Source organism: Aethalodelphis obliquidens, unplaced genomic scaffold (assembly GCF_003676395.1).
Source record: "Aethalodelphis obliquidens isolate GAN/ISIS:26980383/991018 unplaced genomic scaffold, ASM367639v1 scaffold81, whole genome shotgun sequence".
Lineage (NCBI taxonomy): Eukaryota > Metazoa > Chordata > Mammalia > Artiodactyla > Delphinidae > Aethalodelphis > Aethalodelphis obliquidens.
The window spans coordinates 5,872,550-6,016,728 of record NW_020838025.1 but is presented as its reverse complement, the minus strand read 5'-3'; the positions used below and the strand labels follow the sequence as shown (position 1 = coordinate 6,016,728).

The window sequence follows — 144,179 nt, the reverse complement described above, 5'->3', positions numbered from 1 at the left end:
ATATTTGCAAATGAAGCAATTGACAAAGGATTAATCTCCAAAATTTACAAGCAGCTCACGCAGCTCAATATCAAAAAAACAAACAACCGAATCCAAAAATGGGCAGAAGACCTAAATAGACATTTCTCCAAAGAAGATATACAGATTGCCAACAAACATATGAAAGGATGCTCGACATCACTAATCATTAGAGAAATGCAAATCAAAACTACAATGAGGTATCACCTCACAGCAGTTAGAATGGCCATCATCAAAAAATCTACAAACAATAAATGCTGGAGAGGGTGTGGCAAAAAGGGAACCCTCTTGCACTGTTAATGGGAATGTAAATTGAAACAGCCACTATGGAGAACAGTATGGAGGTTCCTCAAAAAACTAAAAATAGAATTACCATATGACCCAGCAATCCCACTACTGGGCATATACCCTGAGAAAACCATAATTCAGAAAGAGTCATGTACCAAAATGTTCATTGCAGCTGTATTTACAATAGCCAGGACATGGAAGCAACCTAAGTGTCCATCGATAGATGAATGGATTAAGAAGATGTGGCACATATATACAATGAAATATTACTCAGCCATAAAAAGAAACGAAATTGAGTTATTTGTAGTGAGGTGGATGAACCTAGAGTCTGTCATACAGAGTGAGGTAGGTCAGAAAGAGAAAAACAAATAACGTATGCTAACACATATATATGGAATCTAAAAAAAATAAAAAATGGTTCTGAAGAACCTAGGGGCAGGACAGGAATAAAGACGAAGACCTAGAGAATGGACTTGTGGACACGGGGCAGGGGAAGGGTAAGCTGGGACAAAGTGAGAGAGTGGCAAGGACTTATATACACTACCAAATGTAAAAGATCGCTAGTGGGAAGCAGCCACATAGCACAGGGAGATCAGCTCGGTGCTTTGTGACCACCTAGAGGGCTGGGATAGGGAGGGTGGGAGGAAGACACAAGAGGGAGGAGATATGGGGATATATGTATATGTATAGCTGATTCACTTTGTTATAACGCAGAAACTAACACACCGTTGTAAAGCAATTTTTAACATCCAATAAAGATGTTAAAAAAATGAATAAAATAAATAAACTTTAAAGCAAAAAACTGTTCAAACAATGTAATTCTCTTAGAGGAGTGCATTAAACATGTTCTACCTTTTAAAGAAGGTGCAACAGATAATAACATTTTCACCCTTTATTCTAGGATTTGTATTGGTAGGACCATTAAAAGGTAGCAGTGAAGAATGGGAAAAAATGAAGCATGAGTTTTGTTTTATTTTTTACTTTTACTTGAAATAGTGGTTTCCTGAAACCTCATGGAAGACTAAAAAGTTGTTTTCAACTTGGAGACACAGAAGGCAAAATAGGTCAAAGTCCACTGCATCTATTTTCAATTATTGAGACATACAGTCCTCAAGCAGCCAGAGTCAGCCAGAATTGCCTGAGACCTGGCGATCATAATGAAAATATCTTATAGTAAAATGTATTCCCCATAAGTTTAAATTCAAAATGAGAAACCAACTTTTTATCACTCGTTAAATGAAATGTGCAGTCTTTTACCCTTTTAAGGTCAAGTATGCAGTATTTTGGAAAACAAACCATAAAAACATGATTAGAGAGAACAGAGGAAGTCATTATTTTCTCCAGTCATAAAGAATGCAGCATCATTCTATCAATCTAATGTATCTCTGTAACAGCAGTGGCAGCATGTGGCAGTGCTTAAATTGCAAATACAGTATTTAAGAAAAAGCTTCGATTAAAAGATCACCAAGAGGAGCTAGAAAATATCTACATGGATTAGATTATTTTTATACATTCGATTTTCTTCCCAAAGACCCACTTAACATTATATATTGCCATATTATCTACCTACCTGGAAATAATATATTCATCAGGCCAAAAATCATAAGTTAAATCCAAATGTACATAGTTAATATCTATTGAGAATACAGTCCTTGTTGTGATATATGGTGTAGGAAACAAAAATATCTAGGAAATCAGTGCAGAAAATGCTGAACCTGAACTGATAAATGTATATAACATCTCTTGGTTTACTTTGCTTTCTTGGAAAGATTTATAATTCAAAAACTGAATATAACAGATACACCTTCTCAGTGTTACCATCAGGAGAGACCTCGTGCAAAAGCTTATCACAAAGACAAACATTTCAGAGCATGCGGCCTTTGCAAAGCACAACTTTGCTGTTGAGACAGTTCCAACGCAGCATCAGTTTCTCAACAACAGCTGCTAGCTATCTGTCATATTTAGGGCAGTTATGCTTTCGATATACTCTGCTAGGGGCAGCTGGATCAACTTGAAACCAATTTGAAAAACATGTTTAGAAAAGTAAAGGAAATGACCTTTAATATTATAAACACAGCATATTGTACTTGAGATTCTCACCAGTCTAGCTTTATCGAGTCAGGTTATCTAAGAGAGGATGAATTTTTAAGCCATCGTTCAGGCTCAGGATTTCATGTTTCAGGGCTTAGTGATGGCTTCTATTTCCAACCTGTCTTCTTTCAAACGATGTAGGACATCTTCTACAGGACCTCGTTCTCCATAAAATAAAAAAGACAAGAAGGTAAATCCTACTGAAGCTTCACTGTCTGCAATGCATGAAGAGCAAAACCGTTCTGACTGAAGGGGAGCGTAAGACAAGTTGGAGATTCTGCAAAATCCATAAAAGAGGACTTTTTGTTTGCTTGGTTGGTTGGTTTGGAGCTTCTTTGTTTTGCTTTTTGTTTTTTTGGAAAGAGTGGCAATGTTGCAACCTTGTCTCATATGCTAACATGAATTAGGAAGGTTGCCTCTGTCCAGACCAGTTTGTTTCTCATCCCAACGTTTGTTAACGTAATGAATGAGATAGTCTGTGCAACAAATAAAACTGACCTTCTGGATAGGCTAAGGAAATGTCAGGCCCCACTTGTTACAGAAAACTCAGCAGAAACCTACACAGACCCAGAATAATTGGAAGGAAGCTAAAGGTGCAGCCCCAAGCTTCAGGTTCTTTATCTTTTCTACACGTCTCATAGTAAGATTTGGCTAAGCACTGCTAAGTAAGAATGCTGAGCTCATCAGAAAAACTGGCATAAAAGAAATCAAGATTCATTATTTTTTAAAGCAGTCTTTTTTCCTACACTCTTAAAATAGATGTTCACCAGACTCAAATTTGGTGGTCAGACTGAAAATTTGAACATTTATATCTTCAAACAAAATGTTCCTTTCTAGTTGGCATTTCAGAATTATTAACAATAGGATTAATCCCTCTTCAAAGCACATTAAGATGATAGTTCCAGCTCTCCCTTTGAGCCATTCCTGGCTCACAGATCAGTAATTCATTTCTAAGGGGAGATGCAGATGAGAAGATAGGACACCAGCTAAGGTATCTGGGTCCATAAAAATGCATGTGCGAAATATGTGCTGAGAAAGACTCAGCACACCCACCCACACCTCCAGCCATAGCTCAGCATCTGCATTTAGCAAAGTAGTCTAGGGCTGAAAGAGCCACATAAATGAGCTGGTCTTGATAACAATACTATGTGCTGCAGGAATCAGTGTTTTCATTTTGCATGAGATCATACTCCAACACATAAAATCTTGGTAACTTCGGTAGACAGCTCTAATGTTGTGCATTTTGTTGGCTTAAATATTGTTCTCCTGTGTTCCAAGTGCTATTGGAATCTGATTCCTCAAGTTAATTTGATACTGAAGTTAAATAAAATGCACCTTCGGAAGCCTCGTTCAATGTGCTGGGTGACTAATATATGCAAACAAAGCTCAAGGCTGATGAAAACAAGGATCTAAGGACTTCAACCATTCCTCTCTCTTTGTTAATGTCAATGACAAAATAGATTCACAACTAGACGTGAAGTTAAGGTTCATTCAACAAATATATTGGAGCACCTGGTACTCTTAAAATTTTTGGATATATAGCACTTAAGAAACATTAAAAAAATAACCTCTGCAATCCTAGAAATTACATTCTAGAAGAAGGAAGAATATAATGAATGGGATAGATAATTAAAATAAGTAAAATATAAGTAATAAATAAAATATATAGACTATAAAGGTGGTAAGTGTTTAGGAGAAGAATAAAGCAGGAAAAAGGACAGTGATTTTCAGGTTTAGGGAAGGGGGCAGGGATTCAGTTGAAAATAGGGTAGTATCAGAGAAGACCTCAATGTGACGGGTGACCTTGAGCAAAGGTGATGAGAAGTCAGCCACAGTAATATCTCGGAGAAAAGCATTACAGGCAGAGGGAATGGCAAACACAAAGTGGGGAGGATGTGCAGGTTTTGCAGTGATTAGATAGGTTATTGTAAGACTTTGTTAATGTAATGAATGAGACAAGTAGTCTGTGAACAAATAAAACTGACCTCCTAGATAGGCTAAGGGAATTGATTCAGAGACAAGATTTACACTTGTCTGGATTCATTCAGAGACAAGATTTATGCTTCTACACAAATAAGAAAAATCCTATAGACAATACATCCATTTCCATGTCTCTTATCTTCACAGAATATTAGAAATAGCAGTGAGTTTGGGATGCTCACCAAACTCCCTTATTTTTAAGTCAGAGAAATTAGATGGTTTCTCAAGGTCACAGCCTTATCTGGTGGCAGAGCCAGGGCTAGGTCCAGAACACCAGTGCTCGTCATACCAGAATTTTTTCTTACTTGAATTTTCATAGTAGACACTCAGTATTCATTCTGAATTGTGGTAGGAAATCATTGAAGTATTTTAGGGAGAAGAGTTCATGATTTGCTTTACTTTTACAAAGGCTCGTTTTGGCTACCATGTGGAGAATAAACGTTAAGGAGGGCACAGGTGGACACAGAAAGACCAGTTAGGAAGCCACTGAGGTGTCCTCCACACCTAGAAAAACATCTGTCAAATGAACGGATGAGTGCAGATAAGTGCCTCACAAGAGATCAAATATTGTTTCCTAAAAAGTGCTTGGTACTTTGTATACGCATTTAGAACAGTTAGAGATACCAAAGGAATAATAAAAATAGAGCCCCTGGGGATTTCCACTTCTGTAAAGAGAGAGCAGAGGTACTTTTTCATATTCCCCCCACTGAGTACAACTAAAACCCTGAACATTATATATAAAATAAAAATAAGAAGACTCTGAAAGATGGCGAGAAGGTGGCAAACTAGCTAGGGACCTTAGGACCCTAGGACAGACAATGGTGAGTTTCTGGGTTTTCTTTCTGCTTCATACATACGCGACTCGGAGTTAAATAATATGACAACCCCAGGACTTCTCCAGCAGTCCAGTGGTTAGGGCTCCATTCTTCTGCTACAGGGGCACAGGTTCGATCCCTGGTCGGGGAACTAAGATCCTACATGCCACACGGCACGGTCAAAACATAAGAAGAATATGACAACCTAGAAACACCAATGGTCACAAACAAAACTAAGCCCCAACAGAAGTCTGCTCTCTCTAGCCAAAGGACAAGGGAAGGTGCAACCTAAAAAGACAGAATGCTTTTAGATAATAACTGCTCCACTGTAGACAAATACCACAGAAAAAATTGTGGCCTCACCCATACCCACACCCACACCCACACCAGCAAAAGCCAAGAGTGGAGCCTAGATTTCTACCCTCAGGAGGCTGTAATGAGGTGCCCCAACACCTCTGCCGGGGTGGTGTCAGACAGTATCAAGTAGTGAGCTGGGACTTTCATCTCCTCTGGCCGGGAAAAAGCTTCTCCTGCAGTGTCGATGAAGACCACTGGGTGCTTGGAATTCCACCCCCTCCCAGCAATAACGAGGCACCCCTCCTCCTTTCCACTGCAGTAACATCAGAGGGGGCCTGATAGAAGGTCAGGAGTTTCACTATATCAAGACCGCCCCTACTGTGGTCTCAATAGAGATGACACAGTAAGCCAAAACTCCCACCCCTGCCTAGCAATAAGAAAGAGTCTCCCCACTCAGGTGTCAAAAGAGGCTTAAGGGGAACCTGAACTTCTAACTCCATCTGGTAGCAATTGGTGCAATCCCTTCCCCTGCCACAGCAGTGTCAAAGAAAGCCAGATAAAACAGAAGGCTTAAATAAGAGCCAGAGTTTCATAATATAAAATGCAAAATGTCCAGATTCCAATCAAAAAAATCACTCATCACACAGAGAATAAAAACATTTGAAACTGAATTTTAAAAACTAGTTGCTAACACTGAGATGATAAAGATAACAGAATTATCTGACAATGGTTTTAAAGCAGCCTTGATAGAAATGCTTCAATGAGCAGTATTCAGAGGGAATGGCCAAGATGGTGGAGTAGGAAGATACTGAGCTCACCCTCTCCCGTAAACACCAAAATTACAAATATTTACGAAGCAACTGTCAGTGAGGACAATCTGAAGACTAGCAGAAAAGACCTTCTATAACTAAAGATATAGAAAAAGGAACCACAAAGAGATGGGTAAGAGGGACAGAGATGTGATATAGTCAAGACCCATACTACAGGGTAAGCAACCTACAAATGGGAAAATGATTACAATTGCAAAGGTTCTCCCCAAAGAGCAAGTGGTCCAAGCCCCACATAGGGTACCCAGCCTAGGGGTCCTGCACCAGAAAGACAAGTCCCCAGAATGTTTGGCTTTGAAGGCCAGTGGGGTTTACTTTCAGGAGAGCCAGACGGCTGTGGGAAATGGAGATTTCACTCTTAACAGATGCACACAAAATTTCATACACTCCAGGACCCAGGGCAGATGCACACAAAATTTCACACACTCCATGACCCTGGCTCAGGCTCACTTGCTGATCTTCGAGATCCTCCCAGAAAGGCAGGAGGCAGCTGGGACTCAGAATGGGGATACAAACACAAGTAGCAGTCATTTTGGAAAGCTCATCTCATCAGGAGGACACAGAGGAAAGAACCAGAGAAATGGAAGGTAGAATAATAGAACTTGCCCAGTATGAAAAACAGTGAGAAGTTAGACTGAAAAAAATATTAAATAAACAGAACCTCAGGGGGCTGGGAGACTGGTACAAAAGATCTAACATCTGTGTCACCAGAGCCTCAGAAGGACACAGGAGAGAGAGGGCAGAGCTGAAAATGCACTCAAAGAAATCATGGCTGAAAACTTTCCATATTTGGCAAGAGTTATAAACTTATGGGTTCAAGAAGCTGAGCAAACCCTAAACAGGATAAACTTAAATAAATCTATGCCAAAAAGCATCATTAAACTTCTGAAAATTAAAGACAAAGAAAAATCCTTGGAAGTAGCCATAGGGGGGAAAAAAACCATACCTACGGGAAAAACAATTTGAATGACAGCAGATTTCTCATCAAAACCCACAGAGGCCAGAAGGAAGAGGTACAACATTTTTCAAGTGCTGACGGGAAAAAACTGTCAGCCTAGAACCCTATGCCTATTGAAAATATCCTTCAGAAATCAAAGGGAAATCAAGGCATTGCCAGGTGAAGGTAAACTAAGAGAATTTGTCACCAGCAAAAAACCTACTCTAAAAGAATGGCTACAGGAATTTCTCTAAACATAGAGGAAACATAAAAGGAGGAAACTCTGGAACCTCATGATAGGAAGAAAAGACACAATAAGCAAAAATATGGTAAATACAATAGCTTTTCTTTCTCCTCTTAAGTTTTCTAAATTATGATTGACTGTTTAACGTAAAAGTGTAACACTATCTGATGTGGTTCTAAATTTATGTAGAGGAAATATTTAAGACAATTATAAATGGAAGAGGGTAAAATGACAACAGCAGTAGACTGAGAAGTAAGGTATACATAGTAAAATGCTTAGAGTAATCACTAAAAATGGCTATCTAACGTGATACTCTCAAAAACACTTTATACAAATAAAATGCAATTCGTAAAAAGTATTCAAATAACCCACAGAAGTCAGGTAAAGAAAACAGAGAAATGAAAACAAAGAGAGCGAACAGAAGACAAAAAAAAAAAAAGAAAGAAACAAGCCCTAATATACCAATAATAACAAGTAAGTGTTGGATTGGTTTTCCATTGCCACTGTAACAAATCATCACAAACTTGGCAACTTTAAAACACAAATTTATTACGTTACAGTTCTATAGACTAAAAGTCTGACACAGGTCTCACTGGGATAAAATCAAGGAGTTACCAAGTCTGAATTCTTTTATGAAGGCTATATAGGATCTGTTTCCTTGCCTTTTCCAGCTTCTAGAGGCTGCTTGCATTTCTTGACTTGTGGCTCTTTCCTCCAACTTCTAAGCTAGCAAAGGTGAGTTGAATCTTCTGACATTATATCACTCTAACCTCCTCTTCTGCCTTTCTTTTCCACTTTTAAGGACCCATGTGATCACACTATGCGCACCCAGATAATTCAGGTATCCTCATGTCAAAGACAGCTGATTAACAACTTTAATTCCAGCTGCTACTGTAATTCCCCTTTGCCATATAAGATGACATATTCACAGGTTCAAGGGATTAGGATGTGGACATCTTTGTGGGGCCATTATTCTGCCTACTGTAAATGTAAATGGTCTAAATACACCAATTAAGAGAAACAGCAGAGTGATTTTTTTTTTAAATATGACCTAACTATATACTGTGTACAAGAAACTCACTTCAAATGTGATATAGGCAAGTTGAAAGTAAAAGGATAGAAAAGGAGCTATCATACAAACACTAATCAATAGAAAGCAAGAGTGGCTATGTTAATATCAAATAAAGTAGACAGAGAGGGACATTATATAATGAGAAAAGGATCAATCCACCAAGAAGATGTAGCAATCCTAATTTTGTATACACCAAACAACAGAGCTACAAAATATGTAAAGCAAAAACTAATAGAACTGAAAGCAGAAATAGATAAGTTCATAATTATAATTGTAAACTCCAATACCCCTCTCTCAACAACTGATAGAAAAAATAGGCAGAAAATCAGTAAGGATAGAACTCAACACCATCAATCAAAAAAATCTGACATTTACAGAACACTCCATCCAACAGCACAAAGCACACATTCTTTTCAAGTGCCCACAGAATATTTATCAAGATAGACCATATCCTAGGCCAGAAAATAAAACTCAACAAATTTAGAAGAATTGAAATCATATACAGTATGTATTATGGACTGAAATGTATATCTAAAAATTCATATGTTGAAGTCCTAACCCCCAATGTGACTATATGTGGAGACGGGGCGTTTAAAGAGGTAATTAAGGTTACATGAGTGGGGCCCTAATCCAGGTCATAAGAATGGGGCCCTAATCCAATATGACTGGTGTCCTTATGGAAAGAGGGAGAGATGCCAGGAATGTGTGTGCACAGAGGAAAAACCATGTGAGGGCACAGTAAGAGGTGGCCACCTGTAGGCCAAGGAGACAGTCCTTGGGAGAAACTAAATGTTCCAGGACCTTGATGTTGGACTTGTAGCCTCCAGAACTGTGAAACAATAAATTTCTGTTGTTTAAGCCCCCCAGCCTGTGGCAGTTTCTTTTAAGGCACTGCTAGTAAACCAATAGGGTGTGTTCTTTGACCACAATGGAACCACACTAGAAATCAATAACATTAAGATAACAGGAAAATCTCCAAATGCATGCAGGTTTGGAAACTAAATATACTTCTAAGTAATCTATGGGTCAAAGAGGAAGTCTCAAAGGAAAGTAAAAAACACACTGAACTGAGTGATAATGAAAATATAATATCAACAGGATATAGGTAGCATCAAGAGGGAAATTTATAGCACTAAATACATACATTAGTAAAAAGGAAAACTCTCAAATCAATAATCTAAGCTCCCATTTCAAGAACCTATAAAAAGAATAATTAAAAAAAGCAAATATAAGGAAGGAAATAGAAGTAACTAAAAAAATTACCCCAGCTTTCTAGAAGTTTATAGCTTATATTTAGAGATAACATTTATATACAACACAAAACAAGGAAGAACCAGAGCCTGTAAAATTCAAGAAGATCAAGGCCACTTCTATTTTTAAAAGTCCCAATGTACTAAAAAATAAAGAATGCCAAAACAGAGTTTTTTGGTATTGTGGTATATTTTAAAGCTCTACATTTAGTAAATGGATCCTTATAAGACCAAAGAAATGCAGTAACTGTATTATTCACAAGATAATGACATAATCTATAAACATATGAATTTAGAGTGTACTTCAAAAGTCTAGTAATGGTACACAAGGTAAACCTGTATAATAAATGTATTCTTCATTAAGCCCGTCTTAGTACACATGACTATACCTATAGTCATATTAAGAAATAACATCACAAACCTGCATTAGAGAACTTACAGATTAGAAAACATAAGATGAACCACCAATTACTCTATTCTAATATTTCTGTGGAAGATGTCTCAACCAATAATAAGCCACTGAAGGTCACATTTTTTTTCCTTTGCTGCTAATTAAGTATTTGCAAAACTCTGCACACAGCCAAAAGGGCTTACCATTTGTGGTATTATCATAAAGCCATCTTCTGAAATTGCATCAGTCTTCTTGAGTATGACAGTCACGTCTGTTACACATAAAAATGTCAGGATGTCTATTATGCAAATTGAGCAGCTAAACACTCAATTACCCAATACACATGCACAAAATGCAGGCTCTGCATGTGAAAACAGTATCAAAAGTGTACTGTGGTAGAACCTAATAGAATTGTCCTGGAGGGAAACCCAAGGCATCTGAATATATAAATCAGGGATTTATAACCTCTACTTCTACTGTCTCATCTGCCACTGGTTACCTTGGAAACATGCAGCCCCCATGGAGACTTTTGCCAGTGGTCCAGTCTGTTCCAGAACCACATGGAAACAGTTTCTAAGTGGGTCAAGGTAAAAACCTGCCATCAGGTCAGGGGTCTGCCTCTGCAAATCTGCCATCTTAGCTAAATACCCAAGATCACACGGCAGCAAGGCCAGAATTTAAACCAGGGCTTTGCTGATACTATAACAGCAGCAATATTTCTGGGGAGTCTACCAGATGCCAGGCACTGAACTAGGTACCTGCTGTCTCAGAACAACTAAACTGGTATAATTTTCTTATTTTCACAGATAAAATCTGAGTCGATAGTTATGGCAATTACATGAGGCCAGGTCACTAGTAAACTGGCAATTCAGGATTTGAATCCATGTCTTTCTGTCTCCAAAGTCCACGCTCTTTAGAAACACCCCAGATGATTCCCTTGAGCCTCCGTCTACTATTGTTCTCTCCACCGTTCTATAGTTTCTTGCTTTTACCCAAGTAGAATTTGTTTCCCAAGATCTCATTTCGCAACTAGAGTTTACAGATCTCAAGATGGAACAAAGACATTCCAAGGAACAAAAATTGTATTTAAGATTTTCTCCTTTATCCAAGTATATCTAGTATTACTTGTTGTAAGTTATTATATTTTTCCCTCGGAGAAAAACGCTCCCACAGATCTTAGAGTTTGTGAAATGCTCATGAAGAGCCAAAACCTTATATTAGGTGTTCTCTAGCTCGAAGAGGAACTATCTCACAAAAATGCAAATTTGGTGAGTATTTGTATTAAGATATAAGGAACTGGAGAAATCATTCTCAATTTGAAAGATGAGAAGAGAGAATTTTGAATATCTGGTAACTTTTTATAGTCTCACTATAAAGTAATAGAATATTCCTGCTCCAAAGGTACCTTCAAGATAATCTATTCCAGTCCTCATTGTATTTATTCAGGCTTGCTTATTCAGAAAAAAAGATTTGAAGGAACATTTAATTAAAACACATATGAACTGGAACATTTAAAGTAAAAAGATAAATGACCATATAAAAGAAGGAAACAGATCATTCCATCTGGAAACTAAAGGGAGATCATAATTGTACTTGGGTATCAATTCCATTTGCAGCTTGTTGGCAGCAAAGGCAAAAATGGAAAATGTTATTTGTTTATAACAATTTATACTATGTAACAATGTTAATAGCTAATATATATAAGAAAGGCTGAGGTAGTACCTAGCACAACGTAAGTTGCTCTCCTGCCTCCCCTTTTATAAAAGAGCCATTTTTCTTTATTTCACATAAATTCCAGTTAGAGAGTAGCATCCCTTTCTGAAATAACATGGTTTTGAAATTACTTTCTCCTGGGCACAGTTCTTTCCTTATTAAATAAATAAACAACTCCTATATTGTAAGATAAAATTCAACAAATAAGTCATAAATTCTTCATAACCTTAAATTGCTCAAAGGACTAGATTTGAAGAGAAAGAGGAAAGGAAGAAAAGGGAAGGGGAGGGGAGGGATGGGGGAGAAGAAGACTGGAGAGAGGAGAGGAGGGGGGAGGGGATAAAACCGGCATCTAATATGTATGCATGTTTATAAAAGTTTAAGTAAATTTCCTCTAGATCTCAAGATTCAGCTGACAATATTTTCCCTTAATCACTCAAGGCAACTCACCCACCAGCACCCAGTGATTCCAGGAAAGCCACACCCGTTCATTTATAAATGTTGATGAGAACTACTGACAGGTAGGTGATGGCCATTCTTAAGAGCTATATGCATTTGAGGGTTTGATTACTTAATCAAATAATTTTATACATTTTAAGTGTTGGTTCACTTATTCAAAAGTGTTAACTTTTAGTAAGTGCAAAAATGGCTAAAGCATATGAGAACTTTGAGACCCCATAGACAAAATCCTAATAAAATAGAGACAACATGGAATAATCCAAGGCTTTCCAATTGGCAGGCCACTGCCAAGGGTACAGGTGTGCTAATAGGAAACAGGTGATCTGAGATAGTGCTCTCTCTCTCTCTCTCTCCCCCTCTCTCTCTCTCTCTCTCTCTCCCTCTCTCTCCCTCTCCCTCTCTCTCTCTCTCTCTCTCTCTCTCTCTCTCTCTCTCTCTCTCTCTCTCAGCCTCGGGGGGCTCCGGGAGCAAGTAACCTTGCCTGTTTACCCCAGTGTGTAAAAATAGTATCATTTTCTATGCATAAAAAGAAGGGGAAAGCACCAAAAGAGACTATGAAACAACAGCAATGAATATGGAGAGAGAATGTTGATGAGAAGAATGATTTGAAACAGAATAGGAAAATAAAGGCACTGAAAAACAGGTCACAAATGGTTATAGAGATGTAGTCAATTCAAAAGAACATAATAATTAGAAATGAGAGTTACAGTTGTGAGCATTTCCAGGCAAGATACTATGGTTAAGAGTTAAACAGGCAAAGAAATACATTAAATGCTCTAACGATGGTAGTGACTGAAACAACCACTTTATTATAAAGTCTGCTTCTGGGATACCACAGGAGAGTAAATAAATATTTTGTTTTGTTTTGTTGTATTTTTCTTAAAGCTATACAACTCAAAATTGCATTCCCTTCAGTGTACACTAAAATGAAATATCCCATTGAACACACTCAGGTTTTAAATACACAACTGGTTTTAAAATGCATAACTTTTCATTGGTAACTATAAAAATCTGAGTACAAATATATGTGCTATTCCACGAACTAATAATTAGTAGTATTTCCTGTTTCAGTGAGTTTAAAATTCAAAATTTAGTACTTGGTGCACTAAGAAAAACAAAGATTGGCTAAGTTACAAAGTTTTATTTAAACTTAACTTAGATAATCATATGAAGATTGTTTCTTATTAATATTCAATTCAAACTCAAGTGATAAAATCCCTTTGAGAATGCTCACAATGGTTTGAAATCAAAGTACCTTATTCACTCTCAAAACTTTTTATTCAATCCCAAATGTAGGGAAAATTACAACTAAACCTCCTAGAAATTATTTTTACTTTTAAGGCACAGCTAGTCAAGACATATTGTTATTATAATTATTCGAGGAATTCTATGGTTTAGGAATGTTTGTCAAAGTTACTTTTCTGTTATCTCTACAGAAAATAAAATTAATTCAATAATAATCCCACAAACCAGAGACAATTACTCCTAACATTCTAATATATTCTTATAGACATTTTTCTTACACGTTATTTTTATTTTTTTACATAATCCTATAGTTTTGTATCACGCTTCCTAATCTAATATTATATTTTAAGCATTTCTTATCTACCTGATATTTCAATCACATTATTTGTAACAGTTACATACTACTCCATCGTATAACTACATTATAATTTATTCCAGCAGTGTTAACTATTGTTAAACATTTAAGTCATTTGCAAAATTTTATTACTAGAAACAATACAGACTTCCCTGGTCAAACATTAAAATGTGCAACAATGTACAACCAAAAAAATCAAAATAAAAAACGATTTTAATATATAGCCAAGTAAGAGAAAACTAAAAGTCTTAAGGATAAGTAAGAGATTAAACCACTCATCAGCAGTATTAGAATCAGATAGGCCATAGGTGCTGGAGGCTGCAACTTAACGAAGTTAGGAAACAGGAGACAAGATGTCATACCCATGAGAGTCAGTCTGCATAAAACTGGGAGTGTGAAGGACTGTGCATTCTATTTTACAAGCTCTGGTTGCCAGCCTTGGAAAGCTATAAAGAAACTGAGCATGTACATAGGGATAAGGTTGAAAAAGAATCACCTGTAGGAAAACAGAGCACCAAACCAGTGCCATGGGTTAGAGGGTCATATTCCCTGGGTATGGAAATCCCAACATGAGAAACTAATAGAACTGTTTGTCCAAATCAGTAAAACTCATAAATCCCTGGAAGAGGCAAGTACAAAATCATTCCACAGGAATGACTCCACAGAGACAATTCCAAAACCCAGGACACTGGGACTTCTGTGGTAAACAACCCCTACTGAAGAACTGCTCACAGTAAAAACTTGTAAGCCCTACACAAAAGTGAGCTACATTGAAGCAGAGTGAGTAGATGCAACTAATGGAATCATTTGAACCCTAAGAACTGAAGATAACAGAGCAGTCCAAAAGAAACCTGCAAATAAATATGAAAGTAAATTTCAAATGATCAAAGAAATAAAGAACAGAATCGCAATGTCAAGAATAGAGAACAGAATCTCAATGTCAAGATTAGATGTACAAATGTGATTTTAAAAGAAGAAATTCTATAAATAAAAATATGTGATCAACATAATTTTTAAAATTTAAATGTTTTAATTCAAAAGCCATTAAGTGGAGTTGAGTATGATGGTGTCCATGCAAGCTCAGTAAGTGGGGGACAAAGATGCAATGAGAAATGGGCCACATACAGGTAGGACTGATGCAATAAATATATCTAGAATAATGGAAGTCAGTTTCCTCATGTTAGAGAAAGGAGTGGCAAATACAAAAAGATCAAAAATAAAGTGGATTGGAATTGAAGGTATTAGGGGAACTCATGGGTGTCAATATAGATGGTTTGGGAAGTAAATACGGAAGTATATATATGTTTACGTATTTATGTGTATGTATCTAGATAGATACATACAGAAGGAGAGAGAGATAATGTGAGAGCGATTTGAGCATAACAGCAACGATTCCACCTAACACTCAGGTCTTACTTTCGAAATAACCACTCTCCGCTAAAAGGAACCACAGGGCTCCTTGGAGAAAGGCTGCTTCCTGAGCTAGGGTAAGGAAAGTATAAGGTGAGCCTGAAATATCTTTGGGCCAAAAAGTAATAAAATGCTCACAGAATCATGGGTAAATATCAAAGACACAGACATCAGTGTAAAGGGATTCCCAGCCAATTTTTGGAAAATTTGAGCATCAAAATAAATAATTATTTCAGTGGATTATAATCCATCGAATAAAACAGAAAACAGAAATTCATGAGTCCATACTGACATAAATAAATAAGTGAATATCTAAACATGGAGAAAAAAAAGCTTTTCCTTACAGCAGACTACAAGTGAATAAATGGAAACAGAATGAAGAAATCAGGAAATCACAATCTGACAACCATCAGAGAAATAATTAATTCAGCCAAGAAACACCAATGGATGCTAGAGATACTTGGTGAAAGTTTAATGAGAAATGGCATATATAGTTAGTTTCAAAGTACTTCTTCTCAAAATCCTTATTAATTACAAAGGGATAAAGAGCACCTTTACTGTAGAGAATCCTAACAGATACCACTTTAATCGTGGTTATGATGATCAGGGATGGGACAAATCAAAACCATGTGCCACCTGATAGGATGCAATGAGAAGAATATGGTATCACTTCTGTAATATTCCTATCAAAATACACAAGCTGAATCTAACCATGAGGAGATATCAGAGATATGAAAACTGAGGGACATTCTACCAAATAACTGGGCTGTAATCTTCAAAAGCTTCAACATAAAAGTCAATGAAGACTGAGGAACTGTTCCAGACCAAAGGAGCCTAAAGAGACAGCTACACACAAGGCATAATTCTGTGCTAAATCCTTTTACTAAAAAGGGCAATGTTGAGACAACTGGCAAAACCTACATGGAGTCTAATTAGATGGTAATGTAATGTACCAATGTTAACTTCCTGATTCTGATGATTGTAGTTATGTAGGAGAATTTCTCTGTTTATAAGAATTACACACTAGAAGCAAGAAAAACTACAATCCTGCAGCCTGTGGACCAAAAACCACATTCACAGAAAGACAGACAAGATGAAAAGGCAGAGGGCTATGTACCAGATGAGGGAACAACATAAAACCCCAGAAAAACAACTAAATGAAGTGGAGATAGGCAACCTTCCAGAAAAAGAATTCAGACTAATGATAGTGAAGATGATCCAGGACCTTGGAAAAAGAATGGAAGCAAAGATCGAGAAGATGCAAGAAATGTTTAACAAAGACCTAGAAGAATTAGAGAACAAACAAACAGAGATGAACAATACAATAACTGAAATGAAAACTACACTAGAAGGAATCAATAGCAGAATAACTGAGTCAGAAGAACAGATAAGTGACCTGGAAGACAGAATGGTGGAATCCACAGCTGCGAAACAGAATAAAGAAAAAACAATGAAAAGAAATGAAGACAGCCCATATAGGATAAACCCAAGGAGAAACTTGCCGAGACACACAGTAATCAAACTGGCAAAAATTAAAGATACAGAAAAGTTACTGAAAGCAGCAGAGGAAAAATGACAAATAATATACAAGGGAACTCCAAGGAGGCTAACAGCTGATTTCTCAGCAGAAACTGTACAAGCCAGAAGGGAGTGGCATGATATACTTAAAGTGATGAAAGGGAAGAACCTACAACCAAGATTACTCTACCCAGCAAGGATCTCATTCAGATTCGATGGAAAATCAAAAGCTTTACAGACAAGCAAAAGCTAAGAGAATTCAGCACCACCAAACCAGCTCTACAACAAATGCTAAAGGAACTTCTCTAAGTGGGAAACACAAGAGAAGAAAAGGACCTACAAAAACAAACCCAAAACTATTAAGAAAATGGTAGAGGAACATACATATCAATAATTACCCCAAATGTGAATGGATTAAATGCTCCAACCAAAAGACACAGGTTTGCTGAATGGATACAAAAACAAGACCCATATATATGCTGTCTACAAGAGACCCACTTCAGACCTAGGGACACATTCAGACTGAAAGTGAGGGGTTGGAAATCAAAAGAAAGCTGCAGTAGCAATACTCATATCAGATAAAATAGACTTTAAAATAAAGAATGTTACAAGAGACAAGGAAGGATACTATATAATGATCAGGGGATCAATCCAAGAAGAAGATATAACAATTATAAATATATATGCACCCAAAATAGGAGCACCTCAATACATAAGGCAACTGCTAAGAGCTATAAAAGAGAAAATGAACAGTAACACAATAATAGTGGGGTACTTTAACACCTCACTTTCACCAATGAACAGATCATACAAAAAGAAAGTAAATAAGGAAACAGAAGCTTTAAATGACACAATAGACCAGATAGATTTAATTGATATTTATAAGACATTCCATCCAAAAACAGCAGATTGCACTTTCTTCACAAGTGCGAATGGAACATTATCCAGGATAGATCACATCTTGGGTCAGAAATCAAGCCTCAGTAAATTTAAGAAAACTGAAAGCATATCAAGCATCTTTTCTGACCACAATGCTATGAGATTAGAAATCAATTACAGGGAAAAAAATGTAAAAGACACAAACACATGGAGGCTAAACAATACGTTACTAAATAACCAAGAGATCAGTGAAGAAATCAAAGAGGAAATCAAAAATACCTAGAGACAAATGACAATGAAAACACAATGATCCAAAACCTATGGGATGCAGCAAAAGCAGTTCTAAGAGGGGAGTTTATAGCTATACAAGCCTACCTCAAGAAACAACAAAAATCTCAGATAAACAACCTAACCTTACACCTAAAGGAACTAGAGAAAGAAGAACAAATAAAACCGAAAGGTAGCAGAAGGAAAGAAATCATAAAGATCAGAGCAGAAATAAATGAAATAGAAACAAGGGAAACAATAGCAAAGATCAATAAAACTAAAAGCTGGTTCTTTGAGAAGATAAACAAAACTAGTAAACTATTAGCCAGACTCATCAAGAAAAGAGAGGACTCAAATCAATAAAATTAGAAATGAAAAAGGAGAACTTACAAGAGACACCGCAGAAATACAAAGCATTCTAAGAGACTACTACAAGCAACTGTATGCCAATAAAATGGACAACCTGGAAGAAATGGACAAATTCTTAGAAAGGTATAACCTTCCAAGACTGAACCAGGAAGAAATAGAAAATATGAACAGACCAATCACAAGTAATGAAATTGAAACTGTGATTAAAAATCTTCCAACAAACAAAAGTCCAGGACCAGATGGCTTCACAGGTGAATTCTATCAAACATTTAGAGAAGAGCTAACACCCATCCTTCTCAAACTCTTCCAAAAAACTGCGGAGGCAGGAACATTCCCAAACTCATTCTATGAGGCCACCATCACCCTGATACCAAAACCAGGCAAAGATACAACAAAAAAAGAAAATTACAGACCAATATCACTGATGAACATAGATGCAAAAATCCTCAGCAAATTACTAGCAAACAGAATCCAACAACACATTAAAAGGATCTTACACCATGAACAAGTGGGATCTATCCCAGGGATGCAAGGATTCTTCAATATACACAAATCAATCAATGTGATACACCATATTAACAAATTGAAGAATAAAAACCGTATGATCATCTCAATAGATGCAGAAAAAGCTTTTGACAAAATTCAACACCCATTTATGATAAAGACTCTCCAGAAAGTGGGCATAGAGGGAAGCTACCTCAACATAATAAAGACCATATATGACAAACCCACAGCAAACATCATTCTCAATGGTGAAAAACTGAAAGCATTGCCTCTAAGATTTGGAACAAGACAAGGAAGTCCACTCTCACCGCTATTATTCAACATAGTTTTGGAAGTCCTAGCCTCAGCAATCAGAGAAGAAAAAGAAATAAAAGGAATTCAAATTGGAAAAGAAGATATAAAACCGTCACTGTTTGCAGATGACATGATACTATATATAGAGAATCCTAAAGATGTCACCAGGAAACTACTAGAGCTAATCAATGAATCTGGTAAGGTTTCAGGATACAAAACTAATGCACAGAAATCTCTTGCATTCCTATACACTAATGATGAAAAATCTGAAAGAGAAGTTAAGGAAACACTCCCATTTTCCATTGCAAAAAAAGATTAAAATACCTAGGAATAAACCTACCTAGGGAGACAAAAGACCTGTATGCAGAAAACCGTAGGACGCTGGTGAAAGAAATTAAAGATGATAACAACAGATGGAGAGATATACCATGTTCTTGGATTGGAAGAATCAATATTGTGAAAATGACTATACTACCCAAAGCAATCTACAGATTCAATGCAATCCCTATCAAATTACCAATGGCATTTTTTTACAGAACTAGAACAAAAAATCCTAAAATTTGTAAGGAGACACAAACGACCCCAAATAGCCAAAGCAGTCTTGAGGGAAAAAAACGGAGCTGGAGGAATCAGACTCCCTGACTTCAGACTATACTATAAAGCTACAGTAATCAAGACAATATGGTACTGGCACAAAAACAGAAACATAGATCAATGGAACAAGATAGAAAGTCCAGAGATAAACCCACACACCTGTTGTCAACTAATCTATGACAAAGGATGCAAGGATATACAATTGAGAGAAGACAGTCTCTTTAATAATTGGTGCTGGGAAAACTGGACAGCTACATCTAAAAGAATGAAATTAGAACACTCCCTAACACCATACATAAAAATAAACTCAAAATGGATTTGAGACCTAAATGTAAGACCAGACACTATAAAACTCTTAGAGGAAAATATAGGAAGAACACTCTTTGACATAAATCACAGCAAGATCTTTTTTGATCCACCTCCTAGAGTAATGGAAATAAAAACAAAAATAAACAAATGGGACCTAATGAAACTCCAAAGCTTTTGCACAGCAAAGGAAACCATAAACAAGATGAAAAGACAACCCTCACAATGGGAGAAAATGTTTGCAAATGAATCAACAGAGGAAGGGTAATCTTCAAAATATATAAACAGCTCATGCAGCTCAATATAAAAAAAAACAAACAACCCAATCAAAAAATGGGCAGAAGACCTAAATAGACATTTCTCCAAAGAAGACATACAGATGGCCGAGAAGCACATGTAAAGCTGCTCAACATTAATTATTAGAGAAATGCAAATCAAAACTACAATGAGGTATCACCTCACAGCAGTTAGAATGGCCATCATCAGAAAATCTACAAACAACAAATGCTAGAGAGGGTGTGGAGAAAAGGGAACCCTCTTGCACTGTTGGTGGGAATGTAAATTGATATAGCCACTATGGAGAACAGTATGGAGGTTCCTTAAAAAACTAAAAATAGAATTACCATATGATCCAGCAATACCACTACTGGGCATATACCCAGAGAAAACCATAATTCTAAAAGACACATGCACCCCAATGTTCACTGCAGCACTGTTTACAATAGCCAGGTCATGGAAGCAACCTAAATGCCCTTCGACTGACGAATGGATAAAGAAGATGTGGTACATATATACAATGGAATATTAGCCATAAAAAGGAATGAAACTGGGTCATTTGTTGAGACGTGGATAGATCTAGAGACTGTCATACGGAGTGAAGTAAGTCAGAAAGAGAAAAACAGATGTCGTATATTAACGCATATATGTGGAACCTAGAAAAATGGTACAGATGAACCGGTTTGCAGGGCAGAAATTGAGACACAGATGTAGAGAACAAATGTATGGACACCAAGCGGGGAAAGCGGTGTGGTGGTGGTGGTGGTGTGATGAATTGGGCGATTGGGATTGCCAGGTATACACTGATGTGTATAAAATTGATGACTAATAAGAACCTGCTGTATAAAAAAATAAATAAAATTAAATTAAAAAAAAGAATTACACACTAGAGTAATCAGAAGTGATAGGGCATCACATCAGCCACTTACTCTTAAATATGTCAGGAAGAAAAGTTCTTCATCCTATTCTTACAAGTTTTCTCTAGGTTTGAAATTATTGCAATTTAAAAGAATAAAAATGTCAAGCAGTAGAGCAGGCACAGCTAACAGTGAATTATTTGGAACCTAGAACAGAAATGATTTTAAAACAAGGGGACTGTCCAGTAGAAACTAACACAACATTATAAAGCAACTATGCTCTGATCAAAAATAAATAAATAAAAATTTAAAAGATAAAACAAGGGGATTAAAATATGCGACAAAAACTAAGAAAATGAGTGGGAGAATTAAGGATTTGCAAGGGCCTTACATTGGTTCACAGGAAGATATAGATGTACTGTTTAACTTTAGAACTTAAGAAGGCACACAGAAATTTAAAGGTAACATAAGGTAGATATAGAATTAAAAACTTCCAAATTAAAAAAAAAACAAAACAACAAAAAAAACACTTCCAAATTAGTAGAGAAAAATATGAGAAAAACATGATCAATCTTATAGAAAGCTGGATAAAGAATAAAACCATAGAAACTGAGTAAGTATGATTAAAAGAAAGTTATCAATACTATAATAAACATTCTTGGATATAACCTTCTTTATATATATTTAATCATATCCTTAGAATTCCCTAGAAATGGAATCACTGTGTTAAAATTTATGTCCACAATTTTATTATAGATGCAATAAGTTTTGATACATCAACAAGTAAACTAAGGTTTTATTTTACAAACTACCAGTTTTTAATAAAAAGTTTTAACTGCATATCTCTTAAACTTCACTTTGCCATGATCCACCCTGTTGATGATGTCCCAGCCACACTATTCTTCTACCTGCTCCCAGAACATGGCAAGCTCTTTCTCACCTTAGGGCCTTGCAGATGCTGTTCCCTCTGTCTGGATGGCCTCCCACTTTCCCTCACAGCCCACGATCAACACGTTCCCTTTGGTCTTCCCACCATTTCCACCTTCCCAGAGAAGTCCTCCCCCAATTCTCCTTTAGCCCTTCCTACGAGATCATCTCCCAGGGAATCCACAGACACATTCTGTAGAAAACTTTCCACAACTTTCTCTCCTAAAACTGAGGAGTGCAGTGTCACCTTCTTATATTAATTTTTCTAGAGCAGTCTTTCTCTTTTGACACACTATATTCAATTTTTTTCTTTCACAAATCAAGCTGCTAAGTGCTAATAAAACATGTAATAAAAAGGTAAATGGCCTCTATTAATCTTAAGTACTGCCGCCTGTAATATGATTTTTAAAGCTATATTCTCAAATTATATAAACCCCGTGGGGCTGATTGTCAATGTCTTTCATACATAAGAAAGCCTCATTGTGGCTGTCATGTAACTTATGCCAAATCTGTTTTCTTCTCAAAAAAAAAACCTTGTTATAAGAGACTTCTGTGAACTTAATGCTAGTGAAAGGAGTCACACTAACAGCTCATGACCTTGGCTAAACCACAGGAGAAACACCCTCTTAGATCACTGATATGCCTCACCTGCACTTCAACAAATCCACAGTTTCCCTATTAACAATCATCAAATACTGGTGAAAGTTTTTGTCATTTTAGTTTTTTCCATTTCCAGTAGGAAATGATTTGGACTACTGCAAGGCGACTGGCTTTAAGGGTCTGGTGATGGCCGCCAGGAATGAGCTGGTGAATTATTAACATTACTAGACCTGTCTGTAGCATTTAGGATTTTCAGAGTGTTTTGCAATCCCTTTTCTCAGTCATAACTCACAGATTTGTGAAAGAGGCAGCTCCTGTCATTTTTGCTTTGCAATTTGGATGCTGATCCATGGAAAGGTTAAATACCGTTTCCAAGGTCACCAAGAGCTCTCCTGACAGAGCCTACTTAAGCATTCATTGCTGCTGACATAGGGCTCTGGGGAGAAGGAAAGAGAGGAGGTGAGGAAAAGCCCTAGGCTAAGATGAGAATGCTACACCATAAGCACATCCTGGAGATAGCCTTTCTCATAAACTACTAAAGACAACTACACCAGGAAATATCCGATTTTGTCCAATTCTTGCTAATATTAAATAACGTTATCCTTAGAATTCCTGGGAACAGCAAAGCTATAAACTGAAATAGAATGGGAAGGGGATGAGAGTACGTTAACTTTTTTAACACCTCCAAGATATACTATTTATTTTCTACTTATATCATGTTGATGCTAATACATGTAGCTTATATTTACAAACACTAATGTAGCCTGTCGTATGTGCTGAAAGCATTAATTTTTCTGTCTAAGGGTCACAATGGGATCTTAGTGTCAAAGGAACACTCTCATTACTGAGAGTAGTACATTGTCTTCAGAAAAGTTAAGCGGCTCCTCCAACATCACACACCCTGTCCCCAAGCCATGCTATCTCCCTCTGGCCTTCCTCTGATAGACACTACTGATACCCTCAAATATGTAGAAAACAACGTCCGCGAGGACATTTTAATTGGGGGGAGGCCATGAGTGGAGGGAATCAATTAGCAACAAGAGCTACTAATCAACTGGATTTGGATGAAATACTGAAAATACTCCAAAATGACATGATCTGAAGACCTTTAAGAAGAGGAACTCACCATTGCTCAGTAATCATCAATCCTTATTTACTGCTTATCCTAAGAACACGGACAAGGAGTTGGAAACCCAGATGAGCTCTGGAAGCAGGCTGTGCCTCCAATCCTAGCCTCCTACTCCCCATAATCACTAGTTTAATCAGACTACCTTCTGCACATAGAAGGGTGCCGTTACGGCTATTTCTCACAGAAAGCGAAGTAACAGCATAAGAATCAAATCTCTAGTCTTTTCTCTGTTTCTTCCAAATACAAATTTAATTCCATCATGCTGTGGTTCATGAATACATTTGACCATAAAACCTTGGCAGCTCTTGGGAGCTGATGTTGTCTAACCTGGAGGAGAATGGATGCCAAGGCAGGGCCTAGAGCAACGAAACAGAACTGGACCTTCAACAGATTTCCTTCATTCACACCATCCTCTAAGCAGAGTCCAAGCATGGCCCTCTTACTCCTGCCTTCAGCAGCAAACCAAAGACTTTTCACTGTGGGATCTGGAGACTTGGTTTGTTTTCCCTTAGCCCTGTGACCATGACTTTTCTAGTGTGTGAGCGAGTGCACTGTCTCTCTGCCGAGCTCCCCAATTGGTCCCCACAGAACAGACTTGGCGCCCAAGGCAACATAGCTAGGCAGGCCACAAGGTCTCCAGAATGAGAAAATGTTGGAAGCTCATAATATATTCAGCTGAGCATTCTTCCTGGCAGTGTGAGCGAGAGCCTGATTTAGGACCTTAAAAGCTAAGTGGCAACAACAAATGAGCACTGGCCTGGAAAATCTACTTCCTTTTAGGCAAGATAAGGTAGGTAAGGGGAAAATAAGTTTAGGTATTTGCAGAATCTCCCTGTATTAAAAAAAATGTTCACAGTCATATACAGGCTACTTTCATGGAATCATTCAGCCCTACATCCCTTGTGTGTAATCCAAACCTCTTTGCATCTCTGACTGCATCCCAGTACCTGAGGGTCAAGTATCCCACTGAGAGCTTGGAGAGAGAAGCCAAAAAGATCTGGAGCTGATATGGGGACTGTAGAGCACAGATGGTCAGTTACCGATGTAATCTGTGTATCTGGGAGGCATGTGCTGTAAGGAGGCAGCTGCTAAACCAAATGAATTAAGCCACAGTTTTTAAGAAGAGAGGGTGGATTGGAAAAGGATAAAAGTTTTGAATGTATGCAGCTGTGGATTTTCCCAAAGTGCAACCCTATGGAAGTCAGAGGGATGGTCCATTTTACTGTGTGGTCGGCGGAGCGGGGTAGGGGGAGGCGGGAGTAATCGTTCTGCAAGCTCACCTTTAACTCTCTCAGTCCATTGTTTTCCTGGTACGCTAGAATGTGTTATATTACCTTGGTTGTCTGTGCTCTGGGATAAGACAGTTGGTCCAAGTTTAAAAGAAGGTATTGGCCTGCCATTTTCCTATGGAGGGAGAGCAGGGAATGCTTTTACTCCATTTATTGGTCACTTAGACGTGTGGCTTAATCGGTACGGCTGGATAAATTCTGCATTTTCTATCCATGGTGTAACCCATAATGTTAGTGGAACATGAGCCACCGTTCCTTTGTTCTGGCAACGTGAGCAGCACTGAATTCTAATTTTGTTTCTCTATCTAAGCCCCAGAATGGAAACTGCCAAGGTCAATTCATTTTGATAAATCAACTGTTTCAGATGGCCCTCTACGCTGAACTACAGCTGCTGTTCTTTTTCTTTTTTCCCTAACAGAATGATTATGAAGCAAGCATGTTCCAACTATTACATTGTTTTACTGAACTAATGAATTGCTCTGGGAAGACTGCTATGAAGACTTTTGATCAATTATCGTATACAAACTAGTTAAAAGGAAATACATCATAATTAGGCTTACAAAGCTGCTGTGATGCCACCTCTCCTGACGAATGAATTCCTCTGAGACCAAGTGGGCACACGGGGGTACTTATGTGTGTTTTTTCTGTTTATGGATTTTCATACTTTATAATATGATAGATTAACCAACACCAGCTCACAACTGCTCTCTGTCCAGAGTTTAATGGAGGAAAAAAATACCTTTTGGTCTCTTTAAAAAATCTTCTCCTAGATGTGTGAGAGGAATAAGCATATGGTCTCCAGCAATACTACTGAGAACATGCACCTAGATCAAAACGAGGAAACACATTTCAGCTGTCACCACCATGTCATTACAGCCCCTCCTCAACTGCATTTATGTTGCCAACAAGAATCCTCACCAGATCAAAATGATTGGAATCAGGCCCAAGACAGCTGTAGCCTAGATAAAGAAAACCAAGTGATTTTCAGTCTCCTGGATACCAAGAAACGGAATATGTTACCGATGGCCAGTTAGTGATATTATTCTACACTTCAGTACCGCTCATCTGAGTGTGACACTTTCTGTATAGTCCTTGGACCATCACTGTTACAGTTTAAAAAGGAAAGGACTCCATTTACTTTGAAGCCTTTTACTGCAAAGTTGGGAACTCAGCAAGTGATGCAGAGAAAACTTCAGGAGTCCATGCAAAGAACCAACCATCCAATCAACTACAATGCCCTTTATTCTAATAATTTTATTGTTCAAAAATGAGGAGAAATTGGCATGTATACAGATTTTAGATTGGAGAGTACCAAATGACATATGGAGTATGACTCTGGATTTACTAGAATTTGACCTTATATATTACTTAAAAGGAAGAAAATGACTACATGAAGGAAAAGTCATCAGTCAAACCTCTGGGCATTGAGAAGTCTGGGCACTGAGGAGAAATTAATCCTTTTACAGCTACCCATATTTAAAGACACTGTTAGCATTATGCTCTATGAGATGAAATTTAATGAATTAAAATTTTGCAGGTCAGATATGAATGTGGGCAAGATCAAAGTCATTTGAACTTTATGCCCAAACAAATAGAAGAGAGTCTCTGGAACTCAGGGGTAGTACACTTCTTAGGAAGAATCCATGTACCATCTTCCCCTGTTCCACGGAAGAAGCCAAAAGGAGTCCCTTTAATGGGCCTCCATTTTCCCTGGTGAGTGACCTTGCTCTTATCTGAGGGGTTCTCCCCCACGAACTCGAGCCTGCTAGTTCATAAAGCTTCTTGCTACTCTAAGCTCTTCCTCCCCTCTGTAATCAACCCTCACTTTCCCTGAAATAAGAGCATAAATATCTCAGATATACTGTAAGCTGTTCACGTGGGAAGCTTTACTGTTCAGCAGAGGATCTTAACCTTTCTTGTGCCACTGACCCCCTTAGTATATGGTGACGCCTATGGATCCCTTCTCAGAATAATATTTTTAAATGCATAAAATAAAATTCATAAGATTAAAAAGAAAACTGATTATACTGAAACAGTTTAAAATATTTAAAAACCAAATATAGTATATGTAGTATATGTGCTTTTTTTATTAAAGCATGAAATAAGAAGATCTAGTGGCAAGTCTAGTAACGACCATAATTTCAAAGTAGTTGTGAGGACAGTTAATATCTCAAGATATCTGCAACAATTACACTGTAACATGAAAACATTTGTTATTTCTATTAAGGACAAAGTCATGGCTGTTGCTAATATGACGGTTTGTGGCTTAAATTCATAGTTGAGGGATATGTCAACTTTTGGTTAGAAGTGAGAGGAAATAATCATGTAATTTTGTCAAATCTCAACTCACAAACTCCCTGGTTTTTCTCTGTGGATCTCACGCTGAGAAGCCTGCTTTAAGAGAAGAAAGCTACAGGAAAAAGAGTCTTCTCTGCTGCTTTGTATTCCTCCCTTTCCCCAGACTTGTCCTAAATCTCTTAACCCCTTTCCCGTCCCCTTTTCCTGCGGTTTCTCGCTATTTCTTCCTGTATCTGTCTTTCCTTCACTCTTTCCTTACTTCCTCCTCCCATTCTCTTCCTTCACTTCATTCTCTTTTCTCACTTTCCGGAATCCCCCTCTTGACACACTCAGCACATGAGCAGGCCGATCAGGACAGGCCCTTGAATTGGTCCGTCCATGGCACACAGTGGAGGTTTGGGCACAGAGGGAAATGCATCATGACGTGAGGCCAACGTATGAGATGGATGCAGCTTGCTCCAGGCCAGGCTTCTCTGTCAGAAGTGAAAGAAAGAAAGTAGTCTCCACAGCTCAGAATGAAAATGGGCAATTATTTGCTAACTTTAGTCAATATACAGTCACAAAAGTCATCCAGTCTCCAAAGTAGAATATTTGACATAATTTTTATCATTTAAATATCAAGTTCTTCCTATAGAAACTAAGGTTACATTAGTTAATCCCATATTGTTACAGAAATTAGTATTAACAAAACCCTAAAAATATTTCTGGATACTCAAGAAGATTGTAAGGAAATTCAAGCATTTAAAATTGTTATTCACATACCTCAAATACACAGCACTCAAAAGTGTAACAATACTACACACACACACTTATCACCCTCCTCCTCAAATAATATTCTGGAAGCATCTTACATGATTATTCTCTTAGAGACCAATGAATTTTCTGGTTGGCCTTCTGGACCACGGCTGAGTAATCCAGAAGATGGTTAAATCCCCGAGGAAGTAGTTAATAAAAGATACTGAATAAATATGGAAACAATAGGAGAACAAGAGACTCATAAATAAAATTTATTTTTAAATTGTGCCAGATAGATTAGACTTACCAGTGAGGAAAGGGAATTCATTAAATGTTAAATATTTCATTTCAGTAAAGCACATGTAACAACATTTAACATATTTTTGTGAGACCATGTGAACTAATTCTGCAACAAAAAACTCAGCCACCTGTGTAGAAAACTGTCTGAAAGAAATAATGATAATTTATAAGAATGCCAGTTGGGAGAAAGCACTTAATACTACGTTGTCTAGCCAAAGAAAATGAGATCTATTCCAATTACTTCAATATTCTGACATGAAGTTTTTGTGTTATTTTGTTCTTAATTCACCATGGAGAAGACTCAATCAAGAGGCAGGTGGAAGCATCTGTGTGAAAGTCACACCTGTTCACACTTTTTTTTTTTTCAGATGACTCTCCCCTTTCCAGACTTACAAAGGTCTGCCTTCCTGTTCTTTCAAGTACAAATAAACATAATGTCTCTGATTCAGTTCTGGGCTCCCTGACCAATCGTGTGACCTTGAACAATCACTTTTTTCTAAGTCCCAGTTTCTTCAAATATAATATAGGTGTAATTCATAGAACAAATATGAAAACCAAAATAGACAATCTATGGTAAGTTGTTAGTACTGAGCCTGGCACAGAGTAAGGTCTTCATAAATAATACAGTGATGGTCTTCAACTGATCCATCCAACTGATCAGATAATATTTCAAACTAGGGGGAGGAAGAACAGTTGAATTTTGTATACTGTGGAATGCCTTTTACCTGTTTAGGAATCTATTTGTTCTCCTTATATTTTGTGAAACATATACCAGTGGTGTGCCAATGCCGTACCAGTTTTTACACACCAAAGTTGTTAGAAGTATAATTTTAACTTCAAGTGTAAGCAGCTCATATTATGCCCGGGACTAAGTCTTCTGCCTTGATACAACATAAAGAAAACTCACATCTGCCTAGACAGAGAGAGAGGACAGCTATAGCATTGCTTCTATTCGGGAGAACAAATAAAAATTTGGTGATTTCTGTGCTCTGAAATCCAAAGTACACTGGCTTAGCCTGGGGATTTCCAAAATAATAATTTTTTTAAGTAATGATGATCTTTAAAACTAGGAAAATGATTACAAATCCATCTCCTTTATTCAGTCCATTCAAATATATCTATAAAAGCTTTGTGTTGTATTAATCCCTTACCATTTCCTCTCTCTGCTTGGTCTTTTCATTTATTCATTTCCCATTAATCGTAAAATTGAAATAAAAAGAGAATGAATTTTTTAAAGTCACTTTCCATTCTGGAGCTTGGCTAATTTCTTCTAAGTGCACTTTAGTGCTGTTTAATTTGTACCTAGGGGTAGCACACTGTTACTGCACTATTCGCTTGTTCCTCCAGATAAAAGCAATTAGCGGGGCTAGCCAAACCCTCCACCTGGCCACCATCCGCATATGCATAATACCAGGAGAAAACAGGAGGCTGAGTGTTCCGTAGGGCATGCTTCCTTGGATAGTCAAAATCCCCACTTTCTCCTGTGGGCCTGTGGTAGTGAAGGCATATTTATGGAACTCAGATCATCTCTGATCTAATCCCGGCAGACAATAAACATAGGCTGTATTCCTATTCTGATAGTTCAAAACCAAACACAGTTTTTTCTACTTAAAAGCTATTGCACTGGGCTTCCCTGGTGTCGCAGTGGTTGAGAGTCCGCCTGCTGATGCAGGGGACACGGGTTCGTGCCCCGGTCCGGGAAGATCCCACATGCCGCGGGAGCAGCTGGGCCCGCGAGCCATGGCCGCTGAGCCTGCGCGTCCGGAGCCTGTGCTCCGCAACGGGAGAGGCCACAACAGTGAGAGGCCCGCGTACCGCAAAAAAAAAAAAAAAAAAGCTATTGCACTAACAAATAGAGAATCTTTAAATTGCACTTACTAATTTGGCACTGGTTGATACTTCTGGGGGTGTGTGTGTGTGTGTGTGTGTGTGTGTGTTTAATACCACCAAGCAACTTTCTGCGACACCAGCAGAAATAACTCAATTCTAACACTATCTACCTGGAGATAGCATCAGATCCCACACGTTAAGGGTTCAGACCCACAAGGCTTGCTCACCCCGCCTCCACTGCTTCAAGATGCCAATCACAAGTCCAGATTATCACCTGTGTTTCTGACTGACCAGCTGTAGACCAGTGGTTCCCACCACCCAATTAATTTGCTAGAGTGGCTCAAAGAACTCAGAGAAACACTTTATTTACTAGATTACTGCTTTATTATAAAAGGATATAGCTCAGGAACAGCCAGATGGAAGAGATGCATAGGGCAAGCTATGTGGGAAGGGGCTGGAAGCTTCCATGTTCTCTGGGTGCAGCACTCTCCCTGAATCTTCGTGCTTTCACCAACCCAGAAACTCCAAACCCCGTCCTTTTGGAGTTTTGTGAAGCCTTCATTACACAGGCACAATTGATTAAATCACTGGCCATCAGTGACTGATTCAACCTCCACTCCTCTTCCCTCCCCAACGGCAGGCAAGTGGGACTGAAAGTTCCAACCATCTAATTACACAGTTAGTTCTCCCAGCAACCAGCCCCCATACTTATGTGCTTTCCAAAAGTCACCTCATTAACATACACTCAGATGTGGTTGAAAGGGGTTTATTATGAAAATCAAGACGCCTTTATGGCTCTTATCACTTAAGAAATTCCAAGGGTTTTAGGAGCTCTGTGCTAGGAATGGGGACAAAAACCAAATATATATTTCTTATTATAAATCACAACATCACAATACTGGAACTCAGTGTTCTGTTAATGTTATATAAGAAAAGTCTAGAGAGAAACAAGAGTGACCCCGGTATGACTCAACCAGTATTACGGATGTCCACACTTTGGAAAATGTAGTATAGATGTTGGACTACAGTGAGATTGTCTTTGTAGGGTCACTGGACAACTCCATATCCCTATGAATTAGAATTTAATAAATTTGAAGTATAACTTGATACATGCCTGTGTTGAAAATGATTTTTCTCTTAGATGACAGCATCATTAGTTTCTAGGCTCTCTTCCCAAAACTTAGGATAGCATTTTCTCTAGTTTATAAGAAGTTTCACTCCCTAGATGTCACCTGATGAGTGCTCATTTTGATGCAGAAAAGTTTGAATTTAAAAATTAAATCATGCTTCATCTGGAAATTAATCTGGGAATCTGGTACCCAAGAGAGCAGTCATTTTTAACCAAGGATCTATTGTGTCACACTCAACTGAAGCAAACATTAAGCATCTTGTACAAGATCAACAGTGTAAAGAAATGTGCAAGAATTTTAGATGAATAGAACACAGCACATTTTTATTCTGTGTTGAGATGCCTGTAATTAATCTTGCATTTTTATTTTTGAACAATATTTATATCTTTCTCCTTAGGTTTCAACAAGAGACACAGGGTTCAGAAGGCCTCATCTTGGAGGTCTTGGAATTTTCAATTTAGAGAATGATTCTTCTTGTCCTTGGTCATGTCTTGCCTGATCTTAGAAGCTGCTCAGTACCAAATTCATAGGTGATTTAGGAAAAATGCCGACCAAGCTATTATATCAAAGAGCTGAAGGGAAGCCCCAAGGATCTTTAAACCAAGTAACTCAAAGTTGCAAATTTCTTCTTCCAAAGCAAATTAACTCTTTTTTTAATTAGTTGGGAAAGCCATCTGCTAAATAGTTTCTTTCTTTACTATGTACAATTTAAACTGCTGTTCACAGTTGTAATCAGGGTGCCTAGCTCAGTGTCAAGCACTGGGAAGCTGCTAAATAAATACGTGTAGAAATTTAAAAAGTCTAGTTTAATGAATAGATGAATCAATGAATGAATGAATGACCATATTATAAGTCTTATTCTATCACTACCAACTTAGCTGAAATGTCCTGAGAAGTGTTATTGTTAACATTACTTTAACATTCATCATCATCACATTTTCCCTATTCATACTGTCAAAAATATGCAAATGTAGAATTGGACTCTAGATTGCCCTGCAGTTGTAAGAAGCCAGAGAACAGAGCAAATCAAGGTAGGGGAAATTTTCTAACCTCTTAAGTTCTCTGGCAAATTAATAAACTATCTTGCATGTTGTTCTGGATTTGAAAAGGTTTTAAAACAAATAACATTTTTCCTCTTAGTCCCTTTAAGAATCAATTAAATCCCAGTTGTCAAATGTAAAATGTCCTTCAAACATAAAGGGACAAAAAAGGGAGGAGGTGAAATGATACATTCAAGGACACAGTTTTAAAGAATTAGATTGCTACATCGCCTCAGAGCAGTCTGGAAATGAAAATTGCTAGGCTTTTTGGTGGTATTAGCAGAGTAGTAAATATAATGTATGTCATTTTTATTCCAGACAGGAAGACTGGAGGTAGTTACTAGTGAATGACAGTAAATTGTACCAGATGCCAAGTAAATTTTAACAGCCTTTTAGCTGTACTTCTCATATTCACATACTCATTAGTATTTTAATTTTTAGGTATATAACTCAAGATTTCAATACAACCCCATGTAAAAACGAAAATTGCAGGGGCTTCCCTGGTGGCACAGTGGTTGACAGTCCACCTGCCGATGCAGGGGACACGGGTTCGTGCCACGGTCTGGGAAGATCCCACATGCCGCGGAGCGGCTGGGCCCGTGAGCCGTGGCCGCTGAGCCTGCGCGTCCGGAGCCTGTGCTCCGCAACGGGAGAGGCCACACACAAAAAAACCAAAAATTGCAAAGATGTCTATAGAATATCCTGCTCTTGAGACAAGAACACATAGTTTAATCAAGATATTATTCTGTATCTACCCAAGAGAAATGAAAACATATATCCACACAAAGACTTATATGTGAATGTTCTTATTATTATTCATAATACCAAAAACACCCATGAACTGGTAAATGGATAAACAAAATGTGGTCCATCTAGACAATGAAATATTATTCAGCAATAAAAAGGAATGAACTACTGATAAATACTACAACATAGATGAACCTCAAAAAACATTACGCTAAATGAAATAATCCAGGTCATTCAATTTACATGAAATGCCCAGAAAAAAATCTATGGACATAGAGAGCAGATCAGTGATTGCTTGGAACCGGGGATGGGAGCAGTGATTAACTACACAGGGGCCTGAGAGATCTATTTGGGGTGATAGAAAGATCCTAAAATTTGGATTTTGGTGATAGTTACACAGCTGTATAAATTTACATCCTCATTGGTTTCTCATCAATCCTCAGATTACATGATCTCTCGGGAGTGTGCTTTTCCGCCTTAGAGTTGATGCTGTAAAGGACTGAGACTTTGAGGAATGTTGGGATGGGTGAATGTATTTTGTACCTTCACCTTTCCAAAGGTCCAGACAATCACTTCCAACTGCCTACTGCACATTTCTACTTGGATAACATATTGGCAGTGTAGATTCATATATTGTATTTCATCAAATCTAAATCACCATCAGTTACAAAATAAACCATTACTTTACATATCATTAAGAAAAAAGTCACCAATTTGATTATGATATGCTATTCATTGTAAGAATCACAGCAAATTAGGACACATTAACACAGGGAGAGTTCCCTGGTGGTCCAGTGGTTAGGATGTGGCGCTTTCACTGCCATGGCCTGCTTTCAATCCCTGGTCAGGGAATTGAGATCCCGAAAGCTGCGTGGCTTGGCCGAAATTAAAAAAAAAAAAAAAAAAAAATGGGGAGGGGGACACTGTGCCTTGGATTCAAAGAATTGTGGGAAGGAGGTGAAGAATTTTCTCAGCTTGGCTTCAGAAAGAAAGCTATTTCAAGCAGCTGGCAGAGCACAAGCAAACGCATGGGTGTCTGAAAATGCCTGGTGTGTTTGGGCAACTACGGCACCTGGAAAGACCAAAACTAACTTGAAACAGCCTGTTATCAAAAAGATCTGAGCAACTAAGCAGGCTTTCAACAATCACCCATAATCCCCTACCTCTGAAATGTACTCAGCATCCACATTCAAGCTCTCACTGAAGCACAATCTCACTTCAAAAGAAGATGCACCATTCACTTCAATCTTGAAACCACCCTCTTTTAAATCACCTAGTGGGCAGCTACACGTTTTTAAGAAGTCTATAACCTAGAAATCAGCAAATTACACTGGTTCTTCAGAATTCTAAATAAATAGAATATACCTTTAAAACTTAAAAAATATGTGTTCAATGTAAAATTAAAAAACATAAATAAGGAAGGATGTCTGGTGCTTACACAGATTTTAACTAGCAGCATTAGGTAGGCTGAAGTTCAGAATGTGCTATGGGGAAATGTCAAGGATAACAAACATCATTTAATTGGATCATGGAGACAAGAATTAACAAGAAATGGGCCCCTCTTCTTTACTTCATTCTGGGGCGGCAGTATCATAACTAAAACAGAAAGAAATTAGAAGTACTCAGCTCCTAGTTGCCCCTGCCCCAGCTTGTCTTCACCTGGAAAGGGTAGAAGGAACCAAGCCCAAGAAATATGGGGAATAGTGAGAAAGCATCAGTCTGTTTACTGCGGTCACAGGCTCTAGGCCCAGCTGGACTGTGCATGGAACTCAAGTTCCTCTGGGGGACTCGAAGTGCTTGCAGATGTTCAGAAGAAACAAATGCCAAGGAACGTTAAAGAATTCAAGTTACCTCTAGTCAAGAAAAGCCTCCCACACTCAGTAACTGCCACCCTCTTTGTAGGCAACGGCTGCTGCGTTCCAACTGGTCACATCTGAGCTTCTACTCCTCAGGCCATGTTTCAAGGCTTCTTTTGCCCTGGGTACAGTTGTTCCACTTCACCTCACAAAACCGCAGCTGCCTACAAGGCCACCAACCTCTCTGCACTGCTCAGTTCCAGAAAACAATCTATTGGAGCAAGCATCGTTTTCATGCTGGCATGTAAGTACCGCATTGTCGCTGATGTTGTCTCGTGATGTAATGCTCTAATAGGTTCTTATGGATGATGATGGAGCCATAAAAGGCATGACTGATGTCTAATCTAAACATACTACACGTATACCTTCTTCCTAATTTGCCTCTCCATCTGGGTCTACAGTCTTACTAAAGTTCAGAAGCCTTAGCTTGACTTGGAAGCAAGCTAATCCTACCAGTGGAGCCGTGGTTCTCAACAGGACAGGTTTAGCCCCAAGGGAACATTGAGCAAAGTCTGAAGACACTTCTAGTCGTCACAACTCAGAGGGCATAAGGGGGTTACTACTGGCATCTAATTGGTAGGGTCCAGGGATGCTGCTAAACAGACTAAAATGCACAGGACAACCCCCGAACAAAGAATTACCAGACCAAAATTTCTATAATGTTAAGATTAAGAAACCCTGCAGTAGCCTAACGAAATATCATTAATTCCATGACTTTAAGCTCATTTCTCATTTGTCATGTATTTTTGGAGTAAAGAGTTACAGTACTTGCCTTCGAAGATTGAACTAGTATACGAAACTGTTCTGCATACCTACCATGCATACATTTAAACCATATTCAGAGATCACCGGCATCAGATAAAATAATGCATGCCGAAAACATTAACTCTTTTTTTAATTTCCAAAATACATGAAGCTATTAATATGCATAAATCATTAACAATTCATTTAATAAGTGCATGAAAGAGCAAAGTCCTGACAGTTTCTATGCATCATTTTCACTTATGAACCTGTCTCTAGACTCTTTCTCATCCCCATTCAAGTCTTACCTGCCTTAAACATAATATCCCCTACCATAACCAGGAAGAATACATGGAGTCCATCTTGCATATCAGCAGATTTGAGCCACACACCTGACCCTGCAGGGCAGGAATGTACATTATATTCTGCATCTGCCTGATGCCATTATGATACTCTCACTGAGGTATTAATATATATAAACATTCCATTTGATGGACAAAATACTAAGCAGAAATAAGCAAATGAATGAGTTTAAAAATGGGTATGAGTTAGAGAGTGAAAAAGAAAGAAGACTGGGAATAGAAAAAGAGAGTGAGAGAAAGAGCTTTTCAGAAAAAGGAATCATCAAGGCTTATGCCAGAGATGTTGGGGATAATTACTTCAGCTACATCCTTCTCTCAGCTTCTGAAGCGCTGCCATTGTCCACAGTTTGTGACTTGGTCCTGTATTATTCTTGATCAACTTGTCAGTCTGTCGGTTAGAATTTGCCATCAAACTAAACTTTTACCAGCTGCTACCCTTATGCCCATTGGACTTAAACCAGCCACTCTTTCCCACATTTTATACTCTGAACTAAATTGTGTGTGAAAATTACCTTTTATTGACTTTAGTGAGAGCCTTATACAAACAACTGAGGGCAGATTTCAACTGCCCACTGCCAAAATAGCCCTCTGTCCCATCTGTTGGATGCACGTATCATTAAGACTTTTATTAGCCTCGGAAATGGAGAGCTCATTTTATGGTGTTAGCTAAAAATCTACAAAAGTCCTTGAAAAGCAGTTCTTAATGGTCCTGGTAACCACTGCATCTGAGCAGATGCTCTTAAAGAGCCAGACTGGGAACAGATATTGAAAGATAAGAATGCCTCTAAATGATAGCACCAAACTGTAATTTCACGTCTATAAACTCATACTTTACATTAAACTGCTCAAAGAAAATGTACCTATTGTCCTTCCAAAATGGAGACTTTTTATAATTTAAGTTTTGAAAGAAAATAAGAAAAATGCCTCAGAAACATTTGGGAAAACATGATTTCTTAAAGAAACCACTGTGAAGACACAGCATAAGAGTCACCATCAGAAGAAATCAAGAACTTTCTTGGAAAAGTTATAAAAGGCTTAACCATGAGGGGCCCAGGGAGAAGTAATGATCTTTTACCAGAAGAGGAGAATAAAATCATGGAAGCCTAATACGGCTTTTTACAGTTCTGCTTACAATTACACATTAAACAATTTACCCCTTGTGGATGAGTTCCTGAAGCCTGCTGAGATGTGGCACTCAGAGAAACGAGTACATGCTGTTTTTCTTCTGTTGAGGTTTATTTTTATTAAAACAAAAAACTTACAACAACTAAAAAAAATTCATTTTTGCTGAATTTTACTCTTTCTAAGAAGACCGACAGCATGGGTGAACATTTATCCAATGTTTGTAGTAAGTCCAACAATAAAAGACAATGGCTTATACATTCATGCCCAGTCAATGTCCTATGGGCTGGAATTCATAAAGTAAAGGCAGCAGATGGCATACCTAAATTTAATTTGCTATTTGACTCATCCTTGTGTTACCACTCTGAAATGCAGACACTGAATGTTTATCTAACACTGTTAGAAAACACAAGACCATGCTTTGAGCAAGTTTATCATGTAATCTGAAGCTGGATCATCAATCCTGAGAATGAAAACAGTAGCCATCCACAGAGGCACTCTCTTCAGATTAAGAGGGACCAATATCAAGAGTAACTAACAGTATTATCAACAGCCAATACTCCATGGATCAGGGATGGCATTTCATACAGTGTGGAATCACTTCTCATGACAGTAAAGCAATACCAGAGACCATCAAGAAGAACGTGCTTTGATTCTGCTGTTCTAATTTGAAATTAAAGAGGATATTTTTGTGTGTTTCGGCCTTATCTCCCAACGTTCCATTAATGTTATTACTTTTCCTTATGGGTTCTTCTCTTGAATACTGTGCTACTGTCTTTGATTGCCCATTAGTATGTATACATCAGACCAATATTCTAGACCACCACACTCTAAAATGAATACTTTTTGAGACTTACGTTACTGCTTCTGGCAGCTGTCAAAATAATTCCTGCTGACATCATGTTTAACAGACTTGCCTCCCAGTCAGATCAATGCTGGGGAGCAGCATGCAGTGCTACAAAATTAGGTCATTAATTGTGAAGCAAGCTCACCCCTGCTTGCATTTGGAGACCAAAAAACTCTCAAGTTAAAAAAAAAAAAAAAACGGAACAATCCAAGATTCTGGAATCTTCTTTTAAATCTCAATAAAGGTGTCAATTTAGCTATTTAATTCTCAGAGTTCTTCGGAAGAATTTTATTATTTAAAAGTATGGTGATATAATACCTAGTCCTCCAAAGGGACCTGAAAACATTCCGACATTAAAATATACACCACTCCTAAAGGGTGAAAATCCAAGTGCTAACACCCATTGTACTGACCATCTTTCTGAGCACTCAAATGTTATTTTTTTTTTTTTTTTTTTTTTTGTGTGGTACACGGGCCTCTCACTGCCGTGGCCTCTCCCGTTGCGGAGCACAGGCTCCAGATGCGCAGGCTCAACTGCCATGGCTCACGGGCCCAGCCGCTCCGCGGCACGTGGGATCTTCCTGGACCAGGGCACGAACCCGTGTCCCCTGCATCGGCAGGCGGACCTTCAACCACTGCGCCACCAGGAAAGCCCTCAAATGTTAACTTTTTCAAACAACTACAGAAGAATCTGTTGTTAACCTGTTACTCTCAAGTGTCAACCTGAGTGGGTGTCATAGTATTTGGCTATAAAATTACCTCATAATAATATAAAAGAAACACAAGAGTCTCAATGACTTAGAACCTGGGAAGAGAAAAAAACCAATCTGGTAGTTAGAACCAGATTGCCAAATGACAGCGTCAGCTGCATTATCTGTGTGCCTGGAGGCTTCCCTTCCAAACCAATTTTAAGAATAAATTGAAATTGAACTGGAGCCATGCAAAGTAGAACACAGACCTTTTTGAAGATTCGTATCAGGTAAAGAGTAAACAGGTTGTCAGAGAATATTGACATTTTCTTTTCAGAATTGATTTTATGCTTTTATTTTTCTACCCATATGGCATTTTATATTATTAACATTTATTTATTAAAACACTGCCCTTTCCTCAAAAGGTTTTAAGGAGTTTGAATGTTCTGTTACAGCATTTTAAGATAAAAATAGCTCGCCATTATCTTACAAACTAGAATAAAACAATTATTTCTATTTGAATTAAAGGTGGAAATGTACACCTTCTTACAAGTTTGTTTCCAAAGCTGTTAAGATGGAAATACAAAAAAGGTCATTTATTAATTTAAAAATTCAAAATACCTCGAATCTTTCCCTAAAATCTATCATCCAATACACAAATCAAAGATCAAAATATTAAGATGGTCTATAAGAATTAACAAAGATAAATCTTTTGTAGATCCAAAAACAGGTTGATTTATTTGGCATCATTCCAATTTACCTCCCTACTCTTCTGTCCTGATTAATTGCCCTCAGCAAGGAGCTGTAACCCAGTTATGCTGTTTTCTTAATTCCTATTGATGGGGTGTTGATATAAGGATAAAATAAGAACCAACAGCCTTTTAACTAACCCATTCTTCATGAGTTAATCAATCATAACTTGTCCATTTTAATTATGTCCCAAATTCCTAATAGAGATATGCTTGCAGTTTCCAAATATTTGCATGATTAAAGATGTTTTCCTTGTTTCAATAAGGAACCTCAAATTGATGAGTCAGGTGGCAAGATTTATGGGATGAAGTTGTCCTGTTTATCTCCCAGCTTTCAAAAATACTGGTCTGCAATTCAGTAACAAAACAACACTCCCACCAGAGATATGCAGACTATGCCCATTAATGATGATGACATGTTTAAAAAAATACATGCATGTACCAAAAGCAGTAGATGCCAGAGAGAAAAGCCTCCAAGAAAATGTTTACTAGCCTCCCTCTTCACATCCATAAAAAGGCAGTCTATCTGAATATTAAATATAATTACACAAAGCTAACAGGCCATTGGTACACCTGGATAACATTTTCAGGTCGTTTTTGCCCTCCTTGGAGGCATACCACAGACTGTGTCATCAATCAGTTATACCACTCAAATTACATGGAAATTCTGGCTGCCTCACAAACAACTGGACAGTTCAGTTATGATAAAACATGAGTAGAATTTTCATTGCATTGACTGACAATCAGTTATTTTGACTGTATGCAAACAGAAACAAAAGCTAACTTTTTTCAAAAATAACTTCCCATTTAGGAACTTCCCTCTTCTATCACCTAAAATCCTATCATGTTTTAAACATCAGAATTGAAGTAATAATGTTCCTCTTTCATAGTAAATGGTCTAGCAACTGATGATAGAATATGATGGTGATGACGACAACAATGATGATGATACTGGGTTTCTGAGAGAATAATTTTTATATAAAATGTTTCCTATTCAATATCCAATAGACACAAATATATGTATAAAGTAATTGAACTCCTCCAAGTCATTAGAACTGTTTTCTCTGACTTAACAGAAATTGCACATTCCCTGATTTATCTCTCTTCCCTTGAATCATCTGGTCCTTTAACAGTAAAGTGCCCTCTATTTACTTCTCACCCATCAGTTCTAGGTAGCACTCAAGTTGAGAGAATGGTTTGCCCAGAATCATCAATTGACCCCACTGTTAAACCCACACTCTACAAAAAATAAGAAAGATGTCAAGAAAACTACTTCCTTAAAATTTGTGTCTAACCACTAATATACCTGGCACAGCAGGGCTTGAAGAGCAGAAATCAAGCCCTTTTCATCTCTGAACACTCAGAGTCACTTTGAGTCACTCCTCCCAGGAGGGGTGATCAGTACCTGCCCCTCCTAAGAGGAGGAGTGACTTATCTGCCTAGTGAAACTTGGGAGAGCCTGACATCCATGACAACATCATCCTGGAGGCAGGGTACTGTTTAGAAACATAGAGAGCGCAGGTCCATCTCTCCTTCTCTTGGACCTGTCTATCCTTCAGTGAAGCTTTATTTATACAGCTCCAAAAACAAGTTATACTTCAGTATCATAAATCATATAATTAAATGTAATCAAATGTAACTATATATACATTTGTATATATTCACTGAACTTCCATCTAAACAGTATAACTTATAATCCAAGGTAGGTGTTCAAAACATGCCTGTAAACATTCTTCTGAATATATTCTTAGTATTTTACAATCACACCGATAGCACTTAGCCCACTGAACTTAACACTGAAGTCACAATAAACTTTTTGGCCTTGAACAAAACAGACCAAGAATCCACAAGTTAATGTCATTCCCTTTGTTAACTCAGTCTAGAGTTTCCCAAAATGTGTTCCCAAAATCACTGGTCCTAAGTGATGCTTTTGAGGAAAACGTTCCACAACCAAACACAATGATCTAGCAATAGTCCTAAACCTTCTAATTTAGCTGGACTTAACCAACCTGGCACTCTACTGTGAGATAAGTTTGGGAAATGCTGTATCAGAGCCCCTTTTTGATAATTTACAATACATATTAACAACTCTAAAAAGCCCTACACTAAATGAGTTTGTTTACTTTAGTTTAAAGCAAACATGTTTGACCTTAGAACCCTTTCCTATTTAACACCATGGAATATGCTTGGGGAAGTGCTCTTCCAGAAAGTGAGACATCACATAGGATGAATCATAACTCCATGGGGCAGTTTACAGCCTCTCCCAAATCTCATGCTGTTACATGAAACGCGAACAGACACAAAGGTGCCTCTTGGCTTATTAATCACCAAAGCTGTGCATAAAAAAGAAGAATTTAAATATATAAACATGAGATGGGAAGCAGCAATTTTAATATCTATGAAAAATTATTGCAACTAACAAAAACAAATGTTAATTACTAACTGAAAATCCTAATTGTCCTCCACTTGGATTCACAAAGCACCAATTGAAATAAATTCTCTAGTATGTTTACCATCCCAAGTACAATACCACAAGTCATCCACAAATGATTATGTCATTCTTTTTTTTAGCCATCCAGATCCGAACCCCTACTCTAAGTTGTCACACATGACAGAGTTGCTCTAGACTCCCTTCTTTCAGGCGATGGTGGAGTTTATACAATAGCTAGTATTTCCTGTTGTAACTGTATTGTTGTCTCAGTGGAACAGTCAATACTGAAATTTAAGAAAAAAGCTACCTGACTTTCTAAAGCAGACACTGATGTTTTATGGAATTTCTTCAGCTGGTTAGATCTGGTACCCTAGGGGAGGCATGGCTGAGGTCAATACTACAGATTAGTTTCCTCATACTGTTGGGAGTCCTGTTGATAGTAACCTTAATTAAATGCCATATTAGGCAAATTGAATGGATTTGGTCCCAGTCCCTCTCAGTCAGATTAGTAAGAGTGACCAACAGAGTAGCACACTCACGGAAAAATTCACCAGAAGTCAAGAGTGTATAGAAAGAGGTAGGAACTGTTGAGAGACAAGTCTTCGTGGATCCCTCTGTTTCTGCATGTCTTGGGACAGCTTTTATTTTGGACTATCTTTTCAAAGATGTTTGTACAGCAAACAACTTGAAAGACAGAAATGGCATCCCCCTCTAAGGCAAAGGAAAGTTCTGTTTGCCATTCAGGATATTAAAGCTAATGTCTCCTCTGGGGTAAAAGTTGGGCAGATTGGCTAGCAGCTCCCTTATAAGATTGAGAGGTTCCTAAACTTGGTATACCTCAATTGTGACACAAACCTTTGCACCCAGCATCTACCTGGGCCCACCTCCACATCATCCTCATAGGACTGGGGAGTAAAAGGACTGAAACAAACATAAAGCTTATGCTGTCTGCTGTGCTTGCATAATAAAGTCCTTCAATTTTGATCCAGGAGTTTTGTCTTCTGCCAGCATCTATGAAACTGTGGCTGGAAAACGTTTTATCTTGTATGTAGGATAGTATCTCAGACCCTTCACACTTTTTGACAAAGACCCAGATTAATGTACAGAGATAACAGGCTTATAAGTTGGCAGACTCAAAAGTATAATTATATCAATTCTCCCCAAACGGATCTATAGATCAGTGCAACACCAATCAAAATTCCAGCAGGATTTTTCTATTTTCATAGAAATTGACAAGTGGACACTGAAATATATATGGAAATGTAAAGTACTTAGAGTAGCCAAAGCAATCTTGGAAAAGAAGTAAGCTGAAGGATTTATATACTCTCTGACCTTAAGACTTACTATATAATAATTAAGACATTGTGATAGTTGTATGAAATTAGAGAAATAGATCAATGGAACACAATATGAAATCCAGAAATTACCCCGCACATATACGGCCAAATGAATTTGACACAGACATCGACTGTAATTCAATGGGGAAAGAAAAGCCTTCTCCACAAATAGTACTGGATCTGCTGGATACCCATGTATTTTTAAATGCGTTGATCCGTAACTTACATTGTGCATAATGACCTAAACTACAAAGCTCCCATAAGAAAACATAGGCAAATATGTTTGAGGCCTTGGGATAGTCAAAGACTTCTTGGGAAAAAATGTAAAAGACCCAAGTTATAAAAGAAAAACAATAATAAAAAGGCAAACAAGTAACTTCTTTTAAAAGGCAAAAGACTTCAATAGATGCTTCACAAAAGAGGACTTGCAAATGGCCAAAGAATTCATTATAAGATGTTTAATGTCATTGGCATCAGGGAAATATGAATTAAAACCACAATTAGATACCACTGCACACTCACTAAAATTACCAAAATTAAAGACTATAACACCAAAATGTTAGGGAGAATGCAGAGCAACTAGATACTGGGGGAAACTTAAAATGATACAACAACTGTGGAAAAATGTTTGGCAGAATCTTAATAGTGTGAAACCCTCCTACATTATTATTTAGCAATTCCATTCTTATATTGACCTCCCTCCAAAATGAAAACATGTATCTACAAAAGGTCTTGTATACAAGGTTTATTGCAGCTTTATTCATGATGACACAAAACTGGAAACAATCAGATATCCAACAACAGGAAAATAAACTGGGGTATACAATAGAATACCACTCGTTAATAAAAAGGAACAAACCAATAATACAAACAAAACACTAATAAATCTCAAAAGTGTTATCTGGAATGAATGAAGCCAGACACAAAGAACTATATACCATATGACCTCATTTATATGAAGTTTTAGTACAGACAAAATTAACGCATGCAGCTAGAAATGGGAATGGTGGTTCCTGAGGGGAGTACAGAAATAGACTGGAGAGATGCTCAAAGGAACTTCTCAGGCTGATGAAAATGTTCTACACCTTGACTGGGATGTCAAATTCTACAGACTTTGTTCTATATAATTCTCAAATCAAAAAACTGTTAAAGGCTATAAAATAGATTTTATTTAAAACTCCTTTACCTCCAGACTATTCTAGGTCTGACATCCAAATCAGACAGGCTGAACTTCAGATTATTTGCTGTTTCCACAGGTGTTAAGAGAGATATACTCGCAGACTTTACGCAACTACCAGGGCAACAATGCCAGGAAAACCTTTAATCAAGACTTGATAGTGCCTATTTGCAATCCGGAGAAGTAAACAAAGAACACCCCAATTATAAAAGCAGGTGAAACCCACCAAAAGACCTAATCAGGCACAATGCTGGCGTTCTTGATTCTCGTGACTGTGACCCTAGCCTCTGCTCACAATTCTGGTGAGCACTTTGAAGGGTAAGTGACTGACACCTTAAATGAGAAGCACTTCTTTGCTAGCCAAAAAATTTGAACACATTACCCAATTTTAAATTTTCTCTTCTTCTTCTGTATTTCACCATTCAGGGAGAAGGTGTTCCGTGTCAGTGTTGAAAATGAAAATGACATCAACTTACTCCGTGAGTTGGTCAGCACCAGGCAGGTAAATAACAATTCTATGCTATAGGGTTTCCTTCACACTTATTTTAAAATCTTAGATTACACTATGATTCCATCAAAGGAAGAATGACATGAAATATTAACTATAGCGCTTTTGTAGCAAGAAATAAAAACCTGAAAAACATTTAGTGCCCCCATGCCTTCTTTTTCTGCCTAAATTAGATTGCCATAAGCCCTATTATAAATCCAGGGTAACTTTTAAACAGCTTCCAGAGCATGACAACTGAATGAGCTGAAACTGCTGCAAAGGTCATAGAACATTTAATGTACAGTAACTTCCCTTCTAAGGCAAAAGAGAAAAATGATGAGCTTGGATATTACAGAAAAACTGGGCTTTTGTCCAACTTGATATTCATTTCCACATCCCATGTATCATCTGTTCTCTTTGATTTTCTTTCATTCCAAATCAAACAGCTTGAGTTTTCATGACCTTGATTCAGGCCCTCTTAATGATATGGCATGAAGGAGGTAAAGAAGGTAAAAAGCCAGGAGTGATTTTCATATTTTACTTTCAAGAAACCAAAATCTCTAGGCTACTTTATTTTAAAAAATTCACTGTATATGGGATGAAAACTGACAGTTTTAATTTTATATATATAGTGTGTCAGGAAGCTATTGCTGACCACAATAGTTTACTTGATCTAATGCTATCTTTTCATGAATACAGAAACCAAAATATTCTACTAGCTCCTAAGTATCTATCTATCCATCCAACCATCTATCTTTCTATAGTTATCTTTTTAGCTTTTAAGGTGTGGAGGAAAAAAGAAGGTAAAGAGTGTCATAATCTGAAACAAATTCAGAAGGTTAGAATTGAAAGATAATATAAAGTCATCTACTGCAGCCTTCCACTCAAATTTGAACTTCCTCAGTGGAAACAGCATCCCTGGTTACTAGCCCTGATAAAAACTGTTTGAGTATTTCCAAGAATAGTAGGAATACTGCTCTTTCAAGGTAGCAAATTTGCCTTACAAATCTTTTTTTTTTTTTTTTTTTTTTTGCGGTACGCGGGCCTCTCACTGTTGCGGCCTCTCCCGTTGCGGAGCACAGGCTCCAGACATGCAGGCTCAGCGGCCATGGCTCACGGGCCCAGCCGCTCCACGGCATGTGGGATCTTCCTGGACCGGGGCACAAACCCGTGTCCCCTGCATTGGCAGGCGGACTCTCAACCACTGCGCCACCAGGGAAGCCCTTACAAATGATTTTAATCGTTATACTGAGCTGAAAGCTACCTTCTCTATCTTTGACCCATTGGACCTAGCTGAGTCAAATACTGTCTCACTTCTAAGATTTATCTTTTCCAGGCCTTCCATCATTTCTATTAGCACTGGTTTACAGACACTTGATCATTCTGGTCACCTCTGAATATAGCTCAATCTTTCTGTCTATATTTCTTTTTTAAAATGCAGCTCTCAGAATTGACAATGGACCTCCAGGTGTGCTCTGATTAATACATACTGTAGGATCATTGCCTGCTTTCATTTGTAAAGCAGACACTTATTAATGGGGCCTAAGATTCTTTTTAGCACCTTGAACAGTTAGAATGCTCTTAGCTTACAGAACACCTATTGCCGATCAAAACTATTAGGCTATTTTTTTCTCACATGAATCACCCTCAAGCAAGGTATTCTTCCTTCTATACTTGCCTAATTGATTTTTTAACCTAAATGCAGGATTTTAGATTTACTCTGTTAAAAATTATCTTGATAGCATATTGAGACAGTTTTAAAAATTAATTCACTCATCCAAATAATTCTTTGCCCTAAGTTTGTATCACCAGCAAGTTTGATAAACATGCCTTCTTGACTTTTATCTTTGTCACTGATAAAGGAAAAACATTAAGTAAGTCAGGGGTCAGCACAGAATTAGAGGCACCCTTCATGGTTCGTTCATTTAATACCTATTTATCATGAGGCTCCAATATGCCAGACACAGTGTTAAGTAAGCACTGAAAGTGGTTCATTAACCAACTCTCCTTGGATGAGTTTGCTCTACTACCCAAGTTACTGTGGTGTTACCTACAGCTAACACTGCTTTCCAGCTTGTAAAGAAGAATATAAATGCACAGACTTGGTCAAAAGCTTTGCTAAGATCCAGATTCAGCATCCTATCAGGCTAGTGGTCTCTTTCAAGAATAACGTGAAGTTAATTGGGCTTGACTTATTCTTTTTTTTTTTCTTTTTTTTGGCTTGACTTATTCTTGCTTTAAACCGTGCTGGCTCCCAAGGATCATGGCTTCCTTTTCTGAATATTCACAGTCCATCTGCTTCCAGTTTACTTTGCCAGTATCCATGCCAGGCCCCTGGAGCTCCCGCTCCTGGTATTCACGTGTCTTCCTGTTCACGAAATCCAAAACATGCCCCCTCCACTCCTCAGTGATCCCTTCAAGCTCTGATTCCTCCAAGATTGCTGAGAAAGTTCTGCAATCACATCCTCAGTATTTTTTTAGTTACCTAAAATTCAGCATTTTCTGGTGGCCAAGAGCAGAGAATCCGGACTCAGACTTCCTGGGTTCGATTCCTGGCTCTACCACTTGCTAGCTGGACCTTGGATGCCTCTCCGGGTCTCAACTTTCTCATTTGTCAAATAAGGAGAATAAGAGCATTTACCTTACAGGATTGTTGTGAGATTTAAAAGAATTAATATAAGTACTCAGAAAGAACTTACACAGTAAAAACTATGTAAGCGTTTGTTATCATTACTGTCATTAGATCCAGGATTTTGAATGCAATTTACATTACCAGACTAACCCCCTCTCTGCTTATCTATCCTGGGCCTCAATGTTCTCTTTCCAAAGAAGGTTTTTCTGCTAAAATCATAATATTTGAAAATTTCTTTACTTATGGTAATTTCATCTCTCAGTAGAAGTAGAAAAAACAAGAGATAGTATAAAACTCCTTAGAAAAGACAAAAGCCAAACAAGAGGTCAATCTGGCTACTTCCTCTCTTCCAGCTGCAAACATACTTTAGCTCCAAGCAGTGAGACTGCGTGTTTCTTCTTTATTCATTTTATTTCCAACATGATTGAAAAAGAGATTTTTAATCGACAGATGAACGGATAAAGAAGGTGTGGCACATATATACAACGGAATATTACTCAGCCATAAAAAGAAACGAAATTGAGTTATTTGTAGTGAGGTGGATGGACTTAGAGTCTGTCATACAGAGTGAAGTAAGTCAGAAAGAGAAAAACAAATACCGTATGCTAACACATATATATGGAATTTTAAAAAAAAATGGTTCTGAAGAACTTAGGGGCAAGACAGGAATAAAGACGTAGAGGTGGAGAATGGACTTGAGGACACGGGGAGGGGGAAGGATAAGCTGGGACGAAGTGAGAGAGTGGCGTGGACTAATATATACTACCAAATATAAAATAGATAGTGGGAAGCAGCCGCATAGCACAGGGAGATCAGCTCGGTGCTTTGTGACCACCTAGAGGGGTGGGATAGGGAGGGTGGGAGGGAGATGCAAGAGGGAGGACATATGGGGATATATGTACACATATAGCTGATTCACTTTGTTATAAAGCAGAAACTAACACAACATTGTAAAGCAATTATACTCCAATAAAGATGTTTAAAAAAAAAAGGAAGTTTTACTCTCCTTAGCAATCTTGCAAGTGCAGCATATTCTGGACTGTAGCCTTCCTGATAAGATCATTACAAGGGCATCTAGTCTTTGTATTCATCCTTGGCCGTGTGTCCTTCCTCCCTGCTTTTGAACATGTCCTTTTAAAAGTTGAATGTATTGGAGAGACCTGTGACCACAATGGACTCTAGCAGCCTCCCTCTTTCCATATGTAATTGTATAGGAAGGGTTTCATTTTTATCTCCTTGTTCCTTTATTGGAGACATTCCCCACAAAACCTATTCTCTTTTCTCAGTACTTTCTTGAACTCTGTTTCTGTAGTTTCAGGTGCATGCCCAAGGTAACTTGGTTACAGTCTTCCAATGTTCCCAACACTTCCATTATGATTGTAAGCTTCTCCCTGCTGTCTGGAACTAGGCCTAGAGTAGAAGTCATTTCCTCTTCCAACAAGAAAGGAAAATTCCATCAAGATAAAGGAAGAGTCTATCATATGCTCAACTCATAGTCAAACGTAACGTGAAGAAACAAATTTGTGTAAATTTGTGAAGAACCAAAATTCCCCAACACAAATATTTATTCTTTTATGAATCCTTCTTTTTCCCAAAAGAATTTAAGGTGAATACACTACTTGCTTTTGTGCTGGTTTTGTAATATATTTTAGGAAAGACTCTTTAAATATTAGCCAGCTGGCTGATTAAGTTGACATTCCCACAGTGGTATCACTTAAAGATATTCCTTTATCTTCCAACAAATGGTTGTCACTCAGGTTCCTGGATTTATAATTTTATAACCTCAGTTTTATAACTCCTTTACACATAATAATTCAATTCCCCATATCTCATATCACATATTTTACTCCACTTCCATATTTTAAACATAGATCTCATTCACAAAGTGTTGGTAATTACCGAAATTTATATTTATCTCCCTGTACCAATATTTTAAGTTCATTATTTGTGACCATACTTAATGCACTGTAAACATCTATAAGGCTATAATGTTGCTCCTGATTTTTGGCTCCGTTTCTCCTAAGAACTGGGGACTAACTCCAGGTTACTAAGTCTGCATCATATTTGCCGGACTCCATAGTGTTGGATGTTGGTATGTTTGCTGACCAATTTTCTCCTTGTCAAAGGAGAGTTTTTACAGGACCTCAGGTTAGGTCTGCAAGTCTTCTGTCAAACATGCTTATGAGATTTCTCTACCCCATTTAAAAATATATATATATATATTCTTAAATGGGGTTGAGAAATTACATATATATATATATATATATATATATATATATTTCTCCCAATATTTGGCAGAACCAGGACAAACGTTTGTACAAGAGGTTAGACGATTAGGGAAGGCAACTTTCAACTTAATATCAGAAGGAAAACCATCAAAAGGCAATTAGGCTGTTCTGAAGTAGTACTAGATATACTCAGGATTGTATCAGAACCATCACCAAGGATATTGTGCAGGTATTTGTCACTCTAAGTGGGAAGCTACCATCTTAATGTAGGTTCTTCCAGAGCAGACCCTTAGACAAAGATTCAAGGGCAAAGATTTCATTTGGAAAGTACAGGGAGCCTGGGTAGACAAGTGAGGAGTGATACAAAGAAGGGAGGGCAGCAAACAAAAGGGGCGCTATTAAGCCAGCTATCACAGAGGATGACTAGAGCTTAATCCTACAGAGAAATTCCAGGAAAGGGTGCAAACCACAGGCATCAAAATTATCCCACCTGAGAAATGACAGATTTGGAATATTTAGACATCAACTTGCTAGGGTCATTGGTTAAGCACTTCTCTGGAAAGAGTTATTTCTTTGGCACCTCCTGCCTGCTGCGAGCTGTTAGGCTTTTTCCAGTTTGGGGGAGTTTTCAAGCACAGAGATGCACATCTTGGCAGTGGGGAGTCTCCTGAGCACGCTAAAAGGCTCCAGTGTTAAGTATGAGTGGGGCGCTGTCAAGTTGCCTACAGATGCTTGGAGGACTTTATGTGCTTTACCAATTCTAAACCTCTGTGTCTGTAATAAAGATACACCTCCCTCTCCCATCCCACCGTGGAATGACAGGCATTTATTAAGAACACAAATTCAGAGTTAACTTTTAAAAATATGCTTTCTCCTATAATGTGCTTGTCTTCATGGCCCTTCTCTTTACAATGCTGGCTAACTAGAATTCATCACCAGCCCTTGCTTTCTCTGTCTTTATCATGATAAGCCTTTATACTTCCTCCACTCCTTTTTTTTTTTTTTAATATTTATCTATTTATTTATTTGGCTGTGTTGGGTCTTAGTTGCAGCACGCAGGATCTTCGCTGTGTTCACAGGCTCTTCATTGCAGCGTGCAGGCTTCTCTGTAGCTGAGGCATGCGGGCTTCTAGAGCATGCAGGTTTAGTTGCTCCTTGGCATGTGAGATCTTAGTTCCCCAACCACGTGCCCTGCACTGGCAGGCAGATTCTCAACCACTGGACCACCAGGGAAGTCCCCCTCCACTATCTTTTAACCTCTCACCTTTATCCTCTCATCTTTGACTCAATAGATCACATTCTGCAGCCAATCCTTGTCAAATTATCAGTACTCTCTCTTTCCAATACCTTAGTGACAACCATACTCACACTATTTCTTCTGGAATCCCTCCTGTGTAATCCTAATGTCCCTGCCTCCCATTCCCCTGACCTTCCCTATGACCCTGACTCATGATTCAGTACCCTCTAGACATCTACAGAGGTTTGAAGATTACCAGGACAGGATATAGGCACCTGGATTCTCCACAGGTATATCTAAAATTGAGTCATCTTATTATCTTACATTATCAGTTTCTATTACACAACCTCTAAGTGTGCCCAAACTCCCTTCTAAGTTCCAAAGCAATGGTCCTAAGTACCACCACCTGTCATATCTCCATCCTGAGACTAGCTCATAAATATCTAAACAGGTATTGAGTGAGAAACAGGGCAGAGAAAGATCCAATGTCAGGGTCACCTCAGGTTTCTAGGCCTTTACTCAGCTCAGGCAAAGAACAGAAAAACAGAGACCTGTGAGAGGCGGAATGTCATTGGTTAATATTTTCCCAAGGAAAAAGGAGATCTGAAACCACACATCCACAAAGAAAAACATTAGAATTATCAAATATGTCATACTACTTTTGTGCACAATTTCCTCTAAAATCTCCCCATGTCTGATTTGCTCACTAGTGTATTCCTAGTCTCAGGCACAGAGCCTAGCACATAGTAGGTCCTCAGTAATAGCTGATGAATAATTGAACAAATGAAAATGTCAGCACATTATTGGATCCTCAAGAATATTTTGTTTCTGGCCATGGTTCCAACATAACCACTGTGGAAAGATACATTTTTCCTCCCTGATGGATCCCCCACAGGTCAGGGATGTTCTTGGTTCCACACATTACTATGACTTGTATAGCACTGAGTTCCAAGATAAACTCATAAAATGAGTCCATTAAAAAGTAAGAGAAAGCTCAATTTCTCGCTTTTAAATTTTGTGGCTCCAGTTAATTCAGCATCATTCATTCAGCACATGCATCCACTACCACAAACATTGCTATCACAATAAGCAACTGTTCTAGAAAATCAATAAATAGAAGAGAGCAGTTATAGAATACTGCCATTAACTAGCATTATGGGAGATAATTATATGCTCTTCATGCTTGTTCATAATCAATTAATGCTATGTATGTATGTGTAAACACTTTTATTGACATCTAACTGCTTGGTCGCAACTCTTATTCATTCAAGGGAGAGATTTTTAAGAGATTTCATGGATAATTTGAGTCTGAAAATAACTCACTGGAGTACAGCAATAGTGTGCTTGCTGGTGATAATTCGCCCATTGAATTACAGGCGTCCAGTACAATACATCTTATTCCTTATTCAGATTGACTTCTGGAAACCAGATTCTGTCACACAAATCAAACCTCACAGTACAGCTGACTTCCGTGTTAAAGCAGAAGATATTTTCACTGTGGAAGACTTTCTGAAGCAGAATGAACTACAATACGAGTAAGTTTATGTTTTATAGTTATGAAAATTCTCTCTCATGTATGCTCTCATCCTGGTCTCCAAAAAAAACCTGAGAAGATAAAAATAAGACCAAGATAATGGCTTCCCCAGGGCCCCACAAATATAGGTCATGGCAGAGCTGGCCCTGAATTCCAAGTCTTAAGATGTCAAGTCTGGTAGATTTTGTGTTTAGTTATTGCTCTAATAAAAACAGGTTTGACTCTTGAATCCCAACTCTTTAGCCAGATATTTGACCTGCTACTGGTTTACAAGTGATATATAGACTAAAGGCCAAACCAATGGATATTCTATTATCAGCCCAACACAGTTTTAGTCCCAAACCATATCAAGTCTTCTTGCCAGGTGATCACCAGACCTATTGTGAGCCATGAGGGTTCTTCATGCTCCTTTAGATTAAGGACCAGACTAGAGTCAGACTGAGTGGTCCTTCTCTCCTTTTTCCTCCCAAAGTCCCCAACTATCTCTAATGGTAGGAGAAGGCATGGAGAGAAGGACTGAAAGAAAGGAAAGTGGTTCCCCAAAGGCCTAGAGTAGAGTTGGCTAAGCTGATCACTCCATGAATCTTCCCCAAATACCACACTGATCCATCTAAGCCTTTTAAGATGAGAATGTCCTCTAAGTGGAGACAGTTGTCCATCTGTTGATCCAACAAATAGATAGTGAGCATCTACATATAACAAATGCTGAAAAAATAGATAGGGCCCATCCCCTTCAGAGGAAAATGAACAAAGAATTACAATATGTGTAACAGATGTCAAGAAGAGTAAAAAGCTGGAATTGCAGGGGAATAGCTCAAGTCTAGGGATCACGGAGGGCCATACTAGGAAAGGAGGCTTCAGCTGAGAACTAAAAGACGAGGAGTTAGCCAAACAAAGACAATGAAAAATCATAGTCCAGGTAGAGAACAGACTATATGTTAAGGCTTAGAACCTCCCTCAATCTGCATTTGAGGGAGGGAGGAAATGAGGTCTTTAGTCTAAAGCAGAGTTTTTCCTCCAGAAAGTGGATCAGCAAGGAGCAAAGAGACAATCTCACACTCTAGTCTTGAACATTCAAATGTTTATCCAACAATCCCCTACCATAAGCTCAAGTCTCCATTATATTTTGAGAAACTGTGACCTACATAATTTTAACAGATATTTTCTCTTATTTTTCACACCCTAAAACTACAGAATAGTATTTATGCTAGTAAAGATATCAGAATTGTCACCTATAAAATCTGAATCTCCATTAGAAGAAGTGGTACAGCATAATGCAACAAGCAAATGCCTTGGGAAAAAACAGACAAGGCTTAAATCCTGACTCTGCAACTTCCTGGCTGTCTGACCTTGGATAATTTGCTTAACCTTTCTGAGCTTCCCTTGTCTTTATAAGGAAAGAATCCTTCTAACCTTATCTTCGTAAAGGGAAGATATATATAATGCCACTCTCAAAGGGCTGTTGTGAAGATGAAATAAAACAATATGTAAATAAACTTCAACTGATACTTTTATTGCTGTGAATGCTGCTATAGTTTACTCTTGTACAAAGAGGTAGATTATACATCTTTTAAAGGTCAACAGAAACTGTTTTGTTTAACCCCATTATCATGCTTCACACAGCTTAGCTATCTGCTTCTGCTTGAGGGAAGTGTCAAAATGTGACCTTAAGAATTGACTGTCTTTTTAAAACAAAGATATAATACAGTAAGTTTCAAAATGTGATTAAGATTCACGTCTGTGATATTTTGCTCTTTTTATTACACTAGGAAGGACTTCTAAAATCCTAGCCTATAGGAGCCCTTAATAATATTCAAAAAGATGAGTTTCCTTATAGTTCTTTAAGAAAAACAGAAGGAAGACCGGTGACCATAAGCTAACCCTAGCCACCTGAATTGACATCCTAATTCTACTCAGAACACAAAGTAGTAAAACAGCTTCTAATCAGGTAACAATCTCCTTTTACCGGGAGGAAAATTCATGTCTTTTTTTAATGCGTAAACGTTTAGGGAATTGTGTAAGAATGCTGTCTCACGTAGAATATAGGATGTTCCCTGAAGGCTAAGATCTTGTTAATTTTTGCTTAGCACATTTGTGGCATATAATTTCCTAAATATTAAGTAATAATAACTCCCTAGAAATCCTGGAGCAGCACACCAGCAATATGCTTGCCGGGGCTGCAAGCAGTCCCTGTGCATCCCATTATTACCTCATGTTGTAACTAATATGTATTTAGATGGTTTCCTGCTGGCAAGAATTTGCAGTTGTTTTTTCTATGTAACAGGAACCATCTACTGTACAAGTTCTACCAAAATAGCTTTTCAGATTTTTCAGTGGTTCCAACCCTCTTCACTAAGACTTTCATCATTTGGTAGTTTTAATCAGATTCTGAATTACCATGGGAAAAAATTAAAAATGTGTGCACCAAGAAAATAACAGGATTTTTAATAGATCTTTATTGGAGTGTAATTGCTTCACAATACTGTGTTAGTTTCTGTTGTACAACAAAGTGAATCAGCCATATGCATAAATGTATCTCCATATCCCCTCCCTCTTGAGCCTCCCTCCCACCCCTCCCTATCCCACTCCTGTAGGCGGTCACAAAGCACCGAGCTGATCTCCCTGTGCTATGCGGCTGCTTCCCACTAGCTACCCATTTTACATTTGGTAGTGTATAAATGTCCATGCCACTCTCTCACTTCACCCCAGCTTCCCCCACCACCCCATGTCTGCAAGTCCATTATCTAAGTCTATGTCTTTATTCTGCCCCGCCACTAGGTTCATCAGTACCATTTTCTTTTTTTTTTAGATTCCATATATATGTGTTAGCATATGGTATTTGTTTTTCTCTTTCTGACTTACTTCACTCTGTATGACAGACTCTAGGTCTATCCATCTCACTACAAATAGCTCAATTTCATTTCTTTTTATGGCTGAATAATATTCCATTGTATATATGTGCCACATCTTCTTTATCCATTCATCTGTCGATGGATAGTTAGGTTGCTTCTATGTCCTGGCTACTGTAAATAGTGCTGCAATGAACATTAGGGTCCATGTGTCTTTTTGAATTATGGTTTTCTCTGCGTATATGCCCAGTAGTGGGATTGCTGGGTCATATGGTAATTCTATTTTTAGTTTTTTAAGGAACCTCCATACTGTTCTCCATAGTGGCTGTATAAATTTACATTCCCACCAACAGTGCAAGAGTGTTCCCTTTTCACCACACCCTTTCCACTATTTATTGTTTCTAGATTTTTTTATAATGGCCATTCTGACTGCTGTGAGGTGATACCTCACTGTAGTTTTTTTTTTTTTTTTTTTTTTGGCGGTACGCGGGCCTCTCACTGCTGTGGCCTCTCCCGCTGCAGAGCACAGGCCCCAGACGCACAGGCCCAGCGGCCATAGCCCACAGGCCCAGCCACTCCGCAGCATGTGGTATCCTCCCGGACCGGGGCACGAACCTGTGCCCCCCGCATCGGCAGGCAGACTCCCAACCACTGCGCCACCAGGGAAGCCCCTCACTGTAGTTTTGATTTGCATTTCTCTAGTAATTAGTGATGCTGAGCATCTTTTCATGTGCCTCTTGGCTATCTGTATGTTTTCTTCGGTGAAATGTCTATTTAGGTCTTCTGCCCATTTTTGGATTGGATTGTTTTTTTGATATTGAGCTCCATGAGCTGTTTGTATATTTTGGAGATTAATCTTTTCTCTGTTATTTCATTTGCAAGTATTTTCTCCCATTCTGATGGTTGTCTTTTCATCTTGTTTATGGTTTCCTTTGCTGTGCAAAAGCTTTGAAGTTTCATTAGGTCCCATTTGTTTATTTTTGTTTTTATTTCCATTTCTCTAGGAGGTGGGTCAAAAAAGATCTTGCTGTGGTTTATGTCAAAGAGTGTTCTGCCTATGTTTTCCTCTAAGAGCTTTATACTGTCTGGTCTTATATTTATGTCTTTAATCCGCTTTGAGTTTATTTTTGTGTATGGTGTTAGGGAGTGTTCTAATTTCATTCTTTTCCATGTAGCTGTCCAGTTTTCCCAGCACCACTTATTGAAGAGACTGTCTTTTCTCCATTGTATATTCTTGCCTCCTTTGTCATAAATTAGGTTGACCATATGCGGGTGGGTTTATCTCTGGGCTTTCTATCCTGTTCCACTGATCTATATTTCTGTTTTTGTGCCAGTACCATACTGTCTTGATTACTGTAGCTTTGTAGTATAGTTTGAAGTCGGGGAGCCTGATTCCTCCAGCTCTGTTTTTATCTCTCAAGACTGCTTTGGCTATTCAGGGTCTTTTGTGTTTCCATACAAATTGTAAAATTTTTTGTTCTAATTCTGTGAAGAATGCCACTGGTAGTTTGAAAGGGATTGCATTGAATCTGTAGATTTCTTTGGGTACTATAGTCATTTTCACAATGTTGATTCTTCCTATCCAAGAACATGGTATATTTCTCCATCTGTTTATCTCATCTTTAATTTCTTTCATCAGTGTTTTATAGTTTTCTGAGTACAAGTCTTTTGTCTCCTTAGGTAGGTTTATTCCTAGGTATTTTATTCTTTTTGTTGCAGCAGTAGATGGGATTGTTTCCCTAATTTCTCTTTCTGATTTTTCGTTGTTAGTGTATAGGAATGCCAGAGATTTCTGTGCATTAATTTTGTATCTTGCAAGCTTACCAAATTCTCTGATTAGTTCTAGTTGTTTTCTGGTGGCATCTTTAGGATTTTCTATGTATAGTATCATGTCATCTGCAAACAGTGACAGTTTTACTTCTTCTTTTCCATTTTGTATCCCTTTTATTTCTTTTTTCTTCTCTGATTGCCGTGACTAGGACTTCCAAAACTATGTTGAATAAGAGCAGTAAGAGGGTACAACCTTGTCTTCTTCCTGATCTTAGTGGAAATACTTTCAGTTTTTCACCACTGAGTACAGTATTTGCTGGGTTTGTGATATATGGCCTTTATTATATTGTGGTAGGTTCCCTCTATCACCATTTTCTGAAGACTTTTTAACATAAATGGGTGTTGAATTTTGATAAAAGCTTTTTCTGCATCTATTGAGATGATAATATGGTTTTTATCCTTCGATTTGTTAATATGGTGTATCACATTGATTGATTTGCATATATTGAAGAATCCCTGCATCCCTGGGATAAATCCCACTTGATCATGGTGTATGATCCTTTTAATATGTTGTTGGATTCTGTTTGCTAGTATTTTGTTGAGGATTTTTGCATCTATATTCATCAGTGATATTGCTCTATAGTTTTCTTTTTTTGTGATACCTCTCTGGTTTTGGTATCAGGGTGATGGTGGCTTCATAGAATGAATTTGAGAGTGTTCCTCCATCTGCAATGTTTAGAAGAGTTTGAGAAGGATGGGTGCTAGCTCTTCTCTAAATATTTGATAGAATTTGCCTGTGAAGCCATCTGGTCCTGGACTTTTGTTTGTTGGAAGATTTTTAATTACACTTTCAATTTCATTACTTGTGATAGGTCTGTTTATATTTTCTAATTCTTCCTGGTTCAGTCCTGGAAAATTGTACCTTTCCAAGAATTTGTCCATTTCTTCGTGGTTGTCCATTTTATTGGCATATAGTTGTTTGTAGTAGTCTCTTATAATCCTTTGTATTTCTGTAGTGTCAGTTGTGATTTTCCTTTATCATTTCTAATTTTATTGATTTGCATCCTCTCCCTTATTTTCTGAATGAGTCTGGCTAAGAGTTTATCAGTTCTGTTTATTTTCTCAAAGAACCAACTTTTAGTTTTATTAATCTTTGCTATTGTTTCCTTCGTTTCTATTTCATTTATTTCTGCTCTGATCTTTATGATTTCTTTCCTTCTATATTGACATTGGTTTTCTTTGTGCTTCTTTCCCTAGCTGCTTTAGGTATAGGGTTAGATTGTTTATTTGAGATTTTTCTTGTTTCTTGAGGTGAGACTGAATTTCTATAAACTTCCCTCTTAGAAATGCTTTTGCTGCATCCCATAGGTTTTGGGTCGTTATGTTTTTGTTGTCATTTGTTTCTATGTATTTTTTTCTTCTTTGATTTCTTCAGTGATCTCTTGGTTATTTAGTAGTGCACTTCAGCCTCCATGTATTTGTGGGTTTTACAGGTTTTTCCCTGTAATTGATTTCCAGTCTCATAGCATTGTGGTCAGAAAAGATGCTTAATACAATTTTCAATTTTCTTAAATTTTCTGAGGCTTGATTTGTGACCCAAGATGCGATCTATCTTGGAGAATGTTCCGTGTGCACTTGAGAAGAAAGTGTATTCTGCCACTTTCAGGTGGAACGTCCTATAAATATCAATTAAATCTATCTGGTCTACTGTGTCATTTAAAGCTTGTGTTTCCTTATTTATTTTCTATTTGGATGATCTGTCAATTGGTGTAAGTGGGGTGTTAAAGTCCCCTGTTTTTATTGTGTTACTGTTGATTTCCCATTTCATGGTTGTTAGCATTTGCCTTATGTATTGAGATGCTCCTATGTTGGGTGCATAAACATTTAAAATTGTTATATCTTCTTCTTGCATTGATCCCTTGATCATTATGTAGTGTCCTTCCTTATCTCTTGTAACAGCCTTTATTTTAAAGTCTATTTCATCTGATATGAGTTTGCTACTCCAGCTTTCTTTTGATTTCCATTTGCATGGAATATCTTTTTCCATCCCTACACTTTCAGTCTGTATGTGTCCCTAGGTCTGAAGTGGGTCTCTTGTAGACAGCATATATATGGGTCTTGTTTCTGTATCATTCAGCCAGTCTGTGTCTTTTGGTTGGAGCATTTAATCCATTTACATTCAAGGTCATTTTTTTTTCTTTTCACACACACACACTGTATTTTTTTTACAACAGATAAACTGACACCAAGCATTGTAAATGGATGACCACAACAAAAGCAACAATGATTGCAATTACCAAACACAAAACACACTCATACTATGTCATAATATTGACATTCAGTCCTGTAATCCTCCACTGTAACAGCTCCTTTACTTTGCAGTGAAAACTGATTTGTATATTTTTTGCCTCTGAGTCCTTGTGGGATTTTTTTTTAATTCAAACAGAAAGTCACAAAAATTATAATCATCCTCATCAGTTCACTCAGTCCCATGTAATTAATTTTTTTCATCTTGATCTTTTGTTAGCACTTATATGAATTCATCAGTTTTCCATTAGAGTTCTGAAAATGCTTATTCATTCAGTTCAGCAGTATAGTTACCAGAAACCTGTACTTGTCAGAGTCTTTTCCATGAATTCCTTGAAGATGAAACCCTTTTACAGGAACATTTTTGCAAAAGCATCAGAGTATACCCAGAACTATCTGTAAATGACAAAAGACTTAAAAGTGACCACGGTTAAAGATTTGATGAAAGTTCGTAATAATGCAATTGACAAGGAAATTTAGTTATTTCTGAGATATACATTTTAAATAACTAGAATTATGACTTATAACATTATACCAGAACATATAAGATTTTTAGAAATTTCATGTAATGTCTGAAACATTTATATTAACATATTTCCATACAAATAACCCAAAGAAAGTTTAGTATTATTTGTTTTTTGTTTGTTTGTTTATACTGCAGGTTCTTATTAGTCATCAATTTTATACACATCAGTATATACATGTCAATCCCAATTGCCCAATTCAGCACACCACCATCCCCATCCCCTGCAGCTTTCCCCCCTTGGTGTCCATAAGTTTGTTCTCTACATCTGTGTCTCAACTTCTGCCCTGCAAACTGGTTCATCTGTATCAAGGTTATTATTGATATGTATGTTCCTATTACCATTTTCTTAATTGTTTTGGGTTTGTTTTTGTGGGTCTTTCCTTCTCTTGTGTTTCCCGCCTAGAGAAGTTTCTTTAGCATTTGTTGTAAAGCTGGTTTGGTGGTGATAAATTCTCTTAGCTTTTGTTTGTCTGAAAAGCTTTTGATTTCTCTGTTGAATCTGAATGAGATCATTGCTGGGTAGAGCAATCTTGGTTGTAGGTTCTTCTCTTTCATCACTTTAAGTATATCCTGCTACTCCCTTCTGGCCTGCAGAGTTTCTGCTGAAAAATCAGCTGATAACCTTATGGGGATTCCTTTGTATGTTATTTTTTGTTTTCCCTTGCTTCTTTTAATATTTTTTCTTTGAATTTAATTTTTGTTAGTTTGATTAATATGTGTCTTGGTGTGTTTCTCCTAGGGTTTATCCTGTATGGGATGCTCTGTGCTTCCTGGATTTGGGTGACTATTTCCTTTCCCCTGTTTGGGAAGTTTTCCACTATAATCTCTTCAAATGTTTTCTCAGACCCTTTCTTTTTCTTCTTCTGGGACCCCTATAATTTGAATGTTGGTGCATTTAGTGTTGTCCCAGAGGTCTCTGAGATTGTCTTCAACTCTTTTCATTCTTTTTTCTTTGTTCTGTTCCTCAGCAGTTATTTCCACCATTTTGTCTTCCCGCTCACTTATTCGTTCTTCTGCCTCAGTTATTCTGTTATTGATCCTTCTAGTGTATTTTCCATTTCAGTTACTGTGTTTTTCATCTCTGTTTGTTTGTTCTTTAGTACTTCTAGATCTTTGTTAAACATTTCTTGTATTTTCTCAATCCATGCCTCCATTCTATTTCAGAGATTCTGGATCATCTTTACTATCATTACTGTGAATTCTTTTTCAGGTAGATTGCCTACTTCCTCTTCATTTATTTGGTCTTGTAGATTTTTACCTTGCTTCTTCATCTGTGACATTTTTATTTTGCCGTCTCAATTTTCTTTTTCCTTTTTTTTTATAAGTGAGATTGTGTTCCTGTCTTACTGGTTGTTGGGCCTGAGGCTTCCAACACTGGAGTTTGTAGGCTGTTGGGTAGAGCTGGGTCTTGGTGCTGAGATGAGGACCTCCAGGAGACCTCACTCCAATGAATATTCCCTGGGGTCTGAGGCTCTCTGTTAGTCCAGTGGTTCGGACTCAGAGCTCCCACGACAGGAGCTTCGTCCCAACCCCTGGCTCATAAACCAAGATCCTGAAAGTCGTGCAGGATGGCCAAAAAAAAAAAAAGGACAATAACAAAGTAAAAAATAAAATCAGACTTAGAAACTAACAGCTATGTTAGAAAACATATAAAAATAAAAATATAGACAAAACAACAACTGGAGGGTAAAACAGAACCACAATAGTAAAAAAAGAGGAGAAGGAAGAAAAAAAAAGGTGGAAAAGGCCTTGGCTGTGGAGGGCAGGGCCTAGGCAGGGGTGAGGTTTGGGTGGTGGGCGGGGCCTCTGCTTAGGACCCACAGGGCTGGAAAAGTCCGAGGGTGGGGGAGCCTTAGGCTCAACAGAAGATGCCCAGGTATGCTTCCCACCTCTGGTCTCAGAGGGCAGAGGACCCCACCTGGGAGCCCAGCAGGCTTCCTCCACTCCTCTCCTGTTCCTCCTGGAGGTCCCCTCTCACCTGCCTCTCCTGATCTCCCTCCTATGCCCCCAGGGCCCACGTGGCCTAGAGGGGACTTTGGAGTGCAGGGGACTGGCTTGGGAGCTCAGCAGGCTCCCCCAGTCCAAGTGGGTGGAGCAAACGCCCTCTGCTCCTTCCTACTCCTCTGGTCCTGGAGGACCCCTCCCACCTACCTTTCCTGTTCTCTCCTGGGCTCCCTCCTATGCTCCCAGGACCAACCCAGCCTGGAGGGGACCTCTGAGGGCATAGGACCTGGCCTGAGAGCTGGGCAGACTTCCCTGGCCGATTGGGCAGGGGAAACGCTGGGCCCATTCCCCTCCTGATCTAAGTCCCCAAGGGTCCCTCTCAGCCACCCCTCAGGGGTGCCGGTCCTGTCCAGCCTCCGTACTCCCACGTCCTACCAGTTCGCTTGGGGGTTCTTCCCGTCTCCTTGGGCAACGGTGTCCCCCACCAGCATCCGGCAGGCACCCTAGTTGTGGGGAGACGTGAACTCTGCATCTTCCCACACTGCCATCTTGACTTCACCCCCCTCCAATAACTGTATTTTTAAATGCTTATGTCACACCCTAGGTACAGAAAGACTAGGAATTGGATGGTGTAAATCTCCCACTTATGGTTCTGAAGCCAAGTTGACAGAATCTGTCGGTGGGTGGGCCTTCACAGAATTCCTTCTTACAAATTTCAGTAAGGTGGTCTATGCCTTATCCAATGCAGGAAGAGACTGATGGTTGCTATCTGCCTATAACATTTTTCTGCATATTTCAGATTCTATCAGTAAAGTGTCCTTGGATAACAATGTGTACATAGTAATGTTCTTCAATAGCAACGGGTGTGTAGTCTGGGGACTGACCTAATACTCCTTTTTCAGGAATCTGAAAGGGGGAGAAAACTAACTCATGTCTCTACTCCTCAGACATTGTGTTTCTTGCTTTGTTGGGAGTCCCGTTATCTAATTTGCCTGCATGCTAAAAAAAAAAAAAAAGGAAGTGGGATAGCACTATAAAAGGAACATATAAAAGTATAAAATAGTGTACATGCCTCTGTATTTTGGAGCTGTAATGCAGTCCCTATTACATTATGAGTCATTATTTTAATCTCCTAGAATAGAAGCTCATTATTTAGTAATCATATTTTGTAACGTGGCTAAAGTAGTACTTTGTTCTAAATCTAATAAAACCATAGGGCTGGAAAGGATCATTTAAGGCCAATTTCCCACCTTCAGGCAAAAGCACCACATTTCAACCTCATTCTGATACTCTTTTGCAAGTTACTAGAGGACACTTTTGGGTGTCATCTTAAATCTAACTGGTTTTATTATGCTTCCTTGTCCTGATTATTGATGAAAATGTTTAAATATTAACATAATAATAACTCTAACAGATTGTCTCTTCTTAGTACCAAACAAAACACTAACCTCCACATTGTCACTTATTCTCCCAAATAATTCGAATTTGAGGATTGTATGCAAAAGAAGGATATTGCAATATGCTGTGAAAGCCCTATTTCCCCCCTCTACTCAGAGCTGGTTCCTGGTAGGTCAGAGATCATTATGGTTACGGTCTTAGGGACAAATGTCTACTGAATGTCCTGAGGCTGTAGAATGCCTGGGAGCAATTAACTGATGATTTCTTTTCTCTGGGCAGCCACTAAGAAGCCATGTGACCTAGATGATTATTTTACTCGCTGTCAATGGAAAATCTTGTTAAAGGGAAAGTAGATGTCATTTACCATTTCCTCTTGGATTTTTAGTTTTGCCATTCTGTCAGAGAAGTTCATCCTTGTTAGGCAGGATTTGTTCTTTCGAACTGATAATCTTGGAATTATCAGTTTGTCCTTTCAAACTGATAATCTTGGAATACAGTTGTTTTCTTAAAGGTTTCTGCCTGTTGATTTTCAGTTTTCAATGTTTTTGGTTTACCTGTTTTGGTTTTGTTTTTAGTTTTTAGCTATATTTGAAAATCATTTACCTAAACTATCTCTATTCTAGATGTTTCCCTAGAGTTTATGAAGGTGGTAACTGGCAACTTTACTGTAGTTTAATTTTTTTTCTTCATAAACCTTGGAAGACATCTATGTAAATGACCAAGGCCTAGGAATTTGAGTCAAGTCATTGCATTTTAGAACTGAAAAGGACATTGAATACCAGCTAATAAATATCCCATTATACAAATTATGAAATAAGGCCCAGAGATTAAATGACTTTGCTGAAACCAATTTACATGTTAGGCAAAACTATGACCCTGATTTTTTGATTTCTAATTCTAGATTCTTTCTAATTCCACCCTATTCCCTAACAATCCAATTTAGGTGTTGAATATAATTAATTATAGCACTTACTATAATCATTGTTCCTAACTATAGCTGGCAGAATGACTGTCCCTCCTAAATGTCTACATCCCAACCCCTAGAACATCTGAATATATGCTAATGACAAAGAGAAGTTAGGATTGTAGATGGAATTAAGGTTTGCTAAGCAGCTGAACTTAAAATAGGTAGATTATCCTAAATTGTCCTGAGAAGTCCAAAGTAACCACAGGGTCCTTACAAGTGGAAGAAGGAGGCAGAAGAGGAAGTCAGAGTGATGAAACATGAGAAGGACTTGAGCTGCTATTGCTGGCTTTGAAGATGGAGAAGGGCAAACAGCCAAGGAATGTGGGCAGCCTTTAAAGGGCAAGGAATCAGACTCTCCCCTAGAGCTTCCAGAAAGCACTTCACTGTTCACATGTTGATCTTAGCCCAGTGAGACCTGTGTTGGATTTCTAAGCTGTAAAATAATAAATTCATGTTGTTTTAAGCCACTTAGTTTGTGGTAACTTATAGCAGCCATAGAAATGAAAGCACTAACAAAGTACTGATGGCTGCTTAATGGGAAATGTTCTTTCCACGGAATAAATATTAAACTCTTCTCCTTTTCCTTTTTTTTTTTTTAATACTACCTTAAGATAGTTAAGCCCTTAAGACAGTATTTGCCTCTTGCTAGGAAACAAATATCATTTAGTGTTAATTTATGGTATTTTCCATAAACAGACACAAGTTCATGCACAGTTAAACAAAAGAAGGAGACAGCAGGAGGGAGGTTCAGAGGATGTCCCTGACATACTTCATCAGAATGCCCTTGGGGCAGCCGGAGGAAAAGTAGACTTTTGATATGCGGCTACAATTCTCTGTGTGTCAGATAAAAACATTTCAAGGCTTGACTGTGGATAATAGAAGTTTCTGTAAACTAACTACTGCCCATGATATTTACAGTCTATGATCAAGGACATTAATGCTCATAAAATTTTGTCCCTTCAGAACACACTTTCCACTCAAAAGTAGCAAAGAGAAACAAAGTCATATATACCCACACCTTCACACGTGCCTCTTATAATAAGACCTTTCACCTGAATAATCATTTTTAGAAATAAGCAAGCCTCAAAGTTTCTGTCACCAATTGTCATATTACCTTACTACAGAACCATTCTTACATTACTTTAAACCAGCCAAAAGAAAGGCAAGCAGAAACGAATACTTTAAACTCAGTATTCTTTGGTCTAAAAAAATCTTTAGCTTGTCAATATTTCTGAATTTCCACCCATCAAGATATTTTTCTCAAAACCTAGAGAAAGGCCTCAGGTGACTGGCTGTCCCAATCTTCTACTACTGGGATTGAGTAGGTTCCTGGGACATGGGACTTTCAATGCTAAAACAAGGAAAATCTTGAGGAAGAAAGACCACTGATAGGGCTTAAGGGCATGCTTCTGTGTTGAGCCCAAGGCCCTGATGCAGAATGCCCCAGGTACCAGGGAAATCATTTTCCAAGTTTAAGGTCCAAGGACCCCCAAACAGGTGAAGTTTGGGCCAAAGAAGAGCCTGCCTTGCTCATAGTCTCCAGTATCCTTCTCAATGATTTACTTACTTTGTGATGAGTAGCTCAAGTTGAAAGGCATAATCAGAGGACAGATCTGATGACTTCATGGAGAATGTACTGTACCATCGGCTAAAGCAGAAACTCTGGGTTTTTGCTGACTGGGAAACATGCTTATGTTTACAGGAGCACCCCCTTTGATTTATTACAGGGTATTAATAAGCAACCTCAGATCTGTGCTGGAGGCTCAGTTTGATAGCAAGGTCCGTGCAACTGGACACAGTTACGAGAAGTACAACAACTGGGAAACGGTATGATGCGCACGTGATTTAGACAGACATTGCTTTGGGAATTGAACCAAGAATGTCACATTAACCCACAAATGGTTCCATTTGGTAGATAGAGGCTTGGACTCAACAAGTCACCAGCGAAAATCCAGACCTCATCTCTCGCAGTGCCATCGGAACTACATTTTTAGGAAACACTATGTACCTCCTCAAGGTAATCCTTTTTAACCATAACCTTCCCATGTCTGAGGGCTTTAAATCAATGAATTCTAACACATTAACATCTGTTTCACAGACATATTCATCCCAAACATAGTTATAACTCTTTCCCTGCCTCAAACAGATTCCCCAGATTGTTTCATCATATGTGAATTTTTAAATCATTATTTTGATTTATTCAAAAGAAAAAATGCAATAAAATAAGAGAAGTCCTATAAATTTAACCACATTCCTGTAAGCAATGTAAATGATCATCTACCTTGATGAAATTGTCCTCTCCCAGATGTTGTTTGCAAATCCATTTGCTAAAGAGGTTCATAAACTTCATATCTATCAGACAACGGTACACAGCGTATCAACAATTTGTTTCTGTCGTCCTCTAATGCCATTTTTATCATGCAATTCTAATGAAGAAAATAAGAAGACATGGAATAAATGGGAGAGAAGGAAAACTTCTTACAAGATTAGCAACAATCATGATTACTTCTAATTACTCATCCAATTGTCTTGGTCACGTCTCCTAATAGTAGCAGCAGAAAATAACCTCCATGTGGGTACAATTAAGCAGGGTAATCAAGCATCTTCTGAAAAATATGAGCTTGTCAAGCTTAATAAAAATAATAAACAGCCACGTAAGCCTTCAGCTCAAATACTGTGAGTGTCTAGAGGCAAGAACATACCGTGCTAGTATTATGTTTTAATTTAATCATGGAATGTACCTCTTGCTGCTGTCAGGTTTCACCTGTTGAGTCCAAAGCCCAGATGGGTAGTGAATGTTAACCCCTGAATATGATGAATCACAGTTTCCCTTTTCCTTTTGTTTGTAATAGGTTGGCAGACCTGCACCAAATAAGCCTGCCATTTTCATGGACTGCGGTTTCCATGCCAGAGAGTGGATTTCCCCTGCATTTTGCCAGTGGTTTGTGAGAGAGGTCAGTATGTAGAATGATTACTGGCAGAGGAAAGTAGAAAGCATTTTTTTTATTTCAATCAATCCCTTGTAATCTAGCTATAATAAAAGAGAATAATAGCATAGAAAAAATTCATAATTCCAAGGTCCAAGCTATAAAGGTCACCAAGAAACTTGATAAGGCAAAATTTTTAAACAGCTAGCAAATGGTATTTATTTGTATTTCACTCACCTTAACTTTCTTACCCCCCTTTGGTAGAAAGGCTAACAGGTAGTAAATATCGTGGATAGGTCATTTAAAAGTTAATGATTGTGGAAAAACCACTAACTTGATCATTATCTCCTAGATAATAATCAATGTATACTTCAGAGTAAAAGAAAACAATACGTAGTGGTCCCTATTCTAAATGATACTGTTTTCCACTCCTTTATAATTCTAATGGTAAGATATATGTAGAAACCCTTTTAAATATCCATGAGTCCATAATGATATAGATGATTCATTAAATTAAAAAAAGGGAGAGAAGGAACAACTCTTTCTTATAGAAGAATTACAACTAATAGATGTACAAATGAGCAAAATAGAAAGTTACCATTAGAACACCACAGTAATAACTACTTCATGAAAATCTACAGATGGATATAAGGATTAGTGGGTAAAAGTTTAAAGAGAACTAGGTTATTTGCAGCAGCAAAGTATCTCTTAAAAAATATGTATTACATTACAAAGGCAAAATTTACAGTGGAGAAGCCTAGCAGAAACTACCTTAACCAAGTGATCAAGGTGAACAACACCTGTGTCAAAGTCACAAAGGAAAGTATGAGAAATTGTCACAGATAAGAGGAGACGTGACGACCAACTACAATGCGGGGCAGCTGGGTAAAAGGTATATGAGAACTCCCTGTATCTGCAACTCTTCTATAAGTCTAAAATTATTTCAAAAGTAAAGTTTAAAATATTGAAATACTTTAAAAATGTAAGACTATTATTATATACAAGATAATTTCTTTTGGGTAAAGCACTTCTGTATCTATTCTTTAGGCTCCTGGTTTCTAGACATGTTATGTGTCCAATTGGCACCATTTAATTTCAGTGAGTATCTCACTATCTGCCCTCTAGAAAGAAAGACTTTCATCATTACTTTGGTTACCTCTAATCACAGACCACTAACAGAACATGGTTCTATAGCTCTTCCAACATAAAAAGCACATGCTTTACCATGTGTTATTTTAATAAACATACATGTATAAAGCCATGAAGAATATATAAAAACTGTTACTACACAGAAACCATAAATACCTTAAAAATCTCTTCAAGCAAGCCTAGGGAAGAGTTGAATGTAAATTTAATATAATCCTGGGGCTGAAGAACTGTGACTAAGAGAACATAATAAATGGGTATGAGGTCCTTCATTCATAGATAGGTATCCACATCACTTAGCAGGGAGAGCTAGACCCTTAACAGAGTTCCCTTCTCAAGTAAGAGGAATAAGAAGACTTCCATCATTATGCAACTTGAGACTTGGTGAAAGCCTCTCCAAAATCCATCAGTGTGATCTCACTTCCTAGTGGGAGCCTTTTTCATTCTTCTTCCTCTACTGAGACCATCTACAGGAGGTCTCACCAAAATTAAACAAATTTCTAGATGACAGTATTAGGAACATGCAGAGCCATCCACAGACATTCCTTACTTACTAGGAATACCCTCATAACCTACTAACTTTGAAAAAAAGTTCTTACCCTCATATCCTACTAACTTTGAAAAAAAGTTATTACAGTTACTATTTCAAAGGAAATGAGTATTCACGTTCTCTAAGTCTTTAATTTTATTGAATTTTCGTTCATCTTTAAAGTAAATAGTTAAAATAAAAAGTAATAATTATATGAGGTATATATGGATGAAATAGAGCAGGGGTCCCCAACGCCCGGGCTGTGGACTGGTACCTGTCCACGGCCTGTCAGGAACTGGGCCGCACAGCAGGAGGTGAGTGGCGGGTAAGTGAGTGAAGCTTCATCTGCCGCTCCCCAGCGCTCGCGTTACCGCCTGAACCATCACTCGGGTTACCGCCTGAACACCCCCCACCCCCATCCGTGGAAAAATTGTCTTCCACGAAACCGGTGCCTGGTGCCAAAAAGGTTGGGGACCACTGAGACAGAGTATCCTAGAAAAAGGTAAGAACTAGAAACTATTTTAAACAAAACTGTCAGTAATATTTTGCTATTTGCTTTTTAAATATTAATAATATCTACTTCAAAAGGGGATGCCACTTTTGTTACCAAAGTCAACATTCATCTCGTCTGTGTAAATTTTAGCAGCATAATGCATTCCATTTTTCCATGAAATTCTGCTTTGTAATTTATACACAGGCTGTTCGCACCTATGGACATGACAGAAACATGACAGAATTTCTCGACAAGCTAGACTTTTATGTCTTGCCTGTGGTCAATATCGACGGCTACATCTATACCTGGACCAAGGTATATGAACCAATACTGAGAGGGGCTAATGAAATTAAAACCAACCACTTTCTACTATACTTGTCCTAACCATAAACTGCACTTTTCAGTACCGAATGTGGAGAAAGACCCGCTCCACCAACGCTGGATCCACCTGCATTGGCACAGACCCCAACAGAAATTTTGATGCTGGTTGGTGCAGTAAGTATCTGGCTGACCATTTTGCATGCATCTTTTGAAAAGCATAGGAAGAAAGTAACAGGAAAACACAATAGTGTCTAAAATAAGAAAAAAATATAAAATTTTGTATTTTAGAGTTCTAACTTTCTGAAAGCACAGACAATAAACAGCTTGTTTATTCAGTCAATAAAAATGTATTGCTTATTCTATTATGTTCCCAGCTGTGCTAGACGCTGGAAACATAAGACTGAACAAACCAGACATAATCCTACTACTTGTGGAATGTAAAATCTAGAGGAGACCATCATTAAATACTTATTTAAACAATTATTTAAATAAAATTGTGATTATAATTTTGTGATTCAACTCTCAGTAAATGATTATACTAATATAGAAATTTCTCACAGATATTAGTTTGTCCCTACTTATTAATCTTCTTACACTATATTGATCTCATTGTTTAGCACTACACAGGGACATAGTGATTTCACATGCAACTTTTTAGCCTGTTAGCTTAAAAACACCCTACTCTTGTGACTAAATGTATGCATACTTTATAATGTACACATACATGAGGATGATTATAAAAACTCCTGTGAAAACAACTTATTTTTTAACTCTCTAACTCTCTAATTTGAAATTTTGAAACATGACCTGTGGGAACGTCAGCAGATGACCATTTGCCATTAACAACAATACGTTTTTCCAGCTATCGGGGCCTCTAAAAACCCCTGTGATGAAACTTACTGTGGATCTGCTGCAGAGTCTGAAAAAGAGACCAAGGCCCTGGCTAATTTCATCCGCAACCACCTCTCTTCCATCAAAGCATATCTGACGATCCACTCATACTCCCAGATGATACTCTACCCTTACTCCTATGATTACAAACTCCCCGAGAACAATGCTGAGTTGGTAAGTAGTCATGGTACTAGATATAGTATTTCACTGTTGAGATTTTTAAATTCTATTCCTGGAAAAAATATATATATATACAAAAAATTTCGGGAAGTTCCATTCTTGATTTTCGGTAATAGAAGCAAAAAACTTACCAACACAAATTTACAAGGCATCTGAAATTGGCTACATACATTGGCTAGAAGAAATGTGATTTTGATGTAGGGAATGATCGCCAAAATGCGGTTAATTCACTAATCTTCAAAATGACAACCGTTCCACTTCCTCCTGCTTCACCACAGCACTGACACACATGATGATTTCAGACGCATCTGAGGTAATCAACAAAGTTCCTTCACCTCATACATAATCTTAATCAGAAAGTCAATTTTATCAAGTTGCCTTGAGCTGGATTTGACATGCACAGGCAGAGTATGGCAGATGTCGTTAGGAATTTGCACATTTGGTTGATATCTGGTTAAGTGATAAGATCCTAATATTGCTTATTTCTAAATTGTTGGATTAGGTGAGACACAGATGTAAATCATTCAATGAACAAATGATGTGAATGGGTCCTTACTATATATGAGAAATATTGCAAAGAAAACGAACTATCCCTGACTCAAAAAATTAGCAATCTTGTTGGAGAATCAAGATACAACCACATGAAAAGTTAAATAATATAAGAGTTTTATACTATTCAAATTAACAAATACGGTACATCAATGTATAATTTTTTAAAATAAGCAGGTTTGAATCCTTCAAACAACTTTTTTTTTAATTTATGAACATCTGGCTGCCAGAAGTTGGGACCAATGATCTGAAAGAACAAGTGTAAGATTTAAAGCATTTGAGTTATGCCAAAAAAAAAAAAAGTATTCCACCTAGACAACGACATAGATATTTGGCTTACCTAAATGCATAAATTCAAAGACCCAATAACTTTATCAACTGGAAACTGTTTTGTACTTTCAGATTCAGTCTTTCAGAGACCAAATAAAACATGTAATGCTGTAAATATTTGTGAAGAGCAAAATGGAAAAATAACTCAGCTTCTTAGAAAACTGATAGCTAACAGTTAGCCAGGTCCTGTTCTTTAAAAAAAAAAAAATGCTATTTTTCATTTCATTTCATTTCAGGAAAATCTTCCCATTTTCCCTATCTGTAGCCAAAAAACAAAAGAGGACATCATTAGTTGGAACCATTCAATATTTCAGTTTTCCAATTAGGCTCAGTCTGAAAGTGTTCCCAGCAGTGGGCGCTCACAGGCCTGCTGTCCCAGAGATGGGTGTGGTCAGCTCCTCATTTCAGTCCTCGATTTCCAGGGCCACCAGAGGAGAGGAGGTGGGGGTATGTTGTTTGCTTAACTCATGTGAATATGCTTAAGCTGTACCACATCAAAAGAGAAAAAGACAAAGCCATACAAACTAAGCACGAATGAGTTAGTAAGTAAAACATTAAAACTAAAATTATAAACCATATTAAATGTAACAACCAGTATATCCAATTTGCTTAATAACTAGTTTTAAACATAAACACTAAAAGACTAATGCTAACAGAAAAGCTTCAAGTGTTCTTTGGAATTGAGCTGCTGCACAAAGTTTCAATACTTTTTCTTACTTGGGGAATAAGTTTAAGCCCTTTTAGCATTGAAAACTTTGTTGCCCCACTGGCTCCATACAATAACGTAGTATCTGACTGCTCTAGAAGTCTACAAACTTTCCTTTAAAAAAAAGAATCAAGTAAGTTCTACCTTTAGAATCTCATGAATAATTCTTGCTACTTCCTGTGGTTTCTCCAGGAAAAGACCCAAGACTCAAAGTGAGTTTAGTGGGCCAATTCAATATGTGCCCCAAATGGTGTGAAACCATTCCAGAGAATGTGATCCACTGATACTTTCCTCTAAGAATCACTTCTTCATTTAAAATCAAGGAAAGAGAGGTAATAGTAAAATATATATATATATATATATTAGAAATTCCATCCTCCAAAATTGTTTTTAAATTCTAATTAACAAAGAAGTGAAACAGAACTATATCAAAGTAAAATATTCATAATCAATTCTCAAACAAGCATAAACCACAAAATAATCTTACCTTGTTTAAATTTATACCCACAAATCTAATAAATTCAAGGAAAAGGACATGTTACTTCTTATGTTTTCTAGAGCATAAGATAGGTGAATAAAATACAAAAATTCTTTGCACTTATATCACACACATTGATTTAAAAGTTACTTTAATTTCCAGTAATCTTTTCTGTGATTAAAATTTTGCCTAGTATCTTAAAAGAGATATTTAAATGCCATCAGTAAAATCTAAGATGCATATTATTTGATTATTTGATTCATTTGAGATCTGAATTTAGTTTGGCACCCCAAAACAATTTAAATCATTTGAATAGTTAACTAGAAATCCTTTCAGTCTTTTTCTTATTTTGTATAAATCCAATTCACTGACTTCCTAAGAACATTTTGCTAGAACAACTCATAACTATAGTGTTATCACAAATACATGTATAGCCAAAAGAGAATTTGAGTCTCCCAAGAAGAAAGATATTGGCTTTTCCATGTTTTTATTTGTAAATATCACTTTAAAAAACTAAAAGTCTTGACCTAGAAAGATGAATGTTCCACCCAAATCTAGTGCCTCCATATTAATTCTCCATTAGAAAAATGTGACCCCACTGTAGAAAACAAAAGATAGTAAAAGACTAATAAGATGAATTATTGGCACCATACCACATTATAGATAACTCAGAATTTTCTTACAGGACTACAAAGCAGACTTTGTCTTATACAGATTTTAGCATATATATATGCATGTATATAAGATCATATTTGTAGCTAAAAAAATGCTTCAGTGAAATAATTGGAAGGGAATTATTCTGTATAGAAACATTAGCACTCTCTCAGTTCAAATTTAGAACATACCGTAAGTACCAATCCTTTGACATTTGAGTCGTGATGAAAATGTGTACGGCTTCATTTCTGAAAGATCTTACATGTAGATTACCTGACAATTACTTATATCAGGAGACAACCTTCAGAGGGAAGAAAGGCAGAGATGGGAATGCAAAAGACCAATGAAGTAAAAGTACAGAAGTAATAGCCTGGATTACAAAGGCTACCAAAAAATACATCTTCAGCAGATGAGTAAAAAAAGTTTGAGGAAACATAAGAGTGTCTTACATGCATAATGCTTTCCTGACTGCAAACTGTTTTTACATGCATATATTATTTAAAGAAAGAATACAAAATGCACTGTGAGTTTCCAATGACTTCATAAACGTCCAGTCCCTCAGCGTTGATGTCTTCAGTATAAAGCTATCACTATCTTCAAAGGAAGTTTTAAGATCCAGAAAAAGAATATCTTTACATTTCCAAAATTCTAAAGGGTAATGAAATATTGAGTTATATGACCTCTTCATCATCAGAGGAAATAAAAACTAGGAGACATAATTGAAAAGGCTCCCAAACCTATCCATATCTTTGCATTTATTGAGCATGGAAAAGCTCCCAATCTTTGGTCTACCTTCCCCCCAAAGAGGCACACACGGCTCTGTTAATAATAATTATTACTATAACACTACTTCTAAATTCAAAAGCAGAAACCCAGAATAATACCAATCAACTAAGTATCTTCACCCGTTTCCCAGCCTGACCAAATGGAAAGCTGATGTATACCACACAAAGATGCCGATCCAGGGCATGCGTCTATCATTGCATTTCTACATTAGAAGCACAGGATTTCACAGGTGGAAGTCTTGGAATTTCTCTGGTTCTGCTTTCTCATTTTCTAGCTCAGACAATGAAGGCTCGGTTAAGCCAACACCAGTAGTAGAGGCAGCCTTGGGCATGGAGGTAGTGGATGCTGAAGAATTTCTTAAGCTGCCTCAACTTCCAACACATATTTGTGTGGCCGTGTTCTATGGTGGTGCTCCATGCAGCCGGTTTGCAAAAGACCATTCATTAAATAAAGTCTTTTATCCCACAAATATATCATTATTACCTCTGACCCCGGACATTGCTAAGGATTTACACTGGTCAAGTAAGATCCCTGACTTCTCAGGGCCCAGTCTTCATGATTCTGGCCAGTACTTGCATGAGTATACGTACATTAACCAGGAGAAATATGACAGTGTAAATATTTCTGAAAAATTATTAAACTTGACCAAAAGATAGAAATCCATTTCTAAAATCTAACACCTTCTAGTCCAGAGACACCTCACTACCTCTTAATTAAAGCTTTAGTTAGTGAGCCGCCAAAACAGAAACCCACTGCTCCACCCAAGCACGTGAGCAAAAGCCGGGACTATGATTAGAGATAAACATAAAAATCATGGGGGAAGAAATATTGTGATTAGGAGGTGGACAATTGCAGGGTCATGCGCACACTCCATCACTGCTGTCACCACGTCCTTGCCTAATAACAAGAGCAACCGGGTCACAGTCCCTGTGTCAGGCAGGCTGCCAGCAGCTTAGGCAGGACTGGAGGCACAGAACATTTGCTTCAGGAATTTTCTCAGAATTTCTAATCTCACTTATAAGACCAAAGAAATTTTAAGTGACAACTGCAGAATTTCTTTGATTAGAGAAACCGGGTGCTGATTTACCATTATACATTTTAAGTGGCTTTCTGGCCTGTTAAAATTCTCCTGCAGGGCCTGGTCAGTACATGACTCATCAGGCAATTACCAGAAATTCCACTGAGCACCTATTAAGTGCTCGGCATAAACCCTGGTTCCTGCCATGAGGAAGGGAGCAGAGGGGGTCAGCCTGTTGTGAATGTTCTCTTGAAGGAAGAGTGGGAGTGAGGTAACCAGGTTACCGAGAGACTTTAATGTCAGGATGACTCCTGTGTCACAGCGGGCCCTGGAGCCAGTAACCTGGTAAACAGAATGGCCACGTCAAATACAGATCTCCCAGTTAGATCTGATTTCAGATAAACAACAAATAATTTTTAGTGTTTAAGTATGCTCCAAATATCGCATGGGACAGACTTATACTGGAAAAGCATTCATTGTTTACGTGAAATTTAAATTTAACCAGGTATCCTGTATTTTTGGCTAAATCCGGCAACCCTGCAGGTAAAGTGTGATTTTGGCAGGTGTGACCTAGCAGCGGCGCTTCGGAGACACTTGTACTATCGTCAGCAGAGGAAAACAAGGCATTCAGAGCACCTTTAAAACCAGCTGTCTTCTTTTTCAGTTTTTCTCTCTAAAATACTTTCTTCTTTAACATAATTACATCTTTTATCTGACTTTCCTTTAAGCTAATTTTGCCTCCTTCCCTTCCCCCAGAGGACGTCTGGCGGGGGTGGGGGTGGGGGTCCTTTTTGATTGTTGTCACTGTGGGAATGCTCCCAGCATGCCTTGGGTGGAGGCCAGGGGAGACTGATAAACACCCTACAAAGCTCAGGACAAGCCTCCACAGCAAAGGATTATCCAGCCCACGTGTCACAAGTGCCAAGGTGGAGAAACCCTGCTTTAAGCAAAGGTAAGAAAAGTCTCATTCCTGGCCAAAGGTCCCTGGCTTTCAGGATCCTACACCTCCTCACAAAGAGCTTACAATTTTCTGCAAATCTCAAGTGTGGGAGACTACATTCCCATCATACGGCATTTATTTTTTAACATTTATTTGGAAGAAGCACCACCGCCACGGGGGGAAAAAAAAAATTCTGGACTTTGCAACTTCAGCTGACTCATGCTTCACATTTTACCTGAATTTTAAAGAGCTTAAAACTATGTATTCAGATCAGGCAAAGAAAGAATTTGGTTTCCATCAGTGAAAGCATCGCCACGCTCCCCATGGAGTCTGCCAGAACAGACAGGCCCTGCTCTCTAAAGCAGGCCTTCCCACACTCCTTGCCTTTTCTTCATCTCAAGGCTTTGCAACCAGAGCCTGCACTTGTTTACTCTCCTCCTTTTTCTCAGAAACATATTTGTTTCAAAGGCTTTCTCCTCAGTCCCTGCCTCAGTAGGCCTTGGAGGCTTCTCCTTTTGCACCAAACTTATAAAAGTTCAATTCCTCATTGGTCCCTTGGTGTAAGCTACCCATTATCACAGGACAGAAGGAAGGAAACTGCTGCTAAAGATCATTTTGATGCTTCCATTATCACATGTATTCACCCAGAGGGATGGTTAAACTCAGAACTTCAAGTTAGAAGCAAAGTTCTGAAGAAAATTCCCTTTGAATTGGTATATACCCCACCGTCAGTTTGGGGCTTTCGTTTTCTTGTACGGTAATGATGGACCAGTGGAAGATTAGAAGAGGCGAGACCCCACTGTCATGACACTTGGCGGTGTACGTAGAGGTTGCAATGACGACCATGAGCACAGTCACGAGACGGGGCTTCCTGATCACATGTTCCTTAGGAATGCAGGTCAGTGGAAAAGAACACCCTTGCCTTATTCATCTCACCAGCCCCCTGGAGCTCAGAGCCTGGGGAAACGTTACACTAGTTGGTCCTTTGTCTCTTGGGCTTTGAGTTAGATGTGACATTTTAGACTCTCTCTGTCTTTTGCTCTATGACCAAGGCCTCTTTTTAAGAAAACAGGTGACAAAAGAGAACATGCATAAGACGTGGTAGGAAACTCATATCTAAGGATTAATAAAGGCTGGCCATGTTTGGCCTTGACTGAAAGCAAAGTTTTCTCTGAGGCTGATTTATATTTAGCTTCCTTCTGTTCTTTACAACTGGTAAAACCAGCTCTAGCAACACTTCTTTTGAAGTATTCCAAGGCCACAAGGAGAAGTGAAAAAGAGCACAGGATTTAAAGCAAGAAGAACCTAGCTCAAGTCAGCCACTTATGGGGCTGCATGCCCTTGGGCAAGTTCTTTTATCCTCTCTGAGTTTCAGTTCTTTTATCTGTAAAATGGGGATAAAAATATCTAGCTCTTATCAAGAGCTCTTTGTCAAAGTCTAAGGTTTTATGTAAATGTTAGTTCTTATTTTGAACCCACTGAGCAAGGATGTAAGATCTCCCTCAAATGACAGGTTATATAGAAAATGTCATTAATTAGAGTTTCAAGACATGGATCATGCTCTCTGATGTACTATTGTTTCTGCCAGTCTTTTGTCAGCTGTCTTAGTCCCTTTTCACAGAAACATACAAGGAAAAGGAGTTACCTCTCTAATATTTTAGCAAATTCAGGAATCACCCCTCTCTCTACCATTTCTGGCAGGGGTCAGTCACCCAGCTTGGTTGGAACATTCCCACCAAGCGTGCTGCCCCCATGGCATTCCATTCTGCTAGAAAATTCTGTGTTGATGAATGTGGACAGATAATGTTAGGAAGATAAATGAGCAACATTTGTAAAAGTATTTGAACTCTTAAAAAAAAAAGAAAAGACCCACACTGATTCCAGGGATTTTTGTTACAATACTTGGAACTTAAAATATGATATTTTGGTTGATTAACGTCTGCTCTGACTTTTTTGTCCCTTGGCCTCAGAGGGGCTGAGAGAAAGGGTCTACAGACTTCACTTTTTTTTATCAAAGGAAATAAGTTAAGTGCCCAGCAGAGGTCAATGTCTAAATGTGGTAACCCATCAACCATCACTGCGTGGTACCACCACTCTCCCCACAAGCATCCTCAATCTCCACTCAGGGGGGTCACAGTCCAGCCTTTGTAGAGCTCAGCACTCTGCACCCCCATCCAAATCAGGCTCACCTGAAGCCCTAGGAAGAGACTAAATCAACCAACCAACAATGTGCTAGGTGTTAATGCAATCCGCTGAGGATACAAGATGAATAGCCAAGAATCCTCCCCCCCCCCCACAAAAAGCTCACCTAGGGGACAAACAGATGCAAAAACAAATGATTACAGCACAGAGTGATAGGAACTCTGATAGAGACATGTGAGCCCTCACAAAGAAGGGGTGCTCATTGCTCCCTAAGAGAGTTGGGGGCAGCTTTGCAAAGAAGATGACATTTAGACTGAATTTGGAAGAACAATAGCAAGCCTCCTTGTGAACAAAGAGGGAAAGAGATTTCCTACAAAGGGACAACGACACCCAATGTCATGGAGGTAAGGAGAGGCGGGGAAGGGTACGGAAAGTAGTTCAGGGAAACCTGGCTCGGAAGGAACATGGGGATGCACGGCAAGTGATGCAGCCTGAGAGAGAAGAGAGGGACAAGCTCACAAAGGCTCTTTATGTCAAGAAAGGAGGCCAGACTTCAACAGAAGGTGAGAGAGCCATTGAAGGATGTGATGATGAGGTGATGGTCAGAGGACAAGTGAAGAGGTAGACATCAAGATGAGAGAGCAACTTAGGACAAGGAGAACCAAGGCTGAGACACAGACTAGATGCTCCTTCAGTGGGTACCCGTGACAGGAACAAAATAACAGCCATTTTAAGTTAACATCAATCTTAGATATTGCCTCAGCATCACAGGCAGAGCAACTGTTTCCAAAAGATGCCTCTGAAGGCTTAGAAAGCACTTGGTTATTGCTCTAAGGAAAGGCAAACTAAACATTTTTGTGTGGCCCTAAGGGTAGTTATGACTAAATGGATAAGTTGATAAATCAGAAGCAATAACAGATCACAAGTAAGCCCCTTCAATTTTGCGAGATAACTCAATTCTTATGTTACACCAATAAAAATTTTGAGAGACTTGAAGGTCATCTGACACACAGGAGGTCAAGAGATAAAGACAATGATCTTGTCTTAAATTGTCTATAGTCATCATAACTTCTCACATTTGGAACTAATCCTGAAGAATTTCCTTTTTTTACAGCTTTACTGGTATGTAATTGACATATAACACTGTGTAAATTTAAGGTGCACAATGTGATGATTTGATACATGTATATACTGTAAAATGTTTACCACATTAGTTTACACACCCTCTACCTCCCATAATTGTCATTTTGTTGTTACGGTGAGAACATTAAAGCTTTATTCTCATTAGCATCTTTAAGTATACGACGCAGTATTGTTAACCATAGTCACAGTGCTACACAGCATCGGTCCCCAACATTTTTGGCACCAGGGACCGGTTTCATGGAAGGCAATTTTTCCATGGACCGGGGGTGGGGCAGGGGGATGGTTCAGGCAGTAATACGAGCGATGGGGGGGCGGCCGACAGAGCTTCGCTCACTCAGCCACCACTCACTTCCTGCTGTACGGCCCGGCTCCTAACAGGCCACGGACTAGTACTGGTCCACGGCGCAGGGGTTGGGGACCCCTGCTGTACATTACATGCCTGGAATTTATTAGAATCTTATTTCTACTAACTAAAAGTAAGAATTCAAGGTTTAAGGGGGAAAAAAAGCAGAACAGAAGAAAAGCCCGAGGAAGGTAGCTAGGGAAGGAATAAGAGTTCTTTAGGATTAGAGGTCCTGCCTTCAGAAAAATAAGTAACGAGAAATTTCCTTGGATGAATTGCAAGTTAAAGAAATTGTAGAACAGTAGGCAACATGCTGTTTGCCTACCAAAAGAACAAGTACCTCACCATGTCTCACATCTCTAAAAGATGGTTTTAAATGTATTCTGAGCATTGTGCAATGTTTACACATTATTTCTGATTTCAACTGGCAACAGGCCTTATACTAAAGGATGGAGAGAAGACCTAACTCTAGTATGTTGGTTAGAATAAGATTAAACAACAGAAACAATACCTTTAGATCACAACAGTAAAGATTCCATACAGTATGACAAAGCACATATTAGTTTACCAGTTTGGGAAAAAGGGAAATGAAACCCTAAAATGTTCAAATTACTGTCCCAAAACTCTAAGAATAATAAGTTAGTTCCAAGAAACTGATTGCATCATTTCAGACCAGAAAGTCATGATTTAAGTTTTATAATTCCTTTTAAATTTCCAAATTTACCACTTGTTTCGATGAAGCATTGATGCTTTGGGAGCTGAAATTCTTGAAGTCTTACAGCCATGCCCTCATCAATTTGACTTAAGACTTGACTGAACTGGTTTTAATATTAGAACAAGGATTAAGGGAAGCTGCTATTTTGTAGAAACAGAAATATTCTGATGTCATCACCAACTTCAACAGTTTTCCAGGCATATGTACAAGACAATTATGATGCCAAAGTAAGAAATATAGCTAGTTTCATAGCCAGAATGAGTTATGGCTAATTCTCCTGTAGTAACAATCAGATTCACAAATCTGTGTTCTCCAGACAGAAAAGTAAAGCTTGCTTTCAAAGTGATTCAGTTACATAGACAATTTGTCAGTGGACACTGGAGAGTTTACTGTGCAGGGAGGAGCTGAGTGCACAGCCCTTCTCCCTGAGGGGCTGGGTGTAGGGGCGGGAGGGCAGTGGGTCTGATGAGAAGGTGATGCTGCTTCTAATAAAAAAAAAAAAAAAAAAAAAAATAAGTTAATACTTGCTACTTTTTTAAATTCTGGAATTCAAATGTTCTGCCTTTTGAAATAAAATAAATGTTCTCTCATTTTTCGGTCTAAAAAATCTTCCATGCTGGAACTACCACTCTTCCTTGGAACTGTCCATTCTTAAACATTTTTACACTATCACTGAAGGTTGCACCGACTATCCAATCATTCTTTTGAGTGGTTTTTAACACTCCTACCCCAACTCACATAATCCTGTCGTGACTTAATCTTCACTTTATAACCTGCCCTATTTCCAGGTGGTTTTTGCATTGTTTTGTTTGGAATTATTTTGTACGTTTTTGATTTTTGTTTGCCTCTAATAGGTAGACAATCTCTTTGCACAACCACAAAGACCTCCTTGCCTCCTGCTTTTCTCTCACAAGCTCCAGAGACAAGATAGATTTGCCAGACTAATCCTTAGATATAACCTAATTCTTCATACACAGTGACATTTTACTATGTCAATAAATGTGGTATCTGGGACAGTTACAAATCATTATAGCCTCATTTCTCCAGCCTGAACTAAGGTTTAAAAAATAATGTTTAACAAGCCTAAATAAGAATTCCAGGAAAAAAACAGAGCAACTAAATTCTATGTAAATAAAAAAGAAAACAAAGTAAAAGAATAAACTCTGAATACAACAGAGTTTACAGCTAGGACCCAGATTTTACTGCAACGATCATTTAAAATAAATGTAAGGACCTAATTCTCAAATAATAGGGTAAGAAGAGTGCTAACCATCTCAGAGCTTCAACAAACATTTACTGAGTAACCACTAAGTAACGAACCCTGGGCTAGGCCCTGGGGACACAGAGATAAAGGACAGAAAAAGTCACTGAGAACTCAGAGGGCAGCTAATGGTATTGACACAATATGACACAACTCTGTGTGTGACAAAGAGAAGCTCAGAGTGAGTGCTTGAGGAGGGCATTAGGGAAGACATCCTTCCACAAGAATCACTTGGATCATATGACAAAGTTCGCTGGAAAATGGGGATGCACACTGAATAAGTTTAAAACACTAACCCGAACTGTGACTTACATGTCTTCAACGTCTTAAAAATAATGTACAGATGTTTGGTTTTTTGTCGGTGTGTGCTTTTATTTCTTCACTCACTTACTGCTGGCTCTTTTGCAGAATAGCATGGCTAAAGGTGCCATGGAAGAACTTGCCACACTGTACAGGACCAAGTACAAATATGGCCCAGGAGCTTCAACAATCTGTAAGTCTTGGCGTCAGAACTGTGCAAAGAACCCACGTGCTTCAAAGGCAACAAATGGTTCCCAGCGTCTTTCCTTTCTATCATTTAAAGCATGTGACTTTTGCCTGACAGTGAATTTTTTAAAAAAATATGTAATCAGTTTCCTGTTCAGAAAAAAGGGGGAGAAATATCCCTTTCAGCCCACGGAAACATTTGCTCTCCGTAAACATCTATTGAGCGTCTACCACTTGCCAGGCCCTCAACAGATGCTAGGAGAGAAAGGAAAGAAGGATGGAGAGAAGGCAAGAGGGAAGGGGGAAGGAAGGAGGAGGGCTGGAGCAATCTTCAAAGAACCCACAGCAGGGAAGCGGGAAGAGTAAACATTAATTGTCATACAGGAGCTAAGTGCTGCGACAGAAGGATGTCTAAGAAAAGAGCACGCCCAAAGACTAACCACCCCACTCCACAGTATCAGGAATAAGTTCCCAGGATGATGACACAGAAGCTTTATCTGGAAGGACAATTGCTGGAGGAAAGCAGTAGAGGGAAGGTTTTCCTGGCTAAACAGATGGCAGTTTCGAAAGGCTGCTTCAGGCTCAAGCTATTTGCAAGGGATGCAAGCAAGTGGCAAAAGCGTTAGATAGCGGCTAGACCCCAGAGCCTTGGGGCTGCAGTTCGGATCTGCTGGGAAGGCGCATTCTGCAGGCCCCATTTTCAATTTCTACATATATTTGCCTTTGCATGATTTCTTTCTGCCCCAGGTCTTAAAGGACCAGAAATACAAGGAAAAAAGGCCAGTCCCATCATCAAGGGGGCTTCAATGCAGTTGGAGAGGCTCCAATCCTGAGGGCTTTCTAAAAGCTTCATGTAGAATACAGTTTCCTGTATTCTTGTCCTTTATTAAACTTCTCTGTATCAGATGGGGTATACTATTTTCTTAAGGGGGTTCTATCAGAAATAACCCACAGTGACATTGCACCTATTCACATATGGTGAACTTCTTGTAGGTTTTCTTCAGGCAAGTTCAATGAGGTTTCTCTTTCCATTACAGTGTAAGCCCCTGGAGGGCAGGGGCCATGTCTTTCCTTTGTCCTAGCATCTCCAGAGCTGATCGAGCACATGGCCTACTACTAAGTGAGAGCTGTACAATTGTTGACTGAATGAACGAATGAACAAATGAGTGATCGAATAAATGAATGACATCATAACTGTCACCAAATGAATAACTGAAGGAATGCCTAATCTGTGCCAGGCCATATGCTAGACCCTGAAGAAACAAAAATGAAGGCACAGCCCTGCCCTCAACTGCTCCAGTTTCATCGCTCAGCACAGTTTCAGCAGGGTTTGGAGTCCTCTCCTCTTACCAGTCATCATGCAGTTTTCCTTATTTTTCTAGGAGATACACATCCTTTTCCCAGAAACTGTATATATTTTGTAAACAGATTACACACTACATAGCACAGTTTACCTCAGCATACAAGCACTCTGAGAAGTTTATATATTACAAATTACATACTTCCTGGGGTATTAAACACATCACTCCCACTAAGCAGACTTAGAGGTAAGACTGGACAAATTTTTAAAACAGCCCCCATAGCTTTTGTGATCCAGTTTACTAGAAAATTCGCCTACCTATACTGTTTTGTGCAGTAAAACATTTGTAATTATAAAAGAAAGCTGGTGGGTTTTTTAAAATCTCCTTCCTAGATTTAAAATTTTTCTTTCTCCTGTTTGCTCATTTCAGATCCTGCTGCTGGGGGCTCTGATGACTGGGCTTATGACCAAGGAATCAAATATTCCTTCACCTTTGAACTCCGGGATAAAGGCAGATATGGCTTTGCCCTCCCTGAATCCCAGATCCGGCCAACCTGTGAGGAGACAATGCTGGCGATCAAATACATTACCGGCTATGTCCTGGAACATCTGTACTAGCCCAGAGCACTAACAGCCTTATCTTTAAATGCGCACTCTTTGTTTCTTTTCTATCCTGAATTCTGACTTTTGTTTGCCTAGATGTTTTCCAGATCCTCCTCTTTCTTTTAAGATTCTGGGTCTATTAAACTACCTGGGTCTTTAATATTGATCATAATAAAAATGAACCATTACAATTGAAAAACCTGACAGACTGTCTACTTCTTTGGGGGAAAAAAGATGTGAACGAATGACTAAGGCAAGCCATGTACAACCAATGATGTAGATCAGCCATACGGGAGTTAAAGTCCTTGGAGTGTTGCCAACCCTGGCAGACTGCAGACATGCACAGGTTATAGTGAGGTGCTGATGAGGAAGAAGACATGTAAGGGGAAATCCAGGACTGTAAAATGTGGTATAGGTGAAACGATCCAATCATGGTTTAGCTTTCATCTCGGCTCACTCAAGTTATTTTCTGAGCTGTGTACCACATGCCAAGCACTTTGCTAAGCAATTGAGGACAGAGCAATGAAAAAGAAAGAAAACATTTCTGCCCTCAATGGTTGTATAAGCCACTTGAGAAGATGGACATGAAACAAATAATTTAACTAATTATGTAATAATTAGTGATTTAATTTATATTACCTATCTGACGTAGAGGAGGAAGCTCTTCTCAGGAAGTGCTAAAGCCTGAAGAATGATTCCCAGTTAGCTCGAAGAAGGGAGCACCCCTTCCAGGCCCTGCAACTATGCAGAAGCTGTAAGAAGAAAGCAAGAGAGGGTGGAACTCAAAGAACTGAGGGAACACGGGCATGTGAAAGGGCCGAGGAGGGAGTTGGGGATCATATCAGGCAGGGTTAGAGGTCATGTTAAGGATCTGGAACAACTGATCTAAGAACAATGAGAAGCCTTAGGAGACGGATCCAAAAAAATATTGCTGCGATTTGTGCCACAGAGTGTCCTGCCTATGGTTTCCTCTAGGAGTTTTATAGTATCCGGTCTTACCTTTAGGTCTTTAAGCCATTTCGAGTTTATTTTTGTGTATGGTTTTAGAGAATGTTCTAATTTCATTCTTTTACAAGTGGCTGTCCAGTTTTCCCAGCACCACTTACTGAAGAGACTGTCTTTTCTCCATTGTATATTCTTGCCTCTTTTGTCACAGATTAATAAGTAAAGGAAACCAAAGCAAAAATAAACAAATGGGACCTAATTAAATTTAAAAGCTTTTGCACAGAAAAGAAAACCATTGACAAAACAAAAAGGCAACCTACGGAATGGGAGAAGATATTTGCAAATGATTTGACCGATGAGGGGTTAATACCCGACTTATATAAACAGCTCATACAACTCAACATCAAAAAAATAAACAACATTTCCCCAAAGGGAAAATGCAGATGGCCAACAGGCACATGAAAAGATGCTCTACATCACTAATCATCAGGGAAATGCAAATCAAAATAACAACGAGATATCACCTCACACCTGTCAGAATGGCTATCATCAAAAAGAACACAAATAACAAGTGTTGGTGAGGGTGTGGAGAAAAGGGAACCCTCCTACACTGTTGGTGGGAATGTAAATTGGTGCAGCCACTGTGGAAAACAGTATGGAAGTTTCTCAAAAAACTAAAAGTGGAACTACCATATGACCCAGCAATTCCACTCCTAGGTATACATCCAAAAAAATATAAACACTAATTTTTTTTTTTTTTTTTTTTTCCTGGTACGCGGGCCTCTCACTGTTGTGGCCTCTCCCGTTATGGAGCACAGGCTCTGGACACGCAGGCTCAGCGGCCATGGCTCACGGGCCCAGCCACTCCGCAGCATGTGAGATCTTCCCAGACCGGGGCATGAACCCGTGTCCCCTGCATCGGCAGGAGGATTCTCAACCACTACGCCACCAGGGAAGCCCTAAACACTAATTTGAAATGATACATGCACCCCAATGTTCACAGCAGCATTATTTACAATTGCCAATATATGGAAGCAACATGTGTCCATCAACAGATGAATGGATGAAGAAGATGTGGTACATAGATACAATGGAATACTACTCATTCATAAAAAAGAATGAAATTTTGCCATTTGCAGCAACATGGATGGACTTAGAGGGCATTATGCTGAGTGAAATAAGTCAGACAGAGAAAGACAAATACTGTACAATATCATTATATATGGAATCTAAAAAATACAACAAACTAGTGAATTAAAAAAATAAGTAGGCAGATTCACAGATATAGAGAACAAACTAGTGGTTACCAGTGGGGAGAGGGAATGTGGAAGGGGCAATATAGGGATAGGGGGAAAAAGGGGTTATTATGTGATTATATGAAATCAAGTGTGTGAAACTTCTGAAAACTGTAAAGTACTATAGAATTTAAAGAATCTTTCATTCAATAAAAAAAGAGCAATGAGAAGCCGATGGAGATGTAAAATTGTAAATGACATGATAAGAGTTTGTTTTTTGTTTTTTTGAACACCAGCCAGGCTACGGTGTGGAAAGCAGACTGGAAGTGAAATAAGAAGGTACCAGGGACTTGTATGTCAAACATGACTTGAAGTTTTCCAGAATTAAAACTGAACGTGCTAGTAATGTTGGAGAGTACTGTGCAAAGTTCAAATTTTAAAATATAATAATATGTATTTAGATTATAATTTGAGGGCATTGCTTACTTTAAAATCATAAAACAAAACATTACCTCATTGTTTTCCATGTAGATTCAAGGAAGAGAAGATTCCATATCTAGCATAATATGTTGAATTATCTATAACAGTGTTCCATTCAAAAACAGAATCCATTAACGTCACAATGATTTGTTTGGAAGCTGTCAAGCCAAAGAATGATTAATTGCATTAATTGTCCACTAGATGGTAGCAGTGCAGCTGCTACAATTTGTCAGGCAACCGTCTTCAAAATAATTTAGTAATATATCATTTAAATAGGCACAGAAAAAAAGAGACCCTTGAGTGCCAAAAAAGAAATTCCCATAAATTCTTAAGCAGTATTGATGCTAATTTTAAAAATAGATGTAATTTAGCGAAATTATTGTTTCTCTCTCCCATTCTGTTGCTGGAGGTGTATCATTCAACCCAGTTCCACAGGACACTCCCTTACCCTACCTCTAGCAGGTGCCATCGACTTCTAACTAAGGGATGCTGTGGCCCAAAGTTCAGAGCTTTAAAACAGAAATTAGGAATATACATGGGCTTTTCTAAAATTTCAAGGAATTTTTAAGAAGAATTAGAAATAGGAAAGCAAGTAAAATCCATGTACCTGAGATTTCCTGCACTGGAGACATTTTGGCTGTATCTCTTGCCAACTGAAAGTTAACAGCTAGCAGGCTAGCAGTGCCACTTGCCTGAGCTTCACCAAGAAAAAAGAGAAAAGAAGTTTCTGCTTTAGGCCTTCCTACTGCAATATAGTACTTTATGCCTTCCTGCCCGGCTGACCAGAGACTCTGCTGCCTTGCCAGGCCAGACATTGCCAAGCCTTGCCCACACAGGAGCCCCTGGCTGTGAGGGCACCTCTCTTCTCCCTTTCTTCGGCTAATTCCCACCATGAGAAGGACCTCGGACTCGCTCTAGGCTCCTTCAGTCCCTAACTCTCACCTCCCCAAAGCAGCAATTAACAAACAGCAGGGGCTCGGCCCCCTGGATCTTTCCTACCTCAAACAGTGTTGCTACAAAATAGCAAGACTGGTTTTCCAGTCTGGAATATGGGAGGTCTACATATCTAGAGTCACACCTCATGTGTTCACCTGCTTTGCCAGATAACCTATATGCATTGGTCAAAGAGAGAATTTCAGGAGTAGAAGGAAGACGGAGGAACCATGATAGTTAATGATTTGGGGGCCAAATGGGGTCTTGATGAGCCTTTTAGGTCATCTCATTTGAGCAGGTAGTCACTCCCCCTCTAGCCAGGTCTGACACTGCCTGAATCACTCACCCACGTCTCTGTCCAGAAATGCCACCTTTCCTGCAACTAATAAAAGACAAGTTTCTCTGCAGCATTTTCCAGGGCAGTTTCATTTCAATGTTAAAAAATCCAATATCCGTAACTAAAGGCAACACATTTTTCTTTCAACATATCCTTTATGAGATATCTAAAGGTATTCCAGAAGTTTACTAAATTTGATTTGAAGATAGAGAATTATTTGAAAGATTGTAGTAAATCACAAGAGAACTTTCACTTCCATTTTCTAGGATATTTCTTTCATAGTGATAATGTTTGAAAAATATGCAGAAAAGCATAGTTTAAAAAGTACAGTGGTATTTTTAACTGTGTCTAGACATACAAAAATCCTAGGAGTGCGAAGATCCAGAAAGATGGAAAATTACTGTCGTGTGAAGCATTCAACTTTAAATATTTTTAAAGAGATTAAATTAACCTATGAAACATCACACCATCTTACATAGTCCATCCTAAAATGATATGGTGTCTAACAACTATTCATCCTACTCCATACATATGCCAAGACCTTTCATAAATCTTGATTCAGTAATACAAGGTTTTACTGAACTATGCCTGCTAAGAAACCATACTTGTTCTGAGAAAGAGCTCCAAAATATTCTTGAAATCCATCTATTGTACTGTTTTTCAGAGGCTAAATAGATTGGGGAGGGGTGGGAGGTCTTAAAGCATCATATGTCTATGTCCTATTCCAGAAACAAGGAACTGTCAATATGCAACAGATATTAAGAAGTCAAAGATTTATCATCAAAGTCTTATCTTGAGAAATACCAGGATCCTTCAAACATTTACTTAGTTACCCAAATAAAAGTGTCCTTCCTAGCTGACCTGAAAAACAGACACACAAGCCTTCTCTATACAGTTTTAAAAGTAGTCACACAGAAAAAGGCTTTAACATAGAAAGTGTATCAGAATGCTAGAATTAAGAGTGACTTCTATTTTTCTTCCTTCAACTTTTCCATATTTTGCTAAATTATTTTCAATGGGCATTTATTACTTTTAGAATCCAAACAAAATTCCAAAAAGCAAAACTATAACATAAAATTGTTTTTTCTTTAAGCAGTCCACATTAAAACAAATACAGAGAGAGATTTTGGCCTTACAGGACACAGCTACCACTCTAACCTACCACATGATACATGCTGATACTCATCAGTTCTGCAGCCTGACAGTGGCCAGCAAGTGTGTTTACAGAACTTGACAATTGTATTAACTGCTTAGAGGACACAGGCATGTTTTTTGTACCTACCATCCACCAAGTCCCTTACATATGCATCTCATTTAGCCCTCACAGCCACTTGTTAGAGTCCCATGCGCATCCCTATTTACAGATGAGGAAACCAAGGCCTGGAATGACTAGGCAGCCTGCTCAAGGTAAAGTAGCTAGTGTCTGGGAGCCACCCTGAGGTTACATTTGTCTAACTCCAAAGTCAAGTTCTTCCTTTTCCTCTGTACTCCTGCCAAGCGCCCCCTTATAATCAACAGAGCGAGAATTTGCCTTGGGATTTTCTAGTGCTGATAAGCTTGTCCAATGTCAAGAACATGAAGGAATTTGTAAACCCCTCCACTTCCTTACCTGCAGGGTTGCAGCAAGGGAACCCTCTTGGGGGACCCGTCACATTGCACATCTATCAGGTGGAGAGGAATGAAGCTATCGCTGCTATACATATAACAGGGGCATCTCCCCCAAAGCATTATTTTGATAATAAAAATATACAACCATGACTCTGAGAAGTTTCATGTATGACCATCTATACATGAAGAGGTAGTTTTAAAGGAAATTCTAATAAGTTATCTGATTAAATTCACTCAGTATATTAGGTTACCTATAATTCTGGGTAAAAGTGTTGCCTTCTCCCAAATAATCCATAATTAACCGAGTTTTGTTCAAGATTAAAGACCTCCCCCCAAGACACTGTTTAAAATGGTTTATAAATGACTTTCAGTAATTCAACTTTCAAAAAGCATTTATTGGGCACCTACAGCATCTAGAGCCTGAAGAGAGCAGCCCATGAACAAACATTTGAGCAACCATATTATCTTGCCCTCTAAATGTCCGCAAGTTGCTTTACGAATAGGGGTTCCCCCTGAGGACAGAGGGAGGGAAAAGGGAAAGGAGTGGGGAGTGAGTAATTTAGCCATTTCTGTAATGTTTACTTCTTTACCAAGAGAGGTACCGAGAAACGATGGCAAAAGTATAAAATCTAGACAGTGAACATATCAATGTTTTCCAGATTACTTACAGTACTTTTAGTATATTCAAAATAATTTGTAATCAAAAGTTCTTATTTTAACAATTTACAACGTAGCTTCAAAAACATCTGTTTTAGAGGGGTGGGAGAGGGAGGGGGGTGGGAGGGAGACGCAAGAGGGAAGAGATATGGGGATATATGTATACATATAGCTGATTCACTTTGTTATAAAGCAGAAACTAACACACCATTGTAAAGCAATTATACTCCAATAAAGATGTTAAAAAAAAAAGTTTTGCTATTAAGGACCACCCATCAGGGTTCTGTGGCCAGATACCCAAATTCATCTCGGGTTCCAAGTGCAAATTTAAACTGATTCCTTCCATCCTTCAATTCAAGCATATGGTAGAGTAGTATTTTCGAACAAAGAACTGGGTTCAAATCTCATCATACTAGCTCTGCTTCCTTGGGCAAGTTATTTGCTAAACAAGGAATTTGCCTCTCATCTCATCTGTAAAATGGGTATTCCCAACTGTAAAAGGTATATGAGTAGCATGGAATTCACCTGTCACCAAATGGGCATTTAGTATTAGTGTTGCCACCCTACTCCCCTCCCCAACTAGAAAATATGGTGGGGGGGGGGGCATTTTGTCCACCAGAACCCTAAGAGGAAATGAGCTGTTCCTCCAGATAAGAGCTGAGGCATAAAACTGGCAGAGGGGCTTGGGACAGACAAAGAAGAACCATGAGGTTCATCCTGCCTCTGGTTTGACCGCTATCACCCTTGCAATTGCTCCTGTCCGCTTTGACAGGTGAATCTTGCCACCCTGTGTTCCAGACTCCATGTGGGAAGAGGATTATGAAACGTTTCTTCACAGTTTACATGTTTCATCTTTTGTATTCTTAAAGGGAGAAGGTGTTACATGTGAAGCCCAGGATGAAAAACAAGCAAACATCATAAAGGACTTGGCCAAAACCAACCAGGTAAAGCAAATAGAGGGGTTTTTTAAATCTTTTCTTTCTGTTCCCTAAAACCTGCTTCTTTTGTCTTTTATTTTCAATGCCCACGGAGCTACCAAAGACAAAGATGGGGGAAGGGGGGCTTCCCTGGTGGCGCAGTGGTTGAGAGTCTGCCTGCCAATGCAGGGGAAACGGGTTCGAGCCCTGGTCTGGGAGGATCCCACATGTCGTGGAGCAACTGGGCCCGTGAGCCACAACTACTGAGCCTGCGCGTCTGGAGCCTGTGGTCCGCGACAAGAGAGGCCGCGACAATGAGAGGCCCGCGCACCGCGATGAAGAGTGGCCCCCGCTCGCTACAACTAGAGAAAGCCCGCGCACAGAAACGAAGACCCAACACAGCCATAAATAAATTAATTAATTAATTAATTAAAAAAAAAAAGATGGGGGAAGGGACAGGAGCTACTTGGATAATTGAGCCAGTTGCCAGTACTTCCCTTTGTTTTTATTTATTTTTCCCCAAATTACCACTTCTGTTTTCCCACCCAAAAGCTTTGCAAACAACAGCTTTTTCTAGGTGAAAGTGTGAAATAGGGAGATGTTCCTGACACCTTTATCACGGCCTCTTCTCCCTCCCTGCTGATAGCGCCTTGCCTGCTCCATTCTCCTCACTCCCACACTGATCTGTACCACTGGCCTAATGTCTGTCAAAATTATGATAACATCAAGGTACTGGTTACCTGATAACAGCAATGCACTGGTTGATAATATCAAGATGTGACCCTTTCCAAGAGCAGGTCCATGGTGAAAGAAAACTCTTAAAGTTAGGTCAGTCTTTTAAAATCCAGTAGGCTAAAGTTATCATTTTCTCAGTTATTCAGCTGCTCCTATGCACAAGACACACTGTGCCAGCCACCTTACATACATCGTTTCAAATTCTCCATCAGACTTTCAATGTCAGTGTCAAAATGTAACTTGTTGAAAACAATAACTTAAGTTCAAAGACAGTAAATTAAATGACCAAGTTGACATATCAAATTTAAAGCCAGAATGGAATCTGAGATCTAGTCAGATACCCCCTTATCTCCACATCAAATCAATCAAAAGTTCTGCCTGTACTCATTCCCAAATGGTTTTCAAATCCATACTCTCCTCTTCCTTCCTCTGTCCCTGCCAAATTCACGTCTGCCCTACCTTTTACAGGGACAATTTCAATAAGACGATTACAATTTGTCTCGTGTTCAGGGCCCTGCCTCCCACAAAGCCAAGTCCACACGGCAAGTTGCTCTGTCTAAAGCCAGACAACTGCATTCCTCCACTTGAAGCTTTTTAGTGAGAGGCAGCCTCGTCTGGAAAGAGCATGGTCTTCAGAGGTTCAAACCCCAGCTCTACCCTAGCTCTGTGTCCTTATACAAGTTACTTAACCTCTCTGGGACTCAAATGCCTCCTCTGTAAAGTGGGGATAACAGTCACACCTACTTTCTAACGTTGTTGTAAAGACTAAATGAGCTAATATTTGGGTAATGCTCAGAAGTGGGCCTGGCCATACTAAGCACCATAGAAGCATCTTCTGTTGGGATCAGGGTGCTGTTCCAAGCACTTCATAATCTCCAACCTCTGCACTCCACCCTCTTTCTCACCCTTCAAGCACCATAAACACCAAAAACTCGCCCACTTTGGCCCTACACACCTTTTCTCAGGAGGAATGCACTTCTTTACTTGGCTCACTGCTATTTATTCTTCAAGACCCAGCTCAGGCAGTACCTCCTGGAGGAAGTCCTTCTCTGTTCATCAACTCTCATGACCCAGTTCGGGTTGCCTGTCGTGCTCCTAGAACACTTGTGCTTGCCTCTGGCATTGGTCAGCATGTTGGAAGTGCATACACGGCTCTGTCTCCCACACTGAACTTCTTGCTTCTCTTGTATTAACCTCTACAACCCTGGCACCCAGCTCTGGGCCTGGTGCTTAGTAAATGCTCATGATGGTTCACTGAGCCCTAACTCTTGTACTACATTACCCTGTTGGAACAGAGAGATTGCTATTGTGATTAGATGGCCCTACCTTTACATCACACGTTACATCTCTCACGTGTCTAATTCAGGCTATAGCTTCCTGATCCAAATAAGCCAATAAATATTGGTTGGTTCACTGCAGCCCCCTATTGGCACATAACTGACTGACCTAGAGGTAGAGAGGAAGTCAATCACAAAACAGCCAGGTAGATATAGACACGCCCGCAAGCTTGGCATGATGGGTAGAAAGTGAGCACTTTCTCTACATTTCCAAGGTTGGGAAATTATACTTCGTTGGGTTTCACAACTGAGTATGATTTTGAAGAACACGAATTGGAATCTTCTTAAATTACTTTAATCTGAATGCTATCTTTATAGTCCCATTCACCAAATTTCTGAAAGTCTCAGCTAGAGGAAGATAAAGAAAAGGGAATCAGGAGTTGCTAAATGCCTGCATGGCCCACATGTCACAGCTGTTTCACAATCTTCACAACACTCCCAATGGAGGACTGTTAGCCCCTTTTTTAGGCGCGAGGACTGAAACTCAAAGAGTTTTAGTAATTTGCCCAAGGACATACTGCTAGAAAAATGACATGGCTAGAGATTATGCTTTCATTGGACACAAACCTTCCAGGAATTCCAGAGTTTACTGGGACATGTGGTTCTGAGGCCTGACTCAGGAGCAGGGGCAGGGGAGGGTGATGCCATATATTAGTCCATATTCCCAATTAGAGACAGATGCTGTGGCTAAATCAATTGTGAAACAACTCCAATTGGCCCCAAGATGGTAGAAGCAAACGGATTACCCAAAAGCTGCTCATTCTTTTTGCAACTCTATATACTATGTCCTAAAAAAGTGATCAGTACAATAGTTTTTTTCCCACTCCCTAATATTCAACAATTCTTAAATACATTTGCAAAAATCTCATAGGTTTATTAAGAGTCCATACTTCAGTCACGTTGAACCTCAAATTCCTTTCATTGTGTATGACACATAGTCATTTCTTAATAAATATGTGTCGGGTGAGCAAATAAACAACTGCGACTAACACTGAACTCATCTGCACAGCTTGACTTCTGGCATCCAGACATCTCCCACCATGTAGCTGCTAACATGACAGTGGATTTCCGAATTAGTGAAAAGGAATTCCAGTCCATTCAGGCTGCCTTCGATCAAAATAGAATGCACTATGCGTAAGTCCTAGGCAAATATTCAAATGTGCTAGAGACTCAAAGTCTTGGAGTCTTGAAATTGAAAGGCAAGTGTAACTTTTAAATTGGGTGCCCCAAAATGAAAGCTCTATCTATGAGATAAAATTTATAGTTACTTCCAAACAGACTAGGGAGGCCTGCTTATAAAAGTGATGAGCTCAAAGTTGGCCACTCAACTTCTATCTTATGTTTGCTATGATCTGCAAGAACAACAATTACGATATCTGCCATCTCTAAAACTCAGCCCCTGGTAAGGACACAGTGCACGTGATCAGGCATGGACGGTTTGGTCACACTCGTCACCCCTGCCGGGTAATCAACCCAGAGCTCAGCACTACTAATGACTACCAGCACCACATTCTTGTATTTGAATTCTCCTGATACATAAAAGGAGACCCTAACAATGTTCATCCTTGAGTCAGAGATGTAGGAATGTAAAATACATAATAAATAAATAATTCTTTACGCAAGAAATTCTTCCCCAGAGAAAGCAAAAACAATGCAGTAAAATAAGACAAATCTAAGAGGAGAGAATTCTCGAATGGCCAAAGATGCAGAAATGAGTCGCTGTGGTCCCACAGAGAAATAAAAGGAAATTGGAACTTAGCACTAACCATGGGTCATGCAGTCTAGGCCCTGGGGCAACAAATAAGAAGGGAGCCCAGAGATGAATATCACAAATCAATATACAGCATAGAAAACAAAATGTCTTTTTATACTTTAAAGTATTTAGCAATTTGATGTACTGAGGGATCCTGTACTCCCCCAGCCCTTGTCATTCCAGTATTCCCCTTTATTAAGAACCCCACCACTCAAAACTGCTAAACACCAGTTCTTTCTTTTTGACTTGCTATTTCATGCCTCTGCTACCTAACTTAGTGCTGTAACTCAAAAGGCCTTCTACTTCTGGCTCAGACAAAGATCCTATAATGTCATATGACAGAGCAGGATTTGATTGTATTTATTATATTGCTTCAATATTCCTAGTAAATATAAATACTACTGAAATGAAGGAAACACATACATAGACAAGTAATCAACTAATTCTTACAAAGTATCTAGCCCAAGCTAAAATATATTTTAGTTGGCAAACTGTATAATTTGGTTTGAACAGCAGGGTAAAAATGAAGCAGTATGTTTCCTTAATATCCTGGTAATGTAGACAAGCAGCTAGTTGCTCAACACTGAGTGTCCACAGTGGAATAAATCACTGTCACAGAAGACACCCAGGCAGGGGGCTGCCATCTTTCCATTTTATCAAATAACTCACATCAGCCCTTTCTCCTCTTTGGTCCTCTCCTAGCCTGGAACAATTCTGACTCAAACAGAGGTCTAAATCCAGATCCTCGCGAGTACTGTGGTTTTCACTTTGCCTTATGCCAAATACTTCCTTGCTGTCTACATCAAGAACCAAAGTGTTAAACTACCTATAAAAACTAGTTTTATCGGGGCTTCCCTGGTGGCGCAGTGGTTGAGAGTCTGCCTGCCGATGCAGGGGTGACGGGTTCGTGCCCCGGTCCGGGAGGATCCCACATGCCACGGGGCGGCTGGGCACGTGAGCCATGGCCGCTGAGCCTGCGCGTCCGGAGCCTGTGCTCCGCAACGGGAGAGGCCACAGCAGTGAGAGGCCCGTGTACCGCCAAAAAAAAAAAAAAAACTAGTTTTATCTAATTAGAAGATGATTTCTAGAAATTGGTCCAAATTAGCCACAGTTGTGAGAAAGCCACATAATTAGATAGTTACCTTCCTCAGAAATATAAATATGTAAAGTGATCTGTGCAGACAAGAACTATTTAAAAGCTTGTCTCCAAGTACTAATTATATAGATAATTTTATCTGCATATTAATTACATGTGTTACGTGGTGTCAGTCAGTAACAGAAGAAGGTTCTAAGAACAGAAACATCTGGTTGGACCCAGACACCAGTCAGAATAAAACCACATTAAGAGGCTGGCTTGACACAATGATTTACTAAGACACCCTTCATTAGACAGTGCATATAAACCACTACTTAGTTTAAAGCAATCTGTGTGATATTTTTTTTTAATTTTCAGAAAATTAAATTACCAAGACAGATTTTATTTTAAAGCAGCATATTTGCTCCCTTTCTTTCCCTTTACATTCTTACAAAATCACAAAAGGCCAAGCCTACAAATCAAATAATATGTATATACTAACAAACCTGAACAGACTGGTTCAATAATGTCTAAAAGAATGCACATCCCTTGGACTGAGCCTTAAAGGACAGACACCATATTTAGAATCAGCAGTTGAAAACCCTAGTGTTTTTATTAATTTTTCTACATTTTAGATATTCGTATTTTAGATACATTTTAGATTATCTCTTCTTTGATCAAAAGTTAAAATTAGAAAATAAGGAGTTGTTAATGAAAGGTAATTCAGGAAACAACAACTAATATAATAGTAAAACTCAAATGATACAATTAAGTAGAATCTTATTAAGACCCACATAAGATTATGTGAGAAATGTGGAAGAGATCTATACCAAACTGATCATCAACACTTCATATTAATGTCTAATTACCTAATAATGTTCAGTCAGATAAAAATCCATATTCCAAGTATATGCATGGTCCTATCAAATAAGTATGTCAATCAAATAAATCATTCTAGTGTTTCATCCTATTCATTTTTTCCTTCTGCTCCACATTTTTATATATTCCTTACACAAGAATAAAATGGGTATTGTTAATACGTGATACAAATGTCAAAGAGATGTTGGTCATGGTGGAAAGCAGAAGAGAATGTAGATTCTGGAGTGAAGGTGTCTGAATCTAGTCCCATTTAAGCCATGCATTAGGTATTTAACATTGACAGTGCATTTAACTTCTCTCCATCTCATTTTCTTCATCTTTAAAATGATGTTTCATAGGGGTTTCATGAAGATTGGCTGGGACCATATAATGTTCTCTGGCTGGTTCCTTTACTACTTTTATTAATGCAAGTGGAGGAAAGACCACTTATACATGTGCTTACATGAGCATGTGCACATACATGCGCACACACTGTGCAACAGGGGATAACTAGAGACTATCATCAGCTGCACCTTTTCCCTCCTACTGAATAAATTAGTGCCTTAAAGTTTATTACCCAACACAGAGGTATGCCTCAAATGCTGGGGGAAATCCATGTTGATAAGTGCCAAGTATGATACAAAGTAACCCAATTAGGGAGTTACTGGAGACAAATGAGATCCTGTACAAACCTGAAATCATGCTTTTTGAGTAGACCCTATCCTGCAGGAATGTGGGCATGGGGGAAACGCAGTCCAGACCAGCTTATAAGACACCATAACAATGACTCTGCCTCCCTGAAACATCCTTCCCCACTACAGTTACACACACACACACACACACCCCGAAGCTCATGGCAGTCACATATACTGGCACACAGTTCTCCATTCCTTCCTTTTTGTTATGGAAGTACACTTGAGTACAATATTATATTCGTTTCAGGTGTATACCATAGTGATTCAGTATTTTTACAGAAGACACTCCATTAAAAGTTACTATAAAATAATGGTTATAATTCCCTGTTCTGTACAATATATTCTTGCTGCTTATCTATTCTTATGTATAGTAGTTTGCATCTCTTAATCCCATACCCCTATCTTTTCCCTCTCCACATCCCTCTCCCCACTATTTTGTTTTCTAAATCTGTGAGTCTGTTTCTGTTTTGCTATATATATATATTTGCTTGCTTTATTTTTTTAGATTCCACAAATAAGTCATATCATACAGTATTTCTCTTTCTCTGTTTGACTTATTTCACTAAGCATAATATTCTCTAGGTCCATCCATGTTGCTGCAAATGGCAGAATTTCATTCTTTTTTATGGCTGAGTAATATTCCATTGTATATATGTGTGTGTGTGTGTGTGTGTACACACACACACACCACATATTCTTTATCCATTTGTCTGTTGATGGACACCTGGGTTGCTTCCATATCTTGGCTATTGTAAATAGTGTTGCTATGAACATTCAGGTGCATGTATCTTTTCAAATTAGTGTTTTTGTTTTTTCTGGATATATACCCAGGAGTGGAATTGCTGAATCATATGGTAGTTTTATTTTCAGTTTTTTGAGGAACCTCCATACTGTTTTCCATAGTGGGGCTGCACCAATTTACATTCCCATCAACAGTGTAGGAGGGTTTCCTTTCCTCCACATCCTCGCCAACATTTGTTATTTGTAGACTTTCTGATGATGGCCATTCTGACAAGTGTGAGGTGATAGCTCATTGTTGTGATTTGCATTTCTCTAATAACTAGCAATGTTAAGCATCTTTTTCATGTGCCTGTTAGCCATCCATATGTCTTCTTTGAAAAAATGTCTTTTCAGGTCTTCTGTCCAATTTCTGATTGGGTTGTTTTTTTTTTATAATTGAGTTGTATGAGCTGTTTATACATTTTGGGTATTAACCCCCTGTCAGTCATGTAATTTGCAAATATTTTCTCCCATTCAGTAGGTTGTCTTTTTGTTTTCTCGATGGTTTCCTTTGCTGTGCAAAAGTTTTTAAGTTTAATTAGGTCCCATTTGTTTATTTTTGCTTCTTTTACCTAAGGAGACAGATCCAAAAAAATATTGCTACAATTTATGTCAACGACTGTTCTTCCTACGTTCTCTTGTAGGAGTTTTATGGTTTCAGGTCTTATGTTTCGATCATTAATCCATTTTGAGTTTATTTTTTTATATAGAGTGAGGAAATGTTCTAATCTCACTATTTTAGATGTATCTGTCCTGTTTTCCCAGCAGCACTTATTGAAGAGATGAGAATGTCTCTTCAATATATTCTTCCCTCCTTTCATATATTCTTCCCTCCTTTGTCACAGATTAATGACCATAAGTACATATATTTATTCCTGGGTTCTCTATTCTGTTCTATTGATCTATGTGTCTGTTTTTGTGCCAGTACTCTACTGTTTTGATTACTGTAGCTTTGTAGTATAGTCTGAAGTCAGAGAGAGTGATACCTCCAGCTAACCGAATCCAACAATATATATAAAGGATCATACACCATGATCAAGTGGGATTTATTCCAGGGATGCAAGGATGGTTCAATATTCACAAATCAATCAATATGATACACCACATTAACAAAAGGAAGAATAAAAAATCACATGATCATCTCAATAGATGCAGAAAAAGCATCTGACAAAATTCAACATCCATTCATGATAAAACCTCTCATCAAAGTAGGTATAAAGGGAATATATCTCAACATAAAAGTCATTTATTACAAATCCAAGCTTGGGTTCAAGCTAGGTGAAAAGCTGAAAGCCCTTCCTCTAAATTGAGGAACAAGACACAGATGTCCACTCTTGCCACTTCTATTTAACATAGTATTGGAAGTCCTAGCCACAGCAATCAGACAAGAGTAAGAAATAAAAGTCATCCAAAGTGGAAGGGAAGAGGTAAAATTATCACTATTTGCAGATGACAAGATACTTTACATAGAAAACCCTAAAGTCTCTATCCAAAAACTATTAGAACTAATAAATGAATTCAACAAAGTTGCAGGATACAAGATTAACATGTAAAAATCTGTTGCTTTTCTATACACTAATAATGAACTATCAGAAAGAGAAAGTAAAAAAAAAAAAATTCTGTTTAAAATCGCATCAAAAAGAATAAAATACCAGAGAATAAACTTAACCAAGGAGGTGAAAAACCTATATTATGAAAACTATAAAACACTGATGAAGGAAACTGAAGATGATACAAATCCCATGCTCTTGGATTAGAAGAATTAATATTGTTAAAATGGCCATACTACTCAAATCAACCTACATATTTAATGCAATCCCTATCAAAACACCCATGACATTTTTCACAGAACCTGAACAAATAATCCTAAAATTTATATGTGCCCACAAAAGACCACATATTGCCAAAGCAATCTCCATTCCTTCTTTTTTACTCTCTAAAAGCAGCAGAAGGAGGGAGTCTTGAAATTGTCAACATAGGATTCATTTTGCCTCTTCTCTGAACTTACCAGCTCTCTGATCTTGGGACTCAGGCTTCCTGGAGAGCTGGTCAACTGGGCAAACCTTGCACAAGCCTCAGTAGACTAAGAAGACTATAGATCTGACAGCAATACCCAGGGATTTCACTCCTTGTGATGGAGGCACTGCTGTATGTGGTTTAGCTAGAGTACTGAAGTCATACATCTCTAAGTTCAAATCCCAACTTCTGTATTTTAGTTATATCCATGTTGGAAATCTACCTAACCTCTATAAAAATGGGAGTTATAATGGTACCCAATTAAGAGTGTTGATGTAAAGATTAAGTGAAAAATGTAAATAACATGCTGAACAGAGTGCCTGGTACATAAGAAAGACTCAGTAAACAGCCATTTCTATCATTAAATCCTCAGGGATAATTATTTATCCTTTCACCTATATTTAGGAACAATTTTTAACAAATTAAGCAAATCTTGGAGAGCTAAAATAATATCTGAGAGAAAGTAATTTGGTTTCATCTACTTAAACCTGGATGCTGGTTAGTGGAAGGGCTCATGAAAATAACATCTGGCCATAGTTCTTAATTTCCAGCCTTAGGCCTAATTTCTAGTCTTTATCAGCAACAATCTGTTACCATTCTGATGTCTTCATGCAGCTGCGTTTGTGGAAAGGTCTCACACGATTTTCTTTTGCTGCTGTTATCACAAGAGCTAAATTGATATGTGTAAGTCTAAAAATATTCTTAGATACAAGCTTCCTGTGACTAATTAATACTGCCGTATGCTATAAATCAACCTCTGAGACCATAAAATCTCTCTTTTCCCTGGTTCCTCTACTTCTATTAATGCAGGTGGAGCAAAAGCCACATACCCTGTTTAGAGCTTAAGACACTTAATTTTGTCTGTAGAGACAACCCAGAATATAACTTCCAAACTTCTCAGACTTCATGTGAGTTTTAGTGCAACATGCCCCACCTGATTCCAAATTTGTTGTCATAATTTTTTTCAAAGAAATCCCAGATTCATCCTAGGTCAAAAGCCAAGCATACAGTGAGTTAGATATAATATGCATAATAATGTGCTTGTCAGTGATGTTAATGGGAATCAATATTCATGAGCAGTACTTGGTCTCATGTGCTAAATAAACTCTAATTAAGAGTATACCTCATTTATGTTCTTCCTCTACACTCAATCAGTCAATCAGCAAGAACAGCACAACTCTAGATAAATGGGAAGATTGGAAGCCAGACACATGACAGATCTAAAAGACATGGTTACAGAACAAAGACGAAACAAGGTAAACTTGATCTAAGATAGAGATGAAGGAAGAGAAAATTTCTGTAAATGAAAGATAACTGTTTTTCTTTCTCCAGTAAATGTGTATTTTATCATTCCCCCTGTCAAACAGAATCTTGATTCACGATGTACAAGAAGAGGTTGAGAAACAGTTTGATGTCAAAGAAGATATGCCAGGCAGGCACAGCTATGCAAAATACAATAACTGGGACAAGGTATAGTATAAAATGCCTGCACTTCCAAAAAGAAAAACGTCACCCTCAACATTTGTTGTCTTTTAGTTTTCTTTTATTCTAATCTCTCAAAATTGTTTTTGTTCTTAAGACTGTTGCTTGGACTGAAAAAATGGTACATAAGCATCCTAAAATGGTCTCTCGTATTAAAATTGGAACTACTGTTGAAGATAATCCACTGTATGTTCTCAAGGTAAAAGTAATTTAAGAACTACAGATTCTTACTATTGTTGAAAAATATGAATGTAAGAGTTACTTTGTGACACAACTAGCTAATTTTTAGACAATAGAAAGTCTTATTTCTTTGAAGAACATATAAGCTCTAGACATCCATTCAAGATTAGAAGTGCCAGGTGGTTTTACGTAGAACCAAGAAAGTCCTTGAATAAACCTACCTGACAGACACAGTGGACAAAACCAGACAAGTTTCTTATCCCATATCTTTATAACAAGAGTTTATGATGTCCCTGGTGTATAAAACAGTTTTCCATCCATTAAAATTCAGTGAAACTGTTGACTAAATGTCAGGAAGAAAATAAACTGAAGAATCATATAATCATAGGATCCCAGTACAGTAAGTGAGGCATTTCAACTCTGTGTTGATAGGGAATTCCCTTCTATGACCGAGCTGACGATTGCCATTCAGCTGCTACGGGATTTTTGTACATCCAAAGACATTGCTCCCTAAAGCATCCCCTTAATAACTGAGAAGCCCTTCCTTACCCTGATTTCCCATCCATTCACGCTCTCCAATCACTCAAAACAAATCTAAATTCTCTAAAATGACAGTTCTTCAAATATGCAGCCACTAACCCTCCTCCCCACTGCAAACACAACTACAAAATCTTTTCCACTCCAGGCTAAACATCATGTTTATGAAGTATGAAAAACAAAAGGAAATGGCAGAAACAGAAGCAACTTTATAATCTTTTTCTCAGGCCAAAGGATGTTAGCAATAAAATAACAATAGATTGTGATTTTTTTAAACCCTAAAAGCAACTCTGACACTAAGAAAATTTTTTGAAAAATATACTATGAAATAGATTATGAATTATGCATTTTAAGGATACATGCCATGGTCCTCCCTAAGAAAAATATGTGCATACACAGTTACTCATTCAACAGAAGACAGGGGAAAGAATCGCTCTGATACTATGAATGAGTATTTGGACAACAAGAGATCAGTGTGTAAGTTCATGTAAAATAATATATCAAATTTATTTTTTAAAAGATTGGGGAAAAGGATGAAAGAAGAAAGGCTATTTTTATGGATTGTGGCATTCATGCACGAGAATGGATCTCCCCAGCATTCTGCCAGTGGTTTGTCTATCAGGTAAATCAATTGGAACAGTCACACAATTCTCCTTTGATTGTCAAGTCTCCATCACTTCACTGAGTGGCAACACCCCTTTACAAATGAGTGCAGTTCCTCTTAACAAGAAGAGCCCACATTTGGTGCTGTCAGGAAATAAACGCTCTGGATTTTACTCATCATTGAGGTTTTTATAAAATTGACACCTTCCTTTAAACTTCTTGAACTCCAGCTGACAGTTTATAAAACTAAAAAAACAATTTTTGGCTACAATATGGTTTTTCCTATAGTTAAGTATGGGAAATCTGAAACCATCTTTATATTACAACCTACAAACTTGGCCTTTCTTCAGTGAGTTCAAAGCACAGAACATTAGTTCCTGTTTAGATATTGAATTGGCTATGCACACATTTGGAATTTTCATGCTTAAATTTCCTTTCCAAGTGAAAAATGACTCATTTTTAAAAAAAAGTAAATCCACTTTATAAGTTTGCTGTTCTTCTCACTCTATTTCTATTGTATTCTGACTCCTACTATCTTTTAACTTTCTCTTCTCTGCCAGCTTTTGCATACATCATGCTGCTGGAATATGACATCACAACTGCTTTCAGGGCAAGGATACTTTCCACTAGGAATGAATCTGCCAGTAGAACTCATTTATCCCTGCAGTTGTTTTAGTTCTTCCAGCTGAGGGCCGAGAGCTCAGCTTACTTAAGTAATAAGCTCGCTTACGTAAGCCATAAAGGAACACACAAGATAGGGCTACAAGAAATGTCTTGGCTCCAGTACAGATATACCTTAGAGATTTTCCAAGAATAATGAGAGATTTTAGGTAGCCATAGAAAGTCCAGATAATTAGAGAAATTTCCATCTGATGTGAGAAAACAAGTTGGTTGGTCAATCTAAATGCTCTAATTTTTTTATTAACAAGGTGTTTTTCCTTTAATTCTACTTATAATTAATTCATGAATCCTCCCCAATATCTATTCTTATGCTTACAAATTCAATATATATTTACCGAAAGATGTGAGGAAAAGAATCTATTTAAAACAAGTTGCACTGCTAATTTTTCACTTGGCCTCCCTTCTTTCCATAAAACATATCTTGCATGCTACATTTGGAATGCTACAAGTCTTGATAATTAAATGATCCTTCAAAGAATATTTAGTTCAATTAATTTCACTAGTCTGAATAAGTGTCATTTTTTTCTGTCATATATATGGGTTATTTATCTTTATGCAGTTTAGGGGAAATACGTTTGAAATCATGTGACGGGCAAATGGACTTAAGGAGTGGTAGTCATTACAATTATAACCACAGCTTTCCACACGGTAGCTAAACTTTGTACCAATAGCTTAATTTTTTCCTACCCCTACAGGCAACCAAAACTTATGGTAAAAACAAAATTATGACCAAACTCCTGGACCGAATGAATTTTTATGTTCTTCCTGTGTTCAATGTTGAGGGATATATTTGGTCATGGAGACAGGTACTGCTCTGTAGTCTCTTGTTTGCATTTAGGTAATATATTATTTACCGACTTTCATGCACATTGAGTGTTACGCATTAAGTTTAAGGTTTGGTTAATCAATTACAGTTCAGAAAAGTATATTTTTAAAAACTCAGTTTCAACTAAGGAAAGCATGATTTCCTGGTTACGCAGGAGTTCTTAAAATAATATGAAATTTCCGCTGCTGAAGCTAGTAATGCAGAAAAATGAAATAAAGCACTAATTATAAAGGAAATGTATATTATACAATATGGCAAAAGTATTTCTAGCTAAGAGTAAAAGTCATTTAGAGACATTCTGAACATAATGATTTCAAAACAAAATCATTGTATTCCATCAATTTGGGACAGAATCTGCAGTGGAATAATTGTATCAAAAAATAAATAAAAGAGTGACACAGATATCTGTCTTTTAAGAGAATTCTTTATACCCTGCTGTTGCTAAATAAGATTTTGAGATTTCAGACAGATACTATCACAAAAAGTTATTTTCTGAAAGTTATGCTCCAACAATCACAATTTGACCTGTATTACATCTGAATCTATAAATGTTGAAAGATGTAACGAAGGTAAAATTCAAATTATAGGTAATTTCAGAACAAAATCGATCATTTTTTAATACTCAGAACTAATCAACAGTTTTTAAAACTAACTGAATTTTTTATCAAGGCCTTAAACTATTAATATAAAAAACATTTCTGAAAATATTACAAGTTATAAGAAAATTTTTTTTTTCTTTATATAATGGGTCTCAGGTTAACTAGATAAATTTCAAATAAAGCTGTAGACACCTGCAGGGAGAATCTGAAATGATCAAATTGAAAAATGCTAACTGAGCTTGTGTAAACACTTTCATCATTCAATACTGCAGGACCGCATGTGGAGAAAAAATCGTTCCAAGAACCAACGTTCCAAATGCATTGGAACTGACCTCAATAGGAACTTTAATGTCTCATGGAACTGTGAGTAGCAGACAAGATCTCAAGGGAAATAGCTCTAAAGAGTGTTTAGACACCGAATTTAGTTAAACTACCTACTTATTCAGTAAAGATAGGTATTCCCTAAGTGTTAATTTTCTAATCTAAAAAATGAAAGATAATCATCACTACCATAGAAGTATTATGAATGTTTTGTTGAATGGGTGGAAGTAGGAGGTAGGGCTGTTTATCAAACAATCTCTTACTCAATATATCTAGCTTGCTAAAAATCAGGCACAATCCAGAAATTCTGATAATCTGAACAGAGATCTCAGGTCCCTCCTCTTCCTGATCTGATAAAATTTGAGAAATACCAGTGGTTAGAACCAACATATAGGTAGTTCTTCAGATGTGTAGTGAAAAGAAACATCTGGGGCAAAGAAAGTGAAAAGGTTGCAGGAAAAAGCAATGATAAGCAGAGGCCTGCTACATCAGATGATGCCGCAGCTGCTACACAACTATTACGTTATCATTACATACATTCAAAGAGAAATTGCCACTATCCCAAGTCATAAATTTCTTCTTCATCTAACTTTGTTGAAAATACCACCTCAGCATCTAATTCTATTCTACCATAATGAATATGATAATAGCACATATCCCTAAGTGAAAGCTGCCTACTGAAACAGGTTAAAGAAACTCAGGCTCAGGGAAGGTAATGTACAGCAGTCTCCAATGAGTTAGAGCTGAGGCTGAATTGGAACTGACTCCAGGCCCTGGGCTGCTTCTGATGCGTTATTCCTGTGACCCTGGGAAACGGAGGGAAAATAAACAAGGCTAAGAATAAGAATATTCAAGTGGGCTAACTCTGTTATACTCTTGAGTTATGCGTACAGAGTTAGTCTGCAGGGACACTGAGGCAGCCCTGTAAACCTGGGAGACTAAAATGTTAAAAACATTTTGTGAATCCCTGTCAAACGAAGTAAGGGCTGTACTGATGGGGAGCAGATTCTGATCTCATCCCTCCATGTCCTCTGCAGCTTTCCCTCACACCAAGGACCCATGTCGGGAGATCTATGGGGGCCCTGCACCAGAGTCTGAGAAAGAGACCAAAGCTGTCACTGACTTCATTCGAAGCCACCAAAAATCAATCAAGGCTTACGTTACCTTCCATTCCTACTCCCAGATGCTATTGTTTCCCTACGGATATACATCAGAACTGCCACCTAACCACGAGGAACTGGTATGTAGGAAAAGCCTGTGGTTTATGCACTGACACCACCATTGACTTTCAGTCTGTTCATCATTAACAACTTGGGTTATCTTGAAAAAATTTCACATTTGAATACCAAAGAAGAGAACTAATGAAGTCTACCTTAGAGTTAAAACCATAACCTTAGGTTAATTTTTTCATGTGATAAAAGTACATAGGTAATAGAATCTTTTGATATGATTCTAAGATAAAGCCAGTACGAAGAAAGGTCTAGGCTACCAGAGTAGAATTCCATTACTACACAGATGTTGCCTAGTTAAATATTTACCATGGGTCATAACATAAAACCATACACAGCAAAAGCCTAAGACAATAGCAAAAACATCTGCTATTCCTGTCACCAAGACATCAGATTTAAGGAGAACAATTGTATTTTTATCCTCCTGATCAACTTAGAAATTACATTAATTCTTTTATTAACCAAGGAAAGAAATTTTGAATGATTGTGAAGCTTCTGCACTAAAAACATACTCTCTCTAAAACTATGATCCACTAAGCATTCTTTTCCTTTCTGTGAAAACTATTTGATCATGTTAGCTTTAAAAAAAAAAATTCTGCGTATGAGGGATAAATATTTTTAATTGCTCTAGAAAAAATAAAAGCTGTGATTCAAATACTGCCTCACAAAAATTTTTTTAATTTTTTAGAGGTTACAATTGCCTTTCTGACTTGAATCAATTGTTTTCAGCATTCAATTCTGAGTGGGAGCAAAGATTTGAACCAGTCATTAAAACCTTCTGTTTATATACAACAAATATACAAGCAATATGTGGCCCAAAGAGCCATTTATTTAATCAATCTAGTTGAGAATCTGAACCCATGAGTTTTATTAATTTATGCAAAGGTACAGCAATGCAATTCAATCTACCCTTAGGACAATAGTATTATGGATTAAAAAAATACAAATATACAAAACAAACCATTCTGAATAAAGTTAAGTGTTCTTACACAGCAACGAAATTGATTAAGAAAAAAACTTACTTTTTGGTTATATACATTATACATGTAGACTAAACAAAATCTTCACTAGAATATATATATAGTTAGTGACTATATTCCATTAAAATGAATTCAAATAATCATTCCCATAGCACAAAACACTATTGTGTATTAAAGGTCATAAGCTGCCACTCAAGAAGAAAAACTCTAGTTTAAACAAAAGTACTTTAAAAAGGAGTCAAGCACCTTTCTTCCCTTGGCATACTAAAATCATATGCGGAGAAAGACATATGGTGGTACGGAACCTATGAAGACCGAGGAAGGAGGAACATGGGAGAAACTGACTTTGAGAGAGACAAATATCTGAAGCCAAAAAAAAAGAAGAATATGTTTTTTTAGAAGGAAGGTCAGAAGTCATAAGGAAGAAAAGGAGGGAGGGAGAGAGGAAAGAAGAGTGAGTATGAAGAAAGGACAGAAACACAAGCTATGATATTACTGTACATAACTGATTTCACATTTAGAAGGCCTCACAATGACAATATGTATATCTTACTGAAAATAAATTTCTCAATCATTTATTTTATTTTGATCTTCAAATGCCAAATAACCAGTAAAATCGACTTTTTTTAATCTCCAGTGAATTAACAGCATTCACATGGTATCCAGTTATCCCACTCCTACTTCCCTTTCTCTCCAGGCCAAAGTTGCAAAGATTGGCACTGATGTCCTATCAACTCAGTATGAACCCACTCCACACCTGTGGTCCAACAGCATCGACCATTTGTACATTTTTCCTATTATTTATTGTGTCACTTCCCCTAATTCTCTTTTAGAGACATTAAAGAAAGTTATACAATTTGTAAGTTAGGATTAAAACATCTTGGAACTGCTAATTTAAACTTTGGTTTTAACAGAAGATTCTGAATTATACGTGAATCTAGGAGACAGATTCCACCCTTTTGGGGGGGATAAGATTTTTCTAGAAACAAGTTATACTGAACTTTTACAAGGCTACAAGGTCGACAGAAGTAATTACTACAACAAGACAAATTTACAGTTTAATTCCTTCATCATCCTATTCTCTACCACCACTACCACCACCATTTTATCCTCACAGGAACTAACAAGAATTAACTGGGGCAGAGTCAATTCTTTTTTTTTTAACCATTTAACTCTGACTGGACTCTTTCTTCCTTGGCCTTGTCCCTATGCAAGCACAGTCTTTTCCCTAGCTCCTAGGGGTAAAACGAGTAGGCCCACAGTTTCAGCCACTCTGCTCGCGTAAAGCCAGTCTCCTGTCCCTCTCACCAGCCCCTTCCTACTGTGTTCAACCGAAATCTACATGGTGGATTAAGAAAGGAGGTCACAAGGTCCTAGTTCTGCTGCTTTTGCTTTAGTGTCTGAGCACTACTTCTTAATCTTCACTATTTTTAAACTTTCTTTGTCTTTGCATTTTTTAATTATTGACATAGATTTCTTACAAGTCAGGCACTGTGCTCAGCCCTTGATTTTCACAATCTCAGTTACTCCTCACAATGTTCGATGAGGTGTGCGGTACTTGCAACTAGCTTAACTGGGATTCAATCCCAGGTTTTAACAAAACCGAGTCCGTGATCTTGACCACTGCACATACTGCTTTCCCATTTGGTTTTTGCAGCTTAAATAACTAGGGATTTCTGTTTTCAAGCAATAGAAATAAATTCATTTAGTTTTCACCAAAGACCATTAATTCAGACCCTGGGAAGTGAGACTATTTCTCCTCAGATCCCACTGATCTTAGTTTGGAAATTCTTTAGTAAAACTCGCCTTTTCTCCAAACTGTTTCCAAGTTTAAGTTCTTAGTGCCAAACTTTACAGGAAATTCCAATGAAACTGCTCACAAAACCTTAACTTCCTAACAAAATTTAATTCCTCAAAAGCAAGGATTACACTTCGGATCTCCTCTCAGATCATACAATATCTAGTATGGGGCAGGGAACAATAACAGAATTAATTCTCATAAACTTGGCCAAAGAAAATGGTGTCCTGACTTGTCAAAAAGGTGTGAATGTGTATTGAAACCACAACAAAATTAGACTTGATTTAGCCTATATCACTCTCTAGAGCCAAGATATCCAACATTTTTAGCATGAAGACTGCTGTTTAACTTTTAAACATTTCATGGAACAACTCACCACCACCAAATACAACTGATTATTTCCATGATACTTTTAGAATGTGTGGATTGAAAAAATAAATAGGTGCATCTGTGGATTCCACTCAATAACTCTACCTGGCCATACCTCATAAACCACTTCCCTAATCCAAGCTGAAAAAATAAACTGTAACTGGAAGTCTACACCCTCAACAATTGCTATGGAATTTGATAATGCTTTAGTCATCACAAACAACTTCTAGAGCCTATTTACTGGAGGTTCCTTTGGTGAAATTAGAAAAATGACTTAAACAGACAAGTGGGCTTCCCTGGTGGTGCAGTAGTTGGGAGTCCGCCTGCCAATGCAGGGGACACGGGTTCGTGCCCCGGTCTGGGAAGATCCCACATGCCGTGGAGCGGCTGGGCCCGTGAGCCATGGCCGCTGAGCCTGCGCGTCCGGAGCCTGTGCTCCGCAACGGGAGAGGCCACAGCAGTGAGAGGCCCGCGTACCGCAAAAAAAAAAAAAATCCATTCGTAGAGAACATTCATCAGCAATCACATATCAACCAGTTGTGTGCTTTAAAGGGCAGAAGAGAAAGTACAGTGACACAGCCGATCACCAGCATCCAGATAGATCTGCTGCAACATAGCCAGGCCAGGGATTCATTCCACATACAAGTGGATGACAACAAGATTTCAAAACAGATGATATACCCAGCTACATAAGTGGACAAAAGTAAGCAAAGTAAAGGACCACAGGACAGACTAGGACACCAGTTTAAAATGGCGGCCTACTTAGTGGATATTGAGAAATAGCAGGGCCAGATAAGCCACCCAGGTATGATGTAAGAGGAATTCCTACATCGTAAGGAGGAAAAACACACAGATTTTCTTGGCAGCAAAGAACAAAGGGTTCCAAACAGGAGAAAACTTTGCAAATGGCAGCTAGGGCATCAAAGGATTATTACTCTCACTTTCTATATATATATAAATATATATATATATATACACGCACACACACACACACATGCACACATGTATATACATGATGTATATTTGCATATATATGCAAATTATGAGCATATTAGAGCTATGCATTTGCACTGAATCACAATTATTTAATAAGCAAGAATTTATGGAGCACCCACCTAACAGCCCAGCACTTGGAGCTTTGAGAGATAGGTGAAAAGAGTGAAGACACAATGACTACTTTCAAAGAGTTACATTCTAACTGGGAGCAGGAAATCACTAAAGATAACATAGTTCCATGCTATCATGTGTCACTTTCAATATGGGAAGATAAAGAGGAATTACTATTCTATACAACTGTGTAGTAGTATTTTTAACTCTTTTATTTTATTTTATTTTATTATAAGTTTTTTTAAGCAATTCAGATTTAGAAAGAATTGTCTCTTCCACATGGGGCTACAGCAGCTTGATAGATGTTCAAAACTTTTAGGAGTGACTGCTTTAATAAAGCACCTGATTAAATGTTAATCAAACATTCACAAGAAGCAGGCAGTAACAAAGCACTTGGTAAGAAAAGAAAATAGGAGCACCCCACAATTAAAGTTTAGTCATTCCAATATCCTAATTGTCATTTAACAAGTTCCAGGATTTGGGGGACGCATCTAACATTTACCAGTATTTTTCTCTCTTTGATTTGATGGAGACAGAAGAAAAGGACTGAGGGAGCATTTTTAAAACCCAAATTGTGGAGAGATCTCTGACCTCCAGAAAAATATGTTTGCACTTTGAACCAAATAAAAAATAAGTTAAAACCATAAAACTTGAAACCAGGAGGAAACCTAGGAAATTATCTAATTCATGGTTCTCAAGCCTGACTTCCAATTAGCATTATCTGAGGAGCTTTTAAAATATGCAGATGATCAGGTCTTATACCCAGAGATTCAGATTCCATTAGTCCCTGGTGGGGCCCAGGCACTTGAATTTTTTTAAGTGGTCAAAGTGATTCTAAGATGAAACGATTCTAACGATGAAACCACTGATATAAGCTAAATCCCTCATTTACAGACTATGAAATTGAGATACAGAAAGATTTCATCACTTAGGGGCAGAATAGGGTCAAAAATCAGCATTGCAGACCAGAGTCAAATTGTATACCAACTATTTTGCCACGAAGCAGCAATATTTAGATGGCACAAAAATTGATATTGAAAGACTGTGAAATACTTATATTTGCATATTGACAGCATAGCCAATCCTTTACCATCTTAGAAATAACTGAAGATAGTTCCCAGTTAGCAAGAATAGTTCACTGAATTGACAGGAATCAAGTAGCTTGTATCATTAATATCATCCATCTATGAGTCATGGAGCTGGAGGAATTAGGCTCCCTGACTTCAGACTATACTACAAAGCTACAGTAATCAAGACAGTATGGTACTGGCACAAAAACAGAAAGATAGATCAATGGAACAGGATAGAAAGCCCAGAGATAAACCCACACACATATGGTCACCTTATCTTTGATAAAGGAGGCAGGAATGTACAGTGGAGAAAGGACAGCCTCTTCAATAAGTGGTGCTGGGAAAACTGGACAGGTACATGGAAAAGTATGAGATTAGATCACTCCCTAACACCATACACAAAAATAAGCTCAAAATGGATTAAAGACCTAAATGTAAGGCCAGAAACTATCAAACTCTTAGAGGAAAACATAGGCAGAACACTCTATGACATAAATCACAGCAAGATCCTTTTTGACCCACCTCCTAGCGAAATGGAAATAAAAACAAAAATAAACAAATGGGACCTAATGAAACTTCAAAGCTTTGCCACAGCAAAGGAAACCATACACAAGACGAAAAGACAACCCTCAGAATGGGAGAAAATATTTGCAAATGAAGCAACTGACAAAGGATTAATCTCCGAAATTTACAAGCAGCTCATGCAGCTCAATAACAAAAAAACAAACAATCCAATCCAAAAATGGGCAGAAGACCTAAACAGACATTTCTCCAAAGAAGATATACAGACTGCCAACAAACACATGAAAGAATGCTCAACATCATCAATCATTAGAGAAATGCAAATCAAAACTACAATGAGATATCATCTCACACAAGTCAGAATGGCCATCATCAAAAAATCTAGAAACAATAAATGCTGGAGAGGGTGTGGAGAAAAGGGAACACTCTTGCACTGCTGGTGGGAATGTGAATTGGTACAGCCACTATGGAGAACAGTATGGAGGTTCCTCAAAAAACTACAAATAGAACTACCATATGACCCAGCAATCCCACTACTGGGCATATACCCTGAGAAAACCATAATTCAAAAAGAGTCATGTACCAAAATATTTATTGCAGCTCTATTTACAATAGCCAGGAGATGGAAACAACCTAAATGTGCATCATCGGATGAATGGATAAAGAAGATGTGGCACATATATACAATGGAATATTACTCAGCCATAAAAAGAAATGAAATTGAACTATTTGTAATGAGGTGGATAGACCCAGAGTCTGTCATACAGAGTGAAGTAAGTCAGAAAGAGAAAGACAAATACCGTATGCTAACACATATATATATGGAATTTAAGAAAAGAAAATGTCATGAAGAACTTAGGGGTAAGACAGGAATAAAGACACAGACCTACTAGAGAATGGACTTGAGGATATGGGGAGGGGGAAGGGTAAGCTGTGACAAAGTGAGAGAGTGGCATGGACATATATACACTACCAAACGTAAAACAGATAGCTAGTGGGAAGCAGCCACATAGCACAGGGATATCAGCTCGGTGCTTTGTGACCACCTGGAGGGGTGGGATAGGGAGGGTGGGAGGGAGGGAGATGCAAGAGGGAAGAGATATGGGAACATATGTATATGTATAACTGATTCACTTTGTTATAAAGTAGAAACTAACACATCATTGTAAAGCAATTATACTCCAATAAAGCTGTAAAAAAAAAAAAAAGTTAATTTCAAAGTGCCTTTCTTGTTGCCTTCCCCACACATCAAAATCGCTAGAGCTGCTCTTGTTTCTCAACTCTGTACTGTTTTCTATACTCTTTACTACTCTACATTTTGAAAAGGAGAAAATCAAGACCCCGAATTTGTAGCTCAACACCCACTATCTATCCACTAAGACATTCAAGCTGAAATTATACTAAGGGCAACAGAAGTGCAAAGTAAATATTTCAGTTCATGCCCATGCATCTCTAGCTTCAGCTCTTGCTTCAAATAGAATTTCCACTCTTGCTGACATAAAAGTGCATGTTATTATGTTCAATGCCTATCAATAATATTTTTTTAAAAACATAGAAGTTAAGTCACCAGTGTCACTTTACGTGGATTTCTTTGGGATGAAAGAAGAGTGTTAGCTCAGTTCGGTTTTATCTTGACTTGTTTTGACTGTATTACAGTCAGTTCCTTGCACTTAATGTACCTTGAAAGGAGTAGGAAATTTTTTTATTGTCAACATTTTAAGAAAATGTTAACAACAAAAAAAATTATCTTGTAGAACTCAATTAAGACTTTTTATTGAGAGGACTATAGATTGACATATATGGTAGGTAGTACAGTACAATGGTTAGTCACGCAAACTCTGAAGACATGCAGCTTGGGTTTGATTCCTGACTCAACCACTTACTAGCTATGTATCTTTTTTTTTTAATTGATGTGTAGTTGATTTACAATATTATATTAGTTTCAGGTGTACAACATAGTGATTCGGTATTTTTGCAGATTATAGTTTATTTTAGGTTATTATAAGATAATGGCTACAATTCCCTGTGCTATACAGTATATCCTTGTCACCTATCTATTTTACACATCTAGCTATGTTGTCTTTGAGTAAATTGCTTCATCTCTCTGTGCCAAGATTTCCTCTTCTGTAAAACAGCAATTGGTACTTAAATCATAAGGTTGTGATAAGAATTAATGAAATGAGTTAGCGTACATAAAGCATTTAGAAGGGTGCCTGGTATTTAGCAAGTGATTGTTATTATATTCTATAAATATATACACATATTTTAGTGGGTATAGATGGAGATAAATAAAAGGCTAAGCAGCATGTTCAACAAATTAAGTTGTATAATAATATATTTTTACACGTAAAAGTCTTTCAATGTTGTATTTATTTTATGTCTTAATATAGTTTTTGTTTGTAAATTTAAGGTTTTGAAGATACAGAGAGTGGTATCATAAAAGAAAATGTATTACACTCAATAACATCACACAATTATGAAAAATCACAAATTACATAAATTCTCAATCAACACTATTAATCTTAATGAGAAATTTCTCATAAAGTAAATTTTTCAAAATGAAATATCAATATTCTTTAACTCTTTGAAATTACAGCAGTTTACTTAACTGCAAATGGAGGGCTGGTACAGCTAGAAACTGGCCCCATTTATTGAAATGTCTAGCACACTCTAAACCATCATGCAAGACACAATTCCTATTTATCCTACCTCCACTGCTACAGACCTCTTATGTTCTTTTTTACTAATGAACTTAAACTCAACTCTTGCTAAAAATGGCAGCCTTCTTGATCACTGAAGCCAGAATATTTATCTCAGCTCACATGCTCCACAAACTCCCTGCAACATTGGCCCTTTGTTGATATACCTTCTTCTTGCCATTCCCTTGGCTTCCTTGACACCAAACTCACCTGGTTTGCCTCCTCCTCCTTCTTTTCCACTTCGTCTCTGCTGACTGCCTCTAAAAGCAGGTATTTTCCCAAAAATAGGTATCATACAGATATGCCACAAGGTTTTCTCTTCAGGCCCCTCCTCTTCCTTCTGCTGCTTTCCTCATCAGGGAAGTACTCTCTATCCTCACAGGCTAGAGCCTGCACTTGCCACCTAGAGGCGCCGGGGTGGCCCAGCTAGGAAATCATCTTTCACCCATGCAGCAGTTACCTGCAGGGATCAGTGGGAGCCCAGCAGCACCACGGGAACCAACTAGACGAAAACAGCAATGCAAAGGCCCTGAAAACTACATTGACACTGGAACCAGACGTCACTAAAGAAGACCAGGGCCTGCATGCTAAACCTAAACAGAGTGACTGCCTGCTAAAGTAGATTTCCGTTAAAAGTTAAGATTTAACATAATAGCCAAAGTGTCTAGGATACAATCAAAAATCACTTATGCCAAAAGTAAAGAAGGGCACAGCTCGAATGAGAAAAGACATTGACAGATGCCAACACTGAGATGATTTAGGTGTTGGAATTATCTGACAAGAATTCCAAAATCATCATCATAAAAACGCTTCAACAAGCAATTACAGATAGCCTTGAAACAAATGATAATACAGAAAATCTCATCAAAGAAATGCAAGGTATTGGGCTTCCCTGGTGGCGCAGTGGTTGAGAGTCCGCCTGACGGTGCAGGGGACACGGGTTCGTGCCCCGGTCCGGGAGGATCCCATATGCCGCAGAGCGGCTGGGCCCGTGAGCCATGGCTGCTGAGACTGCGCGTTCAGAGCCTGTGCTCCGCAACGGGAGAGGCCACAACAGTGAGAGGCCCACTCACCACAAAAAAAAAAAAAAAAAAAGAAAGAAATGCAAGGTATCAAAAGGAAGCAAATGGAAATTATAGAACTGAAAAACACAGTAACTTAAATTTTAAAAACTCACTGGAGAGGATCAATAGCAGAATGAATATGATGGAGGGAAGAATCAGTTAACTTGAAGATAGAACAATAGAACTTATCCAGTCTGAAGAGAGAAAACAAATTGAAAAAATATATAAACAAAGCCTAAGGGACCTGTGGCATAATAGCAAATGATCAAACATTCATATCATCAAAGTCACAGAAGGAGAGGAGAAAGAGAATAGTGCTGGAAAAAAAATTTGAAGAAATAAAGACTGAAATTTCCCAAATTTCCTAAAGACATAAACCAACATATTCAAGAAACCAAGTGAACCACAAACAGAATAAGTTCAAAGAAACTCTCATCAAGCCACACCATAATTAAAGTTCTGAAAACTAAAGACAAAGTAAAAACTCTTGAAAGCAACGAGAGAGAAACAATCTAGAAGGGGCAAAACAATTCAAATGACAGCAGATTTGTCATTTGAAAACGTGGAAGGCCAAAAGGAAGGGATAACATTTTTCAAGGGCTAAAAGAACTATCAATCATTAATTCTATATTCAGCAAAAAATATCCTTCAGAAATGAAGAGGAAATAAAGATATTCTCAGACAAAGGAAAACTAAGAGAATCTGTCACCTACAGACCTACCCTTTAAAGATGGATAAGGAAAGCTCTCCAAATAAGAAAGAAATGGTAACAGAGGCTTGAAACTGTGGAAAGGAAGGAAAAACAATAGATTAGGGAATGAATGAATGAATGATGAATGGATGGGTGGATGAATGAAGGATAAATAGACTATCTTTCTCCTCATGATGATTGAATCAAAAAGTATTATTCCATCTGATGTGATGTTTAATATATGTAGAGAAGTAATCAAGACAACTGTATTTTAAAAGTGGGAAGGGGGGGGCTTCCCTGGTGGCGCAGTGGTTGAGAGTCCGCCCGCCGATGCAGGGGACACAGGTTCGTGCCCCAGTCCTGGAAGATCCCACATGCCGCGGAGCCGCTGGGCCCGTGAGCCATGGTCGCTGGGCCTGCGCGTCCGGAGCCTGTGCTCCGCAACGGGAGAGGCCACGGCAGTGAGAGGCCCGCGTACTGCAAAAAAAAAAAAAAAAAAGTGGGAAGGGGAAAAAAATCTAAATGCAAGTAAGATTTCTATATCTTACTTGACATGATAAAACACTGATACCAGTAGATTGTGATAAGTCATGTGTGTATATTGTAATACATAGAGCAACCACTAAGAAAACTAAACAAACTGATATACTCAAAAACATTATTATAAATAAATCAAAGTGGAATCCTAAAAATGTTCATGTAACCAACAATAAGGCAATAAAAGAGAAATGGAGGAATGAAAAACAGAGGGAACAAACAAAAATCAAATAGTAAGATGGCAGATTTAAGGTATATCAATAATTTACCTAAATATATTAATTAAAAGACAGATATTGGCAGAGTGGATTAAGAAAAATATGATTCAACAATACACTGGCTACAAGAAACTCACTTCATATATAACACAGGTTGAAATTGAAAGGCTGGGAAAATGATACACCATGCAAACATTAATCAAAGTAGGAGTGGCTATATTAAACATCAGATAAAGTAAATTTCAGAACAAAGAAACTTACCAGAAACAAACAGGAACATTCATGATAAAGGATCAATCCACCAAGAAGACATAATAATCCTGAATGTGTGCAAGGCAGTTTCACCTATGATGCTTCTGCCAATAATTTTCAAATCCATTTTCCCAGGCTACTTCCTCCACAGAGCAGTAAATCAGAGAAAGGTGGCAGCGACCCCTGGCTTTTACCAGCCTCCCCACCCTCCAAACTCACATTTCAATGCAGGACCCAGGCTTCACATATCCTTCTGCGCCAAACACTACGTATTTGGTAGGTGCTGTGCACAGGGCTGAGGGGAAAAGGCACACAGAGACCAACTATTGCCTCAAGGACCCTGCACAAGCCCCGCCCATGGAGTCCCCCCTGCCTTCTATTCCAGGGTTGGACATGACTCTTCCATTCTGCCAAGGCTGGACATCTGACCGTACTCATCTGACTGCTCCAGCCCAAACAGCTCTGCAATGTTCTGCCGCCAGTCCCCAGATCCCTAGCAGGAAGCACCCATCCCCTGCCTGAATGATGCTAAACATCTTTTTTCTTCCTTCCTTTACCCTTTCTTTTCCCCATCACTACTCTCTCTGAGTTCCTGTTTCTGTTAATAACGTGGATTTTTTCCAACTACCCAGATTGAAATCTCAATCATTTTCATCAAATTCTGTGACTCTTCCACTCCAACGTTTCTTACATAGAGTCCCACCTATTCTCTCCCCGGTGTGGTGACTCTACACTAGTTCAGGCTTTCACTTCACAATACCTCCTAACTGGTCTCTCTCCTGTGCTGCCAAACAAAACATCTTTCCTTTTTTAGTAGGTTTTCTGAGCTTTGCCCACGAACTCTTACTGCCCCATTTTCCAGTCCAACTATATCTCACTGGTCCCTAAAAATGCCTCCATGCTTTCCATGCTTGTAGTTCACTGGCCAGAATGCTTTTCTTCAATCTCCATCTGGAAAAATACTAGCCTTTCTTCAAGGCTCTCCCCAAATACAACCTCCATCATGAAGGTGGTATTTGAGCAGGTATTGAGCATGAAACGCCATCCTCTTCACCAAGCATAATTGCTTTCTTCCTTTAAATCTTCACAAGATACTGTACCTTTCCTATGGTACTTTTATATTCTGCCCCATCTCTGTTGATTTGCATAGTTGACTTCTCTCCCAACTGTAAGTTCCAAAGACACCAGTAGCATCTTCTTCATCTTTGTACCCTTGCACCACCCACCCTCCACAGTGCCAAGTAAAGTGCACTGCACATATGAAAGGTTTTAATAAATATTTGTTGAATAATTTGAAAGCCAACCCTGTCTCTCTCTACCAAAATATTCCTTCTCTCTTTCTTCATCACAGCTTTGAATTTTTATCTTTCAAATCTAAAATGTTTGTATCAAACTCATTACTTTTCCTAAAACATAATTTTATGTACAAAAAAATTAGTTTTTCAATTATGTAAATCAAAATATACATAAATGCTTTTACAGTATTTACATACACTGTATGTAAGGTATGTTGTATAAACCTTATATGTATATGACCTCTAGATGTTTATATTCTCAGTCTTTTTAACAAATAACATTCTTAGTAAAATTTCACAAAAATTGACATGGAAAAGTTGGATTAGGAGATTAAATATATCCTTAAAATAACTGATTTAAACTTTCTTGGTCTTTTAACTATAAAATAGTTTATCCTAGCAACATGAATGGAAAGAGACCTGAACTACTAGAAAGAATGTAACTTTGCATAGCTTGTATGTGTAGTTTTCCTTGGTGGGTTTTCAGTGGCCAGTGACCCCTCCTCAGCTGGTCTCCTCAACTGCTTGCACTTGCTCAGACCACCTCCATCTACGACAATGTGCACCCAGAAGACAAACTCAATTTAGACTCAAAATGATCCAAGCAAAATGTAATTTTGAAAATGCAGCACATACTTAAAACGTGTGATGGATTCCAAAGCCATGATTAGTTTTTACTTGACACTATACTATGCAGACCACTACTCCCATTCATTACTGCAATTAACTGTACATGAAATTATTTTTATTGCTAATTTTACCCCAGTGAATTTCCATTTCAAGAAAAACATTAACATTTGTTTCTAATTAAATATTTATTGCTTATGTTTTACAGACCCGACATCAGGTTCTTCTTTAGACTGGGCTTACAACCTGGGCATCAAACACACATTTGCCTCTGAGCTCCGAGACAAAGGCAAATTTAGTTTTCTCCTTCCAGAATCTCAGATAAAGTCAACTTGTAAAGAGACCATGCTAGCTGTCGAATTTATTGTCAAGTATATCCTCAAGCATACTTCCTATAGAACTGCCCTCTGTTTGGAATAAGCCAGTTAATTCTTCCCGTGCCTTTCACTAGAAAGTCAATCTTTGCTTATCCCTAAATGTGGTTTCCACATCACCTGAATAGGTCCTCTCTTGTTCACTTAAGTCCTATGTTATTTCTTTTTGCTTTTATTTACTCTCAATAGTATCTTAACAAATAGCCTTAGGTGAAAGTTTAACCAAGTTAAGTTAGAACCCAGCACAAAGTATTATTTTGAGTATTTTGAAAGGTGATATACAGTGGGTCATGGGAAGGAAATGAGGACCTTCACTTTCTCCAGAACCAGACTTTCACCATGTGGCTTCATCATTTCATGTGCCAATATAATAAAAATAAAACATATTCCAAAATGCACCTTCTGTTTTTTATAAATTATGTTCTCTACATTCCTCTATTAGCATTAATAATCATGCATTAATGCTTCTTATGCATTCTGTTAATAAGAAAGAACACCTTCAATTTTTCAAAACATATTTTGCCTACATATTTTTTTTAATACAAGTTGATAATGTTTATATCTTCACACTAGCAAAAGGATGTTCTAGCAGGAAATAAAGTGGTTTATTTAGAGATGAATCTCAGTGCCTTAAACAACCAATCCAGTTCTCATCGACGTAATGTACATAAAATTCAAAATAGTTTAAACTGCCATAATCAGAGGAAATTACCTGCCAAAACACCTCTTGGCAGTTACAGACACAGCCAGAACATCTGGTCAGCTGTGAGCCCTGCCTAATAATGGATAGACAAAAAGCCTGGAAATAAAGTTGAAAAGGAAAAGAGAAAGTCATGTCGACCAAGGGCAATCGGAGTAACTTATTACCTTTATACTGTCTATAATAGTATCACTTAAGATAGTGTTACAAAATACCTTTTCCCTAACTTTATTCTTCAATATTGCATCATGTGACAACAGTGGCATCTACACTGTAAAAATCCAGAACACAGATGCCTGACCAGAATTTGAGGGACAAGTAGAGAGTTCCTTGACTTCCTATAAACTTACTTCTCGGAACAATCTGGATAAAATTTTTGAGGATCTTAGAAGATCCTGAGAAACCAGGTTAACAAATAATCTGGGACATTCCTCACGACTCCTTTAAGGGCCCATAAAAGAAAGAGTGCCATCAAATCTACGAGGTGATGGTATTTCTGATAGTTAGAAGGCAGGTAAAAGTTCCCCGTGCAGAGCTGTCTAGGGCAAACCAATATAAACTAACAAAAGTGCTTTACAGGTGGAGGAGGGAAAGGCGACAATGGCAAGAAAGTAAAACATAAAACTCTGATTATGAGGTGAAACTGTCCCTTATAAAATATATAATATCTATACCTAAATATTCAGCATTCAAAACCGGCTCCGAACCCAGGAACGCAAATGTGTTCCATTAAACGTGCCATATGGGAATTATACACTCATTCACACTTACTCAACTGATAAAGGACTGAAAGAAACTGTAATCTTAACATTTACATAAATATTTCTAATTCCATTAGGGCTTTAGGTGGCGGAGGTAAAAGAGATAATCCCAATTATTGAATATCATCCAGTGCTCACCTAGTTTATAAAAGACACAAAAGTTCTACTCACCATTTTATTTGAGCCTTTATGTAGCTTAATATTTCTTTTATTAAGAGAGAGAAAGCATTTGAGTGACTAAAAATCAAAAATCCTAACAAGATCATTCCTTATCTTAACTGAATACCTTTTGCATGACATCTCAGGGTATTTCGCTTGACTTCATATGAATTGTGAAAATAAACATGTGAAGAAAAATATCTATCAATATATTAAAATTTAAAAACTATAAAGCTTCATTTTATTTATGGAAAAGTTTAAGTAGGCAGTGCTTGATTCTTCCCTGGTCATATTTCTCATTTATCAGTAAAATGACTTGGTACCCAAGTTACAAGCAGTGCTGTGTCTTAAAATATTCTTGACAATGTCTCACAAAAAAATTCTTCTAAGTCATCATTCCTCTTCTAGTTTTCATAGTACCAAATTCACTCAAGAAACATTGTTGCATATTTTGAAAATTTTTATGGCCATGATCTAGTAGCTGAGACACAGACCTCCATTATATAAGAAAATGAAACATCTTACTGATTATTTTTAGCAATGCAAATAAATTTGAGTTTCCAATGGGCATTATGACTCCAAACTGACTTTAAAATGTCATATCAGAAGTACCCTCCCCATACCCTACACATCAGATATGTTCTATAACTACATAAGTGCTCACTGCCTAAGTAAACATTAGGCTTATTGACAAGGGTTTCCGTTTCTCATTTGAAACAAACATTTATGCCTCATTTTCTTTAGATGAAAAAACAAACAAGTAATTCCCAGAGAAACGTGCAAGAAATCACTGAAAATACTCAAGTTCTCTCTATTCTCAGGTTCTACCAACTTGTTCTAACAAAGTGTTTAAGTTATTTTGGTCATTTCAAATAGATGAATGTTGGGCTTTTGTGGACACGGGAAAAGATCAAAGACAGAGAACTTCTAACCTTTTATCTTTAACATACAAAATGTAAATGGGAGTTTTTCTAAAAGAGAACGTGCATTGGTTCCAAAACCTACAATGAAATATGGTAGTATTAAACTGATGTTGATTTCCCAGGATACAAATTATAAGAAGCAGTAGCAGAAAGCAATCTGAGTTGAACACTCATTTATATGAAGCAATGGCACCTAGAAACTGTGCCCAAGCTTATAAACTGCTAGTTGTCCCCTAAAATCTATTCTCCCCTCTTCCCTAGCAATAGGCCTCCCAATTTTGAACTAGGCACATGGCTACTCAAAGGCTCAATTTCCAAACTTCCCTTTCAAACAGAGTGGCTCTTGGACTGCTCTGGCCAGTGAGTTGCAAGAGGAAACACCATGTGGCAAAGTCTAGAAAGCTAACTTCATAGACCTCTGGCATATACATTTTGGTCCTTCCTTTCTGTTCTTTTCTCTTTCTTTTGGCTGGAATACAACTGTGATGACTGAGGCTGAGCAATCAGCTTGGACCATAAAATGTTCTTGAGAACTGAAGCTAAAAATATGATAGTAGGAGCTATCATAACAGTTCCAGATGTGATCTGGATGAAAATCCCCCGAGGGTGTTATACAAAATCACAGGACTAGAAATCAGGAGGTTGGCTTAGACTCCTGAATCCACTGAATGATATTCAGCAAGACACAATAACCCTTTGCCTGCCCTCCTTATCTCCTAGATTTTTGTTGGGATTTGAGATAATAGATGCTCAACAAGGTAAGCTACTTATTTCCATTTTGTTTATATTTGAGACAACGAACACTTATCCTCAAGAGAGTTGGCTCAGGTGGCTCCTAATTGAGGTAGGTGTCAGGTGGTACAGAAACATGGCACCATGGCTGCCCTCAGGTGTGGTTTTCCCCCCAGGGCTCTGCTATAATGAGGTACAAAGGGATGTGTACATATGACATTTCCCTGCATGCAAAGTTTTCATCAGATTATTACAATCTAAGGGTTATTGACGCTCAAAAGTTTACAAGCACAACTGAAAACAAAATCCAACATAATTTGAAAAATATCTGCACACATAAAAATGAACTCTAACCCTGGGAACTCAGAGTTTGTAGAGAAGTTTGTTTCTTTTTTGTTGTTGTTTATTAATATTGATTTTTTTCTTTGTTTTTTTAACAATATTCAGAAGAAATACATAATAAAGTGCCTACTAGATAGCTGGAAAATATAAAACATTTCCGATTATCAAAAACAAGTAAATTAGACGTCCTACAATTTATAAAATAATTAAAGCATGACAATGTATTTGTTACAGTATGTGGCCTGAATGTTTCCCTGCTCTATAGTGCCACCTGCAGTCTCCCCAGTCGTTCTGACCCTGAGCTGGTGCTTGTCCAAATGTAGTATATGGAGAGTGACATCACCAAGATGGCCAAATAAGATGTCCCTCACTAATATCCCCCCCTCAACAACAACAATTTGGACATGGACAAAGGTGCCTCTGTGGGAGCAACAGAATCCAGTCCCATATGCCAAGGGTAATAAACATACAGACCTCAACCCTGGCTATGGACTCTGAAGTGGCCCATGAACTGGCTCTAGCCCCTCTTGGCCACAGTCTGGGAGCCCCTGGAGAATAATGACTTAAACAATCAGCCTTGGACTTCCCTGGTGGCACAGTGGTTAAGAATCTACCTGCCAAGGCAGGGGAGACGGGTTTGAGCCCTGGTCTGGGAAGATCCTACATGCCACAGAGCAACTAAGCCCATGTGCCACAACTACTGAGCCTATGCTCTAGAGCCCGCAAGCCACAACTACTGAGCCCATGTGCCACTACTACTGAAGCCTGTGCACCTAGAGCCCATGCTCTGCAACAAGAGAAGCCACCACAATGAGAAGCCTGCGCACCACAAGGAAGAGTAGCTCCTGCTTGCCGTGACTAGAGAAAGCCTGACAGCAGCAATGAACACCCAATGCAGCCAAAAATAAATAAATAAATAAACTTATTTTTAAAAAAAATCAGCCTCTTACCTTGTGAAAATCCAGGAGTTCAATGGAGAAGTTCTAGCCATTGAACCACTGGAGCAAAAAAACCCAAGACTGGACACATTGGAGAGGGTAAGAGGAATAGTTTGACTTTACTCTCATCACCTCTCCCCCAAGGTGGCACAACTCAGCCTAAGAGAGCCCTTCTTGGCCTGCAATTTCTCCCACAGAGGAAAAGGAGAGCATGTGAGTGAGCACCTGGCTTCCCCAGCTATGTGGGACACTAGCAAAGAGGCCCATTTCTCTCTCATCTCATCCAGAGTACTGAGTCATGAGCTGCATGACTGCGAGCAGTGAGCAGCTGGGAGAACAGGAGCCAGGGCTTGGAACATATCAAAGGGACATGAATGATACTAACCATATCACAGATTCCATCATAGAGACCTGCCTAAGAGTCACTGGGATGCCCTGCCTGCAGATTCCCCCCAACCAGCCCAGTCACTCCGAGCTCTTCACAAACACACACACACACACATACCCACACCCCATGGCCGGCTCCCTGTGTGTGCTTCCAATAGTTGTGAGAGCAACCTTTGGCAGACAGATAGTGAGCACATGCTCAAAGCAGGCCTGAATCTGTGGGCCAATGAGAAACCACAAACTTGAACTTTTAGCACTTCCCCTGGGAAAGTAAAAAAGGAGGCTGTCAGCACCCAGCCTGGTATATTGCAGGCTCAAGAGAAGGCATACAAGCTTAAGAATTCTGCCATCTTGCCGGCATATCTACAGAAAGTCTGAGAAAGTCTCAGAATTTCTAGAACGGCTGAAGGAAGGTTATTTCTCTCCTACTGTCAGTCAGTAAGGACTGGAGGAAGTGACTGCTACTTCAAATGTGAAGACAGCAACACAAAACTACAAGGAACATGGAAAATCAAGGAAACATGACACCACCAAAGAAAAACAATAATATTCCAGTAACTCACCCCAAAGACATAGAGATCTGGAATTTACCTGATAAAGAATTCAAAACAGCTGTTTAAAGGAAGCTCAATAAGCTACAAGAAAACACAGAAAAAATAATGCAATGAAATTAGGAAAACAATATACACAAAAAATGAGAAGTTTAATAGAGACAGAAATTGTTAAAAAAAAAGAACCCAACAGAAATTCTGGAGCTGAAGAATACAATGAATGAAATGAAAAAAATGCATTAGACAGCATCAACATCAGAATGGATCAAGGAGAAGAAAGAATCTGTGAAGCAGAAGACGAGAACTTTGAAATTCTCCAGCCAGAGAAGAATTAAGAAGAAAAAAATGAATGCCTACATGAATTATGAAATACCATCAGGAGGAGCAATCTGCAAATTACAGAGTCACAGAAGGAGAAGAGAGGGAGAAAGAGCCAGAAAGTTATTTAAAGAAATAATGGCTGAAAACTTCGAAATCTGGGGAGAGATTTGCTCACCCAACTTCATGAAGCTCACGGGTCCCCCAAAAACTTCAACTGAAAAAGATCTTCTCCAAGACACAATATATTAATAATAAAACTGTCAAATATCAAAGACAAACATAGAATCTTAAAAGCAGCAACAGGAAAGAAGCTTGTAATTTACAAGGGAATCCCCATAAGTCTATTAGTGAATTTCTTCCCAGAAAACTTACAGTCTGGGAGAGATCAGAATGATATAATCAATGTGCTGAAAGAAAAAAACTGCCAAGCACACATACTTTGTCCAGAGAAGTTTTCCTTCAGAAATGAAGGAGAGATAAAGACTTCCCCAGACAAACAAAAGCTGAGGGAGTTCATCACCACTGGACTTGACTTACAAGAAATGGTGAAAGGAATTCTTCAAGTTAAAATAATAGGAAACTATTAGTGACATGAAAACATATGAAAATATACAACACACTGGCAAAGGTAAGTATATAGTCAAATTCATAATACTCTCTGATATGGTGGCATATTAACCTACTTAACTCTAGTAAAAAAAGATTAAAGGACAAAAGTATTAAAAATAACTACAGCTATAATAATTTGTTAATAAATACACAATATAAAAGAGGTAAATTTTGATATCAAAAACATAAAATGTAGGGAATAAAAGGGTAGAGTTTTTGTATGCAACTGAAGTTGTCATCAATGTAAAACAGACTGTAAGGTAGTTTATGTAAGCCTCATGGTAACCACAAAGCAAAAACCTACAGTAGATACACAAAGGATAAAGAAAAGGGAATTAAACCATACCACTATGGAAAATCACCAGTTCACAAAGGAAGACAGAGAGTAAAAAGGAACAAGGGAAGTACAACACAGCCAGAAAACCATAATTTGGCATTGTAAGCACTTATCTATTAATAATTACTCTAAATGTAAATGAATTAAATTCTACAATCAAAAGACAGAATGGATAATAAACCAAGACCCAACTACATGCTGCCTATAAGAGATTCATTTCAGCTGTAAGATCATCCACAGGTTCAAAGTGAAGGAAGGGAAAAAGATATTCCACTCAGATGGAAACCATTTAACTCAAAATGGATTAAAGATTGAAACATAAGATGTAAAACCATAAAACTCCTAGAAGAAAACTTAGAGAAAAGCCTTCTTGACATTGGTCTTGGCAATGATTTTTGGGATATGACACCAAAAACACAAACAATAAAAGCAAAAATAAATAAGTGGGACTACATCAAATTAAAAAGCTTCTGCATTTCACTTAGCATAGCAAAAGAAACAATCAACAAAATGAAAAGGCAACCTGTGGAAATGGAGAAAATATCTGCAAACCATCTATATGATAATGGGTTAATATCCAAAATATATAAGGAATTACACAACTCAATAGCAAGAAAAACAAAAACAAAAAAAAACTCAAAAAATCGAATTAAAAAATGGGCAGAGGACCTGAATAGACATTGCCAAAGAACACATACAAATGGCCAACAGGTACATGAAAAAATGCCTAGCATCATTAATCATCAAGGGAAATGCAAATCAAAACCACAATGAGATATCACCTCACACCTGTTACAATGGCCACTACAAAAAAGACAAGAGATAACAAGTGTTGGCGAGGATGTGAATAAAAGGGAACCCTTGGGCACTGTTGATAGGAATGTAATCAGTACAGCGACTATGGAAAGCAGTATGGAGGCTCCTCACTGTCTTAAAAATAGAACTACCATATGATCCCCCTTCTCTGTACATATCCAAAGAAAAAGAAATCAGGATCTCAAAGAGATATCTGCACTCCCATATTCATTGCAGCATTATTCACAGTAGCCAAGAAATGGAAACAACCTAAGTGTCCAGCTATAGATGAATGGATAGAGAAGAATATTATTCATCCATGAGAAAGAAGAAAATCCTGCCATTTGTAACAACATGGATGGTCCTTGAGGGCATTATGTTAAGTGAAATGAAGTCAGATATAGAAAGACAAATACTGTATATCACTTATATGGGGAATATAAAAAGCCAAACTCATAGAAACAGAGTAGAATAGTGAGAGGCTGCCGGCCACTGGGAGTTGGGGGAATGGGAAAATACTGATCAAAGAGTACAAACTTCCAGCTATAATATGAATAATTTCTAGGGATCTAATGTACAGCATGGTGACTACAGTTAACAATATTATATCACATACTTGAAAGTTGCTAAGAAAGTAAATCTTAAATGTTCTCATCACAAAAAAAAACACGTAATTATGTGAGGTGATGAAGGTGTTAACTAACCTATTGTGGTAGTCATCTCACAATATATACATATATCAAATCAGTAGGTTGTACACCTTAAACACACACAGTGTTATGTCAATTATATCTCAATAAAACTAGGGGGAGAAAAAGAAAAAATATTTGGCCCTTATAGATGCTGTAATATTTTTAACTGCACATGTTACAATATTATGAGACAACTTTACAAACTTACCCTCAAAAAAAAGATAACCCATTGAAATGGGAGAAGAAACAGTATTCTACCACTCAGGGAAGAGAGAACTATACAGAATTATAGGAAGTTCAGATTACCTCTGGTGGCAGAGGACACCTCCTTTTCATTCAACTAGTGACAAAGAGAAAATTATTTGTGAAACTCAAATTAGGAGTAACAAATATATTCGACCTTCTAAATTAGAAGGTTTTATTATGTAAAATCACAGCAAAAACAACAAAATTTACTAAATAGTGCAACTAATGAATACATGGCAATTTTTCAGACTATGCTTTATACTTCTTTCTCCTTTCAACACAATGGTATTTCACGATTATAATACCAAGCCATCTTTCTATAATGAGTAGAAATGAGTCATAATAGCATCTTGAAAATTTCGGCAGCATATAGGCTACTGTCAGAAATTCCTTAGGCAAAGCTTTTGGGACACTCTCTTGCATTTCATTGTCACAAAATCCATTATACCAGGAGAGATCTCAGCCTGCCTGAGTAGCATCTATCTGAGGGTTATAATTTTGTCATAAAAATTTACTCGCACATGAACTTAGCATAAAAGGTCTCCGTCCAGAAAATAGGAATTGAAATGGATGTATTATCACTTGAACTGCTTTTTTGCTCACTTATCCTTCAATTACAAGCCTTAAGTTCACTGGTGTCAAGAGAGGTTAAACCAGCAAAATGTAAAACAATTTTTGAAATATGTGAGGGAAATTTGACACTTAATGTTCCAAATGCATTATTATTGCCATGGTATCACTGAAATGTGCTATTGATTCATTTTACATCATGGATTAGAGACTTAAAAGACTATTCATGAAACAAAGAAAAAATCCATATATGTATCATTTCATATATAAAAGAAATTGCAAGAACATTGGTTTCTCTTCTTATTTAAAAAGTCTCCAATTTCTCTTTTTTAATCTCTGCTTTGCAAAACAAATTTCAAGAGGAAATCAAATTTAATGGGACAAAGAGAGGGGAGGTGAGAAGGAAAAATTGGGGGAATTGTAATCATACTGGCAGTAATGATCATATGAAAAGTAACATTTGCATAGCACTGGATAATTTAAAAATTACCCTCACTTGCATGTCTGCATTTGATCACGACAACTCTGAGACTGAGTTGGGGGGAGGCTAGTATTATCTCCACTTTATGTATTAGAAACCATGGCTCTTAAGTGACTTGCATATATAAAGTTGCAACTTGAAACTAGACCTTCACAATTAAAAATTCAAATTCTTTTCCTTACACCACACTGTCCAATGGTCATCACTTCCTAGAAGGAGAGAGCCAAAGAGGTTATATAATTTGTGAGTCATCAGTTTAGGTTCTAATTCTCCAACCCTGCCAAAGGTATCAATATATCTTCTTAACAACCCATCAGACATTCTTCCAAATGGTTTAGACTTGAACATGTATTGGAATCACCTGGGAAGCTTACTACAGTACAGATTGCTGGGCCCCTTCCCCAGAGTTTCTGAAACATTAGATTTGGGGTGGAGCACAATAATTTTCACTTTTAACAAGTTTTCAGATAATGCTGATGCTGCTGGTCCAGGAATCACACTTTGAGAAACACTGATATAGAATAATTCTGAATGTTCTAAAATAAAAATAACTATCTTTCAATGATTGTTTTTCTCAATAATTATGGTGATCTTTATTGAAGTATGCAGTTTATTTGCAAAAGTAATTTACTCATAGGTTTTATCTTCAATTAAAATTGTAGACATATCAAATAGATGAAATGGGGATAATATTTCCATTTCAATTTCTATCTTCCCATAAAAATGTTTGTAAATAAGTATTTGAACAAAGATTTATACATTTCAAATCCATTACATATTAAAACAGTTTAAAATATACATAAATAAATAAGAAAGGGTCCCTCCTTTGAAATTCTGTTGATTCTACAGATTTTAACTGGCATTAATTTATTTTTTACTATTTATATTTATAACATATTTTTATTTATCAATTTATTGAATTTTTAAATGTTTAAAGTTTTTAAGTTAAAGTCATATCCAAATCATTTTTAGAACATAAAAATAACACTTCTGGGCTTCCCTGGTGGCGCAGTGGTTGAGAGTCCGCCTGCCGATGCAGGGGACACGGGTTCATGCCCCGGTCCGGGAAGATCCCACATGCCGCGGAGCAGCTGGGCCCGTGAGCCATGGCCGCTGAGCCTGCACGTCCGGAGCCTGTGTTCCGCAATGGGAGAGGCCACAACAGTGAGAGGCCCGCGTACCGCAAAAAATAAATAAATAAATAACACTTCTGCCAAGGCCCAGGTTCACTATGGCTATATCCAAATGAGGAAACTCTGGTTTGTTTTGGACTAAAAAATCCTTCAGCAATGAGCAGTAGCTTTCTTAATAGTAAAACTGAGCAAATTTTACGAGAAGTATCTGCAGAAGTCTTTCTGGAGTTAACAGCATTTGTTTCAGTGAAGACTTAAGGGGAGGATTCCAGCTGATATGGTTCTTTGGCTGTCACATAAAAAGCTCAGACAGGGTGATGGGATAATCTGAGGACTTTCTTATGTTCTGGCAACCCTTGATGTTGCCACTGGACAAAGCTCAATTGAATCTGCTGCAATTAATCTTTTTCAAAGACAGAGAAATGAAGAAAGGTAAAGAACACATGTCTAGTCGTTTTTGCAGAAGACTAGGAAAAAAGGGTCAGGAAGAAAAAAGTAATAAAATCAGATTCTTCCCTAGCCACTTCCCTGAACACCCACCTTCTCCCAGAATTATTTAAATATTCTGCCTCTAAGCTTCATCTTAACCCAACTGTCCATTTCATTTGGTCTACAAAAAGCAAGGCTTTGAGATGAGTCAACTTTCCTCACACTGTGGATCAGGGTAGCCTCATGATTCAGGTGTGTCTAGTATATTCCTATTTACTGGTTATTGATTTTTTTTATTAAAATAACATTGTGGAAGTTAAAGATTTTTTATTCCCTTATCTTATTCTAAACCAAATATGCTTCTGATATACATTTTGAAAGACTAATAATACAGGAACAACATTTGAATGTACAGCAAATGTAAAGGAACACACAAGGACTCTGAAGTCACTCAAACACAGGTCTGAAGAGAGGCTTCACCACTTACTAGCTATGGTCCATCTGTGAAATTCAGGTAATGCTACCTATGTCACGAGGTTACTGTGAAAATTTTAAAATAACTATATAAAACATAAGGGTGACTAATTGTTCTAGTTTGCTCAGAAGTGAAAGGTTTCCCAGGATATGAGCCTTCCAGTGCTAAAACCAAGACAGTCCTGGGAAAACTGGGACAGTTGGTCACTGACTTCTACTGAAATGCTTCTCAAGCAAAAATAAACATTAGGACGCCTCCCCTTCCAATTCTTGAGAGACTACTTCACCAGATAAAATATATATCAATATTTATTAGTAGTTATCATTGTTATTAGATGTTAAATACTTTACATGAATTATACCAGTTATTCTTTAAATTACCCTTAGAGCTAAATGCCATTTTAATCACTCCCGTTTTGACAGATGCCAAAATGGAGGCACGGAGCAGCGGAATGCCCTACTCAAGGTCACAGAGCTAATAAGTGGAACAACAGGCATTCAACTTCTAGCAGTTAAAATTTTAAATGTGCACACTGAACTCCTTCTACTCAGCATCACCTGGGAGCCTGATAGAAATGCAGACTCTCAGCACCACACCTACCCTAAACTAACTGACCCACAGTCTGTACTAAAACACTATGCTACAGTGCCTGAGATGTTTATAGCTGGAAAGAATTTTAAATCGTGAGCTTTAGATAACATGAGCAAATTCTCAGACCATGCCCCTAATTTGAGAGGTCACAAATCTGAAGTCTAGAATTTCTAAAAGCCCCACAGAGACTTAGTGAAGGAAACTAAAGTTGAGCTAAAGTAGAACTTGCATCTCTGGAAGTAGACAAAAATACTAAGCACTCTTGAAACTGAAATAAACCCAAGCAGTGCTTTCTTAAAGCACAGGTTTGAGGGGGTTTCCCTGAAAATACATCTACTTTGAACATGACCAAAACTATACCTTTCTTATAATACAAATGCATCAGGAAGTGCGGACAGTAGAGACCAAAACATCAAAGCATTTTGAAAAGAAACTTTCAGCTGAGCTACTTTTTGTGCTGTGCAAGTTCTTGGCTTTCACATAAAACTGAAAATAGGAAGGAAATTCATAATTAGGAGACTTGTTTATGTTTAGCATGGATTTAGAGTTTTGAATATACATATAAATTAAGTATTGATAGCCTCATCCACCAGAGGGCAGACAGCAGAAGCAAGAAGAACTACAATCCTGTAGCTGTGGAATAAAAAACACATTCACAGAAAGACAGACAGGATGAAAAGGCAGAGGGCTATGTACCAGATGAAGGAACAAGATAAAACCCCAGAAAAACAACTAAATGAAGTGGAGATAGGCAACCTTCCAGAAAAAGAATTCAGAATAATGATAGTGAAGATGGTCCAGGACCTCGGAAAAAGAATGGAGGCAAAGATCGAGAAGATGCAAGAAATGTTTAACAAAGACTTAGAAGAATTAAAGAACAAACAAACAGATGAGCAATACAATAATTGAAATGAAAACTACACTAGAAGGAATCAATAGCAGAATAACTGAGGCAGAAGAACAGATAAGTGACCTGGAAGACAGAATGGTGGAATTCACTGCCATGGAACAGAATAAAGATAAAAGAATGAAAAGAAATGAAGACAGCCTAAGAGACCTCTGGGACAATATTAAACGCAACAACATTCGCATTATAGGGGTCCCAGAAGGAGATGAGAGAGAGAAAGGACCCGAGAAAATACCTGAAGAGATCATAGTTGAAAACTTCCCTACCATGGGAAAGGAAATAGCCACCCAAGTCCAGGAGTGCAGAGTCCCATATAGGATAAACCCAAGGAGAAACATGCCGAGACACACAGTAATCAAACTGGCAAAAATTAAAGATAAAGAAAAATTATTGAAAGCAGCAGAGAAAAAATGACAAATAACATACAAGGGAACTCCAAGGAGGCTAACAGCTGACTTCTCAGCAGAAACTGTACAAGCCAGAAGGGAGTGGCATGATATACTTAAAGTGATGAAAGGGAAGAACCTACAACCAAGATTACTCTACCCAGCAAGGATCCCATCCAGATTCGATGGAAAATCAAAAGCTTTACAGACAAGCAAAAGCTAAGAGAATTCAGCACCACCAAACCAGCTCTACAACAAATGCTAAAGGAACTTCTCTAAGTGGGAAACACAAGACAAGAAGAGGACCTACAAAAACAAACCCAAAACAATTAAGAAAATGATCATAGGAACACACATATCGATAATTAGCTTAAACGTGAATGGATTAAATGCTCCAACCAAAAGACACAGGCTCACTGAATGGATACAAAAACAAGACCCATATTTATGCTGTCTACAACAGACCCACTTCAGACCTAGGGACACGTACAGACTGAAAGTGAGGGGTTGGAAAAAGGTATGCCATGCAAATGGAAATCAAAAGAGGGCTGGAGTAGCAATACTCATGTCAGATAAAATAGACTTTAAAATAAACAATGTTACAAGAGACAAGGAAGGACACTACATAATGATCAAGGGATCAATCCAAGAATAAGATATAACAATTATAAATATATATGCACGCAACATAGGAGCACTTCAATACATAAGGCAACTGCTAAGAACTATAAAAGAGGAAATCAACAGTAACACAATAATAGTGGGGGAATTTAACATCTCACTTACAAAAATGGACAGATCATCCAAACAGAAAATTAATAAGGGAACACAACCTTTAAATGACACAACAGACCAGACAGATTTAATTGATATTTACAGGACATTCCACCCAAAAACAGCAGATTACACTTTCTTCTCAAGTGCGCACAGGACATTCTCCAGGATAGATCACATCTTAGGTCACAAATCAAGCCTCAGTAAACTGAAGAATATTGAAATCATATCAAGCATCTTTTCTGACCACAACACTATGAGATTAGAAAACAATTACAGGGGAAAAAAACGTAAAAAACACTAACACATGGAGGCTAAACAATACGTTACTAAATAACCAAGAGATCACTGAAGAAATCAAAGAGGAAACCAAAAAATACCTAGAGACAAATGACAATGAAAACATGACAATCTACAACCTATGGGATGCAGCAAAAGCAGTTCTAAGAGGGAAGTTTATAGCTATACAAGCCTACCTCAAAAAAACAACAAAAATCTGATAAACAATCTAACCTTACACCTAAAGGAACTAGAGAAAGAAGAACAAACAAAACCCAAAGTTAGCAGAAGGAAAGAAATCATAAAGATCAGAGCAGAAATAAATGAAATAGAAACAAAGAAAACAATAGCAAAGATCAATAAAAATAAAAGATAGTTCTTTGAGAAGATAAACAAAACTGGTAAACCATTAGCCAGACTCATCAAGAAAAGGACAGAGAGGACTCAAATCAATAAAACTAGAAATGAAAAAGGAGAGGTTACAACAGACACCACAGAAATACAAAGCATCCTAAGAGACTACTACAAGCAATTCTATGTCAATAAAATGGACAACCTGGAAGAAATGGACAAATGCTTAGAAAGGTATAAGCTTCCAAGACTGAACCAGGAAGAAATAGAAAATATGAACAGACCAATCACAAGTAATGAAATTGAAACTGTGATAAAACATCTTCCAACAAACGAAAGTCCAGGACCAGATGGCTTCACAGGTGAATTCTATCAAACATTTAGAGAAGAGCTAACACCCATGCTTCTCACACTCTTCCAAAAAATTGCAGAGGAAGGAACACTCCCAAACTCATTCTATGAGGCCACCATCACCCTGACACCAAAACCACACAAAGATACTACAAAAAAAGAAAATTACAGACCAATATCACTGATGAATATAGATGCAGAAATCCTCAACAAAATACTAGCAAACAGAATCCAACAACACATTAAAAGGATCATACACTATGAACAACTGGTATTTATCCCAGGGATGCAAGGATTCTTTAATATATGCAAATCAATGTGATACACCATATTAACAGACTGAAGAATAAAAACCATATGATCAACTCAATAGATGCAGAAAAAGCTTTTGTCAAAATTCAACATCCATCTATGATAAAAGCTCTCCAGAAAGTGGGTACAGAGGGAACCTACCTCAACATAATAAAGGCCATATATGACAAACCCACAGCAAACATTGTTCTCAACGGTGAAAAACTGAAGGCATTTCCTCTAAGATCAGGAACAAGACAAGGATGTTCACTCGCACCACTATTATTCAACATAGTTTTGGAAGTCCTAGCCACAGCAAACAGAGAAGAAAAAGAAATAAAAGGAATACAAATTGAAAAAGAAGAAGTAAAACTGTCACTGTTTGCAGATAACATGATACTATACATAGAAAATCCTACAGATGCCACCAGAAAACTACTAGAGCTAATCAATGCATTTGGTAAAACTGCAGGATACAAAATTAATGCACAGAAATCTCTTGCATTCCTATACACTAACAATGAAAGATCAGAAGGAGAAATTAAGGAAACAATCCCATCCACCACTGCAACAAAAAGAATAAAATACCGGGCTTCCCTGGTGGCGCAGTGGTTGAGAGTCCGCCTGCCAATGCAGGGGACACAGGTTTGTGCCCTGGTCCGGGAAGATCCCACATGCCGCAGAGTGAGCCATGGCCACTGAGCCTGCGCGTCCGGAGCCTGTACTCCGCAACGGGAGAGGCCATAACAGTGAGAGGCCCGTGTACCGCAAGGAAAAAAAAAAAAAAGAATAAAATACCTAAGAATAAACCTACCTAGGGAGACAAAAGACCTCTATGCAGAAAACTGTAAGACACTGATGAAAGAAATTAAAGATGATACCAACAACAGATGGAGAGATATACCATGTTCTTGGATTGAAACAATCAATACTGTGAAAATGACTATACTACTCAAAGCAATCTACAGATTCAATGCAATCCCTATCAAATTACCAGTGGCATTTTTTTACAGAACTAGAACAAAAAATCTTAAAATTTGTATGGAGACACAAAAGACACCAAATAGCCAAAGCAGTCTTGAGGGAAAAAAACGGAGCTGGAGGAATCAGACTCCCTGACTTCAGAGTATACTACGAAACTACAGTAATCAAGACAATATGGTACTGGCACAAAACCAGAAATATAGATCAATGGAACAGGATAGAAAGCCCAGAGATAAACCAACGCACCTATGGTCAATTAATCTATGACAAAGGAGGCAAGGATATACAATGGAGAAAAGACAGTCTCTTCAATAAGTGGTGCTGGGGAAACTGGACAGCTACATGGAAAAGAATGAAATTAGAACACTCCCTAACACCACACACAAAAATAAACTCAAAATGGATTAGAGACCTAAATGTAAGACCGGACACTATAAAACTCTTAGAGGAAAACACAGGCAGAACACTCTTTGACATAAATCACAGCAAGATCTTTTTTGATCCACCTCCTAGAGTAATGGAAATAAAAACAAAAATAAACAAATGGGACCTAATGAAACTTGAAAACTTTTGCAAAGCAAAGGAAACTACAAACAAGACAAAAAGGGACAACTCTCAGAATGGGAGAAAATATTTGCAAACAAATCAATGGACAAAGAATTAATCTCCAAAATATATAAACAGTTCATGCAGCTCAATATTAAAACAACAAACAACCCAATCCACAAATGGGCAGAAGACGTAAATAGACATTTCTCCAAAGAAGACATACAGGTGGCCAAGAAGCACATGAAAAGCTGCTCAACATCACTAAATATTAGAGAAATGCAAATCAAAACTACAGCGAGGTATCACCTCACACCAATTAGAATGGGCATCATCAGAAAGTCTACAAACAACAAATGCTGGAGAGGGTGTGGAGAAAAGGGAACCTTCTTGCACTGCTGGTGGGAATGTAAATTAATACAGCCACTATGGAGAACAGTATGGAGGTTCCTCAAAAAACTAAAAGTAGAACTACCATACAACCCAGCAACCCCACTACTGGGCGTATACCCAGAGAAAACCATAATTCAGAAAGACACATGCACCGCAATCCATGTTCACTGCAGCACTGTTTACAATAGCCAGGTCATGGAAGCAACCTAAATGCCCATCGACAGATGAATGAATAAAGAAGATGTGGCACATATATACAATGGAATATTACTCAGCCATAAAAAGGAATGAAATTGGGTCATTTGTAGAGACATGGATGAATCTAGAGACTGTCATACAGACTGAAGTAAGTCAGAAAGAGAAAAACAAATATCATATTAATGCATATATGTGGAACCTAGAAAAATGGTACAGATGAACCAGTTTGCAGGGCAGAAATTGAGACACAGATGTAGAGAACAAACGTATGGACACCAACGGGGGAAAGTGGCGTGGGGGTGTTGGTGTGATGAATTGGGAGATTGGGATTGACATGTATACACTGATGTGTGTAAAATGGATGACTAATAAGAACCTGCTGTATAAACAAATAAATAAAATAAAATTCAAAATATAAATAAATAAATAAAAATTAAAAAATAAAATAAGCTACAAGGATATATTGTAGAACACAGGGAACATAGCCAATATTTTATAATAACTATAAATGGAGTCTAATCAAAAAATTGTGAATTACTATATTATATACCTGTAACTTACATCATATTGTATATCAACTGTACATCAATAAAAAATAAATTAAAATTTTAAAAAAGATAAAAAGTATTTAATGTTCTTTTCAAAAACAGGAACTTAGCAGAGATGGTGTATCAAGCAATCTTACCAAAAGCTGAAAGCACAGCAATAAAATCTCATTCCAGGCTGAAACCAGACACACGAAGTCAGAAGTAATGAAGTCATTATCGTTTGCTAGATTAAAAACACTCAGTCCCAATAACAACTCAGACCCAGTTCAGAGTAACAGCTTAAATCTATCAGAGCAAATATTTTATGTGCCAAAATATGTTGGGTACACAGTCTGTACCAAATTATGTGTTTAATTAGCTGCACTTCATCAGATGCCCATACACCAAGGCTATCTCTTCTATATGACATATTTTTTCCATATAAAGTGAATAAAACAGTCACTGAAAACAACTGCACTTAGGAAATAAGACTATAATTCCACCTTCAAAATTCCTCAGCTTAAATCTAAAGATTTTCCTCACAGTGTATCTTTTTAAAATAATGCATAAATATCTTATTTTTTCATTAAATTTAAATTGGACTTTTAAGGCTTTAGCATCAGGTATCACAACTGACATATTAGGCTGTAGTAGAAGGGAGCTGACACTTCTGGAGCTCCATGCCAGGTACTTACAGCATTTTATTTAATCTCCCAACAATGCTATGAGCTAGGTATAATTAACCACCATATAAAGGAAGAAACCAAGACTCAAAGAATCTAAGAGAATCACCCGTGGTTTTCACTGGAGGGGCAGCATCAAGGTTTGAACCCACGTCTGAGCCCCAAACACAATGCCTTCCAAAAGTGACCATAAGTTCTTGTGGTACTTCATTCAAGTCCTCTGGAACTGAAAGCGAACCGTTTCCTAACAAGTGAGACTTTACAGACACCATAGGCTCACAAGGAATGAGTAAACAAAAGGAAGGTTTAATGTTCCTCCCAGCCACCTTAGACCCCTGACTCCATCCTACCATAGCCCATGGAAAAGCAATGGTTACAGCTCTTCCGTAGTGATGAAGAAGAGGGGAGCATGGCTCCAGAAGGTGCAGGTCCACCCAGGAGCTGGTCAGTGTCACCCACCAGGCCAGGGACAGCAATTCCCCCAGCAATCCGGCCCAGGTGACACGACGGCTTGGACCCAAGTGTGTGGACCGTAGTACATCTGGCTGTCTCAAAGAGCAAGCTACCAGGTTCTCCCCTTTATGGGTCCCACTGCATCTATGGCTCTTATCCAGAGCTTCCAGGCATTCAGAAACTGAACTTCCCATACACAAGTAAGCCACCAAGCCTCTCCAAGGACATTGCTAAATGTCAGTCACCCACCTCCTCAGCAAACATAGCATTTGGACCTACATTAAAACCTCAATCCCACAATCAAGTTGCCTGCTCTTAGTGTCTACAGACTTCAGCTAATTTACTAGACAATTTGGTAACCAGAGAGGAATAAGATCGAGTTTTAACATGGCATTTGCTCTGGAGGACCAGAATCTAAAAAGAACGTGTCCTAGGAGTCTTTATCAACATCACTCCCCCAATTCAAATTCACTGCTCAGACCAGCCCCTTCATGGGGCCCTTCCAAAAGGTTCCAGTCTATGGGAGCCTCCTCCCTTGCATTTGTTCCCAGAGTTTGAGTCACTGACTTTGATAAACTACCCCCTGTGTAGGGTTACTCCTGAGCATGCATCTATACTCCTGGAAATCAGCTACTACTGCATAAACTTCTTTTTTATTCCCCATAGCACCTACCACATCTATGGCATGATAAAAGATAAGACCAACGCTGGCAGGCTGCTTCAGCAGGGCCTCCTAGGATGGCAATGCCTAGGTGGAGGGACCACAGTTCAGAATCTGACGTGCAGAAGTGTGATGAGGAGTGAACAGCCTCTGCTAAATGAACGCATGTCAACCAGACTCACTAGGATTGACTTCTACAATGAGACTGCCAAATTATTAACTTACGATGGGCTGACACGGGTTTGGAGTGAACCAGAGAACGCGGAGTAGACACACTTGGGATAGACAAGCAGCACCCATCCCCAGCAGTTGTTAAAGAAGCAGAAATGCAAACAGGCTGGGAGAATAAATGTCATAAGATCATGCTAAGTCTCAAGTTTATGCACTTCGGCCTAGCAAGTATCATGGAAAAAACAAAACTGGCTTAGCACCTCCCAGTAGCCATCACTCTGTCTTTATCATCATTCTTTCCCTTTATTCAAAACAATAAGGGTGTTTCTGCTTTCTACCGTAGAGAAGCCTGGAAATTGGGGGGTAAGGGACAGTAAATGCCCCCAGGGGTGACATTAATGCCCCTAGGAGGCCACCTGCCTCCAGAGATCACTTTCTAAATATGTTCTCTATGTACCCACATCCTTGTCTCAGGCTCTGCTTTTAGGGGAACCCAAACTAAAAGGGAAATGAAGGCAGGAGAAATGGCCAAATCATCCAGAAGAGATGAAAGAGAGGCTTATGTGAATAATTCACGTACCACCCAGGATTACCCTTAAGGCCCCACGTATCAATTTGTCAGAAACTCTTGGCTGACTGTGAACAGAAGTTACTTAATTTCCAGCAACATGTGATTCAGTTGAGGAAATTAATAAAACTATTTGTTTATCAGTCAAATAAAAAATGCTAAAGAAACTCTAGTGATGATATCATCACTGATAAAGGTGCTAAAGAGATCGAGATCATGACACAGATTATAAAAAGCAGCCGAAACCTGCAAAGCTATGCATAATTGCCAGTAACTGTTGTTGTTATATTTACTTTTCAATAGACTTTATTTACTCTTTACAGCTGTTTTAGGTGCACAGCAAAACTGAGCAGAAAGCACAGAGAGTTCCCATGTAACTCCAGCCTCCACGTGTGCAAAGCCTCCCTCAGTGACATCTTCCACCACGGTGTACATTTATTACAATCAGTGAACCAACACTGACACATCCCTGTCACTCAGTCCTTATTTACGTTAAGGTCCACTCTTGCTGTTGTACATTCCATGGGTTTTATATTTAATTTTAAACTGCAAAATGATATACAAAAATGAGATCTTCCCCCAAAATGTTATAGTATGTGCTCAAAAACCATAGATGGGTTGCCACTGAGCTAACTCAAAGTCCTCAGAATAGATATCCAGGAACCCTACACAACCCACCAGTTAGGTTAGCTCTTGATACATTGCAGAAATGTGTATGAAGATGGGTAAAGAATAAGCCCATTGAGAAGTGCAGAATCTCATGGTCATTCCCGGTGGCCTAACTGAACCATTGCAAATCCTCACATATTGAACCACAGACCATTTGAGTACTCCTTGAGAATGGAATACGAGTTGACATAAAATCAAGATAACTCCAACCAAACTGGCAGAACAGTTGTTCGCAGCTTGTAAGAAAAAAGACAGGAGATAATGACGGAACACTCTAAAGAAATGATCTGTTACCAATGCTCCTGATGCCTCCTGTTGAGAGGAAAAACACACACACTGAGGCCTCTAAGTGGAGAAAAATTATTCACAGGAGCAAAATTCTGAATATGAGGTTATTTCAGGAATAACAGCAAATTTACTGTGCTCATGTTTGCATTTTTATGTATGTACAATTGTGATAATTTTTTATCACACATATTTTTGAGATCTAAGTAAGCCTAAAAGAGCCCTTTTTAAAGTATGGAATAAAAATCCTAGGGATTAAAATTTTTTAATCTACTTGGTAGCTCTATTTTCTTTCATAGTGACACAACTGATGGGATCTTAACTTCAATAAAATATTATAAGTACTTACAAAGTCATGGAAAGGTCTGAGGGAGCAAAAGTCAGGGAAAGCATCACCGGCTTTCAGCGATGAGAAGGCTTAAGAATCATGGAAAACCTCTGCTAACGATCCTTCTCAGCTGCCCCCAGCACCAAAGCAAGTGATTCAAAAACATGGCCAGAACTCAAAGTAAACTTCATGACTGCCATTTGCCCTTCACCTGCCCACCTGCTGGCAGAAAATAATGCCTTCTCCTAATTTTCCATTTTTCATATGTCAAGTAAATGTTTCTCATCAACAGAATCTGAGCCGGAACTCTGCTGGCTAGGGGTTCTGGGAAATGTTGCTCTTAGGTACTATGGACTGAATTGTGTTCATCCCCCAATTCACATATTGACAGCCTAACCCCCAAGGTGATGGTATTTAGAGACAGTGCCTTTAGGATATAATTAGGTTTAAGTGAGGTCATTAGGGTGGGCCCCCCATGATGGAATTGGTGCTCCTATAAGGAGACACCAGAGAGTTTGTTCCCTCTCGCTACCCACCGCATAAGGGCACTGTGAGAAGGCAGCAAGCCAGGCAGAGAGCTCTCACCAGAACCCAACCGTGCTGGCACCCTCATCTCAGATTCCCAGCCTCCAGAACTGTGAGGAATAAATGTCTGTTGTTTACGCCACCCAGCCTATGGTATTTTGTTATGGCAACCCAAGCTAACTAATACACTAGGCATCCCCCATGAAATGCAGTGCAATCAGCACCTTTAATATAATATAAGGGATGGGGATGATGGTGAGTTAACAACAGATCATCTACACTGTTGCTCTGAGGATTATGATATATAGGATTATTATTCTCACTTCCTCACTCACTCCCTAATAAAGTTACATCCAGTCTTTGCCATGTGACTTTTCAGTGTCTCCCAGTGGGGGCAGAGTATATACCCCAGCCTACTGCAGTTGGTCTTGGCCACGTGATTTGCGTGGGATGATGGAATTTTAGCAGATGTGATGCAAGCAGAAGTTTTAAATATGGTTGTGTGATTTGGCCTGCCGACTTACATTTCTGTGGTCTGCAATAAGAAGAGCATGCCCCAGAGAGCTGCTGGCACTGGTGAAGCAGACAGGAATCCAACCCACAGCCTGGAGCCAAGGATGGCCAATCCTGGAGCCCAGCTGAGCCACAGACAACCCACAGACCTGTGAAGGAGAAAATGAATGTGTATTATTGTAAATCCCCAAGATTTTGACATTGTTATGCAGCAAAAATTAAAGAGAGGATTAAACATATAGTATCTAAAACAGTGTTTAGCACATATTGACCATAATTATTTCAGGAATCTTATAAATTATACTGAAAATAAAAATGTAAGCAATATAT

General features: G+C 38.1%; 2 protein-coding genes across 2 annotated transcripts; both read left to right on the top strand.

Annotated features, from left to right (window-relative positions):
• Positions 1–44,817: 44,817 nt before the first annotated feature.
• Positions 44,818–84,611, top strand: CPB1 (carboxypeptidase B1). The gene is made up of 11 exons (XM_027092794.1): positions 44,818–44,910; positions 45,019–45,094; positions 52,587–52,711; positions 66,199–66,298; positions 66,387–66,488; positions 67,324–67,425; positions 69,771–69,881; positions 69,971–70,061; positions 70,750–70,952; positions 82,432–82,516; positions 84,240–84,611. The coding sequence occupies exons 1-11, from the start codon at positions 44,840–44,842 to the stop codon at positions 84,425–84,427; spliced, it is 1,254 nt and encodes a 417-aa protein (XP_026948595.1). The 5' UTR covers positions 44,818–44,839; the 3' UTR covers positions 84,428–84,611.
• Positions 84,612–91,312: 6,701 nt separating this feature from the next.
• On the top strand, positions 91,313–120,880 carry CPA3 (carboxypeptidase A3). Its single transcript, XM_027092833.1, is given in 14 exon segments — positions 91,313–91,328; positions 91,331–91,379; positions 91,477–91,496; positions 91,499–91,551; positions 94,606–94,730; positions 102,141–102,243; positions 102,353–102,454; positions 103,493–103,594; positions 104,952–105,062; positions 105,954–106,044; positions 107,040–107,242; positions 108,909–108,962; positions 108,964–108,994; positions 120,669–120,880. Coding segments are annotated over 14 exon segments (1,272 nt in total).
• Positions 120,881–144,179: the final 23,299 nt, after the last annotated feature.

Excerpts from the sequence above, each read along its gene's own strand:
- CPB1 (XM_027092794.1), top strand. The coding sequence starts at position 44,840 with ATGCTGGCGTTCTTGATTCTCGTGACTGTGACCCTAGCCTCTGCTCAC. Across the intron at positions 66,299-66,386 it reads AGTACAACAACTGGGAAACG|ATAGAGGCTTGGACTCAACA; the intron begins GTATGATGCGCA and ends TCCATTTGGTAG. Across the intron at positions 66,489-67,323 it reads ACACTATGTACCTCCTCAAG|GTTGGCAGACCTGCACCAAA; the intron begins GTAATCCTTTTT and ends TGTTTGTAATAG.